Genomic DNA, 144,179 nt, shown 5'->3' on the forward strand with positions numbered 1-144,179 from the left:
ACCTGTACCATGACTCTGAGTTGTATAACAAACAAAGAAATAAAAAAGGCATGCCAGATAAAATACCAAATAGCTGTAGAACCTTAAATTAAATATCCTTGGTTCTGGCAATGCATCTGGAATAGAGAGGATTAAACAAATGACTGTAAGGTCTGAATGTGAACAAAATCATGGATTCAAAAACATTTTGAAAAGAAAACCTTTCTCCCAGATTAAAAAATAGTAAACGGAAGCATTCCGCCATATAGAGTTCACCCCTATGATGTGAAATGCAGAAAGAGTACAGATCTCAGTTCAGGTGACTTCGATTATTGGAAAGGAAACTAGAGAATCCCCTCCTAAGACCAAAATATGCCAAAGCAGTTATACTGACAGCCTTGGAAGAACAGAAAACAAGTATCTCCTTTGAGAAAAGGCCTAGGGGCCGATTTAACAAATGTCTGTCCGCTTAGCATTGCACAAGCATTTCTGGTAAACTGCTTGTGCAATGCCGCCCCCTGTAGATTCGCGGCCAATCGGCCGCTAGCAGGGGGTGTCAAACAAGCCGATCATATCTGATTGGGTTGATTGCTGTCCGCCGCTCAGAGCAGGCGGACAAGTTAAGGAGCAAAAACGATTGTATGTAAGTGCACCAGATGGAGTACCAACCGTGCACTGTAACAAACTAGGGGGCGTCCACCAATATTCAGTGATACCAGTATGTGAGACAAACACAAGGAACCTAGTATATCTAAATAAATATACACATGTACATACCTAAAAAATATATGCGCATATGTGAATATATGTGGCTAAAATGGTGTGAAAAAAACAATTATGTAACACTACAAGAAGTGTTAATATAAAGTGCTACAATGTAAGATGCAACAATAAAAGGTGCAACATGTAGTGAATATGATGTAACAATATCCAATCTAGGTTATTTAGATTAGATAAAATGTGACAATCAATAAATAAAATATAAAAAATAAAAATAATAGCAATAAGGTAGTGTATAATTAATCCCTACAACATTAGAAAGTGTAAAAATAAAAACACAATTGGGCACAGTTAAAGAGAGTCTACAAGTGTATGATCAGGGAATAACATAAAATATGTCCTTATATGAATGAAATGTGCAATGTAATGTTCCTTTAATCAGATAGTGATCCACAAACCAAAACCCATTGGATATACAGGCTTCAGAGTGGATTAGTGACCCAGCGACTCGGCTCTCCAATGGTAAGGATCCTGAGTCCCAAATGATACTAGAGATATATGAGAAAGGAGAAATGGAGGTGCTTCATAGGGTGAGTATGTTAGGACAAGTGAAATGCTGCAAGAAACAGACAAATGGCAACTCACGTGTTTGCAGGAACCACCAGTGGTGCGTGAGAGGCGAGCTGGGGCACACCGGTCCCCCCAGCGAGACAAACCCTGGTTATTTCAGGAAGCTTGAGTGGAAACAGATCCCCAACACAGCATCAACACAGTTCTGTAGAAAGGAAGGATTCCTGCAGGGTGTCAGCTCAATTAGCTGAATGTGCAAACAGTTTAGCCAGACAGGCTGGAAGGCAGTGCAAAAGAGCACTCAGGTTGCCAATTAGGCAATAAAAGGTGATAAAAAGTGCTGCTGAGATTGTGTATAAAGTATACAATAAAATGATAGTTCCAGTTAAAAGGGGTTTATTTAAAAACAACGCGTTTCTCAGTGGATATACCACTGTTTCATCAGGCTAATAATGATAACTGAGACACAGGTTTATAACTGCTACACAGACTTGTTCTAACACACCCACCAATTAATTACAGGTGAGTGGGTGTAGGATTACAGATATGTGTCAGGCTAGAACCATATAACAGTGCCTATGTCTAACATTAAAAACACAATTGTAAACATATCTAACTAAAGGAACTATCGTAATATAAATGTATATTGATAAAAAGAGGGTAGTACCATGCAGCTAAAAAGCTTTCTGTCTGATTGCTATATCACTTGCAGAAAAATTGGTATTAAAAAACGACAAACAACAACACTAAAGTGCTATAACAACAAGAGGTCATGACATACACAATATGCTAAAGGATATGTAAATTTGGTATATTTGATTCCACTATTTGGCCACCAAAAATGATTATTAAAAAAAATTGTTAACTTTTTTGCAAACTTTGAATTTCTCAGTGAAATTATTTATACACAACTATTGCAGTCATAAGACAAATGGTTGCTATTTCTGAACAAAGGGGATACCAGATAAGCTTTTACAAACATGCAGGGCTGTGCTATTGCTTTTTGGTAATTAGAAAGCCATTAAAGGGACAGTCTAGTATAAATTAAACTTTGATTATTCAGATAGGACTTTTAATTTTAATTTAATTTAATTTCCAATTTACTTGCTTTATTCTCTTGGTATTCTTAGTTTAAACTAGTTTAAACTAAACATAGGTAGGCTCATATGCTAATTTCTAAGCCTTTGAGGGCTGCCTCTTATCACATGCTTTTTAAATCTCTTTTCAACACAAAGAGACAGAAAGTACATGTGGGCCATATAGATAACACTGTGTTCAGGCACAGGGGGTTATTTAAGATCTAGCACAAAACAATGCTAAATTTAAGACAATAGATAATAAACAGTCACAGTCGTGATCAGGGGACTGGAAGAAGGTTCTTAGATACAAGGTAATCACAGAGGTAAAAAGTATATTAATATAACTGTGTTGGTTATGCAAAACTGGGGAATGGGTAATAAAGGGATTATCTATCTTTTAAAACAATAACAATTCTATGGTAGACTGTCCCTTTAATTGCAGCTGCTTAAGGTAGCCTCTCCTCCTGAGGAAAACCAGTTTCTTGTGCTCTCCTAAAATTTCAGACTGCGCCCCAAACTGAGATAGTGGAGTCACCAGGAAATGTTGTCCAAAAGGACGAATAGAAAAAAAACTCCAGAAAAACTGAAATCGAGAATAAACCACTAGGATAAGGACTGTTTTTTTTAAGATTTAAAAATGCTTTATTTGTAAAATAATATTCATACAATGTTAAGATAAACAACGTAAATATTGTAGGAATTATACATTAAATCTGCATTCTACATATCCTATTTCCAATTATAGCATATTGAACAAAAGTGCTCAATAAAATTGAGTCCTGGACATTTGGATATGGTGTAGTCCTTTTGTGTAAGTAAGATGCAGCCCTGAGATTCGAGTAAGTGTTAAAAAAATGAACAGTGGTTATTCCTATTCTGTATTCTGACTGTCCATAAATCAATATAACATCCATCTTAGTGTCATTACTGAAATATTAGGACAAGGACTGTTTTATAGAGGAATCCAAAATGGAATATTAAGAAACAGATTATAATCCCTGCACTAAGGAAATTACTAACAGTAAAAAGCTAGTGGTAGCAAGCTCAGTTGCTATACAAAAAAGGCTCAAAGAATTAGGGCTATGTTGGACAATTATTATGCAGAAATCCTCTAAATAAATCCCAACTCTTTACTTGCCAGCGCAACAAGTTAACCACAGCACTACAACAATGTACCCCCACAATTCTGGTGTAGAGTCTCTTACCCCCTCCTGAGAACACTCACGACCGGAGCCGTAAAACAACATCAAAAGAATAGCAGCTCACAGTGAGGAGAGGAGCGCATGTGCCACTCTGTACAGCGGCAGGATACTCATTAACACTTACTGTGCCGCCGCGCTGCTAGAAAGTGTACTAGAGAAGTGCATTACAGCTGACAGGGTTAGAAGCAACAGTAATACTGGCCGTGAAAAGAGTGCTAATCACCGATGACATTTAAGTCAAAATCATAAAGGGATTTTGTCAATATAAGGGTTAAAGGGAGACTGAACCCAAATTTTTTCTTTCGTGATTCAGATAGAGCATGCCATTTTAAGCAACGTTCTAATTTACTCCTATTATCAATTTTTCTTCGTTCACTTGCTATCTTTATTTGAAAAAGGCATCTAAGCTTCTTTTTTGGTTTAGTACCCTGGACAACACTTTTTTTTATTGGTGGATGAATTTATCCACCAATCAGCAAGAACAACCCAGGTTGTTCGCCAAAAATGGTCCGGCATCTAAACTTACATTCTTGCATTTCAAATAAAGATACCAAGAGAATGAAGAAAATTTGATAATAGGAGTAAATTAGAAAGTTGCTTAAAATGTCATGCTCTATCTGAATCACAAAAGAAAAAATTTGGTTTCAGTGTCCCTTTAAATATGAGCCAAATAAAGTACAGCATCTAAGCTTGCCCCAAACGTAAATCTGCACAAGAGGCTGACACCTCACTGTGTGCCCTCGCCGCTCTACTTCTGTGTACCTGGTTTTGTCTTCTGGTTATGATATACACATTAAAGGAACATGAAACCCAAAACTTTTCTTTCATGATTCAGATAGAACATACAATTTTAATCAACTTACTAATGTACTACTATTATCTAATTTTCTTTGTTCTCTTGGTATCCTTTGTTGCAAAGAATACCTAGGCTTAGGAGCCGGCTGTTGATTGGTGGCTGCGCATGTATACGTCTTGTCATTTGCTTACCTATGTTTTCAGCTAGTTCCTAGTAGTGCATTGCTGCTCCATCAATAAAGGATACCAAGAGAATGAAGCAAAACTGCTAAAAGAAGCAAATTGGAAAGATGTATAAAAATTAATGCTCTGAATCATGAAAGAAAAATTTGGGGTTTCATATCCCTTTAAATCCTTAACGGCCAGCGACGTGCTCTGTGGCTAACAGTGGCGAGATTGCTCTATTTCTGCACTGCCCCACGAGTGGGGCAGTGCAGAAATATACTTGCAGAGTGACCAATGCAAAGAGAGACTCTGTGTCTCTCTCTGCATTGGGTAGCGATGGTGCCGATTGTTGGTGGTGTGGGTGGCCCATTGCTGGAGGGGGAGGGAGGGACCGCTTCACTGCAGAAAAAATAAATGAGAGAGAGCGGGAGGGAGGGAGGAGGGGGAATAGAGGGATAATAGAGGGTAGGGGAAACAATCTTGGAGGGGGAGGTGGGGTAAATGAGGGGGGGGCAGCTACACTACAGAAAAAAAAGTTGTTTTTTTATTTTGGTTTTTATTAAATAAAATAAAAAATGATAGAAAACTGGGTACTGTCTACCAGTACCTAACATGGCGGAAACTAGTTAGAGGGGGAGGGTAAGAGAGTTTTTTGGGAGGGATAAGGGAGGTGGGAAGGTAAGGGGGTAATCATACACTGAAGAAAATAATAAAACAATAAAAAAAAAAGGTCTAAAAATACACACTGGCAGACTGTCTGCCAGTACCTAAGATGGTGGTGACCAGTGGGGGTGAGGAAGAGAAGAGAGCTGTTTGAGAGTGTCAGGTGGGAGTGTAATCTCTACACTATATCTATCTATTTTCTGGAGGCTCGCCAGAAACACCAGTTATGAAGCAGCGGTCTAAAGACCACTGCTCCATAACCTGTCTGCCTGCTCTGAGGCGGCGGACAGATATCGCCGCAATTCAACCCGATTGAATACGATCGGGTTGATTGACACCCCAGTGCTAGCGGCCAATTGGCTGCGAATCTGCAGGGGGCAGCGTTTCACCAACAGTTCACAAGAGCTGCTGGTGCAATGCTGAATGGTTCTTGGGTGCAAGAACCATAGGGAAAATTACAAAACAAATTAATACAACACACAGAGAAAGTCCAGCACTCACTTACAAGCTCTCAGCTAAGATTAAAAGCAAAAATGTTTGTTTGGAAGGAGAGTCCACTGCTTCATTCATTACTTGTGGGAAATAAGAACCTGGCCACCAGGAGGAGGCAAAGACACCCCAGCCAAAGGCATAAATACCTCCCCCACTCCCCTCATCATTCTTTGCCTTTCGTCACAGGAGGTTGGCAGAGAGGTGCCAGAAAATGTAAAGTAGTTTCTTATGGAGGGTAGTACTCTTCGAAATGGGACTGGAGTTTTAAGTAATCCTGTCAGCCTCTCAGTGAGAGCATGGATGAAAGTTAGAGTCCGGAGATGCAGGGAGTGTCATCTCTGCGAAACCCTCCCCGACTCATGTTAACAGCTACTGGGCAATCAGTGTTGACAAGTTTCGCTACCTGCCTTTATTCTCTCAAGTCCATGTCAAGAGTGCTGCTACTAACCTGTTACACTTGAAGGGCCGTGTTCCTGTTTCATGACATAGATTCTGGTAAGATCGTTTCATTTATACACATATAATAGAAAAAAAAGAAGACAGGGTCACAGTGTGTCTCCTTTTATCTGTATATTTAATCCATCACAGTTCGTATTAAAGGCGCAAGCTATGGAGGACTCTGATATGTTAAACATATGTTAGAGTTATGTTTATTAAATCTAATACCTGTGTTTATTGTGAGGAGGTACAGGTTGAACCACCTGCTCAAATGTGTTCCACATGCTTTGATAAGATTGTAATATCTAAGAAGAGTAAGATATTTAGTACTACTGAGCCGTCCACCACTGAGGGTTCTCCGTCCTGCGAGGTGCATTCCCAACATTCATCTCTGATTACATATGTAGCTCCCCAAGGCCCTACTAATCCTCCCACGGGAGGGGCCTCGTGGCCACCAGATTTCGCTGCCAAGTTGCAAGAGGGGGTTTCTGCGGTCTTCCATGCCCTACCACACCCTGCGAAGCGCAAGCGAAGGGAAATGCATAGCCTTCCATCCCAGGGGTCATCTACTCCGTTGGATGTCTCAGAGATTATCCGATTATACGAGGACAGGGTGGTACCTCAGACCTTCCCAGTTCCCGTGAAGATGGCTACAAATATTAAGAATGAGTGGGAGAAACTGGGCTCGTCCTTTTCTCCCTCTACCTGTTTTAAAAAGCTGTTCCCCATTCCGGACTCTAAATTGAGCTATAGGGGTGTAAGGTTTTAACAGTATGTGTGTTAAAATCGTGTGTTTATAAATTGTAGTTTTGTAGCTGAGATTTGCTTCTAAGGAAAAATGTTATTAACCTTAGCAATGAACAAAATCAGCAGATTTAATTAAGTGTTGCAAGGGTTCTCATTTAACATGAAAACAAATTGTGCAGAGACAAGCAAGTAATATAAATATATGCCTAACAATAGATTCTTTGAATAATATTTTAGAGTTCAGGAACATGTATACAAATGTATCTGAATGTGAGAACAAGAGGTTTGTTTCAAGCAAAGCACAGAAAGAAATATAGTAGTAAAAGTTCAAGCAAGCAAACAAACAATGTCAGGTAATTCCTTATACAAAAGTTATACTTGCGATTTCAGGCTTGCAAATAGATGCACAACTGAGAGCTGAAATGAAGAGGATTGCAAGTCTGTTAAATGGAGGTTTGTTATCCAAATATCCCAGCTGCTTCAGAGATGTGTGTAGATTCACAAAGTTCCTTGTAAGCAGGATTCCTAGCAAGCTGACAGGAGGTCAGAAGCCAAAATGAGGCTGATAGGCACAGGAAATCACTCAGGAATGAATTGAGGAAAACAGCAAATAAATCATTGTTTGAAACAAAAAGGAAACTGAATAAATGTTCCAAAATTCTTATGAAGGTCGCAAATTCTTTTATCTGTGATGCAAATACTGTATGCAGGTTATTCGCCGGAATGCTAACACATCAGGTTTCTCTGTTCTAGCCCGTAGGGCTCTGTGCTTAAAGTCATGGTCTGCTGACATGACTTCCAAGTTTAGATTACTATTCCTTCCGTTTCAGGTTCTTTTTGGTCCAGGCCTGGACTCTATCATATCCACGGTCATGGGAGGCAAGGGTGCTTTCTTTCTGCAGGATAAGAAGAATAAGCCTAAGGGCTCTACTTTTCGTCCCTTTCCTTCAGACAAGTCTCAATGCCAGCAGCCTGCTGCGAAGACCGAGCAGTCCAAGGGATCTTGGAAGCCAGCTCAATATTGGAACAAGTCCAAGCAGAGCAAGAAGCCCACGGAGACAAATTCGTCATGAAGGGGCAGCCCTCGATCCGTCGCTGGATCTTGTAGGGGGCAGACTATCTCTGTTCGCAAAGGCTTGGATGAGAGACTTACAGGATCCTTGGGTTCTGGAGGTTGTCACCCAGGGTTACAGGATAGGGTTCAAGAATCATCTGCCCAGGGGCAGATTCATCCTGTCAAACCTATCCTCAAGACCAGAGAAGAGAGGCGCCTTACTATAGTGCCTGAGGGATCTCTTATCTCTTGGAGTAATCGTTCCAGTACCTATAGCAGAAAGGGGTCTAGGGTACTATTCAAACCTTTTAATGGTCCCAAAGAAGGAGGGCACGTTCCGCCCAATTCTGGACCTTAAGTGCCTAAACAAGTTTCTGTCAGTCCCATCATTCAAAATGGAGACAATCAGATCGATTCTGCCCCTAGTTCAAGAGGGGCAATTTATGACAATAGACTTGAAGGATGCCTACCTTCACGTGCCAATCCACAAGGACCACATCAGGTTCTTAAGATTTGCGTTTCTGGATCAACACTTCCAGTATGTGACCCTACTGTTCGGTCTGGCGACTGCCCCAAGAGTCTTTATGAAGGTTCTGGGGGCGCTGCTTGCGGTAGCGAGAGCCAGAGATATTGCAGTGGCTCCTTATCTGGATGATATTCTGGTCCAGGCTCCGTTCTGCAGTCTCGCGGAGGACCACTCAAGGGTTCTTCTTCTTCTCCTTCGATCCCATGGATGGAAGATAAATGAAGGAAAGAGTTATCTGGTTCCCAGCAACAGGGTGGAGTTCCTGGGTACGATAATAGATTCCATATTGATGAAGATATTCTTCACAGAGCAGAGACGTTCCAAGATTGCGTCCAGCTGTCTTGCCCTTCAGACCTCCTCAAGGCCATCTGTGGCCAGGTGTATGGAGGTGATTGGGCTCCTGTTACCCAGCATAGATGTCATTCCATTCGCCAGGCTCTATCTCAGACCTAATTTAAAAGAGAGAAGCGCTCAACCTGGGAAGGAAAAATAGCATAATAGAATTTTTCTATGGCTAGTTAACACCCAAGAAGCAGTCTCTTTTTGCTCAACATGTGCCTTTCACAGAGAAGAACTTTCCTGTAGCATATCAGTCTGATCCGCTGCTCAGTGTGCCTAGAGGGATATGGCTACACCTCACTGACTAGGCCCACAATAGGCCGAAATGTACGTCTGGGGTTTTGCTGTTTCTCTCGTTCAGAGAGGGATTGCCCCTGGCTGGACTGTGCTGTGAAGTCAGGATCAGACTGATATGCTTCAGGAAAGTTCTTCTCTGTGAAAGGCACATGTTGAGCAAAAAGAGGCTGCTTCTTGGGTGGTAACTAGCCATAGAACAAGCTACTATTGTTCGTTCCCAGATCTCTTCAGTTATACATGTTGAGACAATGGAACGGCGATCACTCAGATCTATCCCAACAGATTTCTCTGAACAACCGAGTGAGGGAATCCCTTTCTTGGTGGATCCGTCCGGGACAGCTGGCCCAGGGGACATCCTTCTTGAGGCCATCCTGGGAGATTGTGACCACGGACGCAAGTCTATCAGGATGGGGAGCTGTTTGGGGTGCCAGAAGGTCAGGGGGAAGGTGGACTCGAGAGGAGTCGACTCTACCAATAAATATTCTGGAACTTCGAGCAATATTCAATGCTCTGAGGGCTTGGCTCCACCTGGGGTTGTCCCGATTTATCAGATTCCAGTCGGACAACATTACCTTGGTGGCTTACATAAACCATCAGTGGGGAACGAGAAGTTCCCTAGCCATGAGGGAAGTATCTTGGATTCTGAAATGGGCAGAGACTCACAATTGTTTGCTTTCAGCGATCCACATTCCGAGTGTGGACAACTGGGAAGCGGACTTTCTCAGCAGACAATCGTTTCATCTGGGGTAATGGTCTCTCCATCCCGAGGTGTTTGCGGACATCTGCAACAGATGGGGGATGCCGGAGATAGACCTCATGGCGTCCAGACTCAACTTCAAGCTACCCAGATATGGGTCGCGGTCCAGGGACCCACAGGCAGAGCTGCTAGATGCCTTAGCGGTGCCTTAGGAGTTCAACCTAATTTACATTTTTCCACTGTTGCCACTTCTTCCTCGAGTGGTGTCCCGCATCAAACAGGAGCAAACTTTGAACATTCTAATTGCTCAGTTGTGGCCACGGAGGACGTGGTTTGCGGATCTGGTGGGGATGTCATTGTCTGTTGGCCCTGTTGCAGAGATCTGCTGGTTCAGGGCCCCTTTCTACACCAAAATCTCGATTCTCTGAGGCTGACTGCGTGGAGATTGAACAGTAATTGATACTCTCATCCAGGCCAGGAAGTCGGTCACTCGTCGCATCTATCATAAGGTGTGGATGACCTACTTATCCTGGTGTGAGGAACATGGTTATCCCTGGCACAAGGTTAGGGTATCCAGGATTCTGGCCTTTCTCCAGTATGGACTGGATAAGGGTCTTGCTGCCAGTTCCTTAAAGGGATAGATTTTGGCGTTATCGGTGGTGTTACACAAAAAGCTAGCGGAGCTTCCTGATATTAAGTCCTTTTTTCAGGCTCTGTCTAGCATCACACCTGTCTTTATAAATTGTGCTCCTCCTTGGAGCTTAAATTTGGTTTTTAAGGTGTTGCTCCTGGAAGGTTCTATTTCTTCTGGCTGTTGAATCTGCTTGCAGAGTCTCTAGAGTTAGCAGCCTTGGAATCTGAACCACCTTACCTCTTTTTTCACACTGATAAGGCTGTGCTTTGCACTGGTTTGGGATTTCTTCCCAAGGTGGTGTCAATCAGAAGATAGTAGTTCCTTCTTTGTGTCCTAAACCTTCTTCGTCTTAGGAAAGGTTACTGCATAACTTGGATGTGGTTCGAGCCTTGAAGTTTTATCTTCAGGCCACGAAAGATTTCAGACAGACTTCGTCCTTATTTGTGGTGTATTCAGGGAAGCGTAGGGGGCAGAGGGCCTCTTCCACTTCTCTGTCTTTTTGATTGAGGAGCATTATCAGTTTCGCCTATGAGACAGCGGGTCATAAGCCTCCTCAGAGGAGTACAGCTCACTCAACTAGAGCTGTGGCTTCTTCTTGGACCTTTAAGAACGAGGCCTCTGTGTAGCAGATTTGTAAGGCGGCTACTTGGTTCCTTACATACTTTACAAAGTTTTACAAATTTGATGTTTTTGCTTCGGTGTTCATTCAGTGTCCTCTAGAGCTTGGGTATTTATTCCCACAAGTAATGAATGAAGCAGTGCACTCTCCTCCCATTAAGATGGAAAACATAAATTATGCTTACCTGATAATTTCAGTTCCATCTGTGGGAGCAGAGTCTACTGCTCCCCCCCGTTTGCTCCGGTGGATGGACCTAAATTTAATATTATTCTTCTGGCACCATTTATACCGTGATATTTCTCCTACTGTTCCTTGTTCCCTTGGCAGAATGACTGGGGGATGAGGGGAGTGGGGGAGGTATTTAAGCCTTTGGCTGGGGTGCCTTTGCCTCCTCCTGGTGGCCAGGTTCTTATTTCCCACAAGTAATGAATGAAGCAGTGGACTCTCCTCCCACAGATTGAAATGAAATTATCAGGTAAGCATAATGTATGTTTTTGTAATTTTCCCTATGGTTCTTGCATCCAGACCTGTCTTGGGTTAACTGCCTGTGACTCTGAGTACTGCTTCCTGTTAGTGCCAGTGAGCGACCAGGGCTGAGCATGTTGCAGGGTCATAGGATGTGTACCCAGTCCAGTCTGAGAGTGCAGTCCCCTTCCGTGTTTTGTATATGTCTAGGGTGATTACATAAGCCTGTGCACCCTTCACTTGTTCCAGTTTGTTGGATTGAGAGCTTGCATTGTGTGACTATTTTAGGGTCCCAGGTTTTGGAAGGTACCTGGGCTTGTCTCATTTGGCCAAATGCGGTAACTAACCCTTACATTTTTGCTTTTAATCTTAGGTGATAGCTTGTAAGCAGTGATGTGCAGTCACTAGAGGCAGGTGAGGCAGTGCTTCACCTCTCATATGGGCAAAAATATATATTTTTTTATTGGCTTTTAAAAAAAAATTGTAATTTTTTTTCCCAGCATTTTTTTTTCTCACAGCTATATGTTGTGCAATGAAGAGGCACAAGCAGGTCTGCAGGTCCACCATTACACAACATGCTGCGCCATCTACTGGATGCAAGTGGTTAAGATCATTGCATGGCCCATTAACTGCTTATTTGAGGCAGTCCTATTTGGGCTGAACCAATCCAGCGAGAGGCATTAGTAAATGGAACTTAGGGTTGGGGCTGGATGTTAAATCATATAAAACAAAACAAAAACGGAAAAAAACAACTTTCATATATTTTGTTGCTGTCCTGTGAAGCTGCCAGCTTTGCTAAAGTGAAAAAGAGAGTTCTGTTCTTCCCCTCTAAGTGCAGTGGAATGTGCCACTGTCACTTCCTGAATCCTTACAGAGCAGGAAAAGAGGCACAGAGAGCAGTGTTTCAGCCACATCTTATTAAAGTAAGATTTTACTGAAAGGGATTCTGTTAGTGAAAATGATAATTTAATGAATGTGGTTTAGTGTTTGTTTACTCTTTTACAGCAGGGTCGTTTTTGTGTTTTGTTTACTCAAACTTTACACCCACTAACTTAGCAGCTTGCCTCTGTACTTCACACTAAATTATAGACTCATTTTCTGAATTCTCTGTAACTCTGCTGTTTTATTACTTAAAATGCAGTGCCCCCCCCCCCTTGTGTGTGTGTGTGTCTCTCTATATATATCTAGCCATCTCTCTCCTTATGTGTTGTTCTCCCCCATGGTCTCTTTCTCTCTCTGTCTCTCTTCCTCCCCCTCTGACTCTCATCCCTTATGTAATGAAAGAATCTATAAGCATAATTTGCAGCATTAAAGTAAAAAGTATGTTTTAAACATATTTTAATGGGCATGGATTTCTAGATCTCATAATCAGAGCAAGCATTGTGTTATCTGGCAAGAGTTTCTGTTACAATCCTTTTAGACTAAAATCAGATGTTTACTAAGTTGCCCAGTTTTCCAAGAGACCATTTAAAGGGACATGAAACCCATATGAAACCCATATGCAAATTTACATCTAATATCTAATTTTCTTCATTCTTTTGATGTCCTTTGTTGAAAATCATATCTAAATATGCTCAGTAGCTGCTGATTGGTGGCTGCACATAGATACCTCATGTGATTGGCTCACCCATGTGCATTGCTATTTCTTCAACAAAGGATATCTAAAGAATGAAGGCGTATCCTGCCACTGCCTCACCAGCCTCTGACGTCACTGCACGTCACTGCTTGTAAGTAAGTGCTGGACTTTCTCTGTGTGTGTGTGTGTGTGTGTGTGTGTGTGTGTGTATGTATGTATATGTATGTATATATATATATAAATATATATATATATATATATATGTAAATAAAAAACAAACAAAGGCTCTATTTCTGTTTAAATTCTAGTAAGTATTTTTTATCGAAGCGGTTAATACTAAATTTGCTGAGTGTATGATCACTGAGCCTAGATCTGGACCTTTATACGAGGATTTAGAGCCGCCCCCCCTGTAAAACAGGTAATGATTGGACAGTTCCTTTTGTTCTAAAGAGTGACCCACTTACATTGCCAACGCAGCTATCGGCAGACACAGTGTTTTCGCAGTGAGCATACCTTAACCTAATAAAGGAGGTTCTAGAATGATAGGAGTCTGAGATGGCCCAGCTTCTTTGAGACCACTTCCAGAGTCTGGAGCAAGAACTATGCAAAGTTTTAGTCGGGGTGCAAGCACTTGACCATGAACAAACAGCAACTTGCCCTTTGTGTTGGCCGCTCGATGGCTCATGTTGCTCTTGTGCAGCTGGGAGATTTACCTATGGGCTTTGTAGCTAGACAGCAGTGCCAGAGAATCTATACTTGGATCTTGCAGACATTGCCTCTTACCGATTCCCATCTCTCTCTGGAGCCGGCTGAAGGATTGGAAGGAACTCCATTGCGTTCTGTATCCAGCTGGGCCTTCTCAGTTGTAATAGAAATATTACTATAGGCACGGATTTAACACTTTTTCACAGATAACCAAAAAAAAAAAAAAAAAAAGTACACATATACATATTTAAAGTGAAAGATTACATACAGTATATGGCCTTTGATTAGCTAAATTTTACCATCACTTTAAAGGGACAGTCTAGTCCAAAATAAACTTTCATGATTCAGATAGGGCATGTAATGTTAAACAATTTTCCAATTTACTTTTATCACCAATTTTGCTTTGTTCTCTTGGTATTCTTAGTTGAAAGCTTAACCTAGGAGGTTCATATGCTAATTTCTTAGACCTTGAAGGCAACCTCTTTTCAGAATGCATTTTAACAGTTTTTCACCACTAGAGGGTTTTAGTTGATGTTTCATATAGATAACACTGTGCTCATGCACATGAAATTACCTGTGAGCCAGCACTGATTGGCTAAACTGCAAGTCTGTCAAAAGAACTGAAATAAAGAGGCAAATTCCAGAGGCTTAGATACAAGATAATCACAGAGGTAAAAAGTATATAAATATAACTGTGTTGGTTATGCAACACTGGGTAATAAAGGGATTATCTATCTTTTAAAACAATAACAATTCTGGTGTAGACTGTCCCTTTAAGTCTCAGTGTCAGATTCAGGTAAGTGCAGGTAAGAAATAAAAAATGAATACATCCCTTGTAAAAAAGAAAATGCAAAACCTTTAATACACCTTATAATATTAAGCCACAAATCACTCACCCGGGTATTTGAACTCAGATTTATATGTTGCACCAATAAAAACATAAATTATGTTTACCTCATAATTTCATTTCCATCTTAATATGGGAAGAGTCCACAGCTGCATTCCTTACTTGTGGGAAATACTGAACCTGGCCAGCAGGAGGAGGCAGACACACCCCAGCCAAAGGCTTAAATACCTCCCCCACTTCCTCATAACCCCAGTCATTCTGCCGAGGGAACAAAGAACAGTAGGAGAAATATCAGGGTGAAAAAGGTGCCAGAAGAAAAAAATTCAAATTTAGGGCCGCCCATCAGAGAACACGGTCGGGAGCTGTGGACTCTTCCCATACAGATGGAATTGAAATTATCAGGTAAGCATAATTTATGGTTTCCATCTTAATATGGGAAGAGTCCACAGCTACATTCCTTACTTGTGGGAAACATTGTCAAGTTATATGTAAGGTTAATAAATATATATTTCAATCATATATTTTAAGGTTAATAAATATATATATTTATTCAGATCTGACTGGTCAGTAGAAAATGATTCATTTCTTTCAGACAAACTGACTTTAATCTTGGTTAATTCTCCCCCACTGAGCATATCTCAAGACTAAAATTGCAGACAGGATGTCCCAAGACACAAAAGGGAAACATTTGCTCTTAATTGGAAGTGCAAACTCATGTTCAGCTCTTCCCCCATTTAGTATGCAAAATTATTCTCAACACCCCAGTGAGGGAAATAAACATTTGGCTTATTTAACTTTAACAGCCATCTCAGGATACAATATGTTTCTGTTAGTCTAGTTTAAAGTGACATGTCTTGGGAAAACATGCTTTCCTGTTTTCCAGATGGAGCTAAAAAAAATAAAAAAAATAATACAAGATACTGCATAGAAGTAAATGTGTATATATATATTTTGAAAGCATAAAATATCTCAACCTCTGTGTTTTTAAGAATATGAATAGATATTTGTGGAATAGATATTTGTGGACCTGGAAAGAAATAATTAATGACACTTATTTTTGTTTCAGATCTACTCAGACAGGATTCATATATCCAGGAAGAAATGCACAGAAACGTGAAACATGCTATAGTTGTGTGAACACATATATAACAGATATATAAATGCCATTAATCTTGAATAATTAGCAGTATTAAATTGCTTTAATATGATATAATGTTAAGGGCATACTGTGTTTCATGTCAAATTGATCAGAATAAATATTGTGACCTAGCCCAATGCATACAATACATATAACTTACTAATGCAAGAAATTATGGCAGTTATTACATATTTTAAAGAAATAATCCCTTTCAAATGTTTAGAAATGGTTAGGTGTATTTGTTTTGTGTGTCATGTGGCCCCCCGATGGACAGATGCAGATATTGCAGCCAGGAGACGATTGGCTGTTAAAGTGATGGTAAATTCGTATGTATTGCAAAACATATTCTAGATGCTCTTACTTTAACTAGCAGATCAATGTGCTTATATTTAAAAAATAAACTTTTTTTACTTTGCTATTCCGTTTTTGTTAGGGTAACCGTACAGTCTAATAATCTGCCTCTCTCATATTTTTCACAGGGGCAGCTGTGATTGACATCGGTTTTAGCCAATCATCAGCTCACCATGCGCCCCATGTGAAATCGGACCTGCACGCTCCCGTGCTCTCAACTCACTCATTGCTATGGACTGCGCATGCGCAATTCTTACGCTAATTGCGCATCTCTAAATGATAATACTAATAATAATAATGAGTATTATCATTTTGAGATGCGCAATTAGCGTAAGAATTTTATCTGTTAAAATATATAGTTATAATTTAGAATGTTTTTTTTTTTTTGCATAAATAATATATACAATTTCTGATGTTTTAATAGAAGTGTATATTGTACTATTGTTTAAATTAGCACTGTAAATCATATTGCTGAATGTTTGTAGCTGCTACTTTAAGTCTCATTGTAATATTTTAAATGCAGCTCTGAATGAAAGGCTGGTTTTTAAAGGTAAACTTTTCAGGGCTTTGTAAGAAGTATAGCGTATCTTAATAGTTTTAAACGCAAATAATATTGTTTCATGTTCTGGTATTAACTAAATAAAAAGAATTCAGGTATTTATATTAATTGTATGGTTTCTAGTAGATGCATGTTAGTTAAGGGTTTCTATTTTTAAGGATAATTATTAAAAGTATTGTATTATAACCCTGAGATAGACTGATATATTATTTGAACAGCACTACTAAGATTTTCATAAATATACTGACAACATATACCCAAGCTCTAGAGTACACAGAATGCTAACAGGAGGGAAAATAGAGAGGCGGACCCTAATCTGAGGGCACCACAGCCTGCAAAACCTTTCTCCTGAAGGCTGCTTCAGCAGAAGCAAAAACGCCTAATTTTTGAAGGCCCAAGAGGAACCACTGCTCTCGTAGAATGATCCATATTCTTCAGAGGAGGCTTATGTTCTGCAGTTTCTATGCTAAATGGATGACACTCAGACAAAAAGATAAGGAAGTCAAAGAGGCCCTCCGACCCCTAGGCTTCCTGGAAAGAGAACAAACAGAGAAAGAGGTTTGTCTAAATTCCTTCGTGGCCCGAAGATAGAACTTCAAGGCACGAACTACATCCAGAATACGTTGTAAATGTTCCTTTGACGAAGGATTAGGACATAAGAAAGGAACCACAATCTCTTGATTGATGTTGCGAATTGACACAACCTTAGGAAGAAACCGAACTTGGTTCGTAGAACAGCCTTATCGGCATGAAAAGCCAGATAAGGAGGGATGCATTGCAAGGCAGCAATCACAGATACTCTGCGCGCAGAAGCAATAGCCAGTAGAATAGGAACCTTCCAAGAAAACAATTTAATGTCCACTTCATGCATAGGCTCCAACGGAACCCGTTGCAAAACCTTAAGGACAAGATTTAAACTCCAAGGAGGAGTCTTAGATCTAAACACGTCTGATCCCAGCAGAGCCTTAACAAACGGCTGCACATCTGGAAGCTCTGCAAACCTCTTGTGCAGTAACACAGACAGGGCCGAAAACTGTCCCGTCAGGGGACTTGGCAGAAAAGCCCTTCTCTAGTTCATCCTGGAGAACAGAATAAGTAGGTCCTCCACACCTTATAATAGATGCGACGAGCAACCAGCTTAAGAGCTTGAATGAGAGTAAAAATAACCCTCTCAGAAAAAGGACTAAGCGTTCAATCTCCACGCAGTCAGCCTCAGAGAATCTAGACATTGATGAACAAAGAGACCTTGGTCAGCAGAACCCGGAGGAGATGATGACATCCCACTAGATCCGCGAACCATATCCTTCGTGGCCAAGACGGAGCGGTCAGTATCACTGACGCCTGCTTGACTCGAGCCACTGCACTAGGAAGTAGTGTTAACGGTCAGAACGGTTAAATCAGATTGAACCTCCAAGGCACTGCTAATACATCTGTTAGCTCCACCTGAGACACGTTATAAAATCTACCTCTTGTAAATCTCTGCAAACACTCGGGAAGGTGAAGCCATTCTCCCTGATGGAAGGATTGTCTGCTGAGGAAAACCGCTTCCCAGTTGCCCATACCTGGAAATGTGGATCGCTGACAGCGAACAAATGCGGGTCTCCCCCACACCAGAATCCGAGATACTTCCCTCAACACTTGGGAGCTTCTCAATCCCCCCCTGATGGTTGATGTAAGCCACAGAGGATATATTGCTTGATTGGAATCTGATTAACTGGGACGAACCCAGCAGAGGCCAAGCCTTCAGAGCATTGTATATTGCCCGAAGATCCAAAATGAGATCAGGAGGGAGCTTTACCTTCTGAGACCAGAGGCCCTGTGCCTTCCTTGCACCCAAACATCTCCCCATCCTGACAGACTCGCAACAGTAGTCACAATCACTCAGGATGGTCTTGAGGCGGACGTCCCTCAGGACAAGTGATCCAGACAAAACCACCAAGAGAGCAATTCTCCCGATTGGTTGTCCAGAGAAATCTGTTGAGACAGATCCAAATTATTGCGATTCCACTAGTTCAGCATGCGCAGTTGCAACAGTCTGAGGTGAAACCTGGCAAAGGAAATGATGTCCAAGCTGGACACCATGAAACCAATCACCTCCATACACCGAGCCACAGATGGCCTTAAGGAGATCTGGAGGGGAAGACATGTTGAAGCTAGCTTGCAATATTCTCTGGTCTGTTAGAAATATTCTCATGTCTATGGAGACTATTATAGTACCCTAGAATTCTACCCTGGTACTTGATACATGCCATCCATGGGATCGAAGAAGACAGAGGAGATATTCCGAATGGTCCCCTCTTCGAAAAATGTCTTTAGCTAGATCAAATGGAAGGGCAATAAACTGGAAGTGCTGGTCCAGGAATGCAAACCTTAGGAACTAGAAGTGGTCCTTGAGGATTGGTATGTGAAGGGAGCATCCTTCAGATCTATCGTGGTCATGAACTACCCCTCTCAAACGAGGGGAAGAATGGACCTTATTGTCTCCCTTTTAAATGAGGGGACATTTAAAAACCTGCTTAAGCACTTTAGGTCCATAATCAGACAGAAACTTCCCTCCTTCTTAGGGACCACGAAAGGTTTGAATAGTATCCCAAACCTCTCACTGTGATAAGCACCGAGACAATAACTTCTAGAGGACAGATCCCGTACACACCCCAAAAAAACTTCCCTCCTTTCTGGTCAGGAAGGCAGGAGGAATCTGCCCTTGGGTGGCTGAGACTTAAAACCTATCTTGTAACCCTGAGCTATGACCTCCAGGACACATGGATCCTGCACGTCCCTGAACCAAGGGACTGAAAAGAGCAACATACTGCCCCCTACACGATACAGAAGAGGACCGGGGACCGCCCATTCATGCCGACGTTGACAGATAAAAGAATTAAGAACCCTCAAGGCCGTAAATCTTTTCTGAGTAACGTCAAGGGGACCCTCCATCCCGATCAATCCTATAAGGAGTCACGCCTGAAGGTAGTTTCTCCAGTAACCGCGGCAACAGCCGCCGCTCGTTGAAACCTCTATCCCGTATATTGAAACATCCTTCTTAAGAGAGTTTTCATCCTTTATCCATGGGTTCTTCAAATGAAGAACTATCCTCAAGTGGGATAGTAGTACGTTTAGCAAGGGTGAAGATAACGCCATCCCATTTAGGGACAGAACCTCACAACTCCATTGAGAGTCCAGGACCAGGACAATTTGTTAAAGGGAGAAGAGGGGGAAAAGGAATCTAATCCTGTCCCATTCATTCATAATAATGTTCGCCATCTAACAGGAGCAAGGAAGGATAAGGTACCACCTTGTCCTCAAACTCTATCCAATTTAGGAATTAAGGTTTGTCAGGCATGTTGGCCTCTGAGACCTCTGATTTTGCCAAAACTTCCTTTAGAAGAAATTACAAATTCCTAAACTAAAGTCTGGTTCCTCCGCAGCCGGCGGTTTAGAGGCAGCAGACTGAGCCAGAATGTTCATACTCTGAAGTCTCAGAAAGAATGTCATCCTCGGAAAACCCTCAGTTAAATCCAATAAATTATCTGATGTACTCTGGGAAGGAGTGCAATATGTAACTTTTCGCTTGCGCTTAGCAGGGCGAGGTAAAGCATTAAAGGCCGCAGACACCGCCGTCTCAACTGCGCAGTAACGTCTGGTGAAAAAAAAAGGCCCCTCCAGATGGAGGATTAGCAATGCTACAGGAAAACTGCATGTGTAGAGATATAAGAATGTAGGGTACGCACCTCACTGGGCGACAACTCCTCAGAGGTGGACGGCTCCGTCGTATCAAACATGTTTGATATTATCACATTATCAAGGCATATGGAACATAATTGAGAGGGCGGAACTAAGGCCTCCTCACCATATAAAACAGGAATTACTCATTAGGAATAAAGGGAGTGCCCTCTAAAGTAACAGAATCCTCCATCGCGAGTGCAATAACCGGAGAACTAGAGAAATAAAACATCTTATTTTATTCAAATAAAAGAAACGGCACCCTTATACCCCAATGGCTGGGGCACTCACCTCCTATAACCCAGACAGTACAGAGATTTATGACTCCTCTCTGACAGACACCCAGACAGGAAAAGGGGAATTAAACACATGGTGCACAATGCAGGACCATCCCTGCTATGAGAAAGTACGCAAAGCTTGTAAGCTGCATGGCTCTCAAAGTGAAAGTGAAACCTGTATATTCCATAACAGCCTATGAGCCCATAACATCTCACACATAAAAGCAGCATAAAATCAAACATATAAGATTATTCCCCCCTGTTCAATAATCCACCTAAGGAGATATTAACCCTTGATTCTATACAGATAAAAGGAGGAGTCACACTGTGACCCTGTCTTCTTGTGTTATCATAAATGTATAAAATATGAAACGATCTTACCAAAATCTACACCGTGGAAAAGGAACACAGCCCTTCAAGTGTTACAGATAGTAGCATCGCTTCTGACATTTACTTGAGTGAAGAAAGCAGGCAGCAAAACTCGTCAACGCTGATGGTCTATGGAGCTGTTAATATGAGTCGGGATGGTTTCGCAGAAAGACTCTCCCTGCATCTCCGGACTCTAACTTTCATCCATGCTCTCACTGAGAGGCTGACAGGACTACTTAAAACTCCAGTCCCATCTCGAAGAGTACTACCCCAAAATCTTATAAAACTTTTCTGCCAACCTCCTGTGACGAAAAGCAAAGAATGACTGGGGTTATGAGGAAGTGGGGGAGGTATTTAAGCCTTTGGCTGGGGTGTCTTTGCCTCCTCCTGGTGGCTAGGTTCAGTATTTCCCACAAGTAAGGAATGAAGCAGTGGACTACATTCATATTAGGATGGAAAACATGTTTATTATGAAGATAATGTGATATGCAATAAGCAGAAGGGAATATATCTAATGTACCAATATACAACTGAATATTATATGGACCAAGCACTTGCACAGAGGAACACCAACTGAACCAGCAAAAGAGCTATACCACCTATATATACCCATGAAAATATTACATCAATAGCAGCACAACTACAGAGAAGAGGGACCAGGAATAGTCAGTCATGTCCAAAGTTACAGTGAATTTGGGAATAGCACCCTAAAAAGGGACAGGAAGCTGCAAAAATGTGCTCCCCTATAATGTGTTCCCAATGATCAATTTCACCAGCTGGAGTGTATTAAATTATTTGCAAATAGCTCCTTTACCTATATTAAAATACCTACTTTTCCTGTTAAAACATCCACCTATGCTAAACATTTCCGTATAGAAGTACTAGATTCACAAAATGTATGTAAACAAAAGACATCAGAAGAAATAAGCCTCCCAGTGATTGGGTAGAAGAGAGACCAGCCCTTTTTAAAGAGTGTTTGCGGTTTGCCTGAGTACACCGTTTCTTTAAGCGAGTTTTGAGGTTCTTGGTTTGCTGTTCTGATCAATCTTTACTGAGGAGCGCTAGGTAAGGGGGGCAAGATTATTATCCTAAATACTTAAAGGGACACTGAACCCAATTTCTGTTCTTTCATGATTCAGATAGAGCATGCAATTTTAAGCAACTTTCTTATTTACTCTTATTATCATTTTTTCTTCATTCTCTTGCTATCTTTATTTTAAAAGCAGGAATGTAAATCTTAGCAGCCAGCCCATTTTAGGTTCAGCACCATGGATAGTGCTTGCTTATTGGAGGCTTACATTTACCCACCAATAAGCAAGCATAACCCAGGTTCTCAACCAAAAATGGACAGGCTCCTATGCATCACATTCCTGCTTTTTAAATAAAGATAGCAAGAGAACAAAGAAAAAAAAAAGAAATTAATAATAGGAGTAAATTGGAAAGTTGCTTAAAATTACATGCTCCGATTCATGAAAGAAAAAAATTGGGTTTAGTGTTCCTTTAAGACATTTTATTACCCCAAAGCCCTATTTAAGGCATACAATGTTGCAAAAGTAATAGAGAGAAAAAAAAAAAAAAGTTACTTTTTGCAAAGGTTTAATTTAAAAAAAAAAAAATTGATTACAAAAAATCTTTGTACAAAAGAACATTGAGGAAAAACACAAGAACCTTTTGTTTATGCAACACATTCTCTATAATCAGACTTGGGGTTTCCAGACATTGCTGCTGCCTGGTACATTTATGTTAAACAATTTTGCAAGAGATGATTGTGACGGATCCCCGGCTACCCCGACTGGGTAGCTCCGGCAAAGGGGTCCTTCCGCTGCCTGGAACAAGCTGCTATGTAGCCCAGGAAAGTGATTCTAGCAGGAGCCCACCTAAATGACTAGACAGCCTAGCATTCAGGTGAAAGAAGAACTGACTTTATTGGGACAAACACACATCTTTTATACATACAACTCATCTTGATGAGACAATGCCACAGTCTCAAGCGGCGGCACTTCCAGGGTGTCATTTTAAAGCTCTCAGTCTCCAGAATCTACAGTCCAAAAAGCGACGTGATCCGTGGCTGGGGACCGGAGTTATGCTGGTTTAAACGTCCACCTGGAAGTCCAGGGAGAATAGGGGTTATAGGGGGAACTGGAACCCCCGGTTCCCAAGGGAGCTCCCTTCAGGCAATCACCCCACCTCTGGCCCACCCTGAGAGGCAGCAAACCCCAGAAGAGCGGAGCTCTGGGACAAAGGGCCACTGGAGCAACCTGGGTCAAAGGGCACCAGTAATCCTGGATGATGCGGCCGACCGGTAGTTCCAGGGGCCCGGCCGGCCGAAGGGGAAAGTGGCGGTCAGCTCTTCCAAGACAACATTCAATACACCAAACAATGGGAACAGAAGGTCTGGGGAATCGTGGTTGCTCTGTGGAGCCCCAAACCGCCAAGAGACAGAAGGGGTGAGGTTATAGGGGGGGGTAAGGGATCAATCCCTGCAGCCCAATATCTGTGACAACTCCCCCTTCCAGTTCGGCAGACCCGGCACGGGGATGTCAGAGGAATTTATGCCACTTCAGTCCGCCGGGAAAGTCAGTCAGCATTCCCATTGCTTTTTCCCGGTCGGTACTGAATGTCAAAGTTAAAGGGCTGCAGGGCTAGGCTCCACCTCAACAGTCTCCCGTTGTCTCCGGAAACTCGATTGAGCCATATAAGGGGATTATGGTCAGTGAGGATGGTGAAGGGTCTCCCATACAGGTAGGGCTGCAACTTCTTCAAAGCCCATACCAGCACCAGACACTCTCTCGACCGCCACGTAGCCTACTTCCCGGGGTAGCAGTTTTCAACTGAGGTAGGCAACAGGGTGGTCCTTTCCTTCCTAGTTTGCCTGGCTTAGTATGGCCCCCAACCCGAACATAGAGGCATCTGTGTAGACAGAAAAGCGTTTGGCTGGGTTAGGAGCAGCCAGAACTAGAGCAGAGATTAAGGCAGACTTAAGATTCTGGAAGGCTTTTTCACACTCAGGGGACCACAGGACCTGTCGGGGAAGTCGTTTACGGGTCAGGTCAGTCAGGGGTTTGGCGAGGGTGCTGTAATTAGGGACAAACCTCCGGTAGTAGCCTGCAGTACCCAAAAAGGCAAGGACTTGGGTTTTGGTCCTGGGGTGGGCCAGTTAGCCACTGCCTCGACTTTGGCCGGTTCGGGACGCTGCTTACCGCAGCCAACTCGGTGGCCCAAGTATTGAACCTCCAAGCATCCAATGGTACACTTATCTGGCTTCAAGGTTAGGCCGGTGGTTCGAAGACAATCTAAGACGACGCCTAGGTGGACCAGATGGTCCTCCCAGGTCTCGCTATAGATGGCGATGTCATCCAGGTATTCACAGGCATAGTCCTGGAGGCCATCTAACAGGCGGTCTACCATTCTTTGGAAAGTGGCTGGGGCATTCTTCATTCCAAACGGCATGACCTTAAACTGGTATAAGCCGAAAGGGAGTGATGAAGGCAGAATTGGGGATGGACTCAGGGTCGAGGGAAATTTGCCAATAACCCTTGCATAGGTCGAGGGTGGTCAGGAAGTGACCCCTGGCAATTCGATCTAACAGGTCATCTACTCGGGGCATGGGATAGGCGTCAGTGGTGGTTCTGTTGTTGAGTCTACGGTAGTCAAAGCAGAACCGGGTAGTTCCGTCCTTCTTGGGTACTAACACTAACGGGGAGGCCCAGGTACTGTTGGATGGTTCAATGACACAGAGGTCCAACATTCCCCAGAGCTCCCGGTGCATACTTTCCCTGACGGCCTCTGGGACCCAGTAGGCAGCCTGTCGCAGGGGGGTCTGTGCTGGGGTCTCCACCCGGTGGATGGCTGTGGTGGTAAACCCAGGGACAGTAGAGAACATGTCACTTCTCTGTTCCAGGAGTCGCCAGACCTGCCTTTTCTGTCCGGGCTCTAACCTGTCGTCTAAGGATATAAGGGGACTCAGTAGGTCCGGGAAGCTCCGGCATTGGAAGACTTTCAGAGTCCTCCACTGCCGGCGCACAGATAGCGGCCACATCTCTAGGTCTTTCTATGTATGCCTTCAACATGTTCACATGAAAGGTCTGACGGATCCTTTCATCTGAACACTTCGCTACCAGGTATGTGGTGTTGTTCAGTTGTTCCACAACCCGGTAGGGTCCTTGCCAAGAGGCCTGTAGCTTGTCTGTTTTGACAGGCTTCAGGGCGAGGACCTTCTGTCCCACTATCAGGGTTTGGGCATTGCGATCGTACCATCACTTCAGTTTGTGATGAGAGGCCTGAAGGTTCTCACAGACCTGGGCAGCCGGTCCCTGAGCTGGAGTACATACCCCACGACAGAGTGCTCTTCCCCTCCTGTGGCTCCCTCCCAGTGGGCTCGTACCAAAATCTAGTGGGCCCCTAACCTTTCGACCATACAGTAGTTCAAAGGGGGAAAAGCCTGTGGATTCCTGAGGCACCTCTCGATATGCAAAGAGGAGGTGCAGCAGGAATTTTTCCCATTCCTTGTGAGTGGCCAAGAATGTCCGAAGCAGTTGCTTTAGGATCCCGCTAAACCTCTCACACAGCCCATTCATCTGGGGATGGTAAGGGGCGCTGTGCAGGGGTTTAAACCCCGCACAACTTCGAAAGTTGTTGAGTGATTTCCGCAGTGAACTGTGTGGTTCGAAACCACTTCCTGAGGGAAGCCTACCCTGGTGAATCTCCGGAGCATCTTATCTGCTATAGTCTCCGCCTGGATATTGGCCAAGGGGATTGCCTCTGGGTATCGGGTAGCATAGTCTACCACTGTAAGGATGTATTTCTTTTCTGAGGGCCTGGGCCGAGCTAATGGCCTCACAATGTCTACTGCTACTCGGCTAAAGGGTTCATCAATAATGGGCAGGGGATGGAGGGGGGCTTTCATATGGTCTCCTGTCTTTCCTACCTTCTGGCAAACCTCACAGGATTTACAGTATTCCTTAATATCGGTTGTAATGCCTGGCCAGAAGAAGGTTTGAGTCAAGCGGTGGTGGGTCCTTTGCTTTCCTAAGTGGCCGGCTAAAGGAATGTCATGCTCTATTTTCAGCAGGTTGGACCGAAACTTTTTCGGTATGACCAGCTGGCGTTTGAGCACCGGTCCTTTTCTCCTCTTGGAGATACGGTACAGGAGCTCACCCTCCCACTGGAACCGTTTGTCTCCTGGGCCATGGGCGTCAGCACCTACTCGGTCTCGGTAAGAGGCCAGGGTTGGGTCGCTCAAGGTCTCATTGGCGAAGTCGGAAGGGGTTGCCCAGGAGGGGGTGTCGGCAAGTTCGGGTTTAGTGGGGACGGGCAGTCGGTCTTACCTGGGTCCCCAGAGTTGGTGAGGTGGCTTGGCATCTGGCCTGCTGGCAGGTAGTCACAGGGCAGGTGTCCAGAGAGGTATTCCCCAAAAAGGTGGAGATAAGATGGCCGAGGCCATTTCCCAACAGGACCTCGGCAGGGATGTTTTGCATAACCCCCACTTCTACATTGCGGGCGTCCGTTTTCCAGTCCAAATGGATCCAGGCTGTAGGAACCCTCAGAACAGCACCTCCCGCTACCCCTACAGCAAGGGTCCGTCCAGTGTGACCCGAGAGGGGAACGAGGTGGGGCTGAATTAAAGAAACAGTGGCCCCGGTATCCCTCATTCCTTGAGCCGCCTGCCCGTTGACTTATACCTCTTGCCGATGTTGTCAGTTGTCTTGGTCCACTGAGCTGACGTGGTGCAAGACACCCACTTCTTCTGGCCACTCAGCATACAGGTCAGAGCTTGCTGTATAGTTACAATGGGCAGCGGCCTGGTAGGTGTGGGCTGGAGGAGCTCCCCACGGAGTTGGGACGGGGATCCTTGGCGGCTGGGCTGGGGGGTTTGTCTTGTTGGGCAGTTCGGTATCATATGGCCGGGGTGTCCACACCCATAAAACCCCCGGGGATTGCTGCCTCCGGTCGGGTAGACAGGGGGCAACCGGGTCTGGGGCTGCCGCAAAGCTGTTGGGGGGTCAGGCATGGGCTGGAGCGGGTAGCTGGCCGGAGGTCTGTGGCCACCTGGCGCCGGGCATCCACATACTGATCGGCCAGGGTGGCGGCTTGGTCCGCTGTTCTGGGTCCCTTGTCCTTTACCCAGTCCCTTATCTCCGCTGGGGTGCAGTTGTAGAACTGTTCCAGGAGCATGAGTTGAACAGCTTCGTCTAGGGTGGTGATGTGGCACCCAGTAACCCAGGAGTTCAAGGACCGAGCTAAGCGGTGGGCAAAATCGGTGTCTTTGAAGTCCCCTGAATCTTAGCCGGTGAGCCTCCGGTGTGAGTCCATACCGGGCAAGGATGCGCTCCTTCACCCGGTCATAGTCTTGATCTCCGGAGAGAACAGTGTGGAAAGCCTCCAGGGCCCTACCGGACAGTTTCCCAATTAGGATATTAACCATATCGGCATCAGTGACCCCATGCATCCGGCACTGGGTCTCGAACAACTGTAGGTAGCGGTCGATATCCTCGCTCTCATCATCCTGGAATGCTCGGAAAGCCCCGTGAGGTAGTTTCTTGGGCCAGGAAGGGGAGGTCCAGGGGATCCGTCGTGACCCCCCCATAGACTTCTGAAGCTTTAACATATGTACCTTGGTGGCGTCAGTCACTATCCGAGTAACAATCTCCTCGGGGGGGTTAGGTCCATAGAGAGCCAGTTGCCACTGTATCTGCCGCTGCAGGTTGGACATTGTAGTCCCTTGGGTGGAGGCTGTACTGGGCCGTCCCCCATTTTGGTGGCTGTCCGACCCACCAGCCTGTTCGCGATCGTCCTCCATCAGTTCTCAATTCTTCCTTCCGGAGCCCATGGTACTGCTCCATCTGGCAAGATCTTCAGTTGGTGGTATGGACGTTCCACGTAGACTGAAGCATCCCACCGCTGCCAACCAATGTGACGGATCCCCGGCTACCCCGACTGGGTAGCTCCGCCAAAGGGGTCCTTCCGCTGCCTGGAACAAGCTGCTATGTAGCCCAGGAAAGTGATTCTAGCAGGAGCCCAGACAGGCTGGTGCCGGCCATAGCAGCCATGGTCCTACAGATTCCCAGTACCCAGGGGTGGCGGTTTTCGGGGTGATCCTGGGGGAGCGGCGGCACTTCCAGGGTGTCATTTTAAAGCTCGCGGTCCTCAGAATCTACAGTCCAAAAAGCAACGTGATCCGTGGCCGGGGACCGGAGTTATGCTGGTTTAAATGTCCACCTGGAAGTCCAGGAGAATAGGGGTTATAGGGGGAACCGGAACCCCGGGTTCCCAAGGGAGCTCCCTTCAGGCAATCACCCCACCTCTGACCCACCCTGAGAGGCAGCAAACCCCAGAAGAGCGGAGCTCTGGGACAAAGGGCCACTGGAGCGACCTGGGTCAAAGGGCACCGGTAATCCTGGATGATGCGGCCGACCGGTAGTTCCAGGGACCCGGTCGGCCGAAGGGGAAAGTGGCGGTCAGCGACCAGCTCTTCCAAGACGACATTCAATACACCAAACAACGGGAACAGAAGGTCTGGGGAATCGCAGTTGCTCTGAGGAGCCCAAAACCGCTGAGACACAGCAGGGGTGAGGTCATAGGGGGGTAAGGGATCAATCCCTGCAGCCCAGTATCCGTGACAATGATTATCTGGATAACAATGTCAGCCTTATGCATGAAAGACCACTGATCACACCTTTGGCACCAAAGTGTATTCATCAAAAGTAACCAACAAATGTTCTCTTTACCGGCATAGCCTTCAATATGCTTTAGGGAAAATAAAGCCAGCAGTTGATTTGTTCATCTAGAATGAAGCCTTAAAAAAAAAAAAAAAACAACAACAAAAAACACATATTGAAGGTTTCCTTTTCTTTAAAGGGAGAGTGTGCTGTAACATTGGTTTCCTCTTAGCAATGACTTGTTATACCAGCTGCAGATTTTAAAATATATGGGAAATATGTCCTTTAGGTATATTTATGTATAAGAAATAGCTGTCTATACTCATTTAAACCACAACCCAATCAAATGGGCGGAACGTCCAATGACAGCAGAACTCATTTGCTTATATCTCTATATTTACAAACAAATCCTCCATATCTTATCTCTATACACACAGCAAGACCAAAAACTTGCCAATGTGGAGAGAAATCACGCAAAATCTTTGGGATTTTTTCTAGGCGTTCTGTTGTAATGTAGGAGTCTCTACTCCACAGCCTTCACCTTGCATAGTGAGATAAACCTCTCAAGCTAAAATGTGCATTGCTAAGTCATTGAGGGACCCCACCGTACTGACAAGATTTCTCGCAGAGTATTTAAGATCATCGGGCCCTCCCTCGGTTGTAATTTCTTCTAAACATTCTTGTTTACATAGCTTCTATATCCAGTGATTATGTATTGGTATAGGTTACAGCAGGCAAAAGCAGCGATTTTAAATTACAAAAAAAACAAACAAACAAAAAGATCAAGGAGCTATTTATTTTAAACAATTTCATACACGCTAGCAGGCAAACTGGATGATTGGGAACACATTAAAAACGACAAAAAAACACAAAAAAACAGCACACGGCCCCTGTAAATATTTAAATTTTTAATATTTGCATTTTTGGTTAACTAGGTGCAAATTTATTTTCTTTGCTCCTAGTCAAGTCTTTGAAGATGTCAACAACTCATGGTAAAATGTCTCTCCTTCAGTTTGTTGCGAGCTATGCATAACATTTATATAAAAAATACATAGTATTTAACCTTCTTAAATTTCATATTCATTTCTAAACCCCTGTGTTAAAGTATTTGAATAATGCCAGACAATGAATGCATAATGTAACAGGAGAGAAAAAAGGCCGATTCAGCCTTGTTTGTAAAATTAGGTTGGCCCCAAGTATAAAACGTAGCCACCAATCAGCAAGGTGCTCCTAAGCTTACATTCAAGTAAAGATACCAAGAGAACGAAGAAAAATTGATAATAGGAGTAAATTAGAAAGTTGCTTAAAATTGCATGCTCTATCTGAATCATGAACGTTTAATTTTGACTAGACTAGACCCTTTAAGGTACAAGCATTGAGGGCCATTTTAACCAACATCTTTGCCTTAAAAAAAAAAGAAAAAGAAAAAAGGAAAACTGTCTTTTTATGTGAAAAATGACATTGTATATACAAGTGATGTAATTACTAAACAGTGATGTACACTGTACGTTGACCGTCACATGGGCTACCAGTGCTCTTGAAGTGCTGTTTTCATGGACAGTGGTGAGACCACACTTTTTTTGTATGCCTTACTGTTGGTAAGACTTATGCTTCTAGAGCCCTGGAAGCGACACGGACCATTGACATACAGGGTATGTCCACCGCTGTTAAAGGGGTACAACATAATATTCTACTTGCTTACTTTTTAATGTCTCTTAAAGGGTAATTAAATACAAACTCTAGATAGAATGATGCATTCAAAGAAAAAATTAGTCTGAATAACATGTAGATTTTTTTAAAAGTTTCATTAGTTGCTTAAATAGTGACAAATTAAGTGTAAAGTTTTAATGTCTATAAATCAATGGGAGCTGCCATGTTGTAACTTAGGTTACTTTCTCTGCTGTTGCCATTTAGGGACCGTTTTAAATAGGTCACTAGAGTGTGCAGCCAATGGTTGTGCTGGATTTAACAGTGTTCTGCACTTTCATTTCTAACAGGAACTGAAAAGCTCACAATTTCAGAATGGAATTACAAGAAAAGGGGACAAACTCATTTTTTTTTTTTTTTACTATACCATTTATCATTTTATATTACCATCTCAAAGTGTTTAATGTCCCTCTAAATAACCTCTTAAAATACATATTATAGATTACTTGTTTTCTTCATCTTTTTATTTAACTCTGTTTAAAAAAGTTAAACTAATTTATTATTGTAAGTTTTATGGCTAAAAGGCATGTTCCACAAGAACGTTACAAATCTGACAAATTACCAAAGAAAAAATATTTCACTAAACCCATTTGATACATAAATTTATTAACTTTAATTTTAAAATAATTGTAAAACTTCTCTTATTACAGCAAAAGGACAGGCTCCAATATCCAGAACGCGGCAGTAAATCATATAAAAAGTTCTTAAAATGATTCATATCCTTCCATCCGCCAATGAAAATAACTGACAATGATGGTGGTACATCTGGTATTCAAGCTTTCAAAAAGTATTTTTGCTATTTATTTGTGGGTTTAAAAAAAAAAAAAAAAAGTGGATTTAATTAAACAGAGAATCAGCATTATACGGATAAGACATACATTAAGTGTCCTTGCACTTTGATTTTTCAATGACAGAACAGTCCATAAACAAAACTAGCAATGAATATGTAAAGTGGGAATGATTTCCCATAAGATTTCCCAGATGTGTGCCTGTTCTGCCTATTCTTGCCTTAGAGGAGAACCGATACAAAACATAGTGTAACTCCGGCACAGCAATGATACCACTTCTTCATCTCTGCAGTTGCTAAGTTGGGTGTTGAGGTTCCCATCTCCAGTCTGCACTTACAACCTCTTGCATAAGAAATGTTCTCTTACGGATCAAGTCCAAAAGTTCAACGTTACAAAGAAAATCAAAAACGTTCTGGCACACACTCCTCATGGTGTAGAGGTTTTAGTGTGCGTTTCATTAATCTCCGAGCCGAAAACCTTGTCCCCAGTTATGCCTTCGTCCTGCTGCAGGTTCATCTTCTGCTACTCGTCTTGCGCTTGCTGGTGGGACACCAAATCCAGATACACCACCCCGCCTGCTTGGTAACCAATTATACCTAAAAGTGAAGAAAAAAAAAAATTAAAAAATGCATGACTAGGATAAATGAGCGAATATTAAAAATGCTTAGTGTTAATTGCACAAATTATGATTAAATAATGCAATACATTTGTGCTTTGGATAACTGAAAATAATATAATATAAAAAAAAATATATATATTACACACTACCCCCACCCGGCTTGCAAAATTTTCAGTGGATAACACAGTGGGGCAATAATATTAGATGCCGTCTTAAAAGAAAATCTAGATTTTATTTTGGTAATACAAAAATTCCAATTTTATTTAAAGAACAAAAACAAAAAAAAACACGACAAGAGGCTTCATATTATGCTTCTTTGAAGCAAAAAAAAGGAATACACAATCGAATGAAAATTAAATAATTTACAAGTAGCTTCAGTATCAGTTAAAATATAACATCCAACAAAATATCTCAAAGGAAAATCCAAAGGAAAGCTTTGTTAAAAATCCATCCTTATTATACGCTCATAGCCAATTATACAGGACTAAAAAGTCACAGGTGTGTAAGATAACGATCTTACGCGTTTCGGCAATCTAACCGTAACCATAAAGCTGACAAAATATTGTCAAAGTATTTGTGAGTATTAAATATCAATACTGAATAAAAAAATCAAAATATATGCTTACCTGAAACTTATTTTATCCAGTATAAAACAGTTTAAAAACTTACTTAGAAGCTCTCAGTTTAGCTCTGTTGAAAAGGTAGCTGGAAAGCCCACTGCAAGTGGGAAATAAGACACTCCCCCCCTCCCCATTGTTTTGCATATGAAAAAACCCTTTACACAAACAGGAGCAAGCTGGAGTAGGTATCTGACGGTATTCTCCTAAAACTTTGGGGCTTGGTTAGGAGTCTGAAAATCAGTGTAAGCAAAACTATACATAAAAAACAAACAAAAAAAAACTTTATGGGCTATATAAATAGATCTACAAAACATTTATGCAAAGAAAAAAAAAAAATAGTGTATAATGTCTCTTTTAAGTAAGTATCACTTCCCTTACCCATAACCCTCAGTCATTCGGCCGAAGGGAAAATGGAAAAAGATTATAACACAAAGGTAGCCTGAGGTTTTTACACAAAAAAAAAAACCAAACAAACTACCGCCTGAATATAAATAAGGGCGGGTCGTGGACTCTACATGCCTGGAAAGAAATAATTTTATCAGGTAAGCATAAATTGTTTTCTTTCCTATGGCATGGAGAGTCCACAAGTCATTCCAATTACTAGTGGGAACGAATACCCAAGCTAGAGGACACCGAATGAAAGGGAGGGAGAACAAAACAGGCAGACCTAAACTGAAGGTACCACCGCTTGAAGAACTTATCTCCCAAACGAAGCCTCAGCAAAAAAGTATCAGATTTGGAGTATGAATAGAGGACCATGTGGCCGCCTTGCAAATTTGCTCCACCAAAGCTTCATTTTTGAATGCCCAGGAAGGAGAGAAAGAGAGAGAGCCCTTCTGACCCCTACGTTTACCAGAGAAAACAACGAGCAGGGCAGAAGTCTGCCGAAAATCTTTAGTTGCTTGAAGGTATTTTTAAAGCATGCACAACATCCAAGTTCCTGCAAAAGACGTTCCTTCTGGGAAAAAGGATTGGGACAAAAAGAGGGAACAATAATTTCCTGATTAATATTGCGATCCAACACTACCTTAGGGAGAAACCCCAGCTTAGTACGGAGGACCGGCTTATCAGCATGACAAATAAGGTAAGAGGAATCACACTCAGAGCCGAAAGTTCGGAAACTCTGTAAACAGAAAAAATAGCAATAAGAAACAAAACCTTCCAAGATAGTAATTTAATATCAACAGAATGCATCGGCTCAAACAGAGCCTGCTGCAAAAATCGAAGATGATGATTAAGGCTCCAAGGAGGAGCAACAGGTTTAAAACACAGGCCTGATTCTGACCAAGGACTGAACAAAAAAAAAAAAAGACTGAACATCTGGCAGAACTGCCCGACGTTTATGCAAAAGAATACAGTGCAGAAATCTGAAACTTCAGAGTACTGACTGACAAACCTTTCTCCAGGCCCTCCTGAAGAAAAGCCAAAATTCAAAGAACCCTTACTTTATTCCAAGAAAAACCCTTTGAATCAGACCAATGAAGGCATTTACACCATACCATGGTAAATTCTGCGAGTAACGGGTTTACGAGCCTAAAGCATAGTATCTATGACTATCTCAGAAATCTGTTTTTTTCTGAAGCTGACTGCTTGGAGATTGGATGAAGGAAGGGAACCTGATAAAGAAGGTCCATCCTCAGGAGGTAACCTCCAGGGTGGAAGAGATGACAGTCACCAGATCCACGAACCAGATCCTGCGAGGCCATGCAGGAGCTATTAGAATGACAGAAGCTTTCTCCTGCTTGATGCAAGCAATTACTAGTGGAAGAAGAGCAAACGGAGGAAAAAGGTATGCGTCTATCAGAACGGGTTGAGGATCTCTTGACCTTGAACTATATTTTGGAAGCTTGGCGTTTTGACGAGATTACATCAGTTCCAACTCCAGAACCCCCCACACGAGGGTCATCTTTGTGAAAACCTCTGGGTGGAGAGCCCACTCTCCTGGATAAACAGTGTGTGCTCACAAAATCCACTTCCCAATTGCATGTTCTATGTGGATTCCATGTGGATGGCAGAGAGATGACAGTCGTGAGACTCCACTCACTGGAGAATGCGGGTCACCTCTGTCATTGCTAAGGAGCTCCAAGTTCCTCCCTGGTGGTTGATGTAAGCCACAGAGGTGATGTTGTCTGATTGGAATCTGAAAAACCGGACCGAGGCTAGTTGAGGCCAAGCTGTCAAGGCATTGAAGATTACTCTCAACTTCAAGATATTTATTGGAAGTGAAGACTCCTCTTGAGTCCATAGGCCCTAAGCTTTTAAAGGAGCCCCAGACTGCTCCCCAGCCTAACAGACAGGCATCCAAAGTCACAATCACCCAGGAAGATCTTAGAAAACATGTGCCTCAAGACAGATGGTCCTGAAAAAGCCACCACAAGAGAGAGTATCTTGTCAGGGGATCCAGATCTATCCTCTGCGAGAGATCAGAGAAGTCTCCGTTCCATTGATTGAGCATGCATAACTGCAGAGGTATCAGATGGAACCGAGCAAAAGGAATGATGTCCATAGAAGCAACCATCAGACCAATCACCCCCATGCATTGAGCCACTGATGGACGAATAGCAGACTGGAAAGAAAGGCACAAAGCAAGAAGTTTGGATTTTCTGACATCCGTCAGAAAAATCTTCATAGACAGGGAATCTATAATTGTTCCTAAGAAACACACCCTTGTATCTGGTGTTAAGGAACTCTCTCCCAGATTCACTTTCCACCCGTGGGAACGTAGAATAGACAACATCTCTGTATGAGATCTTGCTAAATGAAAAGATGACGCTTGAACCAAGATGTCATCTAGGTAAGGCGCCACAGCAATTCCCTGGGACCTGACCACTGCCAGAAGAGCCCCCAGAGCCTTTGTGAAAATTCTGAGAGCTGAAGCAAGGCCAATAGGAAGGGCAACAAACTGGAACCGTTTGTCCAGAAAGGCAAACCTCAGAAACTGGTAATGATCCCTGTGAATGGGAACATAAAGATACGCATCCTTCAGATCTATGGTTGAACTGACCCTCCTGTACCAAAGGAAGAATGGTGCGGATGGTCTCGATTTTAAAGGACAGAACCCTGAGGAATTGGTTGAGACACTTTAGGTCCAGGATGGGACAGAAAGTGCCCTCCTTTTTGGGAACTACAAATAGATTCGAATAGCATCCTAGACCCTGTTCCTCTAGAGGAACTGAAACAATCACTCCTAGGGAAGATAGGTCCTTTACGAAGTTTAAGAAGGCCTCTCTCTTTATCTGGTCCGCAGATAACCTTGACAGGATTTGAATCCTATTCTGTAACTGTGGGAAACTATGTCTACGGCCCAAGGATCCGGAACATTGCGAATCCAAGCCTACCGAAAAGAGAGAGCCTGCCACCCACTTGATCCAATACAGAAGACTGATTGTTCCGGCTTGGAAAAGGAGGAAGAACTTTAAAGTTACGAAAGGAACGAGAATTAGAAAACTGGCAACCCTTAGGTCTATTCTTTTTATCCCGAGGTAGGAAAGAGCCCTTTCCACCTGTAATTTCTGAAATTATTTCAGCCAGACCTGGACAAAACAAGGTTTTAAAAGAAAGAAAAAAAAAAAAAGAAGATGATGCAGTCGCACTACAAAAAGGCACCAGATAGAAGGCTGAAAAAAGTGGAAACTTTATTGACTTTTAAAATACAGATACATATCAGGAAACTTTTTTCTTTTGATGCTTTTTGGCTGACTTGTTTGGCCACTGCAGCATTAGCCCAGTGGTTTGTTCCACTTCCTCATTCCATTTGCAAGGAGCATTCAGGGAGCTGCAGCGGCAAGACCGGTTTGTTTTTCAAAACAAGGTTTTACCCTTATAAAGGCAAAAGCTTGGACTTGGATGAGACATCTGCAGACCAAGATTATAACCACAGAGCTCTGCGAGCTAAAACAGTGAAACCAGAAATCTTAGCTCCCAGTCTAAGAACTTGCATACTGGCATCACAAATAAAGTTATTGGCTAGCTTTAAAGCCTTGATCCTGTCTTAGATCTCCTCTATAGTGGTTTCTTCCAAAATAAGATTAGATAAGTCATCGCACCAATAAGATGCTGCCCCCGCAACTGTAGCAATACTAGCAACAGTCTGCCACTGAAATCCCTGATGAATGTACATCTTCAAAAAAGCCTCAAGCTTCTTATCCACGGGATCCTTGAAGAACAACTTATCTTCAATAGGAATAGTAGCTCTCTTGGCAAGAGTAGAGATAGCTCCCTCTACTTTGGGCACTGTGCGCCACGAGTCACGAATAGAGTCAGCAACAGGAAACATCTTTTTAAAAACAATGGGACGGGGAAAAAGGAATCCCTGGTTTATCCCATTCCTGAGTTATGATATCTGCCATACGGTCCGGAACTGGAAACACTGCCACAGATGAAGGTACATCATATACCCTGTTAAGTTTACTAGACCTCTTTGGATTCTCCAAAACAGACGAATCAGATTCTTCCAAAGTAGCAAGGACCTCCTTTAAAAGAACTCTGAGGTGTTCCAACTTAAATCTGAAATTATTCTCCTTTGAATCTGCAAAATTGGTCACTACAGTATCAGAATCTGACAATTAGCCCTCAGAAGCCACTGAGGCATACTCCTCATCAGATAACAGACATACTGATTAACACAGCCTTAGCGGAGTCAGAACCCTTATTAACATCAATATATTTTGATTATCTCTTGCGCTTACCAGTAATAGGGAAAGCGGACAAAGCTGCAGAAAACTGCAGAAGTAATCTGTGCAGCAAAATCCCCTGGTAAATAGATCCCCCCCCAAAGGAGGTTGAGAGGAACCGCAGGGCACTGCATGTGAAACTGGTAAAGCTTGGGACGTCTGAGGGGAAAGCTGAGGCATAGCTAAGGCAACACTATGCTGACAGACAGGGGGCTAAGAGAGAGAAATTATCTTTAAACAATAAAGCTTTATTTAGACAAGAGGAGCAAAACTGCACAGGAGGAATTATCAAACTGCACAGGAGGAATTATCTTAGTCTCCAAGCAAATAAAACACTTTTCAAAAGACTAATTTACATAATTAGTGTCCATAACCAGGTACTTGATTCCACCAGAAATTATAAATTCAAAAAAATTCAAAAGAGTGCTCAGAAAAAGTTGGATAACATTTCAATCCAGCAAATAAGTTGCAATACTTAGAAAAATTTAACAAAATGGACCTAAACCCTCAGCTCAGCCGAGGTCTTACCCCTCCTGAAGGAGATATCCCTCTAGCACAGGGAAAAACACAGACCCGGAGTAAAGGCTCCTATCCACCAGAGCTGCCCAAATCCACAGAGCTGCAAACCTCCGCACTAGCTATGGCAAAACTCTGATCTGATAAGCCAAAAAACGGAAGTGCGGAGGAACGGTCACGTGACCGCAACTAAGAAAACTGTGCCACAGTCAGTAAAAAACAGCGCGAAAACATGCCCGGGAAAAATAACTGCAATTTTAACAAGCTAGCCATTCTTCTAGATAGCGATTGCCCTCAGAGTTCGTCCATACACTCACCAAGCCCCGAATACAATAAAGGATGTCCCTTGTCAGCCTCAAACACCCTCACATTACCAGCAGTGCCCTCTCTGTTAAAGAATATCCTTCATAAGAGACACATGTAAGCCCCAAGGTAATTCCACAAAGGGATTAACCCTTAGAGTGCCGGTACCTTCTAACCTAGAAGGGAAAGCACTTACCAGTGGATCCTGCTCTGTCAGGCAGGGACTGTTTCCTAAGGTGTAGCAGATTCCTCCACTTCTACCAGGGATCTGTAAAAAGAAAACAACAGCGTAACCCTGGCTTTCTATAATAGGGGTAGCAATAATGTTAAAAGTTAAGCAAAGACCACCTCGCCGTCTTCTAACTGCTAATAGCAACCATTACTCTTACTAAAGAGATTGACATGGACACAGCTTGACCCTAATCCTTGCTTGCAGGGAAAAGTACCCATAAAAGGATTAAAAATCTTCAGACACCATCTTTGCACATCCTCCCTTGACAGAGGCAAAGAGAATGGGTAAGGGAAGCGATAGTTAACCGCTCCTCCTGCTGGTCAGAAGTGAATATCCTACTAGTAATTGGAATGATTTGTGGACTCTCTATGCCATAGTGAGAATTTTTTTATATATATATATATATATATATATATATATATATATATATATATAGGGTCAGTAAACACTGAGACTAATATAAAATGTTTAATTATACACAAGAATACAACTTTGCGGTATACTTTAGCTAAATCTCTCCAAAACTGAGCTCCTTATAATCCATAATGAATGCCTCTGCCAGGCTCTTCTTCCTTACACGTCGCTCTTCATCTGCTGCCCCCCCTCTGCCAATCCATTCACTGGCTTCCTCTTGCCTCCAGGATTAAACACAAAATTCTCACTCTAACATACAAAGCCCTCAACTGCACTGCTCCCCTCTGTATCTCAGACCTGGTCTCCAGATACTCTCCCTCCCGTCCCCTTCGCTCTGCTCATGACCTCATACTCTCCTCCTCTCGTTACCTCCTCACACTACCGCTTACAGGACTTCTCCAGACTGGATCCCATCTTGTGGAACTCTGCCTCGCTCCACAAGACTCTCTCCTAGTTTTAAAAGCTTCAAGCGCTCACCGAAGACTCTGCTGTTCAGGGATGCATACAAGCTACATTAACCTTTCTTTATAACGTTTCCTCTTCTCCATTGCTATCCCCTTAGCATGTAAGCCTATGAGCTATGCAGTATGTAGCATGTAAGCCTATGAGCTATGCAGTATGTAGATCACCTTCTTTAGAGCTGACTACAACAGTACAACTCTTGGCAGGGCCCTCTACCCGTCTGATCCCTAGAAATGTTTCCTTGTATTCCGCCTATGTTTATAGCGCTGTGGAATCTGTTGGCGCTCTACAAATAACAGATAATCAAGATCAAAATCAAGATTGGCTCCTCCAAATAAGGAAAATATCATCTAATCTAGTTCAGACTCTGCTAATATGTTAATCTACTGTAATTACCAGGTGTTTACTGTCCCCTCAAAGTGGGAAATATGGAATATATGCGATATTAAATTTTAGTGTAAGAAATGGAAAAACAAATAGTATGTATATGGTTAAAGGGACAGTATACACCAATTTTCATATAGCTTATGTAATAGACACTACTATAAAAGAAGAATATGCACAGATGTGGATAGAAAAATCCAGTATAAAACCTTTTAAAAAAAACTTCCTTAGAAGCTCCCAGTTTAGCACTGTTGACGATGTTAGGCTGGGACACCCACTGAAAGGGGCTGGGTAAACAAAAAGAGCAGAAACCCCCTTCCCTGCATATGAAAAGCCATAACAAACAGGAGCCTGCAGGAGTATGTTTACATCTGAAACTGTGGCACTTGGTTAGAAGTCTGAAAATCAGCACAATGTTCTTAAAAAAAATAAGCAAAACTATACATTTTTTATAAAAACACCCCCAGATCGGCTATATAAATGGATCATCTACAAAATATTTATGCAAAGAAAAATCTAGTGTACAATGTACCTTTAAATCATCCTAAAATGTTTTCATATATTCTAAATTTTACACCTTAACACTAGATTATCCAAAGTCTTTACAGGGACAGTAAAGATAAAATGAAACACTCATGATTCAGATAGACCATGCAATTTGAAAACTAAGTGCTTGACAAATATGTTCAAAAATGAGCCAACCCCAAAATCTAGGAGCCAGGTAATTTTCAGGCATCCATGCTTGTGAATAAATTATATTGTCAGAAAATATTTTTGTCATCTTGTATTTGTTTTACCATAATAAAGGCGTAAACAGATTTATGCATTGTTTTGGTTTAAATAAAAGCACGCTTTTTGGTACAGAGGTGGGAAAAGTCTTCACTTTTCTTTTCAACGTGCATTTTTAAACTAAAATAAATAAAAAATTCTGACCCCCAATGCAAGCACATGGGCATCTTACAGATTGTGTGTCTATTTTGTAAACTATGGATACGTCATCTGTCAATCAATTAGACAAGATGGGGGGCGGGAGTGCTGCGCTTATCGGTTGAGCAGTTTAAAAAGGTATAAATAAAATAGATAGATTTAAAAAAAAATCATGACTTAAACTCCTGCTCGTTTTGATAAGTCTATGCAATGCCGTGAGGTTGTGCTTGTAACTTGACCTTCACTTTAATGCGAGCAGAGAGGACCTTTTAAACCCAAAGCCAGTGCGTTACCTTCAGCCAGCTCCTTCTGCCCCTCTATCCTGTCCGCATATCCCAGCAGAGAACACAATGCCTGCAGTGCTCAGTTAGGAAGATACTTCTAGCTGTCAGACCCCCTTATTCACCCCTCCATGTTCCCAACACCTTGGGCAGCTATATCCAGCATTGCGCTTACACCCGAGCCCCTCCCTCCACACAACTCTAAGGGGAGCCAGGAAAGAAGCCTGTTCCACACACACCCATTCATTTTCTAATGTCCAAACCTTCACCTCAGTGCCTCCTATTTAAAGAGGGATGGTGCGCACACTTTGCCGAGACCTCACATAAAGAGGCCTGCCAGTGGCGGCCGAAAGTGCCAAGGTAAAAAGAACATGGCAAGAAGCAAATAGGTTAGCACCACTATTGAAATGTATCTCTTGTAATGCACAATATATCCTCTGACCATGCAATTATAGAACTTGTAGTTCTCAGCCACGTGGCCTAGAAAGGATGCATCCGCACCAGGCTACATTTTTGGTGTGGCTGGTAGCAACGACTGGCGTGGACAAGTGGGGCACGCATGCATAACTTGATAGTCTAATCCTGTTTTAATCAACTTTCCAATTAATTTCTATTATCACATTTGCTTTTTTCTCTTGATATCCTTTGTTGAAGAGTAAACCTAGGTAGGCTGTGTTAGCAACGAATATTGCATCCCTATAAATACTTGAATGCACTGCTGCCAGATGTCAAAAGAAACGTGTACGCTCAAGAGCTCACCTACTATTAGTCTTTAAAAAAAAAAAAGGATATTAAAGAGAAGTAAACTGAAAAGTTGTTAAAAATGTCATGCTCTATCCAATGTATTTAAGTTTAACTTTGACTTTACTGTGCCTTTATCATATTTATAACAAATCATCTTATAGAAACAGAACTTTAATTATACATAGATCAAGATAACAGTGGTACAGAACAGGTGTTTACTTACAAAAACTGTGGCGTCGTCAGAAAGCTTCTTCCTCCAAGATCCAGTGGGTATTTAAACATCAAAAAGTAGTATAAGTGGCCAACCAAATTTCCAATCAGCTCATTAATAACCCTTGGAGAAAAGGACACAAGCGATTAGTGTGAAACAGACTTTATTTCTATTAAACATAACAGACCATTTATAGACCCTTAAATACAAATAAAATTGTGTAATAAGTACAAGAATACAAGTTACTGTGCTAGAGGAAACATACTCAATATTGGTAAGAATTTACATTTCCTGATGTCTGTGTTAAATGTGGAGCTATGCAAACTTTGCTTAGAAACTACCGATGACAATGAATGATCAAATACACAAGATGCTGTGTTTAAATAATTTAACCCCTTAACGACAAATGCAATGTTGTTAAGCACATGCACTGTACAGCGGCTGTGTTGAGACCCCGGCAGGACTGCAGTATTTCTGCATCAGTGTGCATCTCATGCCATTGCTAGATACCTGCATGTGAGGCTATCCAGCAGCAGTGCAGTAACAGTCAATTATGACTGTTACTGTGTATACAATCACTGACAGCCAGCCACAGTGATTGTATATTTACAAATAAAGCTTAGATACTGGCATGCTGCAATACATGCTGGTATCAAGCTCACAGGCCTATCAAAGCCAGTCACAGTGATCACATGTCAAAAATGAGAATCCATTGTTTGTTAACAATGGCTTGAGATTATATTTATTTAAATCGTTTATTTTTCACAATTTTATTTTAATAAAGTGTTTTTTTAATCTACATTTTTTTTCTGCCCTTGGCAATAAAAGGGTTTAATAAAAAATGTATGCCAAAATGCAACTGAGTACCTAATCTGGCCTGCCTAGTTTCTCCATTTATACACTTTTGTGTAGCAGTTTTGAATTGAGTGACCGCTATTAAGCTTACAGTCCAATAATAGCAAATTTTAGCATTAAACCGATAATTCTATCTTTATAGTATTTGGCCTATATGTGCTTTAAATAAAAAACATAATTTATGTAAGAACTTACCTGATAAATTCATTTCTTTCATATTAGCAAGAGTCCATGAGCTAGTGACGTATGGGATATACATTCCTACCAGGAGGGGCAAAGTTTCCCAAACCTCAAAATGCCTATAAATACACCCCTCACCACACCCACAATTCAGTTTAACGAATAGCCAAGAAGTGGGGTGATAAGAAAGGAGCGAAAGCATCAAAATAAGGAATTGAAATAATTGTGCTTTATACAAAAAAAATCATAACCACCACAAAAGGGGTGGGCCTCATGGACTCTTGCTAATATGAAAGAAATTAATTTATCAGGTAAGTTCTTAGATAAATTATGTTTTCTTTCATGTAATTAGCAAGAGTCCATGAGCTAGTGACGTATGGGATAGTAAATACCCAAGATGTGGAACTACCACGCAAGAGTCACTAGAGAGGGAGGGATAAAATAAAGACAGCCAATTCCACTGAAAAATAATCCACAACCCAAAACAAAAGTTTTAATCTTAATAATGAAAAAAACTGAAATTATAAGCAGAAGAATCAAACTGAAACAGCTGCCTGAAGTACTTTTCTACCAAAAACTGCTTCAGAAGAAGAAAACACATCAAAATGGTAGAATTTAGTAAAAGTATGCAAAGAAGACCAAGTTGCTGCTTTGCAAATCTGATCAACAGAAGCTTCATTCCTAAACGCCCAGGAAGTAGAAACTGACCTAGTAGAATGAGCCGTAATCCTTTGAGGCGGAGATTTACCCGACTCTACATAAGCATGATGAATCAAAGACTTTAACCAAGACGCCAAAGAAATGGCGGAGGCCTTCTGACCTTTCCTGGAACCAGAAAAGATAACAAAAAGACTAGAAGTCTTTCTAAAATCCTTAGTAGCTTCAACATAATATTTTAAAGCTCTTACTACATCCAAAGAATGTAAAGATCTCTCCTTTGAATTCTTAGGATTAGGGCACAATGAAGGGACAACAATTTCTCTACTAATGTTGTTAGAATTCACAACCTTATGCAAAAATTTAAATTAAGTCCGCAACACCGCCTTATCCTGATGAAAAATCAGAAAAGGAGACTCACAAGAAAGAGCAGATAATTCAGAAACTCTTCTAGCAGAAGAGATGGCCAAAAGGAACAGAACTTTCCAAGAAAGTAATTTAATATCCAGAGAATGCATAGGTTCAAATGGAGGAGCTTGTAAAGCCCTCAGAACCAAATTAAGACTCCAAGGAGAGATTGACTTAACAGGTTTGATACGAACCAAAGCCTGTACAAAACAATGAATATCAGGAAGATTAGCAATCTTTCTGTGAAAAAGAACAGAAAGAGCAGAGATTTGTCCTTTCAAGGAACTTGCAGACAAACCTTTATCCAAACCATCCTGAAGAAACTGTAAAATTCTAGGAATTCTAAAAGAATGCCAGGAAAATTTATGAGAAGAACACCAAGAAAACAGAATTTATGCTTACCTGATAAATTACTTTCTCCAACGGTGTGTCCGGTCCACGGTGTCATCCTTACTTGTGGGATATTCTCTTCCCCAACAGGAAATGGCAAAGAGTCCCAGCAAAGCTGGTCACATGATCCCTCCTAGGCTCCGCCCACCCCGGTCATTCGACCGACGGACAGGAGGAAATATATATAGGAGAAACCATATGATACCGTGGTGACTGTAGTTAGAGAAAATAATTAATCAGACCTGATTAAAAAAAAAAGAGGGCGGGCCGTGGACCGGACACACCGTTGGAGAAAGTAATTGATCAGGTAAGCATAAATTCTGTTTTCTCCAACATTGGTGTGTCCGGTCCACGGTGTCATCCTTACTTGTGGGAACCAATACCAAAGCTTTAGGACACGGATGAAGGGAGGGAGCAAATCAGGTCACCTAAATGGAAGGCACCACGGCTTGCAAAACCTTTCTCCCAAAAATAGCCTCCGAAGAAGCAAAAGTATCAAATTTGTAAAATTTGGCAAAAGTGTGCAGTGAAGACCAAGTCGCTGCCTTACATATCTGGTCAACAGAAGCCTCGTTCTTGAAGGCCCATGTGGAAGCCACAGCCCTAGTGGAGTGAGCTGTGATTCTTTCAGGAGGCTGCCGTCCGGCAGTCTCATAAGCCAATCGGATAATGCTTTTAAGCCAAAAGGAAAGAGAGGTAGAAGTCGCTTTTTGACCTCTCCTTTTACCAGAATAAACAACAAACAAGGAAGATGTTTGTCTGAAATCTTTAGTAGCCTCTAAATAGAATTTTAGAGCACGGACTACGTCCAAATTGTGTAACAAACGTTCCTTCTTTGAAACTGGATTCGGACACAAAGAAGGTACAACTATCTCCTGGTTAATATTTTTGTTGGAAACAACTTTCGGAAGAAAACCAGGCTTAGTACGCAAAACCACCTTATCTGCATGGAACACCAGATAGGGCGGAGAACACTGCAGAGCAGATAACTCTGAAACTCTTCTAGCAGAAGAAATTGCAACCAAAAACAAAACTTTCCAAGATAATAACTTAATATCTACGGAATGTAAGGGTTCAAACGGAACCCCTTGAAGAACTGAAAGAACTAGATTTAGACTCCAGGGAGGAGTCAAAGGTCTGTAAACAGGCTTGATCCTAACCAGAGCCTGAACAAATGCTTGAACATCTGGCACAGCTGCCAGTCTTTTGTGAAGTAAAACAGATAAAGCAGAGATCTGTCCCTTCAGAGAACTTGCAGATAATCCTTTCTCAAAACCTTCTTGTAGAAAGGATAGAATCTTAGGAATTTTTATCTTGTTCCATGGGAATCCTTTAGATTCACACCAACAGATTTATTTTTTCCATATTTTATGGTAAATTTTTCTAGTTACAGGCTTTCTAGCCTGAATCAGAGTATCTATTACAGAATCTGAAAACCCACGCTTTGATAAAATCAAGCGTTCAATCTCCAAGCCGTAAGTTGGAGGGAAACCAGATTCGGATGTTCGAATGGACACTGAACAAGAAGGTCCTGTCTCAAAGGTAGCTTCCATGGTGGAGCCGATGACATATTCACCAGGTCTGCATACCAAGTCCTGCGTGGCCACGCATGAGCTATCAAGATCACAGAGGCCCTCTCCTGATTGATCCTGGCTACCAGCCTGGGGATGAGAGGAAACGGTGGGAATACATAAGCTAGGTTGAAGGTCCAAGGTGCTACTAGTGCATCTACTAGGGTCGCCTTGGGATCCCTGGATCTGGACCCGTAGCAAGGAACCTTGAAGTTCTGACGAGACGCCATCAGATCCATGTCTGGAATGCCCCATAATTGAGTTATTTGGGCAAAGATTTCCGGATGGAGTTCCCACTCCCCCGGATGGAATGTCTGACGACTCAGAAAATCCGCTTCCCAATTTTCCACTCCTGGGATGTGGATCGCAGACAAGTGGCAGGAGTGATCCTCCGCCCATTGAATTATCTTGGTCACTTCTTTCATCGCCAGGGAAGTCCTTGTTCCCCCCTGATGATTGATATATGCAACGGTCGTCATGTTGTCTGACTGAAACCTTATGAATTTGGCCTTTGCTAGTTGAGGCCAAGCTCTGAGAGCATTGAATATCGCTCTCAGTTCCAGAATGTTTATCGGGAGAAGAGACTCTTCCCGAGACCATAGACCCTGAGCTTTCAGGGATTCCCAGACCGCGCCCCAGCCCACTAGGCTGGCGTCGGTCGTGACAATGACCCACTCTGGTCTGCGGAAGCTCATTCCCTGTGACAGATTGTCCAGGGTCAGCCACCAACGGAGTGAATCTCTGGTCTTTTGATCTACTTGAATCGTCGGAGACAAGTCTGTATAATCCCCATTCCACTGTCTGAGCATGCACAGTTGTAATGGTCTTAGATGAATTCGTGCAAAAGGAACTATGTCCATTGTTGCAACCATCAATCCTATTACTTCCATGCACTGCGCTATGGAAGGACGAGGAACAGAATGAAGTACTTGACAAGAGCTTAGAAGTTTTGATTTTCTGACCTCTGTCAGAAAAATCCTCATTTCTAAGGAATCTATTATTGTTCCCAAGAAGGGAACTCTTGTTGACGGGGACAGAGAACTTTTTTCTTTGTTCACCTTCCATCCGTGAGATCTGAGAAAGGCTAGGACGATGTCCGTATGAGCCTTTGCTTTTGACAGGGACGACGCTTGAATCAGGATGTCGTCCAAGTAAGGTACTACTGCAATGCCCCTTGGTCTTAGAACCGTTAGAAGGGACCCTAGTACCTTTGTGAAAATCCTTGGAGCAGTGGCTAATCCAAATGGAAGTGCCACAAACTGGTAATGCTTGTCCAGAAAAGCGAACCTTAGGAACTGATGATGTTCCTTGTGGATAGGAATATGTAGGTACGCATCCTTTAAATCCACGGTAGTCATAAATTGATTTTCCTGGATAGTAGGTAGGATCGTTCGAATAGTTTCCATTTTGAACGATGGTACCCTGAGAAATTTGTTTAGGATCTTTAGATCCAAAATTGGTCTGAATGTTCCCTCTTTTTTGGGAACTATGAACAGATTCTAATAAAATCCCATTCCTTGTTCTCTTATTGGAACTGGATGTATCACTCCCATCTTTAACAGGTCTTCTACACAATGTAAGAATGCCTGTCTCTTTATTTGGTTTGAAGATAATTGAGACCTGTGGAACCTTCCCCTTGGGGGTAGTTCCTTGAATTCCAGGAGATAACCTTGAGAAACTATTTCTAGCGCCCAAGGATCCTGAACATCTCTTGCCCAAGCCTGAGCAAAGAGAGAAAGTCTGCCCCCCACTAGATCCGGTCCCGGATCGGGGGCTATCCCTTCATGCTGTTTTGGTAGCAGTGGTAGGCTTCTTGGCCTGCTTACCCTTGTTCCAGCCTTGCATTGGTTTCCAGGCTGGTTTGGGTTGTGAAGTATTACCCTCTTGCTTAGAGGATACAGAATTAGAGACTGGTCCGTTTCTGCGAAAGGGACGAAAATTAGGCTTATTATTAGCCTTAAAAGACCTATCCTGTGGGAGGGCGTGGCCCTTTCCCCCAGTGATGTTTGAAATAATCTCTTTCAAATCAGGTCCAAATAATGTTTTACCTTTGAAAGGAATGTTAAGCAATTTTGTCTTGGAAGACACATCCGCTGACCAAGACTTTAGCCAAAGCACTCTGCGCGCCACGACAGCAAACCCTGAATTTTTCGCCGCTAATCTAGCTAATTGCAAAGCAGCATCTAAAACAAAAGAGTTAGCCAATTTAAGTGCTTGAACCCTGTCCATAACCTCCTCATACGAAGATTCTTTACTGAGCGATTTTTCTAGTTCCTCGAACCAGAAACACGCTGCCGTAGTGACAGGAACAATGCATGAAATTGGTTGTAGAAGGTAACCTTGCTGTACAAAAATCTTTTTAAGCAAACCCTCTAATTTCTTATCCATAGGATCTTTGAAAGCACAACTATCTTCGATAGGAATAGTAGTGCGTTTGTTTAGAGTAGAAACCGCCCCCTCGACCTTGGGGACTGTCTGCCATAAGTCCTTTCTGGGGTCGACTATAGGAAATAATTTCTTAAATATAGGGGGGGGGGACAAAAGGTATGCCGGGCCTTTCCCACTCTTTATTTACTATGTCCGCCACCCGCTTGGGTATAGGAAAAGCGTCGGGGGGCACCGGAACCTCTAGGAACTTGTCCATCTTACATAATTTCTCTGGAATGACCAAATTGTCACAATCATCCAGAGTAGATAACACCTCCTTAAGCAGTGCGCGGAGATGTTCTAATTTAAATTTAAATGTCACAACATCAGGTTCAGCTTGATGAGAAATTTTTCCTGAATCTGAAATTTCTCCATCAGACAAAACCTCCCTCATGGCCCCTTGAGATTGGTGTGAGGGTATGTCAGAACAGTTATCATCAGCGTCCTCTTGCTCTTCAGTGTTTAAAACAGAGCAATCGCGCTTTCTCTGTTAAGAAGGCATTTTGGATAAAAGATTTGTTATGGAGTTATCCATTACAGCCGTTAATTGTTGCATGGTAATAAGTATTGGCGCACTAGATGTACTAGGGGCCTCCTGTGTGGGCATAACTGGTGTAGACACAGTAGGGGATGATGTAGTATCATGTTTACTCCCCTCATTTGAGGAATCATCTTGGGCAATATCATTATCTGTTGCATTACTGTCCTTACTTTGTTTGGACACTATGGCACAATTATCACATAAATTTAAATGGGGAGACACATTGGCTTTCATACAAATAGAACATAGCTTATCTGATGGTACAGACATGTTAAACAGACTTAAACTTGTCAACAAAGCACAAAAAACGTTTTAAAATAAAACCGTTACTGTCACTTTAAATTTCAAACTGAAAACACTTTATTACTGAATATGTGAAAAAGTGTCTTAAAGCATTAAAAGTATTGCACACCAAATTTCAGAGCTTTAACCCTTAAATTAACGGAACCGGAGCCGTTTTTACATTTAACCCCTATACAGTCCCAGAATGAGGCTCTGTCTATAACTAGAAAGGCCCCCATCTGAAAAAGGTGTCCAACACAGTGCCTGCTGTTTTTCTAAACATTCCCCAAGATTATAATACCAATAATTAGTTAGAATCTGCATAATATGCCTAGTAAAGCAATTGTTTTAGCCCAGAAAAATGTCTACCAGTTTTTAAGCCCTTTTTGAAGCCCTTTATTCTTTTATGTTTAACTAAGAAAATGGCTTACCGGTCCCCATGAGGGGAAATGACAGCCTTCCAGCATTACATGGTCTTGTTAGAAATATGGCTAGTCATACCTTAAGCAGAAAAGACTGCTAACTGTTTCCCCCAACTGAAGTTACTTCATCTCAACAGTCCTGTGTGGAAACAGCAATCGATTTTAGTTACTGTCTGCTAAAATCATCTTCCTCTTACAAACAGAAATCTTCATCCTTTTCTGTTTCAGAGTAAATAGTACATACCAGCACTATTTTAAAATAACAAACACTTGATAGAAGAATAAAACTACATTTAAACACCAAAAAACTCTTAACCATCTCCGTGGAGATGTTGCCTGTGCAACGGCAAAGAGAATGACTGGGGTGGGCGGAGCCTAGGAGGGATCATGTGACCAGCTTTGCTGGGACTCTTTGCCATTTCCTGTTGGGGAAGAGAATATCCCACAAGTAAGGATGACACCGTGGACCGGACACACCAATGTTGGAGAAATGTAAGTCTTCCAGACTCTATAATAAATCTTCCTAGACACAGATTTACGAGCTTGTAACATAGTATTAATCACTGAGTCAGAGAAACCTCTATGACTAAGAATCAAGCGTTCAATTTCCATACCTTCAAATTTAATGATTTGAGATCCTGGTGGAAAAAAGGGCCTTGAGATAGAAGGTCTGGTCTTAACGGAAGAGTCCAAGGTTGGCAACTGGCCATCCGAATGAGATCCGCATACCAAAACCTGTGAGGCCATGCTGGAGCCACCAGCAGTACAAACGAACGTTCCATTGGAATTTTGGAAATCACTTTTGGAAGAAGAACTAGAGGCGGAAAGATATAGGCAGGATGATAATTCCAAGGAAGCGACAACGCGTCCACTGCCTCCGCCTGAGGATCCCTGGATCTGGACAGATACATGGGAAGTTTCTTGTTTAGATGAGAGGCCATCAGATCTATTTCTGGAAGTCCCCAGATTTGAACAAACTGAAGAAAAACCTCTGGGTGAAGAGACCATTCGCCCGGATGTAACGTCTGACGACTGAGATAATCCGCTTCCCAATTGTCTACACCTGGGATGTGAACCGCAGAGATTAGACAGGAGCTGGATTCCGCCCCTAGAAGTATCCGAGATACTTCTTTCATAGCCTGAGGACTGTGCGTCCCACCTTGATGATTGACATATGCCACGGTTGTGACATTGTCTGTCTGAAAACAAATAAACGATTCTCTCTTGAGAAGAGGCCAGAACTGAAGAGCTCTGAAAATCGCACGGAGTTCCAAAATGTTGATTGGTAATCTCGCCTCCTGAGATTCCCAAACCCCCTGCGCTGTCAGATACCCCCATACAGCACCCCAACCTGACAGACTCGCATCTGTTGAGATCACAGTCCAGGTTGGACGAACAAAAGAAGCCCCTTGGACTAAACGATGGTGATCTATCCACCACGTCAGAGAGTGTCGTACATTGGGATTTAAGGATATTAATTGTGATATCTTTGTATAATCCCTGCACCACTGGTTCAGCATACAAAGCTGAAGAGGTCGCATGTGAAAACGAGCAAAGGGGATCGCATCCGATGCAGCAGTCATAAGAATTTCACCTAGAATTTCCATGCATAAAGCTACCGAAGGGAATGATTGAGACTGAAGGTTTCGACAGGCTGAAACCAACTTCAGACGTCTTTTTTGTTAGAGACAAGGTCATGGACACTGAATCTATTTGAAAACCCAAAAAGGTTACCTTTGTCTGAGGAATCAATGAACTCCTAAACTATTAAATGAAGCACAGACAAAAGGCCTTATAAATTTAAATGAATTACATTTTTTAACAATAAAATTTCCAAGAACCCCCACCTTCTATTTTTTACCCAAGAACCACAAATCCATCAGTAACCCACCTGGCCGCCCTATCATTTCCGGAATTAGCTCCCTTACCTCTAATTTATCTCAATACATTGACCAATTCCTTCAGAAATACGTTAAAATTACCGGCTTACTTAAAAGATTCAACCCACCTGTTAAATATATTAAATCAGATTAAGTGGAATGAAAAGTATATTATGGTAACCTGCGATGTAATCAGTCTCTACACTAATATAGAGCATAAATTAGGACTTTTGGCAGTTAAATACTTTCTTAATAAAGATTTGAATCTAAAAATAGAACAAATCAAATTCATTCTAGAATGTATAGAGTTTATTTTAACTAATAATTATTTTGTTTTTAATGGTAAATATTATTTACAACAAAAGGGAACGGCAATGGGTACCAAGTTCGCACCCAGTTATGCTAACTTGTTTATGGGTTATTTGGAAGAACATTTTATCTTCAATGGAGCATGGGGTGCGAACTTGGTATCTTATAAAAGGTTTATAGATGATATTTTTATAATTTGGAATGGGGATTTTGAACTCTTGAATTTATTTTTGGAAGATTTAAATGTAAATAACCTGGGTCTAAAATTTACAAGCGAGATTAATAGTAAATCAATACATTTCCTTGACCTGGAAATTAATATCATAGAACAAAATATTTGCACAAAGACGTTTTTTAAAAAAGTTGATGCAAACAACTATGTACATATAGAAAGCTGCCATCTGTCAAAATGGATTGATAACATACCCACTAGCCAATTTACTAGAATTATGAAAAACTGTAACAATTTAGAAGATTTTGACACACAGTCACTAACCCTAAAAGAAAGATTCATAGATAAAGGCTATGATGAAAATATTATAAAGAGTGCAATAGAGACAGCAAAATTGAAGGATAGAGAGGTACTACTTAAAGGTAGGGAAGTAAATCCACCAGAACCTAATGAACAGATGAAAAAATTGAACATACCTTTTATCACCAGATATAATGCTCAACATGGATACATGAAGACTATCTTAAATAGACATTGGCATCTTATAAAGAATGATCATATCTTAGGAGATCATGTGAAAACACATCCCGAGATTATTTATACAAAAGCAAAAAACAATTTAGCACCGAGTATGTATAGGAAAAATACTAATCAGACAGATTTGGATCTTACTGGGTCCAAATTAAAAGGATTTTTTCCATGCTACAGTTGTGTGGCGTGCAAATATAGCACAAAAATTAAGGAAGTTAAATCCACCACAAGGGAACACACACACTTAATCCATGATCTAATTAGATGCAGTGATAAAGGGGTGATTTATCTTCTTCAGTGCCCGTGTAATAGACAGTATTTAGGTCAGACCCAGAGAAAACTGAGAGACAGAATTAGAGACCATGTTAACAATATTAACCCCTTAATGACCACAATGTACCCTGTATGTCACTGGTCATTAAGGGTTTTTTCAGCACATAATAGCACAAGTCTAGCAAGAACACACTATTAATGCTATCCCTCCAGCAGGCTTTGTGGAATAGAGCAGTCTCAACGCTGGTGGCAAGACCGCGATATAAAACAATCAAGTCCCAAAAAAAGGTCAGCGACATACAGGGTACGTCGCTGGTCCTTAAGGGGTTAAGAATGGGTTTGAAGGCCATTTTGTATCCAAACATTTTAAAGAATACCATGCGAGTAATGCTAAAGATCTACAGTGGTGGGGTATAAAAAAAGTGCAGAGAGATGGTAGAGGTGGAGATTATGAAAAACAGATTCTATATAAAGAGGCAGAATTAATTTACTACTTCGGTTCATTGGTACCAGAAGGGCTAAATATGGAATTAGACCTCAATCCATTTCTACATTAATAATTATGTATAGTAACCAGTCTTTTATGAATTAAGTATATCTATTAACCTTAAGATCTTTCAATAATTCTATACTATCTAGGTTTTTAATGTTTCTTTTATATATGTTTTCACATTAATTTTAGATTACATTTACCCGATTTATAGATAATTTTTAAGGATATACATGACTTTATATTACATTTAAATGAACTGCTGGCCCCTATTAAATATGAATCTTAATTGTAGTCTTAGGCCCCGTATAAGGAATTATTTGAGATAATATGAAATTGGAAATAACGTATTTATTATTAGAATGGGTTATGATGTCTTTTACCCCAAAAATATTTAGGTTTTTATGTATCTTTTATATATGTTTTCACATTAATTTTAGAATACAGTAACCCTATTTATAATGAGTTGTTTTTTTAGGATATATATGTTTTTTATAAATCAATTGTTTGCCCCCCTTTTTTGTAAATATGGTCTGTGGTCCTATATAATGAACTATTTGAGCCAATATATAATAGAATGAATTAATATAATATTGACATGTGCTAGGACATAATAGATAGATAATATTATAGAGCCTGCTTCTTGTTTTAGATTATTTATTATTATTATTTTTAAAACACAAATTAGGTTTATATTAATTGTGATAGAGTGGATTTTGAACGATTATATTTATTATTTATGTATAATATTAACTATTGCACATTTTAACTTTTTTGAGTCTCTTATACATTTTAGATTAGTTTTTTTCATCAGAGAAAATATATATTTTTAATTTTTGAAAACGTTGCACAATTTTTATGAGCAGTGTTCCTTTAAATGAACAGAGATATACTGGCATTATGGTGAATAATTAATTAGCCAATGATGCAAGAGAATTGAAAAGGCTATATAAAGGCAACACATAACCAGGTTCTGCATCTTGATAAAGGCCTGTAACGGGCTGAAACGCGTAGATGTTTTCTTGTGAACCTGTGAATCTGGATTCTCCATTTACCCGTAAACTAACCAGAGCGCTCTGTGTTTTTTGAATTTCCCGCATTGGGACTGACAGAAGGGAAACCCCTCATCTGATTGGGTGGTGCGTGTCCACGTGATAATTTACACAACGTCACACGCTGAAGGAGGAAATTTTCGCTGCTAACAGACAGAAAGACCCGGACGCCTAAACGAGGTGATTCACGTACCCGGTCGAGGCTTAGATGAGAGTAAGTCCGTCCGGAAGATTGGTCTGAAGAGTAAAGGTAAAGCCTGGAACTTTATTAACTTGATTTGAAAGTGCAGTTATTTGGATCTACTGTTTACAATATACTTTTTAAGCTACCCGTTTTTGCCGTCCTACTTTGGATAACACCTATGAACTTATTTCATTCACCGCATCAACAGAAATATCAATTGGGAACAAATAACCTATTAAGATCACTGCTCATTTTTTAGCTCGGCTGCCTTATATATCTGTGTAATCAAGAATATAATTACACATCTTTTATTTATCTACTTGTTTAAATTGTGTTTTTATACCACCGGTGGTAAATTGTTGAATATTAATTTGTGTATGGATATTATATGTGATTTATTAAATTGATCCTTTTGTGTCATTTTAGTATTTGCTAATCTCTCTCTATCTGGATATCACCTCCTATATATTATAATAGGCTCCATTTAAATATTATTATATCTATTTTTAGGACTTGGGCACTTATTAGTGATATATATATATATATATATATATATATATACATATATAGTGGAATATTTTAATATACCCAGCTGTCTAGCGCCACACTTATTTCCCTTTATCAATGAACTCTTTGGTAAATTGATCCTCCAACCATGTCTTTGAAGAAACGACACAAGTTGATTCGTATGAGATTCTGCAGAATGTGAAGACTGAGCAAGTACCAAGATATCGTCCAAATAAGGAAATACTGCAATACCCTGTTCTCTGATTACAGAGAGAAGGGCACCGAGAACTTTTGAAAAGATCCTTGGAGCAGTTGCTAGGCCAAACGGAAGGGCCACAAACTGGTAATGCTTGTCTAGAAAAGAGAATCTCAGAAACTGAAAGTGATCTGGATGAATTGGAATATGAAGGTATGCATCCTGTAAATCTATTGTGGACATATAAATGCCCTTGCTGAACAAAAGGCAGAATAGTCCTTATAGTTACCATTTTGAATGTCGGTATCCTTACATAGCGATTCAATATTTTTAGATTCAGAACTGGTCTGAAGGAATTCTCCTTCTTTGGTACAATGAATAGATTTGAGTAAAACCCCAGACCCTGTTCCAGAACTGGAACAGGCACAATTACCCCAGCCAACTCTAGATCTGAAACACATTTCAGAAACGCTTGAGCCTTCACTGGGTTTATTGGAATGCAAGAGAGAAAAAATCTTCTCGCAGGTGGCCTTACCTTGAAACCTATTCTGTACCCTTGTGAAACAATGTTCTGAATCCAAAGACTGTGAATCGAATTGATCCAAATATCTTTGAAAAATCGTAACCTGCCCCCCCTACCAGCTGTGCTGGAATGAGGGCCGCACCTTCATGTGGACTTGGGAGCTGGCTTTGACTTTCTAAAAGGCTTGGATTTATTCCAGACAGGAGAAGGCTTCCAAACGGAAACTGTTCCCTTAGGGGAAGGGTCAGGCTTTTGTTCCTTATTTTGACGAAAGGAACGAAAACGATTAGCAGCCCTGTATTTACCTTTAGATTTTTTGTCCTGAGGCAAAAAGGATCCTTTCCCCCCAGTAACAGTTGAAATAATAGAATCCAACTGAGAACCAAACAATTTATTACCTTGGAAAGAAAGAGAAAGCAAAGTTGACTTAGAAGTCATATCTGCATTCCAAGTTTTAAGCCATAAAGCTCTTCTAGCTAAAATAGCTAAAGACATATACCTGACATCAATTCTAATGATATCAAAGATGGCATCACAAATAAAGTTATTAGCATGTTGAAGAAGTTTAACAATGCTATGAGTATTATGGTCTGACACTTGTTGCGCTAAAGCCTCCAACCAGAAAGTGGAGGCAGCAGCAACATCAGCCAAAGAAATAGCAGGTCTAAGAAGATTACCTGAACATAAATAAGCTCTCCTTAGAAAGGATTCAAGTTTCCTATCTAAAGGATCCTTAAATGAAGTACTATCTGCCGTAGGAATAGTAGTACGTTTAGCAAGAGTAGAGATAGCCCCATCAACCTTAGGGATTTTGTCCCAAAACTCTAATCTATCAGATGGCACAGGGTACAGTTTCTTAAACCTTTGAGAAGGAGTAAATGAAGTACCCAGATTATTCCATTCCCTAGAAATTACTTCAGAAATAGCATCAGGGACAGGAAAAACTTCTGGAATAACTATATGAGGTTTGAAAACCGAATTTAAACGCTTAGTAGATTTAGTATCAAGAGGACTAGACTCCTCCATCTCTAATGCGATTAACACTTCTTTAAGTAAAGAACGAATAAATTCCATCTTAAATAAATATGAAGATTTATCAGTGTCAATATCTGAGATAGAATCTTCTGAACCAGATAGATCCTCATCAGAAACAGACAAGTCAGAATGATGACGGTCACTTAAAAATTCATCTGAAATATGAGAAGTTTTAAAAGACCTTTTACGTTTACTGGAAGGAGGAATAACAGACAGAGCCTTCCTAATAGATTTAGAAACAAATTCTTTTACATTAACAGGAACATCCTGAGCATTAGATGTTGAAGGAACAACAACAGGTAATTGATTATTACTAATGGAAATACTATCTGCATTAGCAAGCTTATCATGACATTCATCACAAACTACAGCCGGAGGAACAGTTACCACAAGTTTACAACAAATGCACTTAACTTTGGTAGAACCAGCATCAGACAGCGTCTTTCCAGAAGTAGATTCTGATCCAGGGTCAAGTTGAGACATCTTGCAATATGTAATAGAAAAAACAACATATAAAGCAAAATTATCAAATTCCTTAAATGACAGTTTCAGGAATGGGAAAAAATGCCAATGAACAAGCCTCTAGCAAGCAGAAGCAATGAAAAATGAGACTGAAATAATGTGAAAAAAAGGTGGAGACAAGAATGACGCCCACATTTTTTGGCGCAAAAAATGACGACCACATTATTGGCGCTAAGTACAACGCCTATATTTTTTGGCGCCAAGTAAGACGCCACATCCGGTGACGCCGACAAAAATGACGCCCACATTTTTGGCGCAAAAAAACGTCTGAACACAAAAAACGACAAAAAAATGACGCAACCACGAACAACTTCCGGCGTCAACTAGGGCGCCGGAAATGACAATTTTTGCGCCAAAAGTCAGCGCCAAAAATGACTCAATAAATTGAATCATTTTCCGCCCCCGCGAGCCTAACAGCCCACAGGGAAAAAAGTCAATTGAAAAGAATTTTTAAGGTAAGAAAAAAATAATCCTTCATATGCATTATCCCAATAATGAAACTGACTGTCTGAAATAAGGAATACTGATTACCCTGAATCATGGCAAATATAAGTTTAAACACATATATTTAGAACTTTAAAAATAAAGTGCCCAACCATAGCTTAGAGTGTCAAATAAAATAAGACTTACTTACCCCAAGACACTCAACTACATATAGTAGAAAGCCAAACCAGTACTGAAACGAGAATCAGTAGAGGTAATGGTATATTAGAGTATATCGTCGATCTGAAAAGGGAGGTAGGAGAAGAAATCTCTACGACCGATAACAGAGAACCTATGAAATAGATCCCGTAGAAGGAGACCATGGTATTCAAATAGGCAATACTCTCCTCACATCCCTCTGACATTCACTGCACTCTGAGAGGAAAACCGGGCTCCAGCCTGCTGCGAAGCGCATATCAACGTAGAATCTAGCACAAACTTACTTCACCACCTCCACGGGAGGCAAAGTTTGTAAAACTGAATTGTGGGTGTGGTGAGGGGTGTATTTATAGGCATTTTGAGGTTTGGGAAACTTTGCCCCTCCTGGTAGGAATGTATATCCCATACGTCACTAGCTCATGGACTCTTGCTAATTACATGAAAGAAACTAGATATATGGGGCATTACTAAAAATCAAAACAAAATGTCGCTAAAGAAAAATGCCTGCAAATAGATTCCCTAGTTTTGTAAAATGCTTATAAAGAAAACTGCAAAACATGTTTTTCAGTATTAAAGGAATAGGAAACCCCAAAGATTTATTTAAAAGTGTCTGTTTACACCTTTGTCATGTTAAAGTCTTACCTTAAATTAAGCTGTAAATAGCCTACTGCACCCCTTTCTGTATCATGCAGCAGGAACAGTAAAACAGTTATTTTATAATTAATATTGTTTCTGGGCACTTTGAAATGTCTGTCAAGCTCCGCCCACTGATGACATCACGATCCGGGGTACAAAAAGGCTTTCTATTTACAAACGGCTCACTAGTTAGATTCAACAGACTGTCAATGCTATTCAGCAGGGTGCCTAGATGTAGCACAGATTGTGATGTCATCAGTGGGCAGAGATTTGCAGCCATTTGAAAGTGGCCAGAAACAATATTCATTTTAAAATAACTTTTTTTAATGATCCGGCTGCATGATATAGAAAGGAGTGCAGGAGGCTATTTGCAGCTTAATCTAAGGTAAGACTTTAAGATGACTAAGGTGTAGACTGTCCCTTTAATGTATCAGATCGAACATAAAATTTTAAACAATTTCCAATTCACTTCTATTACCAAAATTTGCTTAATAATTTGGTATTCTTTGTTGAAGAAGTAGCATTGCACTACAGAAAAGCTAGCTGTACACCTTGGGTGAACCTGTGACAATTAGGTATAAATGTGCAGCCAGTATAAATGTGCAGCCAGTAATAAGCAGTTAGCACCCTGTAGCGATTGCTGTTCCTGAGCCTACCTAGGTGTGCATTTCAACAAAGGATACCAACAGAACTAAGCAATTAGTATAGAAGAAGAAAACTGGAAAGTTTGTATTTGTATGCTCTATCGGAATCATGAAAGAACATTTTTGGATATCATGTCCCTTTAACCCTTTCGTGACAGGGTTAAAGTACCTACATCAGAACAACTGTTCCGATGTAGACAAATTGAAACTACGCGATCGTGCATACGATTTCAATTATTGGATCGCATCTGGGGGGCGTCCCTACAATCCTAGGAACGCCCTCCAGACCGCGATTAAATCCTTGAAGCACAGAAGGCATCAGGACAGCCATTAGCTATGACGTTCTATTCCGTCATAACGGCTTTAAAGCCCAGCTTTAAAAGGTTAAATGCTGCTTTATTGTGATTTTACATACACATATATTATGTGTAGAGCCGGTGGGACCGCTCTATACGTCACTACACTGCAGAAAGGGAAATGGAAGTAGGTGAAGGAAAAACCACACATTTAAAAAATAATAGCTACTGATATCAACTGACATTTTGCCTTTGTTATCCATCACTTTAAATATAGTAAATGCCTTATAAAATGTACTAGTCTTTTGCAATTTCTTAGTCGTGTTGGGCTAAACACTACAGAAAATGTAATATAAATTTTCGCGTGTCCCAGACAAGTAAGAAATTGTAGTGGATGAGTAAAAAATACTTGTTACGCTTTTCCTATCTTTAGCATTGGGTGGACTAGTAACTATCACTGTTTGAGTCTGAACTACTGTTAATATCAGGGGGCAATTTAACTTCTTTAGCTTTTCACAATCCGCTACTTACAGGGAGAATTGCTTTAAATGAATGTGCGTTTGTATCTAATGGATTTGACAACACAATTAATGTTATTTCACATACTTCTATAGGTTATCACAAGAAGGCCCAGTTTGTCTGGAAAGAAAACTGTATATAATATGTATTGGTGTGCTTAAAAAGGGATAGTAAAGTACAAATTAAACTTTCATGATTCAGATACGGAATGTAATTTTAAACAACTTTCTAATTTACTTTTATAATCAAATTTGCTTTGTTCTCTTGGTATTCTTAATTGAAAGCTAAACCTAGGAAGGCTCATATGCTAATTTCTAAGCCCTTGAAGACCACCTAATATCTGAATGCATTTGACAGTTTTTCACAGCTAGAGGGCATTAGTTCATGTGTTTCATATAAATAACATTGTGATCATGCAAGTGGAGTTATTTAAGAGAAAGCACTAACTGCCTGAAATGCAAGTCTGTCAAAAGATCTGAGATAAGGAGGCACTCAGCAGAAGCTTAGATACAAGGTAATTACAGAGGTAAAAAAGTATTTATTTCTATAACAGTGCTGGGTATGGAAAACTGGGGAATTTGTATTAAAGGGATTTTTTTTTAAACCATAACATTTTTGGTGTTTACTATCCCTTTAACAAGATAATCATGGGGACACCAATATGGAGTAAAAATGCCAAAATTGCCCTGGTCATTTAAGCACGGAAACGGAAGTTTTGGCTAAATTTAATTTAGTTTATTTGTAATTGAGAGATGGCTCAGTCAATCTCTATGGCTTCAATGTTAAGCTGTTGAGAAGGAAAAAAAAACAAATAACTGGAAATAAAATCAACGTGGTCTAAATGTAATGCCAGTCATTTTAGTGAATATTTTTTCTTACAAAACAGAAATGCAAAAACTATTTGCAATGTTAATTGTTTTCTTTAATATCTATTGACTGAAAATAAAATTCTACACAGTACAATACTTACGATCCACCAAGAATGTAGTTAAAGCCAAGAATGACCCAAGGAAGATAACAGGCCTAGAAAAGTGGAAAAGGATAAGATGAATATTTTTTTCTTGTTCCATGTAAAAACAAACCATATATTTATAAAAAAAAGAAAAAAATATGATATCACATTTTAAAATGTATTACACTTATATACTTCTTTTGTTGAGGAAAATATGTTATTTTATCCTTATGGAGAGTAAACCACTAGAAAATAACATATGGTGCACAGAGGACAGGAAGTGGATATTTTACATATGGCACTCTGTTAAAATGAACTAGGTTTCCTTGTCTTCCTCTGCAAACCACAAATTTAACATTAAAAAGGAGGGGAAAATATGATTGAAAGCTGCTAGCGTATACACCAAATACCAACCAACAGAAACCTATTAGTATAGCAACACGTTGTGGCTACTTGCAAAATACCAATAGGGAACACTGCTGCAACAGGACAGTTACTAGAAAATGTTTAATCAGTAATAATGATACATTCATCTGGTAATTGTAATCCTCTTGTATAGGTAGATATACACAAACACATTTATTATTGTTTTTTTCCAGCAGGACAATGCTCCCTGCCACACAGCCAGGTCAATCAAGGTGCGGATAGAGGAGCAAACAGATCAAGTCCCTGTCATGACCAGCCCAATCTCCAGGTCTGAACCCCGTTGAACACCTCTGGAATGTGATCAAGAGTAAGCCATCAAACAGAGCCGAGCTGCTTGTATTTTTGTGCAGGAGAGGCATAAAGTCACCCAACAGCAATGCAAAAGACTAATGAAGAGCAAGCCAAGACGCATTAAAGCAGTGATTAAAAGTCAGGGTTATTCCCCCAAATACGGATTTCTGAACTCTTGCCAAGTTATAACATTAGTATTGTGTAAAAATGAATATGAACTTGTTTTCTTTGCATTATTTGAGGTCTAAAAACACTGCAGATTTGTTATTTTGACCAGCTGTCATTTTCTGCAAAAAATGCTCTAAATGACAATATTTTCATTTAGAATTTTGGATGAATTTTATATTTATCAGCCCCTTTAAGGTACTGCATGAGTGCACATCCTTTGTAACTGGTAACCATTATGGTTGAATCCTTAGTGCAGAAGTAGCTATTTTTGTGAAATCAATGGCTTTATTTCCATTTAAAAGGGACAGTAAAGACCTTGTAATTACAAGACATTTCTGTTGGGTTTCTATAGAATAAACATTTCAGCCAAGTATAAACATTTTTTACTGCAATTGTTTGCACCCATCATTTCCCTTATTTGTAGGAGTCTGGGCTTTAGTCTGCAGATAAGTCATAATGTTAGTATAAAGTACAATGTTTTGCAGATAGAAGTTAAGATCACTTTGGAACAGATATGTAGCAGAATTAGCCTTGAGCAGTCAGCAGGTGCATTTCAAATTCAGAGAATTTGAAAATAGTAAATTTTCAGAGCAAAATAAATTAAAAGGGGACAAAAGAATGAAAGTATATTTTAGCGTTGTTTCATTATGCATAACTGAAACCTTTATATAAAAACCCCAAGGTGCTTACTATCCCTTTAAATGTCAATGTTACATGCACTAAATTGAAAAATGTAATGAATATAAAACACAATGCAAGCAACTGTGTAAAATCTGTTTAACCTACCTTAAACCTTGTTCCAAACCAGAATGACACAATTGTATCTCTGTTTAACTGGGACCAAACGTATAGTACTGACATGATAAGAGGTATCATTAAAAGCTGAAATATAGAAAACAAAATACCTTTTTTCAGTATATTTATATGAGCAGATGGAAAATGCACTGTAAAATGTTGTGTTTCAGAAGTTTAATGTTTAACCCTTTGACTATCTCTCTAGCATCCAAGGGGTTAAATTGGTCTCTAATACAGATATATACACACACACACAGTATAAATATACATATTTATTTTTTTTACAGTTATGCTGCATCACTTTTAACTATTATGTCCCTTTAAAGTGAATGTAAATTTAGATAAAGTGCCCAGTTTTTAAAAATTCGATAAAAAACAGGGGCACTTTAATTCATCAAAGTTTACATTTCACTCCTGTTGTGGAAATACTTACCTTTTAATCTTGACAGTCGCTGCATCGCTTCCCCCGCACGTCGCAAAGCCTCTTCCCGGGTCTAAATTAGGAATCTGGCTTCCTCCAATCACGGCTTTGAATCAGACACTGATTCCTCCGGGGGGGAAGCCGTGATTGGAGGATGACTAATCCGTCATTTCTGACATATGAAGAGGCTTTGCGATGGCCGGGGGAAATCGCTGGAGCGGCTATCAAGATTAAAAGGTAAGTATTTTCCCAACACAAGTGAAATGTAAATTTTGAGGAATTAAAGTGCCCCTGTTTTAATCAGATTTTTGCAAACCGGCCACTTTATCATCTAAATTTACATTCACTTTAAGCACTATAGGACAGAATGTATAGTAAACAAAACCACAAACTGCTGCCATTTAGTGGCATGTGCCTGAGCATATCTAAATATGTTCAACAAAATATATCAAGGGTACAAAGAAAATGTAATATTTGAAGTTAATTGAAACATTAATGCACAAACTACGACCATTTAATCGTTTTCACAAACTATTTTTATTAAAATGGAATCCGTGTTTTGTGCTTCTTTAGTTTGCAAGCTTTACCCTAACAGGTAGGTATTTTACAGGTTGTTGAGTGCTCTCTGATCTTCCTAACTGCTGCAAGGCTTCTACTGCAGCACCGAACACTTGTCTCCGCTCTTGAACTATCATGTACTTGCAACTAAAAGGCAACAGGTTGTGAGTGCAAAGAATAAATGAATACATCATTACTTCCATCTGCTTTTCTAAAGTTCCTGTATTTACCAGTCTCTCATCCTCAAAGACTCTAGTAGCGATTAAAAAAAATATAATAAAAATAAAAAAATTAAAAAATTAGCAAAAGACATGTAACCATTTTACACACACGGAGCTAATCCACTATGATTGCTAAATTCTACCTACAGTATTCTTTGCGTTTGTTAATATATGATGCAGTTTGTACTCATTTTACTATATTGATGGGCTAATCAAATTAAAAAACAAACACTACAAAATGATGTGGTATTAAATGGTACTTAGAAACAAGAATTACCCAACACACATTTTTTCATATAATTAAAGGGACACAAAAGTACTATGGTGAGACTGTACAGCCCCGGTATACTAATGCAAGGCAACAAATAGCCTAGCTTTTTTGTTATTATCAGTTAACTCTTTGATGACAAATTGAAATCACGCGATCAAGAAATTTCAATGATGGGATCAGGTCAGGGTGGTGTCCCTATGACGCTAGGCACGCCGTCCAGACCGCGATCCCATCCTGGAATCGAAGTTGGCTTCAGGACAGCCAAATGTCTAGGACGTTTTATTCCGTCCTAATGGCGCTAAAGCCAGGCGTGGTTAGGACGGAATAGAATGTCGTAACGGCCTTAAAAGGTTCATTTGCACCACAGCCTGGTTAGCTAAATCTGTGTCCCTGTTAGCGTCATTTTGTAAAAGGGACAGTCGGCTTCAAAATCGTTATTGTTTAAAAAGATAGATAAACCCTTTATTAACCATTCCTCAGTTTTGCATAGCCAACGCTGTTATATTAATACACTTTTTACCTCTGATTACCTTGTAATCTGATCACATGGCTATTTATTTATTATCTATTGACTTGCATTTTAGCCTATAAAGTGCTGTGTTCTGCACAATTCTGGGAGTGAGCACAAAGTTATCTATATGGCTCACATGAACTAGCAGTTTCCTGTTGTGAAAAGCTAATAAAAAAGCATGCCATAAGAGGTGTCTATAGTGGCTTAGAAACAGGCAGAAATTGAGGTTTAAATGTTATAAAATATATTACTATAACAATGTTGGTTGTGCAAAGCTGGGGAATGGGCATTATCTATCTTTTTAAACAACAACAATTTTGGTGTTGACTGTCCCTTTAATTACAGTTTAACTGCTGTGATATGGCATGGACTTAAAAGAAAAATATTTTTAAGAAAATTAGTTATGCAGGATGGTACATTTGTTATAAATGTACAAGTTGGCTACCCCATCTTTAGTGAGCACTGACAACTGTAATGAATCTAAACCACAAAAGGTATGAGACACAAAAATAATCACCATAAACAACTGTAGCAAATATTTAATTATGTTCACAAAGTGCCCATTTTTCTTACCTGCATGTCCATTAGCAATCCAGTTATCTATGATCTCATGGTTAACGAAATCTGATTAAATAAACGTGGCTTGATTCACTTTTTTTTTTTTTTTTTTTTAAATAAAGACTTTCTGAAAATTAAAAAAAAAAGTCACCATAAAAATATCCAGCACAGGTGTATGCAAATTGCTACAAGCTGTAGGGCCTTGCAATTTAACTTCCAAACACACATGAAAAATTACTAGAAGCAGCAGCACACAAAAATATCATTGCTTTTTTTAATTAAAGTTATAGTAAATCCGAGCGTCACGTTTCTACCTCTAAACAAATAGCTGTGCTAGCATAGAGAACACTGTCAGATGACTAGCACAGCTATTGGTTTAGAGGTGGAAACGTCACCTCATTGAGAAAAGAGCACTGCGCCGTGAGCGGCCGGAGATGCTGATTTTAGAGAGGAGGCCACAGCACAGAAAGGGTGAGTTTAGCTCCTTTTTTCCACAAACTGATCAAGTCCAGTTTATTTTTAGTGATGGTAAATCCTAGCATTTTTTTATTTTTTTTTTTAACGCTCGGATTTACGATTACTTTAAAGAAGATATTAAAAAAAAAAAATCATTAGTCATGTTGGTCTGAAACAATGTCTGTTTTTATCTTATTTAATTCAATAAAGTAATTATATTTTTGACTGCTGCTGCTTCTACTAGTAATTTTTAAACGGAAAAAAGTCATACCCTAACCAAGAGCTCTTCCGCCACACCAAGTTTAATAAAAGCCTATGCTAATCAAATGTTTCAAATGTAAACTATGGATGACTAACACATTTTCCAGCAATTAAATGAATACTTTGCATCTATGTACCACCTACTCTGCTGCAATCTATTATTTTCCATACAGACCAAATTAACTTTCTAGTAATAGAAAACATTTTCTTTCGTCTCACGCATCCCATAATCCCTAGTGCTGAACACACAATGTGCTATAACATAGGTTCCATAGACTTATATAAAATCTGTATGTTTTAGATATTACTGAGCTAAAGTTTTTTTGAAGGATACAACAATACAAATCCAGTTAAACAGAAGCATGAACATATAGTCTGCAGGTCTTCCATCAAACGCACCTACATACAAATAGAAAAAACAGACAGTGATATTCAAGATCAAAATAATAAGAAATCAAAACTGTATAATGAAATAAAAAAAAAAAAAAAAAAAAAAAAAAAAAAAAAAGGGACTCTAAATACATTTAGGTCATCTTATTTAAAAAAAAAAAAAAAAAAAAAAAACACACACCAGCACTACATGCCTTTAAGAATCTGTAAATGGCATGTATACAACAGTATTTCTATATGTGGTGAGTGTGCTACTTACAGGGACATTCTAGGCCAAAATAAACTTTCATGAGTCAGATAAAGAATATACTTTGAAACAATTTTCCAATTTACTTTTATCACCAATTTTGCTTTGTACTCTTGGAATTCTTAGTTGAAAGCTAAACCTAGGAGGTTCATATGCTAATTTCTAAGCCTTTGAAGGCCGCCTCTTCTCTCAGGACATTTTGACAGTTTTCACCACTAGAGGGTGTTAGTTCATGTGTGTCATATAGATAACACTGTTCACATTGAGTTCCAGTGAGCCAGTAATGATTGGCTAAAATGGATGTCTGTCAAAAGAACTGAAATAAGGGGGCAGTTTGCAGAGGCTTAGATACAAGGTAATCAGAGGTAAAAGTGTATTTATATAACTGTGTTGCTTATGCAAAACTAGGGAATGGGTAATAAAAGGGATTATCTATCTTTTTAAACAATAAACATTCTGGTGTAGACTGTCCCTTTAAAAGGGACATAAAGGTGCACTTGTCTGAGCATTTTATTGCAGTAATGCTTCTGTATAACTGTTTAACCCCTGCAAATGTGTTAAACAGTCACCTTCAGGGCAGCAATGCACTACGGGGGGTTAGCTGAACATATCTGGTGAGCCAATAACAAGAGGCATATGTGAATAGCCACCAATTACCAGCTAGCACCCAGAAGTTCATTGCTGCTCCTGAGACTACCTTGCTTGCCTTTCAAGAAAGATACCAAGAGAACAAAGAAAAATTAAAAGTCTTAATCGTATGCTCTGAGCCATGCAAGTTTAATTTTGAGTTTCATGTCCCTTTAACAATGTCTAACATAATTAAAAGATCTCAAACATTGTACTCTAGAGTACTTAAATCATCCTAGTACAAAATCCAAAACTATTTATTTAAATATTTGATTTTTAAATTAAGTTTCTTCTTTTACTGTGTGTTTAAACTGTGCAAAGGGTTAAAAAAAATATAGTCAATGTATACTCCAAGAACAATGCCATGCTTCTCCGGTTAAGGAAGAGGCCAATGATTGGAACACACTCGTATGCCTATTCCTTACAGGCTCAAAAGCTTGTGTCTGTACCTAGAGTGGCAGAGAACAGATGAAGGGGTTTAACTTTCACTTGGCACACAAATAAAAAGATTTTTTTTTTTTTTTTAAAGGGATAGGAAAGTCCAAATAAAACTTGCATGGTTAACACGCTTTTAAATTAACTTCTATATTCAAATGTGCTTCGTTCTCTTGGAATATTTTGTTGAAAAATAATACGCACATAGCCTACACTAGTGGGAGCTAGCTGCTGATTGGTGTCTTCACACATTTGTCTCTACCGATTGGCTAACTAGATGAGTTCATCTAGCTGCCAGTAGTGCAATGCTGTTCCTTCAGTAAAGGATAACAAGAGAACTAAAGGGATAGGAAAGGAAAAATTAAACTCGTGATTCAGATAAGAGCATGTATATTCTCAAATTTGCTTTGTTTTCTTGGTATCTCTGGTTGAAAAAGAATATGCACATATCCTACAGTAGTTGGAGCTGCTGCTAATTGGTGCCTGCACACATTTGTCTTTTGTGATTGGCTGACTAGATGTGTTCATCTTGCTGCCAGTAGTGTAATTATGTTCCTTCAGCAAAGGATAACAAGAGAACAAAAAGCAAATTTGATAATGGAAGTAAACTGGAAAGTTGTTTAAAATTTTATGTTAGATCCAAATAATAAAAGAAATATTTTGGGTTTCCGGTCCCTTTAAATAAAAATGATCTAATGAAACAGAGAATTTTATTTTTACACTGCAATATTCTATTAAAAGTATTTTTCCATATACGGTTGGACTGGTTAACTTCAAGATAAATAGGTTGATTTATAAATGGTTTATAACAAATTGGCTCAATTTTGTATGCTTTTAAAAGGATGGATACTGCCATAACTTTCACCACGTTTAACTGGCAGGCAACAGTGATGCTAGGGATTTAAAAGCCCCTTCAAGTTCTCCAATTTTTTATCCCACTAATGTCAGAATTAATTTAGTCTGACTTAAATTCATGAGCATCTCTCTGAACTCAGTATTCCAATATTCTCCTGAATATACTCCATCCCCGATATACTATGTGTTTTAAAAGCACACACACAAGCAATACACTTATTTACGTATACTAGAGCTGACAGATCCCTGGACCAGAGAAGTGAACACAGGGCAGAACTGCTTTACTCAAGAACAGATGGATTAATCAGGTTTTGGTCAAGTAGAATCCTGGCTTGTTCCGAGCCCTTGAAAGGCAGCATTATTGGTATAAATTAATGTTAGCTAAATCCCTATTAAAACTTTCAGAAATAAAAATGGATTTTAAGAATAAAATTCACCTACCAAGCTATAAGTGTTCAAAGTGGCAAATGATAAGAAATATAATCTAACCAAAAAGTTTTAGATACAAACCTGTTTCCAGCCGTGTTGAATACTGATAGAGAAAATATAAATTCACCATATATAAAAAGCCAGTACCAGGTCCAACAGGAAAATAAAATGTTGATGTTATCGGCCGCCATATCTGTACAAAAGAAAAACCATTTTAAAACTTGGAAGATTATGAATAATACTAAACATTCTTAAAGGGCCATGAAACATTTTCCCTTCATGATTCAGATAGAGCAAGTGATTTTAAACAACTTTCCAATTTACTTCTATTATCTAATTTGCTTAGCTGGTATTCTTTGCTGAAAAGCATACTTAGCTAGGCTCAGGAGCTGGCTATACATACATTACTGTTGTCATTGGCTTACTGATATGCTCAGCTAGCTCCCAGTAGTGCATTGCTGCTCATTAAACAAAAGATATTGAAGCAAATTTGATAATAGAAGTAAATTCGTAAGTTGTTTTAAAAGATATGCTCTATCTGAATCATGAAAGATAATTTGTCAACTCCATTTGATACAAATGCACATTAATTTAACAACAAACTTCTCTGTAAGTAGCAAATTATTTGAAAAAACAAACTAAAGAATTAAAAAACATAATTTATGCTTACCTGATAAATTCCTTTCTTCTGTAGTGTGATCAGTCCACGGGTCATCATTACTTCTGGGATATTACTCCTCCCCAACAGGAAGTGCAAGAGGATTCACCCAGCAGAGCTGCATATAGCTCCTCCCCTCTACGTCACTCCCAGTCATTCGACCAAGGACCAACGAGAAAGGAAAAGCCAAGGGTGAAGTGGTGACTGGAGTATAAATTAAAAAATATTTACCTGCCTTAAAAACAGGGCGGGCCGTGGACTGATCACACTACAGAAGAAAGGAATTTATCAGGTAAGCATAAATTATGTTTTCTTCTGTTAAGTGTGATCAGTCCACGGGTCATCATTACTTCTGGGATACCAATACCAAAGCAAAAGTACACGGATGACGGGAGGGATAGGCAGGCTCTTTATACAGAAGGAACCACTGCCTGAAGAACCTTTCTCCCAAAAATAGCCTCCGATGAAGCAAAAGTGTCAAATTTGTAAAATTTGGAAAAAGTATGAAGCGAAGACCAAGTTGCAGCCTTGCAAATCTGTTCAACAGAGGCCTCATTCTTGAAGGCCCAAGTGGAAGCCACAGCTCTAGTAGAATGAGCTGTAATTCTTTCAGGAGGCTGCTGTCCAGCAGTCTCATAAGCTAAACGAATTATGCTACGAAGCCAAAAAGAAAGAGGTAGCGGAAGCTTTTTGACCTCTCCTCTGCCCAGAGTAAATGACAAATAGAGAAGACGTTTGTCGAAATTCCTTAGTTGCCTGTAAGTAAAATTTTAGAGCACGGACTACATCCAGGTTGTGCAGTAGACGTTCCTTCTTTGAAGAAGGATTTGGGCATAAAGAAGGAACAACAATCTCTTGATTGATATTCCTGTTAGTAACTACCTTAGGTAAGAACCCAGGTTTAGTACGCAGGACTACCTTATCCGAATGAAAAATCAAATAAGGAGAATCACAATGTAAGGCTGATAATTCAGAGACTCTTCGAGCCGAGGAAATAGCCATTAAAAATAGAACTTTCCAAGATAACAACTTTATATCAATGGAATGAAGGGGTTCAAACGGAACGCCCTGTAAAACATTAAGAACAAGGTTTAAACTCCATGGTGGAGCAACAGTTTTAAACACAGGCTTAATTCTGGCCAAAGCCTGACAAAAAGCCTGGACGTCAGGAACTTCTGACAGACGTTTGTGTAACAGAATGGACAGAGCTGAGATCTGTCCCTTTAATGAACTAGCAGATAAACCCTTTTCTAAACCTTCTTGTAGAAAAGACAATATCCTAGGAATCCTAACCTTACTCCAAGAGTAACCTTTGGATTCACACCAATATAGGTATTTACGCCATATCTTATGGTAAATCTTTCTGGTAACAGGTTTCCTAGCCTGTATTAAGGTATCAATAACTGACTCAGAAAATCCACGTCTTGATAAAATCAAGCGTTCAATTTCCAAGCAGTCAGCTTCAGAGAAGTTAGATTTTGATGTTTGAAGGGACCCTGTATCAGAAGGTCCTGTTTCAGAGGTAGAGACCAAGGTGGACAGGATGACATGTCCACCAGGTCTGCATACCAAGTCCTGCGTGGCCACGCAGGACCTATTAGAATCACTGATGCTCTCTCTTGTTTGATTCTGGCAATCAATCGAGGAAGCAACGGGAAGGGTGGAAACACGTAAGCCATCCTGAAGTCCCAAGGTGCTGTCAGAGCATCTATCAGGACTGCTCCTGGATCCCTGGATCTGGACCCGTAACGAGGAAGCTTGGCGTTCTGTCGAGACGCCATGAGATCTATCTCTGGTTTGCCCCAACGTCGAAGTATTTGGGCAAAGACCTCCGGATGAAGTTCCCACTCCCCCGGATGAAAAGTCTGACGACTTAAGAAATCCGCCTCCCAGTTCTCCACTCCCGGGATGTGGATTGCTGACAGGTGGCAAGAGTGAGACTCTGCCCAACAAATTATCTTTGATACTTCCATCATAGCTAGGGAGCTTCTTGTCCCTCCCTGATGGTTGATGTAAGCTACAGTCGTGATGTTGTCCGACTGAAACCTGATGAACCCCCGAGTTGTCAACTGGGGCCAAGCCAGGAGGGCATTGAGAACTGCTCTCAATTCCAGAATGTTTATTGGCAGGAGACTCTCCTCCTGACTCCATTGTCCCTGAGCCTTCAGAGAATTCCAGACGGCACCCCAACCTAGAAGGCTGGCGTCTGTTGTTACAATTCTCCAGTCTGGTCTGCTGAATGGCATCCCCCTGGACAGATGTGGCTGAGAAAGCCACCATAGAAGAGAATTTCTGGTCTCTTGATCCAGATTCAGAGAAGGGGATAAGTCTGAGTAATCCCCATTCCACTGACTTAGCATGCACAGTTGCAGTGGTCTGAGGTGTAAGCGTGCAAAGGGTACTATGTCCATTGCCGCTACCATTAAGCCGATTACCTCCATGCATTGAGCCACTGACGGGTGTTGAATGGAATGAAGGGTGCGGCAAGCACTTTGAAGTCTTGTTAGCCTGTCCTCTGTCAGGTAAATCTTCATTTCTACAGAATCTGTAAGAGTCCCCAGGAAGGGAACTCTTGTGAGTGGAACGAGTGAACTTTTCTTTTCGTTCACCTTCCATCCATGTGACCTTAGAAATGCCAGCACTAACTCTGTATGAGACTTGGCAGTTTGAAAGCTTGAAGCTTGTATCAGAATGTCGTCTAGGTATGGAGCTACCGAGATTCCCCGCGGTCTTAGTACCGCCAGAAGAGCACCCAGAACCTTTGTGAAGATTCTTGGAGCTGTAGCCAATCCGAATGGAAGAGCCACAAACTGGTAATGCCTGTCTAGGAAGGCAAACCTTAGGTACCGATAATGATCTTTGTGAATCGGTATGTGAAGGTAAGCATCTTTTAAATCTACAGTGGTCATGTATTGACCCTCTTGGATCATAGGTAAAATTGTCCGAATAGTCTCCATCTTGAACGATGGAACTCTTAGGAATTTGTTTAGGATCTTTAAGTCCAGGATTGGTCTGAAAGTTCCCTCTTTTTTGGGAACCACAAACAGATTTGAGTAAAACCCCTGTCCCTGTTCCGATCGTGGAACTGGATGGATTACTCCCATTAACAAGAGCTCTTGTACGCAGCGTAGAAAACAGAATTTATGTTTACCTGATAAATTACTTTCTCCAACGGTGTGTCCGGTCCACGGCGTCATCCTTACTTGTGGGATATTCTCTTCCCCAACAGGAAATGGCAAAGAGCCCAGCAAAGCTGGTCACATGATCCCTCCTAGGCTCCGCCTACCCCAGTCATTCGACCGACGTTAAGGAGGAATATTAGCATAGGAGAAACCATATGGTACCGTGGTGACTGTAGTTAAAGAAAATAAATTATCAGACCTGATTAAAAAAACCAGGGCGGGCCGTGGACCGGACACACCGTTGGAGAAAGTAATTTATCAGGTAAACATAAATTCTGTTTTCTCCAACATAGGTGTGTCCGGTCCACGGCGTCATCCTTACTTGTGGGAACCAATACCAAAGCTTTAGGACACGGATGAAGGGAGGGAGCAAATCAGGTCACCTAAATGGAAGGCACCACGGCTTGCAAAACCGTTCTCCCAAAAATAGCCTCAGAAGAAGCAAAAGTATCAAACTTGTAAAATTTGGTAAAAGTGTGCAGTGAAGACCAAGTCGCTGCCCTACATATCTGATCAACAGAAGCCTCGTTCTTGAAGGCCCATGTGGAAGCCACAGCCCTAGTGGAATGAGCTGTGATTCTTTCGGGAGGCTGCCGTCCGGCAGTCTCGTAAGCCAATCTGATGATGCTTTTAATCCAAAAAGAGAGAGAGGTAGAAGTTGCTTTTTGACCTCTCCTTTTACCGGAATAAACAACAAACAAGGAAGATGTTTGTCTAAAATCCTTTGTAGCATCTAAATAGAATTTTAGAGCGCGAACAACATCCAAATTGTGCAACAAACGTTCCTTCTTTGAAACTGGTTTCGGACACAGAGAAGGTACGATAATCTCCTGGTTAATGTTTTTGTTAGAAACAACTTTTGGAAGAAAACCAGGTTTAGTACGTAAAACCACCTTATCTGCATGGAACACCAGATAAGGAGGAGAACACTGCAGAGCAGATAATTCTGAAACTCTTCTAGCAGAAGAAATTGCAACTAAAAACAAAACTTTCCAAGATAATAACTTAATATCAACGGAATGTAAGGGTTCAAACGGAACCCCCTGAAGAACTGAAAGAACTAAATTGAGACTCCAAGGAGGAGTCAAAGGTTTGTAAACAGGCTTAATTCTAACCAGAGCCTGAACAAAGGCTTGAACATCTGGCACAGCTGCCAGCTTTTTGTGAAGTAACACAGACAAGGCAGAAATCTGTCCCTTCAGGGAACTTGCAGACAATCCTTTTTCCAATCCTTCTTGAAGGAAGGATAGAATCTTAGGAATCTTAACCTTATCCCAAGGGAATCCTTTAGATTCACACCAACAGATATATTTTTTCCAAATTTTGTGGTAAATCTTTCTAGTTACAGGCTTTCTGGCCTGAACCAGAGTATCGATAACAGAATCTGAGAACCCTCGCTTCGATAGGATCAAGCGTTCAATCTCCAAGCAGTCAGCTGGAGTGAAACCAGGTTCGGATGTTCGAACGGACCCTGAACAAGAAGGTCTCGTCTCAAAGGTAGCTTCCAAGGTGGAGCCGATGACATATTCACCAGATCTGCATACCAAGTCCTGCGTGGCCACGCAGGAGCTATCAAGATCACCGACGCCCTCTCCTGATTGATCCTGGCTACCAGCCTGGGGATGAGAGGAAACGGCGGGAACACATAAGCTAGTTTGAAGGTCCAAGGTGCTACTAGTGCATCCACTAGAGCCGCCTTGGGATCCCTGGATCTGGACCCGTAGCAAGGAACTTTGAAGTTCTGACGAGAGGCCATCAGATCCATGTCTGGAATGCCCCACAGCTGAGTGACTTGGGCAAAGATTTCCGGATGGAGTTCCCACTCCCCCGGATGCAATGTCTGACGACTCAGAAAATCCGCTTCCCAATTTTCCACTCCTGGGATGTGGATAGCAGACAGGTGGCAGGAGTGAGACTCCGCCCATAGAATGATTTTGGTCACTTCTTCCATCGCCAGGGAACTCCTTGTTCCCCCCTGATGGTTGATGTACGCAACAGTTGTCATGTTGTCTGATTGAAACCGTATGAACTTGGCCCTCGCTAGCTGAGGCCAAGCCTTGAGAGCATTGAATATCGCTCTCAGTTCCAGAATATTTATCGGTAGAAGAGATTCTTCCCGAGACCAAAGACCCTGAGCTTTCAGGGATCCCCAGACCGCGCCCCAGCCCATCAGACTGGCGTCGGTCGTGACAATGACCCACTCTGGTCTGCGGAATGTCATCCCTCGTGACAGGTTGTCCAGGGACAGCCACCAACGGAGTGAGTCTCTGGTCTTCTGATTTACTTGTATCTTCGGAGACAAGTCTGTATAGTCCCCATTCCACTGACTGAGCATGCACAGTTGTAATGGTCTTAGATGAATGCGTGCAAAAGGAACTATGTCCATTGCCGCTACCATCAACCCGATCACTTCCATGCACTGAGCTATGGAAGGAAGAGGAACGGAATGAAGTATCCGACAAGAGTCTAGAAGCTTTGTTTTTCTGGCCTCTGTCAGAAATATCCTCATTTCTAAGGAGTCTATTATTGTTCCCAAGAAGGGAACCCTTGTTGACGGAGATAGAGAACTCTTTTCCACGTTCACTTTCCATCCGTGAGATCTGAGAAAGGCCAGGACTATGTCCGTGTGAGCCTTTGCTTGAGTAAGGGACGACGCTTGAATTAGAATGTCGTCCAAGTAAGGTACTACAGCAATGCCCCTTGGTCTTAGCACAGCTAGAAGGGACCCTAGTACCTTTGTGAAAATCCTTGGAGCAGTGGCTAATCCGAAAGGAAGCGCCACGAACTGGTAATGCTTGTCCAGGAATGCGAACCTTAGGAACCGATGATGTTCCTTGTGGATAGGAATATGTAGATACGCATCCTTTAAATCCACCGTGGTCATGAATTGACCTTCCTGGATGGAAGGAAGAATAGTTCGAATGGTTTCCATCTTGAACGATGGAACCTTGAGAAACTTGTTTAAGATCTTGAGATCTAAGATTGGTCTGAACGTTCCCTCTTTTTTGGGAACTATGAACAGATTGGAGTAGAACCCCATCCCTTGTTCTCTTAATGGAACAGGATGAATCACTCCCATTTTTAACAGGTCTTCTACACAATGTAAGAATGCCTGTCTTTTTATGTGGTCTGAAGACAACTGAGACCTGTGGAACCTCCCCCTTGGGGGAAGCCCCTTGAATTCCAGAAGATAACCTTGGGAGACTATTTCTAGTGCCCAAGGATCCAGAACATCTCTTGCCCAAGCCTGAGCGAAGAGAGAGAGTCTGCCCCCCACCAGATCCGGTCCCGGATCGGGGGCCAACATTTCATGCTGTCTTGGTAGCAGTGGCAGGTTTCTTGGCCTGTTTTCCCTTGTTCCAGCCTTGCATTGGTCTCCAAGCTGGCTTGGCTTGAGAAGTATTACCCTCTTGCTTAGAGGACGTAGCACTTTGGGCTGGTCCGTTTCTACGAAAGGGACGAAAATTAGGTTTATTTTTTGTCTTGAAAGGCCGATCCTGAGGAAGGGCGTGGCCCTTACCCCCAGTGATATCAGAGATAATCTCTTTCAAGTCAGGGCCAAACAGCGTTTTCCCCTTGAAAGGAATGTTAAGTAGCTTGTTCTTGGAAGACGCATCAGCCGACCAAGATTTCAACCAAAGCGCTCTGCGCGCCACAATAGCAAACCCAGAATTCTTAGCCGCTAATCTAGCCAATTGCAAAGTGGCGTCTAGGGTAAAAGAATTAGCCAATTTGAGAGCATTGATTCTGTCCATAATCTCCTCATAAGGAGGAGAATCACTATCGACCGCCTTTATCAGCTCATCGAACCAGAAACATGCGGCTGTAGCGACAGGGACAACGCATGAAATTGGTTGTAGAAGGTAACCCTGCTGAACAAACATCTTTTTAAGCAAACCTTCTAATTTTTTATCCATAGGATCTTTGAAAGCACAACTATCCTCTATGGGTATAGTGGTGCGTTTGTTTAAAGTGGAAACCGCTCCCTCGACCTTGGGGACTGTCTGCCATAAGTCCTTTCTGGGGTCGACCATAGGAAACAATTTTTTAAATATGGGGGGAGGGACGAAAGGAATACCGGGCCTTTCCCATTCTTTATTAACAATGTCCGCCACCCGCTTGGGTATAGGAAAAGCTTCTGGGAGCCCCGGCACCTCTAGGAACTTGTCCATTTTACATAGTTTCTCTGGGATGACCAACTTGTCACAATCATCCAGAGTGGATAATACCTCCTTAAGCAGAATGCGGAGATGTTCCAACTTAAATTTAAATGTAATCACATCAGGTTCAGCTTGTTGAGAAATGTTCCCTGAATCAGTAATTTCTCCCTCAGACAAAACCTCCCTGGCCCCATCAGACTGGGTTAGGGGCCCTTCAGAAACATTATTATTAGCGTCGTCATGCTCTTCAGTATCTAAAACAGAGCAGTCGCGCTTACGCTGATAAGTGTTCATTTTGGCTAAAATGTTTTTGACAGAATTGTCCATTACAGCCGTTAATTGTTGCATAGTAAGGAGTATTGGCGCGCTAGATGTACTAGGGGCCTCCTGAGTGGGCAAGACTCGTGTAGACGAAGGAGGGAATGATGCAGTACCATGCTTACTCCCCTCACTTGAGGAATCATCTTGGGCATCATTGTCATTGTCACATAAATCACATTTATTTAAATGAATAGGAATTCTGGCTTCCCCACATTCAGAACACAGTCTATCTGGTAGTTCAGACATGTTAAACAGGCATAAACTTGATAACAAAGTACAAAAAACGTTTTAAAATAAAACCGTTACTGTCACTTTAAATTTTAAACTGAACACACTTTATTACTGCAATTGCGAAAAAACATGAAGGAATTGTTCAAAATTCACCAAATTTTCACCACAGTGTCTTAAAGCCTTAAAAGTATTGCACACCAAATTTGGAAGCTTTAACCCTTAAAATAACGGAACCGGAGCCGTTTTTAACTTTAACCCCTTTACAGTCCCTGGTATCTGCTTTGCTGAGACCCAACCAAGCCCAAAGGGGAATACGATACCAAATGACGCCTTCAGAAAGTCTTTTCTAAGTATCAGAGCTCCTCTCACATGCGACTGCATGCCATGCCTCTCAAAAACAAGTGCGCAACACCGGCGCGAAAATGAGACTCTGCCTATGCTTTGGGAAAGCCCCTAAAGAATAAGGTGTCTAAAACAGTGCCTGCCGATATTATTATATCAAAATACCCAAATAAAATGATTCCTCAAGGCTAAATATGTGTTAATAATGAATCGATTTAGCCCAGAAAAAGTCTACAGTCTTAATAAGCCCATGTGAAGCCCTTATTTACAATCGTAATAAACATGGCTTACCGGATCCCATAGGGAAAATGACAGCTTCCAGCATTACATCGTCTTGTTAGAATGTGTCATACCTCAAGCAGCAAGAGACTGCACACTGTTCCCCCAACTGAAGTTAATTGCTCTCAACAGTCCTGTGTGGAACAGCCATGGATTTTAGTGACGGTTGCTAAAATCATTTTCCTCATACAAACAGAAATCTTCATCTCTTTTCTGTTTCTGAGTAAATAGTACATACCAGCACTATTTCAAAATAACAAACTCTTGATTGAATAATAAAAACTACAGTTAAACACTAAAAAACTCTAAGCCATCTCCGTGGAGATGTTGCCTGTACAACGGCAAAGAGAATGACTGGGGTAGGCGGAGCCTAGGAGGGATCATGTGACCAGCTTTGCTGGGCTCTTTGCCATTTCCTGTTGGGGAAGAGAATATCCCACAAGTAAGGATGACGCCGTGGACCGGACACACCTATGTTGGAGAAACGCCTCTTTCTTTGTCTGGATTGTTGACAATCTTGACAGATGAAATCTCTCTCTTGGAGGAGAGTATTTGAAGTCCAGAAGGTATCCCTGAGATATTATCTCTAGCGCCCAGGGATCCTGAACATCTCTTGCCCAAGCCTGGGCGAAGAGAGAAAGTCTGCCCCCCACTAGATCCGATCCCGGATCGGGGGCCCTCAATACATGCTGTTTTAGGGGCAGCAGCAGGTTTCCTAGTCTGCTTGCCCTTGTTCCAGGACTGGTTAGGTTTCCAGCCTTGTCTGTAGCGAGCAACAGCTCCTTCCTGTTTTGGTGCAGAGGAAGTTGATGCTGCTCCTGCTTTGAAATTACGAAAGGAACGAAAATTAGACTGTCTAGTCTTGGCTTTGGCTTTGTCCTGAGGCAGGGCATGGCCTTTACCTCCTGTAATGTCAGCGATAATCTCTTTCAACCCGGGCCCAAATAAGGTCTGCCCTTTGAAAGGTATATTAAGCAATTTAGACTTAGAAGTAACATCAGCTGACCAGGATTTTAGCCACAGCGCCCTGCGTGCCTGAATGGCGAATCCTGAATTCTTCGCCGTAAGTTTAGTAAGATGTACTACGGCCTCCGAAATGAATGAATTAGCTAGTTTAAGGACTCTAAGCCTGTCCGTAATGTCGTCCAGAGTAGCTGAACCAATGTTCTCTTCCAGAGACTCAATCCAGAATGCCGCTGCAGCCGTGATCGGCGCAATGCATGCAAGGGGTTGCAATATAAAACCTTGTTGAACAAACATTTTCTTAAGGTAACCCTCTAACTTTTTATCCATTGGATCTGAAAAAGCACAGCTATCCTCCACCGGGATAGTGGTACGCTTAGCTAAGGTAGAAACTGCTCCCTCCACCTTAGGGACCGTTTGCCATAAGTCCCTTGTGGTGGCGTCTATTGGAAACATTTTTCTAAATATCGGAGGGGGTGAGAACGGCACACCGGGTCTATCCCACTCCTTAGTAACAATTTCAGTAAGTCTCTTAGGTATAGGAAAAACCTCAGTACTCGTCGGTACCGCAAAATATTTATCCAACCTACACATTTTCTCTGGTATTGCAACTGTGTTACAATCATTCAGAGCCGCTAACACCTCCCCTAGTAATACACGGAGGTTTTCCAGTTTAAATTTAAAATTTGAAATATCTGAATCCAGTCTGTTTGGATCAGAACCGTCACCCACAGAATGAAGTTCTCCGTCCTCATGTTCTGCCACCTGTGACGCAGTGTCTGACATGGCCCTAATATTATCAGCGCACTCTGTTCTCACCCCAGAGTGATCACGCTTACCTCTTAGTTCTGGTAATTTAGCCAAAACCTCAGTCATAACAGTAGCCATATCCTGTAATGTGATTTGTAATGGCCGCCCAGATGTACTCGGCGCTACAATATCACGCACCTCCCTCTGAGCGGGAGATGTAGGTACTGACACGTGAGGCGAGTTAGTCGGCATAACTCTCCCCTCGTTGTTTGGTGAAATTTGTTCAATTTGTACAGATTGACTTTTATTTAAAGTAGCATCAATACAGTTAGTACATAAATTTCTATTGGGCTCCACTTTGGCATTGCAACAAATGACACAGGTATCATCCTCTGAATCAGACATGTTTAACACACTAGCAAATAAACTTGCAACTTGGAAATACAATTCAATTAGAATAATATTAAAACGTACTGTGCCTTTAAGAAGCACAGAAGATCTATGACAGTTGAAAATTAATAAATTGAAACAGTTATAGCCTCAATCCTTGTAAACAACACAACTTTAGCAAAGGTTTAATCCCATTAGCAAAGATAACAAATTCTGAAAGCAGGAAACAAATTACAGAATAAACGTTTTTTATCTCAGTCAAACTATAATTCTCACAGCTCTGCTGAGAGAAATTACCTCCCTCAAAATAAGTTTTGAAGACCCCTGAGCTCTGTAGAGATGAACCGGATCATGCAGGGAATACAATGAGTTGCTGACTGAAATATTTGATGCATAGTAAAAGCGCCAAAAAACGGCCCCTCCCCCTCACACACAGCAGTGAGGGAGAACAGAAACTGTCAGAAAAACAGATTAAGCAACTGCCAAGTGGAAAAATAGTGCCCAAACATTTATTCACACAGTACCTCAGCAAATGATAACGATTTTACATTCCAGCAAAAACGTTAAACATAATCTCTAGTTATTAAACAGCTTTATGTATTTCTTACAGTGTAATTCTAGTGAAGTACCATTCCCCAGAATACTGAAGTGTAAAGTATACATACATGACATTATATCGGTATGGCAGGATTTTCTCATCAATTCCATTGTCAGAAAATAAAAACTGCTACATACCTCTATGCAGATTCATCTGCCCGCTGTCCCCTGATCTGAAGTTTACCTCACTCCTCAGATGGCCGAGAACAGCAATATGATCTTAACTACTCCGGCTAAAATCATAGTAAAACTCTGGTAGATTCTTCTGCAAACTCTGCCAGAGAGGTAATAACACACTCCGGTGCTATTTTAAAATAACAAACTTTTGATTGAAGATATAAAACTAAGTATAATCACCATAGTCCTCTCACACATCCTATCTAGTCGTTGGGTGCAAGAGAATGACTGGGAGTGACGTAGAGGGGAGGAGCTATATGCAGCTCTGCTGGGTGAATCCTCTTGCACTTCCTGTTGGGGAGGAGTAATATCCCAGAAGTAATGATGAACCGTGGACTGATCACACTTAACAGAAGAAATCACAATTAAAACAGAAACCACCCCCTGATATTAAAGGGACACTGTACACCAATCTTCATATAACTGAATGTAATAGACACTACTATAAAGAAGAATATGCACAGATACTGATCTAAAAATCCATTATAAAACCTTTTAAAAACTTACTTAGAAGCTTCCAGTTTAGTACTGTTGATGAGGTTAGGCTGGGACACCCACTCAAAGGGGCTTGGAAAAGCAGAAAGAGCAGACCCCCCCTCCCCTGTATATGAAACAACAGAGTACACAAACAATAGCAGCAAGAATCTGTAGTCCTGGGCCTATATCTGATAAGTTGGGGCTTGGTTAGGAGTCTGAAAATCAGCACGTTATTAAAAAAAAAAATAAGCAAAACTATTCATTGTTACAAAAACACTCCCAGATGGGCTATATAAATGGATCATCTACAAAACATTGATGCAAAGAAAGTTCTAGTGTGCAATGTCCCTTTAACAGATCAAACTTAAACAGCAATAGTTACTGGTCCAGAGGGAAAAAGTTACTAGTACACTCAATCTTGAAAAAAAGGAAAAGAGGGAACATTTTTTACTCATCCATTACAATTTATTACTTGTCTGGGACAAGTGAAAATTTGTATTACGTTTCCACTAGTGTTTAGCCCAACACTACTAAGAAAATGCAAAGGGCTAGTAAATAAATAAGGCTTTTACTATATTTAAAGTGATGGTAAACAAAGGCAAAATATAAAATGGCAGTTAATATAAGTAGCCTTTTGCAAATGTAACCGCTATTTTATTTTTTTTATTTTTTTTTTACAATAAATCATGTTTTGTAGTTCTGTAATAAACAATTCCTTTCTGCAGTGTAGTGACGTATAGAGCGGTCCCACCTGCTCTATACATAGTAGGTCATTCTGGCTTCCTAGAAGAGAATACAAGCTGCGCATCTGTACAGAAAGAATTCTGACTGGGTGATCAGCATGTGTAACTACAGTAAGTCACGCCCACACATTGCAATCAGCAAGTCGTGCAGCAATATTTGTGATTGGGTGATCACCAGAAAGACAAACAAACCAATAACTAAGCTGCAGCGCATGTAAATATGTCAGTTTCACAATTGCAAATATTTAACAGATGTTTCCGTCACTTGGTCACTGATTCATACATCTTATTTTTTAAATAAATTGCATTCTTACAGTAAAGGGAATTGACAGTTAGGCCCTTGTTTATGAAAAAAAGGCTAACCAGGTGGCAGTTTGTGCCAAGAATACACTTGTTGAAGGAACGGTAAGGTTGAAGATAGGCGCATTAACATGTATACAAGGGAAAAAGAAAAGCTTTCATTGATCTCAAATGAAAACTTGAAATTCTAAATTTGTGCATAAACTTTGACATTAGTCAATACCCGAACAATCTGTTGACAGCTTCATAGGTGGTGGCCACATTGTCAAAGTCTAGTACAAGGCAAGCTCCCATGCTGCACCAGAATGTATTGATTAGAGGAGATAAATGAATGCCACTCTTAAAGTGATGGTAAATCCCAGCAAGAATTTACCAGTGCTATAAATAAAAGGGGACTTTCAGTCATGAAATATAAAATACAATGCTGAAAGTTCCTTTATTCGCCTTCAGTTTATGTTGAGTGCCTCTAGCCGCTCAAGGAAGAACGCCATTTTCTTAATGAGCTGGTGTTTCCACCTCTTAGCCAATAGCGTGCTAGCCATCTGGCATAATGCAGATCGGCAATTGTCTAAGTGGTGGAATCGTCACCCGATTGAAAAAAATAGCATTATGCCATTGGTGGCTGGGAGGTGCTCAGCTCGGCATAAACTGCAGGCAAATAAAGGAACTTTCAGCATGATGTTTTTTATATTTCATGACTTAAAGTCCCCTTTATTTATAGCACCTGTTAATCGCAGCGTTTCAAAAAAATGCTAGGATTTACCATCAGTTTAATTGTTTCACTGACTGTATGCTGATCAGGAAACAGAATGCACTGTGCCCAAGTGCATGACTAAACACAGAACGAGGAAAGTGAACTTGTTTAAAAATAAAATCTTTTAACAGTATTTTATTTTAAAACTGGAATATAATTTAAAAAGGGACAGTCGAGTCCAAAGAAAACTTTCATGATTTAATTAGGGAATGTAATTTTAAACAACTTTCCAATTTACATTTATCACCAATTTTGCTTTGTTCTCTTCATATGCTTAGTTGAAAGCTAATTCTAGGAGGTTCATACGCTAATTTCTTAGACCTTAAAGACTGCCTCTAATCTGAATGCATTTTGACCACTAGAGGGCATTAGTTCATGTGTTTCATATAGATAACATTGAGCTCATGCACGTGAAGTTACCCTGGAGTGAGCACTGATTGGCTAAAATGCAAGTCTGTCAAAAGAACTGAAATGAGGGGGCAGTTTGCAGAGGCTTAGATACAAGATAATCACAGAGGTAAAAAGTGTATTTCTATAACTCTGTTGGTTATGCAAAACTGGGGAATGGGTAATAAAGGGATTATCTTTATTTTTAAACAACAATTATTCTGGTGTTGATTGACCCTTTAACTTTAATCAATTTTGTACAGTTTGAACATTTAAAAACAGAATTTATGTTTACCTGATAAATTTCTTTCTCCAACGGTGTGTCCGGTCCACGGCGTCATCCTTACTTGTGGGATATTCTCTTCCCCAACAGGAAATGGCAAAGAGCCCAGCAAAGCTGGTCACATGATCCCTCCTAGGCTCCGCCTACCCCAGTCATTCGACCGACGTTAAGGAGGAATAATAGCATAGGAGAAACCATATGGTACCGTGGTGACTGTAGTTAAAGAAAATAAATTATCAGACCTGATTAAAAAACCAGGGCGGGCCGTGGACCGGACACACCGTTGGAGAAAGAAATTTATCAGGTAAACATAAATTCTGTTTTCTCCAACATAGGTGTGTCCGGTCCACGGCGTCATCCTTACTTGTGGGAACCAATACCAAAGCTTTAGGACACGGATGAAGGGAGGGAGCAAATCAGGTCACCTAAATGGAAGGCACCACGGCTTGCAAAACCTTTCTCCCAAAAATAGCCTCAGAAGAAGCAAAAGTATCAAACTTGTAAAATTTGGTAAAAGTGTGCAGTGAAGACCAAGTCGCTGCCCTACATATCTGATCAACAGAAGCCTCGTTCTTGAAGGCCCATGTGGAAGCCACAGCCCTAGTGGAATGAGCTGTGATTCTTTCGGGAGGCTGCCGTCCGGCAGTCTCGTAAGCCAATCTGATGATGCTTTTAATCCAAAAAGAGAGAGAGGTAGAAGTTGCTTTTTGACCTCTCCTTTTACCTGAATAAACAACAAACAGGGAAGATGTTTGTCTAAAATCCTTTGTAGCATCTAAATAGAATTTTAGAGCGCGAACAACATCCAAATTGTGCAACAAGCGTTCCTTCTTTGAAACTGGTTTCGGACACAGAGAAGGTACGATAATCTCCTGGTTAATGTTTTTGTTAGAAACAACTTTTGGAAGAAAACCAGGTTTAGTACGTAAAACCACCTTATCTGCATGGAACACCAGATAAGGAGGAGAACACTGCAGAGCAGATAATTCTGAAACTCTTCTAGCAGAAGAAATTGCAACTAAAAACAAAACTTTCCAAGATAATAACTTAATATCAACGGAATGTAAGGGTTCAAACGGAACCCCCTGAAGAACTGAAAGAACTAAATTGAGACTCCAAGGAGGAGTCAAAGGTTTGTAAACAGGCTTGATTCTAACCAGAGCCTGAACAAAGGCTTGAACATCTGGCACAGCTGCCAGCTTTTTGTGAAGTAACACCGACAAGGCAGAAATCTGTCCCTTCAGGGAACTTGCCGATAATCCTTTTTCCAATCCTTCTTGAAGGAAGGATAGAATCCTAGGAATCTTAACCTTGTCCCAAGGGAATCCTTTAGATTCACACCAACAGATATATTTTTTCCAAATTTTATGGTAAATCTTTCTAGTTACAGGCTTTCTGGCCTGAACAAGAGTATCGATAACAGAATCTGAGAAACCTCGCTTCGATAAAATCAAGCGTTCAATCTCCAAGCAGTCAGCTGGAGTGAAACCAGATTCGGATGTTCGAACGGACCCTGAACAAGAAGGTCTCGTCTCAAAGGTAGCTTCCAAGGTGGAGCCGATGACATATTCACCAGATCTGCATACCAAGTCCTGCGTGGCCACGCAGGAGCTATCAATATCACCGACGCCCTCTCCTGATTGATCCTGGCTACCAGCCTGGGGATGAGAGGAAACGGCGGGAACACATAAGCTAGTTTGAAGGTCCAAGGTGCTACTAGTGCATCCACTAGAGCCGCCTTGGGATCCCTGGATCTGGACCCGTAGCAAGGAACTTTGAAGTTCTGACGAGAGGCCATCAGATCCATGTCTGGAATGCCCCAAAGTTGAGTGACTTGGGCAAAGATTTCCGGATGGAGTTCCCACTCCCCCGGATGCAATGTCTGACGACTCAGAAAATCCGCTTCCCAATTTTCCACTCCCGGGATGTGGATAGCAGACAGGTGGCAGGAGTGAGACTCCGCCCATAGAATGATCTTGGTCACTTCTTCCATCGCTAGGGAACTCCTTGTTCCCCCCTGATGGTTGATATACGCAACAGTCGTCATGTTGTCTGATTGAAACCGTATGAACTTGGTCCTCGCTAGCTGAGGCCAAGCCTTGAGAGCATTGAATATCGCTCTCAGTTCCAGAATATTTATCGGTAGAAGAGATTCTTCCCGAGACCAAAGACCCTGAGCTTTCAGGGATCCCCAGACCGCGCCCCAGCCCATCAGACTGGCGTCGGTCGTGACAATGACCCACTCTGGTCTGTGGAATGTCATCCCTCGTGACAGGTTGTCCAGGGACAGCCACCAACGGAGTGAGTCTCTGGTCCTCTGATTTACTTGTATCTTTGGAGACAAGTCTGTATAGTCCCCATTCCACTGACTGAGCATGCACAGTTGTAACGGTCTTAGATGAATGCGCGCAAAAGGAACTATGTCCAATGCCGCTACCATCAACCCGATCACTTCCATGCACTGAGCTACGGAAGGAAGAGGAACGGAATGAAGTATTCGACAAGAGTCCAGGAGCTTTGTCTTTCTGGCCTCTGTTAGAAAAATCCTCATTTCTGAGGAGTCTATAATTGTTCCCAAGAAGGGAACCCTTGTTGACGGGGATAGAGAACTCTTTTCCACGTTCACTTTCCAGCCGTGCGATCTGAGAAAGGCCAGGACGATGTCCGTGTGAGCCTTTGCTCGAGGGAGGGACGACGCTTGAATCAGAATGTCGTCCAGGTAAGGTACTACTGCAATGCCCCTTGGTCTTAGCACAGCTAGAAGGGACCCTAGTACCTTTGTGAAAATCCTTGGAGCAGTGGCTAATCCGAAAGGAAGCGCCACGAACTGGTAATGTTTGTCCAGGAATGCAAACCTTAGGAACCGATGATGTTCCTTGTGGATAGGAATGTGTAGATACGCATCCTTTAAATCCACCGTGGTCATGAATTGACCTTCCTGGATGGAAGGAAGGATAGTTCGAATGGTTTCCATCTTGAAAGATGGGACCTTGAGAAATTTGTTTAAGATCTTGAGATCTAGGATTGGTCTGAATGTTCCCTCTTTTTTGGGAACTATGAACAGATTGGAGTAGAACCCCATCCCTTGTTCTCTCAATGGAACAGGATGAATCACTCCCATTTTTAACAGGTCTTCTACGCAAAGTAAGAACGCCTGTCTTTTTATGTGGTCTGAAGACAACTGAGACCTGTGGAACCTTCCCCTTGGGGGAAGTCCCTTGAATTCCAGAAGATAACCCTGGGAGACTATTTCTAGCGCCCAAGGATCCAGAACATCTCTTGCCCAAGCCTGAGCGAAGAGAGAGAGTCTGCCCCCCACCAGATCCGGTCCCGGATCGGGGGCCGATATTTCATGCTGTCTTGGTAGCAGTGGCAGGTTTCTTTGCCTGCTTTCCCTTGTTCCAGCCTTGCATTGGTCTCCAAGCTGGCTTGGCCTGAGAAGTATTACCTTCTTGCTTAGAGGACGTAGCACCTTGGGCTGGTCCGTTTTTACGAAAGGGACGAAAATTAGGTCTATTTTTTGCCTTGAAAGGCCGATCCTGAGGAAGGGCATGGCCCTTACCCCCAGTGATATCAGAGATAATCTCTTTCAAGTCAGGACCAAACAGCGTTTTCCCCTTGAAAGGAATGTTTAGTAGCTTGTTCTTGGAAGACGCATCAGCCGACCAAGATTTCAACCAAAGCGCTCTGCGCGCCACAATAGCAAACCCAGAATTCTTAGCCGCTAACTTAGCCAATTGCAAAGAGGCGTCAAGAGTGAAAGAATTAGCCAATTTGAGAGCATTGACTCTGTCCATAATCTCCTCATAAGGAGGCGAGTCACTATCGAGCACCTTAATCAGTTCATCAAACCAGAAATATGCGGCTGTAGTGACAGGGACAATGCATGAAATGGGTTGTAGAAGGTAACCCTGCTGAACAAACATCTTTTTAAGCAAACCTTCTAATTTTTTATCCATAGGATCTTTGAAAGCACAACTATCCTCTATGGGAATAGTGGTGCGTTTGTTTAAAGTAGAAACCGCTCCCTCGACCTTGGGGACTGACTGCCATAAGTCCTTTCTGGGGTCGACCATAGGAAACAATTTTTTAAATATGGGGGGAGGGACGAAAGGAATACCGGGCCTTTCCCATTCTTTATTAACAATGTCCGCCACCCGCTTGGGTATAGGAAAAGCTTCTGGGAGCCCCGGCACCTCTAGGAACTTGTCCATTTTACATAGTTTCTCTGGGATGACCAAATTTTCACAATCATCCAGAGTGGATAATACCTCCTTAAGCAAAATGCGGAGATGTTCCAATTTAAATTTAAAAGTAATCACATCAGATTCAGCCTGCTGAGAAATATTCCCTAAATCAGTAATTTCTCCCTCAGACAAAACCTCCCTGGCCCCCTCAGATTGGGTTAGGGGCCCTTCAGAGATATTAATATCAGCGTCGTCATGCTCTTCAGTAACTAAAACAGAGCATCCACGCTTACGCTGAACAGGGTTCATTTTGGCTAAAATGTTTTTGACAGAATTATCCATTACAGCCGTTAATTGTTGCATAGTAAGGAGTATTGGCGCGCTAGATGTACTAGGGGCCTCCTGAGTGGGCAAGACTCGTGTAGACGAAGGAGGGAATGATGCAGTACCATGCTTACTCCCCTCACTTGAGGAATCATCTTGGGCATCATTGTCATTATCACATAAATCACATTTATTTAAATGAATAGGAATTCTGGCTTCCCCACATTCAGAACACAGTCTATCTGGTAGTTCAGACATGTTAAACAGGCATAAACTTGATAAGAAAGTACAAAAAACGTTTTGAAATAAAACCGTTACTGTCACTTTAAATTTTAAACTGAACACACTTTATTACTGCAATTGCGAAAAAACATGAAGGAATTGTTCAAAATTCGCCAAACTTTCACCACAGTGTCTTAAAGCCTTGAAAATATTGCACACCAAATTTGGAAGCTTTAACCCTTAAAATAACGGAACCGGAGCCGTTTTAAGCTTTAACCCCTTTACAGTCCCTGGTATCTGCTTTGCTGAGACCCAACCAAACCCAAGGGGAATACGATACCAAATGATGCCTTCAGAAGTCTTTTATAAGTATCAGAGCTCCTCTCACATGCGACTGCATGCCATGCCTCTCAAAAACAAGTGCGCAACACCGGCGCGAAAATGAGACTCTGCCTATGCTTTGGGAAAGCCCCTAAAGAATAAGGTGTCTAAAACAGTGCCTGCCGATATTATTATATCAAAATACCCAGAATAAATGATTCCTCAAGGCTAAATAAGTGTTAATATCAATCGATTTAGCCCAAAAAATGTCTACAGTCTAAATAAGCCCTTGTGAAGCCCTTATTTACAATCGTAATAAACATGGCTTACCGGATCCCATAGGGAAAATGACAGCTTCCAGCATTACATCGTCTTGTTAGAATGTGTCATACCTCAAGCAGCAAAGACTGCAAACTGTTCCCCCAACTGAAGTTAATGCTCTCAACAGTCCTGTGTGGAACAGCCATGGATTTTAGTTACGGTTGCTAAAATCATTTTCCTCATACAAACAGAATTCTTCATCTCTTTTCTGTTTCTGAGTAAATAGTACGTACCAGCACTATTTGAAAATAACAAACTCTTGATTGAATAATGAAAAACTACAGTTAAACACTAAAAAACTCTAAGCCATCTCCGTGGAGATGTTGCCTGTACAACGGCAAAGAGAATGACTGGGGTAGGCGGAGCCTAGGAGGGATCATGTGACCAGCTTTGCTGGGCTCTTTGCCATTTCCTGTTGGGGAAGAGAATATCCCACAAGTAAGGATGACGCCGTGGACCGGACACACCTATGTTGGAGAAACAAGTTTTGTTTTTAAATAGGATTTTATTTAACCCCTTAGTGACCAGACCACTTTTCAATTTGTTGACCATCTGGGACCAAGGCTATTTTTGCATTTCTGCGATGTTTGTGTTTAACTGTAATTTTCCTCTTACTCATTTACTGTACCCACACATATTATATACTGTTTTTCTCGCCATTAAATGGACTTTCTAAAGATATGATTATTTTCATCATATCTTATAATTTACTATAAAAAAAAATATAAAATATGAGGAAAAAATGAAAAAAAATGCACTTTTTCTAACTTTGAGCCCCAAAATTTCTTACACATCTACAACCACCATAAAATACCAATGCTAAACAGTTTCTAAATTTTGTCCTGAGTTTATAAATACCCAATGTTTACATGTTCTTTGCTTTTTTTGCAAGTTATAGGGCAATAAGTACAAGTAGCACTTTGCTATTTCAAAACCATGTTTTTTCAAAATTGGCGATAGTTACATTGTAACACCAATATCTGTCATGAATCCCTGAATAACCCTTCAAATGTATATATTTTTTAAAAGAAGACAACCTAAGGTATTAAACTTGGGGTATTTTGACTTTTTTCATGCAACCATTTTACCACCAATATATGCCAAAGTTTGGGGGGGGGGGAAAAATAATTTGATTTTTTGACAAAATAGCAATTTAAGAATACATTTACTGATAATATTAAGGGTTACTGCCAAATAACACCCTCATATGTCTTCAGCAGCATCTCCTGGGTACAGTGATACCACCCATGTATAGGTGTGTCGGGTTCTCGGGGGGCTAAAAGCTCTTATTTTTAGGGAGCGCATTCCAGTTTTTCAACTTGGAATTTTCACATCGGTCATCATGCACCCATGTCCTATTTGGGACATTTCTGAAGCTGGTCAATGGAATTTACCCCCATCAAACCATATATTTTTGAAAAGTAGACACCCTAGGGTATTTCAAATGCTTGTATTTTAACACTTTCCATGCACTAATTCAACCACCAGTCTTTGTCAAACTTTTGGGTAGTCATTATTTTGTGTTATTTTTCACACACATTGTACTTTAGGCATGGATTCTCAGTTCCTGTTATGTGTTACTGCCAAAAAACACATCAATATGTGTTCAACAACATCTCCTGAGTACAGTGATACCACCCATGTATAGGTGTGTCGGGTTCTCTGGGGGCTAAAAGGCCTTAATTTTAGGAAGCGCATTCCAGTTTTTCAACTTGGAATTTTCACATCGGTCATCATGCACCCATGTCCTATTTGGGACATTTCTGAAGCTGGTCAATGGAATTTACCCCCATCAAACCATATATTTTTGAAAAGTAGACACCCTAGGGTATTTCAAATGCTTGTATTTTAACACTTTCCATGCACTAATTCAACCACCAGTCTTTGTCAAACTTTTGGGTAGTCATTATTTTGTGTTATTTTTCACACACATTGTACTTTAGGCATGGATTCTCAGTTCCTGTTATGTGTTACTGCCAAAAAACACCTCAATATGTGTTCAACAACATCTCCTGAGTACAGTGATACCACCCATGTATAGGTGTGTTGGGTTCTCTGGGGGCTAGAAGGCCTTATTTTTAGGAAGCGCATTCCATTTTTTACACTTCCCCTTTTCACATCCCATGCACCCATGTTCTATTTAAGACATTTCTGAAGCCGGCCAATGTAATTTACCCCCATAAAACCATATATTTTTGAAAAGTAGACATCCTAGGGTATTTCAAATGCAGGTGTTTTAACACTTTCCATACACTAATTCAAACACTAGTCTTTGTCAAACTATTGGGCATTCATTTCTTTGTGTTATTTTTCACATACATTGTACTTTAGACATGGATTCACAGCTCCTGTTATGTGTTACTACCAAAGAAGACACCAATATGTGGTCACCAACATCTCCTGAGTTCAGTGATACCACCTATGCATAGGTTTGGTGGCTTGTTTGGGCGGTGCAATGCCAAATGTCTGACATGTGTTTGTGATTTTTTTTTTCACATTTAACATTTTCTTTGCCTATTGTCTTTTTTGGGGGTCTTTTAACATACCCCAATTTATTTGTTTTCCATAAATGTGATTATATTTAAAAAGTTGACCCCCCAAGGTATTATACATGGAGTGGTTTGATGACTTGGATGCAACCGTTTTAGCCCAAAAAATTGGAGAAAGTATATGGTGGTAATTTTTCAATTTTCATTGTTACAGACACATTGCTTTTTTACTATGATTTAGGAGAGACTGTTGTAAGTTATTGCAAAAGAATACTTCAGGTTGTTTTCTGCAAGGCACCCTGAGTACACCTATGCCCCCCATGCATAGGTTTGCCAGGATTTTGGGAAGGTTATGTTACATGATTTATGTTATTAAAAATGAGAGTATTTCTTCTGATAGGCCTATCTTTAGTTTGGGGCCTATCGCATACCCCACTTTTATTTATTGCATTCAAAGTGTATATTTTTTAAATGTTGACACCCCAAGGTATTGTATATGGTGTGCTTTGATGCCTTTGAAGCAACCGTTTTAGCCCAAAAAATTGGAGAAAGTGTATGGTGGTAATTTTTCAATTTTCATTTTTACAGACACATTGCTTTTTGACTATAATTTAGGAGAGACTGTTGTAAGTTATTACAAAAACATACTTCAGGTTGTTTTCTGCAAGGCACCCTGAGAACACCTATGTCCCCCATGCATAGGTTTTACAGGGGTTTTGGTTAAAAAAAAACAGGCCCAATTTTAGAAAAAAATAGAGTAGTGAAATGTAAAAATCTGGCACAGTAAAAGTAAAAAAAACAAAAAAACATCCAACTGTAAACATAACCAAAAAAATATATATACCGGTATATATGTAACAGCAAATGTATTTATTTTTTAAAAAATTGACCATTGTATGGTACCGCTTGAAGCAGTCCCCAATGCAGAGTGCAGGCTGTCCAGGGCAATCAGGACAGTAATATATGGTGTCCCTTCTCTTCCCCCTCTTGGTACAGACTCTGCATTTTTTTTGTGGTTTCTGCTTTGTGGCAGTAGGGGGGGGATTTTAAAAATAAAATGGGTAGCCCCAACTCTGCTCTCTCCCATCACCGCCCGGGGAGCAGGTGCATCATGGTACAAAATCCCCGTAATAATCTGGAGCTGAAACTGTAAAAAAAGTCTTTTTAACTCTGGGGTTTGCTTTTTTGAACAACAAAAAAGCGTTGTGGGTTGCAATCTGCATTAGGTAAATTGCAACCTTTTTGTACCAGGCCCTTGTCTTCCGCATAATTAGGTAGGGCTGCAGCAGCTGATCAGCCAGATCAACCCCACCCATATGCCGGTTATAAGACTTGATGCACACTGGCTTCCTTATGATCTCAGCTCTGCCACGTACAGAAACCGCCACCGTCCTCTCTGTGTGGATGGTGGTAAGAAGGTATACATCCTTCTTGTCTCTGTACTTCAGTGCCAACAGCTCCTCTTGGCGCAGAGCTGAGGTCTCCCCCCTTCGTAGCCGGGTGCGTACAAGCTGTCCTGGGAAACCTGCGCGGTTCTTTTTAATTGTACCGCAAGCTACTGTATCAAAGCAATACAGTAGCTTGAACAAAAGGACACTTGTATAAAAATTGTCTAAGTACAAGTGATACCCTTTGTTCATTAGGGGTAATATCAGGTCCCAGACAATCTTGCCAGTGGTTCCCATATGTTCTGGGCAACCTGGAGGGTCAAGGTGGCTATCCTTTCCCTCATACACCCGGAAGGCCTGAGTATACCCAGTCTCGCTGTCACAGAGCTTATACACCTTTACCCCATATCTGGAGCGTTTGGAAGGAATATACTGCTTGAATCCCAGCCTTCCCTTATACTTCATTAGGGATTCATCAACGCATATATTCCTTCCAGGTGTATAAGCCTCTGCAAACCTGGCAGAAAAGTGTGTTATCAGGGGGCGGATTTTATACAGCCTGTCAAATTGGGGATGCTCCCTAGGGGGGCACAGGCTGTTGTCGCTGAAGTGCATGAAATGCAGAATCATTTCATACCTCTTCCTCGACATAGTCTGGGAGAAAATGGGGGTAGAGCAGATGGGGCTAGTACTCCAGTAGGAGCGAATGGAGGGTTTCTTTATGATGCCCATCAGCATAGTCAATGCCCAGAATTTTTTGAATTCTGGCACATTGATGGGGGCCCATTGCTGCTTTGCCAAATATGTTCCAGGCTTTGCAGCACGGAACTGATGGGCATATAAATTAGTTTGAGCGACAATGTTCCCCAATATATCATCGCCCAGAAACACTTCCAGAAACTGCTGGGGGCTAAAACCTGCCACATCTATATTTATGCCAGCATTTGCTGTGAAGGGTGGGATATCTGGCCTCTGGAGATGAGGCGTTACCCACTCTTCAGCAGCAATGGCAGCAACACGCCTCCTTCTGGCAGGGGGGCTAGCAGGGGGGCTGGCAGGGGGGCTAGCAGCCACAGATACATCACTATCAGTTGAGACTGCATCTAGTGATGTATCTGAGCACATGGCAGGGTCAAAATTGGGGTCTGAGTCAGAAATAGAGGCATCTGACTCTGACGCAAGGATGGCATACGCCTCCTCAGCACTATATCTTTTCTGTGACATTTTTGTATCTGTCACAGAAAACAATTACTAAAAAAAATTAAATTAACTAAATTAATTAACTAAATTAACTAGCAAAAATGTACAGCTATGCTACTGCCAGTGATTTATAGCGATCACTGGCAAGCTAGAGGTTAATGGCTCTGAAAATTAAATTAAATTAACTAAATGTTTCTGAAAAGAGCCTTTGGGTTTTTAAAAAATTACAACAAAATTAACCCCTAAAAAAAATGCACAGACAGCAAAAAAGTACAGCTATGCAACTGCCAGTGATTTATAGCGATCACTGGCAAGCTAGGGGTTAATGGCTCTGAAAATTAAATTAAATTAACTAAATGTTTCTGAAAAGAGCCTTTGGGTTTTTAAAAAATTACAACAACAAAATTAACCCCTAAAAATATGCACAGACAGCAAAAAAGTACAGCTATGCAACTGCCAGTGATTTATAGCGATCACTGGCAAGCTAGGGGTTAATGGCTCTGAAAATTAAATTAAATTAACTAAATGTTTCTGAAAAGAGCCTTTGGGTTTTTAAAAAATTACAACAACAAAATTAACCCCTAAAAAAATGCACAGACAGCAAAAAAGTACAGCTATGCAACTGCCAGTGATTTATAGCGATCACTGGCAAGCTAGGGGTTAATGGCTCTGAAAATTAAATTAACTAAATGTTTCTGAAAAGAGCCTTTGGGTTTTTAAAAAATTACAACAAAATTAACCCCTAAAAAAATGCACAGACAGCAAAATGCAGCAAAAAAAAAGTGCACCTATGCTACTGCCAGTGATATATAGTGATCACTGGCAAGCTAGGGGTTAATGGCTCTGAAAAGAGCCTTTGGTTCTATATTTTTTAACAAATAAAAGAAATAAATCTCTCTCTCTGCTAAATACAGGTCTCTCTCTCTCTCCAACAAAATGGCAAGTGAGGAGAGGGAGGGAGATCCACACTGATCATAGTCAATATTTACAAATATTGACATGATCAGACAAATGGGGTATTTTATTATTATTTTTTTTTTTAGGGTGGGAGGCTCAGATTGGGTGACCCTAGCTTGCCCCTATGATGAGGCAGGCTAGGGACACCCCCAGAGGCCCCATGATGCACTGGGCATCGCCATCTTGGATGCCTAGTGAAGGGGGAGGGGGGGGGGGGCTATTTAGGGCTTTTTTTTTAATATACGTTTTTTTTTTTTTTTTAATTATTACTTTTATTTTATAACTAACTAAGTGCCTCGACCCACCGATGCACTTAGCACACAATCAGAGCATCGGAAGCGTGTCCGATCGCTTCAGATGCTCTGAAACACTGCCGGGCTCCACGTGGAGCGAAACCGGAAGTGATCACTCGTGGGGGAGTGATCAATCCGGTCCCGGCACTCGGGAACAGTATTGCAGGATGCCTAGACCTCAAGGCAAGCCTGCAATACTGTTAGAGCAGCTGGAAGCGATTCCGATCGCTTCCAGTGCTCTGTTAAACCGACGACGTATGCCATACGTCCTCGGTCGTTAAGTGCTTTTTTTTTTAGGACGTATGGGATACGTCGTCGGTCGTTAAGGGGTTAAATATTATTTAAAAATAGTTTTTTTTATTTTATTTCTTAAATAAAATGCTTTTTGAGGAAAAAAAAAAAAAATTCTATCTAAATATAAAATCTATCTAAATTATAGTCTAGTTTTTAATTATATAGCCAGATGCTGTATATTCATGGCTGCAATGTTTTGTGATAAATTAATTCCATTAACAATGTCATGCTCTCCCAAAGGTTTTCTGTCAGATTATTTCTATCTTTAAGATATTATCACAAATTATAACCAAATCAGTAATGATCTGATATAACTGGAAAAAATAATCTGAAAAATGTATTATTCTAAAAAATGAAAACCATGATTTAAATAGTCTTACTGACTAGCGATTTAAATCAAATTCACCCTGATCAGAAGTGGTGCATGAAAGTTTAGGACGATCAATAAACCTCACATTTCAAGCCATGGTATGGAAAGAGCCTGAAAATTTTGCAATAAAGGTAGTGAACAAAAAGCACTAAACAAACTGATGCAATTTGCTGTAAACAATTTGCACAGTCATTTGAAACATTTCCTACCCAGCAATCTAGTACTCAATGACAAAAAACAAAGTGAGCCAAGATAACTGGTCAAGAAATTGCCCATGTTTTACATAAGACAGCAGTAACATTGTTTTTAGAATAGGTGATGTATAAGACGTTTCCTGTCACATGCAAATTAGTCTGCTGCAATAACTGTACTTGACAAGAAATTCTCACTAAAAGCAATGCCTGGAATAGGCAGACTTGCAACTGCTCAGTGACAGGGCATGAACACAAATTAACCCCTTAAGGACAAGGCCATTTTTCAATTTCTTTCCCTTAAGGACCAGGGCTATTTTAAAAATTTCTGCAGTGTTTGTGTTTAGCTGTAATTTTCCTCTTATTCATTTACTGTACCCACACATATTATATACCGTTTTTCTCACCACTAAATGGACTTTCTAAAGATACCATTATTTTCATCATATCTTATAATTTACTATTAAAAATATTATAAAATATGAGGAAAAAATGGAAAAAAAACACACTTTTTCTAACTTTGACCCCCAAAATATGTTACACATCTACAACCACCAAAAAACAACCATGCTAAATAGTTTCTAAAATTTGTCCTGAGTTTAGAAATACCCAATGCTAACATGTTCTTTGCTTTATTTGCAAGTTATAGGGCAATAAATACAAGTAGCACTTTGCTATTTCAAAACCACTTTTTTTCAAAATGAGCGCTAGTTACATTGGAACCCTGATATCTGTCAGGAATACCTAAATATCCCTTGACATGTATATATTTTTTTTTAGAAGACATCCCAAAGTATTGATCTAGGCCCATTTTGGTATATTTCATGCCACCATTTCACCGCCAAATGCGATCAAATAAAAAAAAATGTTCACTTTTTCACAAATTTTTTCACAAACTTTAGGTTTCTCACAGAAATTATTTACAAACAACTTGTGCAATTATGGCATAAATGGTTGTAAGTGCTTCTCTGGGATCCCCTTTGTTCAGAAATAGCAGACTTATATGGCTTTGGCGTTGCTTTTTGGTAATTAGAAGGCTGCTAAATGCCACTGCGCACCACACGTGTTTTATGCCCAGCAGTGAAGGGGTTAATTAGGGAGCATGTAGGGAGCTTGTAGAATTAATTTTAGCTTTAGTGTAGTGTAGTAGACAACCCAAAGTATTGATCTAGGCCCATTTTGGTATATTTAATGCCACCATTTCACCGCCAAATGCGATCAAATTAAAAAAAAAAACGTAATTTTTTTTGCAATTTTAGGTTTCTCACTGAAATTATTTACAAACAGCTTGTGCAATTATGGCACAAATGGTTGTAAATGCTTCTCTGGTATCCCCTTTGTTCAGAAATAGCAGACATATATGGCTTTGGCAATGCTTTTTGGCAATTAGAAGGCTTCTAAATGCCGCTGCACATCACACCTGTATTATGTCTAGCAGTGAAGGGGTTAATTAGGGATCTTGTAGGGAGCTTGCAGGGTTAATTTTAGCTTTAGTGTAGAGATCAGCCTCCCACCTTACACATCAGACCCCCTGATCCCTCCCAAACAGCTCTCTTCCCTCCCCCACCCACCAATTGTGCCCGCCATCTTAAGTACTGGCAGAAAGTCTGCCAGTACTAAAATAAAAGGTATCTTTTTTTTTCTTCTTTTTTTTTGGAGCATATTTACATATGCTGCTGTGTAGGATCCCTCTTAGCCCCAAACCTCCCTGATCCCCCCCCCCAAACAGCTCTCTAACCCTCCCCCTCTACATTATTGGGAGCCATCTTGGGTACTGGCAGCTGTCTGCCAGTACCCAGTTTACAAAAAAAAGTATTTTTTTTTTATTTTTTCCCCACTTTTCTGTAGTGTAGCTTCCCCCCCCAAGACTAAACCCCCACCCCCTCCCAGATCACTTAGATTAACTTATTTATAAAACATTTATTCCCCCTCTCTCCCTCTAAATACAAACCGCACTGTTCCATAGTGTAACGGTTCCCACCCGCTCCCTCCCCGTGCACGCGCCCGCCCACCTCCCCTGTGCATGCGCGCGTCCGTGCGCGCCCCCAGCAACACCGCCCACGATCCCGCCCACCGATGCACATTGGTAAGTCATCGATGGCCGCCCACCCGCCTCCCACGTTTGCTCCCACCCACCAACGATCGCGGCATCGATGTCCGGTGCAGAGAGGGCCACAGAGTGGCTCTCTCTGCATCGGATGGGGAAAAATGTTATTGCAGTGATGCCTCAATATCGAGGCATCACTACAATAACCGGAAAGCGGCTGGAAGCGATCAGGATCGCTTCCAGCCGCTTTCAACCCCAACGTCGTACAGGGTACGTCGCTGGTCTTTAAAGACCAGTTTGTGCAAGACGTACCCTGTACGACGCGTGTCGTTAAGGGGTTAAAAGGGACATGAAACGCAACACTTTTCTTTCATGATTCAGATAGAGCATGTGAAGAACTTTCTAATGTAAACTTTAAAAATGGTAGGCTCTGTCTAAAATCACAAAATATTTTTTTGTGTTTCATATTCCTTTAAAAAAAAAAAAAAAAAACTTAAGTGATATGAAAGGTAAATTTTTGTTTGCATCAATGCAGACTTCAATATAAAATTAGAAATTGCTCAAATACATTCCATTAGCCGTGTTTTCTCAGAAACCCTGCCTATTTTCAAACCCTCCGTGGGACTCATTAACATTGTCCAATCACACTGGGTAACTTGAGTTCTTTATCTTAACGCTCTTCCTGCTCGAGTGCACATACCCAGCTAAGGCGATGTAAGAGCCAACGTCAGCTTTAATGTGATCACGTGCGCCGGGAGTGAAGTACAGTCTCTAACAGATAGCCGGTCAGACCACTTTACAATGCGCATGCTCTATTCCATTATTAAGACCTGGCTGGATAGTCTTAGGGATAAATGTGTGTAGGGGAAACAGGAATTTATTAAATTTGCATGCGGTTGGGAGCACCTCTAGAAAAAATTTTTTTAACCGAGGTTTAAATCATGGCATACAACAAGTCAGAGGCTTAGAGTATTCCACATCAACTAGTACAAGAGTCTAATACAAATAGTTTATATAGACAACAATGAAATAGGATGCCAACCTAAACGTAGACCCTCCGAGATACTCAAAAGGTCACTCTTGGAGCTCATGTAGTAAACCTCATTTTCAAATAAATAATGGAAAAGATTAAACTGACACCTGCCATCCAGTTAAAAGTTGACAGTAACATGGTACCAACTATAGAGTAATAAAGCATCAGTATAGGAGAATCCTTCACTTAGTATGTATGGAAAACTAAGTTGCTTATGAATTAACCAGAGAGGGTAAACTTCAGGTTGCATTTCCCCCAAGAGATGCATTAAGGTTGCTATACTACTATGTTATAGGATATACACCTTACATCTGAGAGCAAACTGCACAAAGTTTGTAAAATATTACACCATTCTTAAAGGGACATGAAACCAAAGTATTTTCTTTCATGATTTAGGTAGAATGTATAATTTTAAACAACTTTCCAGTTTACTTCTATTATCAAATGTGTTTCATTCTCTTGGTATCATTTGTTGAAGGAGCAGCAATGTACTACTGGTTTCTAACTGAACACATGGGTGAGCCAATGACAATCAGTATATATATGCAGCCACCAAGCTGACCGGATTGCTCTGTAAGGGGGCCGTATCCAGTTTGTTAGTTTTAAATTACGGCCCCCTTACAGAACGATCCGGTCAGAACGCATAAGCACAACAGCCTTCAGTGCTCACAAGATGATGAGAGCTCTGTGCGCTGTGACCAGTAGAAACAGGACCGCAGCGGGGTCAGGGGAGCTGTGAGTGGAGAGAGCAGGAGTTCAGACGTGTATAGCCAAGTGTAGCGTGCACCGTTAAAGGAGAATTGTACTGTATGGTCTTGGGACCTATCACTGTTCATGCTAGAAGGGTAATAAAGTACCTGCCTTATTTTATCATGTCTACATGCTGCTGTTTGCTGGCTGTTAGTTGCAGAGTAACTTGCGTTTGATACAAATGCCTTTGATATTATTTGTTAGTTATACATACACACGTCTGTAAATGTTATAATTCTAAGCAAATCATATTCTGCCAGTGGTTGCTTTGAATAACAACATTTACAGATGTATGTATATGTAACTAACAAACTTGATACGCCCCACTTACAGAAAGATCCAGCGAGAGCCGAGAGCATAAAACACAACAGCCTTCAGTGCTCCCACAGTGCTAAATTTGCAAACTTAGCACAGAATTACATAATGCAACTTGATTGGCCATGGGGCAGGGTAATAAAGTTTTTAAGCACATCCCCTTTCATCAGGGTTGTCTGGCAGAAGGGATCATAAGCAAGGGAGAGAGACATTTTTATATATATATATTAGGGCTGCAACTAACGATTATTTTCATAATCGATTAATCGGCCGATAATTTTTTCGATTAATCGACTAATCGGATAAAAAGAGAATCAATAATAGTTTTCTATGTTTTAAATAAAATCCACATAATGAGTGTTACAAATATAAACTTCAGACTAAAACTTTACATTAACACAACTGTTTCTTCAATTTTTAAGCAGCAGAGCACAGTTTTATAATTATACTAAACAAAACCACAAACTGTTTGAAAAGAGGTAGAACTAGAAAGAGTTAGACTATCACTGTTAATAACATTCTGTTATTCACTCTTTCAGAAACTTTGCATTGAAATGCAAAAATCTCAACATGTCCACATGCTTCGGGCTAAGGCTAGTTCTCTGTTTGCAGCTATATTTCCTGCAGCAGAGAAAAGGCTGTTGAGGTTTATAAGTAGGGTTTGGCCAATTTCACCAAAGTGGGATATTTATCTTTGTTAGCTCTTCACCAATGCTAAGTGTTTTCTACCTTGGGAAGGGACCTCTCAATAAAGTAAGCCTTGACTTCATTCTAACATAAAAATATCTTGAATATCTATATGCAATGGTAAATAACCAGCTATAAGGTTAGGGGAAATATCTAGTCCGCTCTAAAAATAACGAATTATTGAGGTTGAATCTGGTACATATTATCACAATTTATTAAAAATATAAAAAAACAATAAAAAACAAGATCAAAAGCGCTAAGGACTGTATATCATTAACAGCACAAAGCCGTACACATTTATTTATACAGTACATATAATCAGCAATAGCAAGCAATACGCTAATAATTGTGTAAACAGATAATAGTGCACATCAATTTAAATAACTCCCATCAATCTAGCGGCAAGGTGTAAACAAGCTTGGCACTATATCATGAAAAGCATAGTTCCAAATCACCAGATTTAATATAAACAATCCAAATGATGACCATTATATCTGGGTTGCACATAAGCAAGGGGTAGTTGTAAACGTATACTGTCCTGAAAAAGTGAAAAGTAGACGTCCTTTAGGCTGAGGACAGAACCATAACACACAATACCATATGCAGGAGTTCATTGGAGTGAAGCAGCTGGTGTTGTGCACAGACCAACTAATTGCAAACCGATTAATCGATTATGAGATTCGTTGACAACTATTTTCATAATCGATTATGACCATTAGTTGTTGCAGCTCATATATATATATATATATATATATATTAAAATAATCACACAACACAGACTTCACTTGCATTTTTCTGCAAACAGTTCTTTCTATGCATTCCAATCTGGACTGATTTATAGACAGGAAGATCTTGTTCCTTTGAAATCTGCTCGATAGCTCAGGTCTGGTTAAAGTCATTCATTTCAGCTTGCTTGGCTTTGCTGCAACACAAGTGGACAGCTCCACCTACTGGCTATTTTAATAAATGCACTGCTTCTCAATGCTTTTCAATAGCAGTCACATGACAGGAAAAAAGGTTAAGCATTGACAAGCAGTGCATTTATTAAAATAGCCAGTAGGTGGAGCTGTCCACTTGTGTTGCAGCAAAGCCAAGCAAGCTGAAATTAATCACTTTAACCAGACCTGAGCTATCGAGCAGATTTCAAAGGAACAAGATCTTCCTGTCTATAAATCAGTCCAGATTGGAATGCATAGAAAGAACTGTTTGCAGAAAAATGCAAGTGAAGTCTGTGTTGTGTGATTATTTCATTAGGTTTATAATGCTGTTTAGCAAAAAAATGTGTTCATTTAACTTAGCTTAATTATATATTCTGTGTTGTGTGATTATTTTATTAGGTTTATAATGCTGTTTAGCATTTAAAGTCTTCATTTCAAAGCTTTAAAAATAATGTATTAGGTGTTATTTATGACAATTTTGAGAGTGGTTTGGAACCTAACTCCCTCACTTCCCATTGACTTACATTATAAACTGGGTTTCAATTTACAACCATTCCTTCTGGAACCTAAACCTGGCGTAAACTGAGGGCTACCTGTATGTACTGGTCCTTTAATACATCACTGAGAAATAATAGGGGAATATCCTTTGCCAGAGTAAATAGAATATTGAAGCATAAAGGGAGCCATATCAGTAAAATGAATATCAATAAGGTTGTTAGTTACTAAGCCTAACTAGGTTACATACTATAGAGGTGAAGGTCCCACACAATATCGTGTGGGTTAGGAACATAATCCCCGTCTAACTTTTGAGGCAATAGGTAAAGAGTCCTTTGCAGTCCCAATCTGTTTATATATATATATATATATATATATATATATATATATATATATATATATATATATATATATATATATATATATATATATATATATATATATATATATATATATATATATATATATATATATATATATATATATATATATAAAATTAACTCACGTCACGTGTATAACATTAGAAACAAAACCAGTGTTACTAGTTTGCCCTCAATGAGCTGTGATAGGAAAGTAAAGTTTCCATATTTACCTAGATATAATATATTAGCTTTATGTAGGGAAAGTGATGTGTGCATAAAGATCGTACAGATCATAACAATATCATTAACACAGATCTAGTTTGCACAAGGTATACAGCCTACATATGTAGAAAGCTATATATAAAAGTTTGATAGGGACCATAGAATTAAAGTGTGAGGCTTGCTTTTTACACTTATCACTTTTGGCATCAATTATTTTATTTTTTTAGGTGAGATCTATAGATAATACAATACTGCAGTATTGTTTTAGACAAAACCAATCAAATTGACTATAAATAAAAATGTTTAGATATAACAGCTGAAGTAGGTCTGATGCTTAGTTAAAGCATAATGTGGACTTAGTTAATATAGTCCGGCTCAATAGCCTATATATGGGAGGTTGGAGTACAGAGTTGCAGCGTTAGATATCCAGATAGTTACCCCACTTCTGTTTGCAGCAAAAGCTGACAGCTCATTATCATGTCCCCATAAAGCAAACCACCAGGGTCCCAATACAACGGCAATAGGACTGTATACAAAAGGGATGTTACATTTCAAGTAGCCTGGCTGCCTCTCAGTAGTGTCCAACAAGAATAAACCACCAGGGTCTCATTTGAAGAGATGTATGAGGTTACAATAAAGCTGGTGGGGAGGGCATGGTTTGTATCTGTGTATTCCATCATCCTGGAGAAATCTTCTAGCTGGAATCTCTGTAGGAATGCATAATCTACTGGTTCTGTACAAAAGCTGATCGGGTCACTTAGCCACTGCTTCCTCATGCCGCTCTGCTTCAGATCCCCCATAGATGTACTAGAGGTTGGTAGTGAGCGATGGGGCCCCAAAGCGCCATCTCTCGAACACTCCATGTCGGCTCAAGCTGGATCGGGTGATTAAACATGTAATCACTGCTACATTTGGATGCCTTACACAGCATATCTCCCAATGCAGTGTGGTTTCCATCAAGCAGGCAGCTTAGCTCTTCTAAGAAATTTGGAGGAATCTCTATGGTAGGCATTTTGTAATAAGCGTTAGGCAGGTATATGGTAGACAGGTCATGTGGAGTATCACTGCTTCATAACGACAGAGACACAAAAGGTACTCTGCTGGGGGGGGGAAGGCTGCAACCTTTAGAAATCTCCAGTAGGCCGTATCTAGCCCCAAACCTAGGTATTGTAAACAGATTGGTACAGAGCAAAGGATACCCACGGAGTGGGTTTGGAAAACAATTAAATTTGCAGACAAGATTTCTGATATACGGTAGAGATATGTTAATGAAATGCTATTGATAAAAAGCGTATTTGGGGTAGTTAGTTAGTAACAGGCATAGAAAATATTTACTTACAGTGGCCCTTTAAGGTCTGAGGCTGCAGACAGCTTTGCGAACTATCATGGCCACCGCCCAGTAGCCCCCCGCCTCTAGAAATAATATGTACATTTTAGGAGGCTGATTGGATACTTATAAAAAATTTCTGTTGAACAGACCTAGTTCTTGGGCTGTTGTTCGTGGGGTTACGTTTGAAATATAAAAATGTTTTACATATCTAAGCAGCTTAGTTTTCATAAAAATTTAAGTAGTTTTTGACAATCATACTATACATGTTTAGATTATCTGACAGCATCAGGAAGTGCATGAATGGGCTCTATTGCTCAGTGGCTGGTAGGAATATCTTCCACAGAGAACATGCGAGTACCATGTCCCTTTATGAACTTGAGAGAAGTTAGTATTGAGTCCCCTTAAGTGAATGTGTAATTAAAGGGACATGAAACCCAAAAAATGTATTTCATGATTTAGGTAGAACGTACAATTTTAAACAACTTTCCAGTTTACTTCTATTATCAAATTTGTTTAATACTCTTTGTGTCTTTTGTTGAAGGAGCAGCAGTGCACTACTGGTTTCTAACTGAACACATGGGTGAGCCAATGACAATCGGTATAAGCCACCAATCAGCAGCTAGAACCTAAGTTATTTGCTGCTCCTGAGCTTAAATAGATAAGCCTTTCAGCAAAGGATAACAAGAGAAGGAAGCAAATTAAATAACAGTCAATTGGAAAGTTGTTTAAAATTGTATGCTCTGTCTAAATCATGATTGTCTAATTATGACTTTACTGCCCCTATAAACCTGTGCGTGTTTCAAATTCTCTTTTACATACTTTTAAATACTTGGCAGCTGTCATATTGCTAAGATTTTCTTCTTTATGAATTATTTAATGTCTAAAAGCAAACAAAAACTTTAGCTACAGATCAGTCAGCTGTAAAAAAGGCTAAATATACAGCTTTGGGGCAAGTGTTAAATCTATTTTAACAATATTTCTGAAAATAAGAATGCGTGGCCCATATTCTAAGACACATTTGGTATATTTTTTGAAATTCAGGTGACCTGTTAAAAAGAGACATGAAACCCAAACGTTGTCCAATATATATATTGCTTAGGATGTTTGATGACTGCTGACAACGCCTATTACCCACAAGTAGTGAGTTTTAACGGTATGATCGGCTGATTCAGCCGATGACGCTTGATGACCCTTTGATGGTCACGCCCACTACTCACACGTGTGGCGTCTTTGGCTTAACATGGCACGGACAAAGTCTGGTAATGATTTGTATCTTCTGATTGTTATACATATCCTGTTTGAATTTTGGACACAATTTGTATTTATATGAATGTTGAAAGCTAGAGCCACAATGTTTCCGGCAACTACTATTAATATAGTGAATTGTAACGAGTATAAGGGAGAGAGCGCCTAAGTATGGTACTATATGATCACTCTAATGATAATTGTGCACATAAACTGCCCATCCTATATTGATTATTTATGTTTGTTCACTAAAAATGTATTGTATAGAGATTGGTACAGATTATACCTTATTTTTTTGTTTGTTTATATGACTCACATGCTGATGCATATGGGCGGTTCTTCTCTGATTAGGGGTGGGGCTAGCACCTGTTAAAGGGACATGCCACCCACATTTTTTCTTTTATGATTTATAAAGGGAATGCAATTTTAAACATCTTTCTAATTTACTTATATTATCTAATTTGTTTTATTCTCTTGATATTCTTTGATGAAAAGCATATCTAGATATGCTCACTAGCTGCAGATTGGTTGCTGCACATAGAAGCCTCGTGTGATTGGCTCACCATGTGCATTGCTTTTTCTTCAACTAAGGATATTTTAAAAATGAAGCAAAATAAATAATGGAAGTAAATTGTAATGTTCTTTAAATTTCTATTCTCTATCTGAATCATGAAAGAAAGATTTTGGGTTTAGTGGCCCTTTAAATGCACAGATTGTCGCTCACACTTTCACTTAGTCTGATGAAGGGGTGATTTATCCCCGAAACGTTACTGTTTTTCCTGTGTGCCAATAAAGCACCTTTTTTGCACAAATCCAGCAAGTGCATGCCTTTTTGGAACTATTAATTTTGCTCACCTGCACCCTAGTAGCTGATTTTAAAGGTGGGAGTGTAATATATATATATATATATATATATATATATATATATATATATATATATATATATATATATATATTCTACACACCCCTGTTAAAAATGTCAGGTTTCTGTGATGTAAAAAAATGAGACAAAGAAATAATTTCAGAACTTTTTCCACCTTTAATGTGACCTATAAACTGTACAACTCAATTGAAAAACAAACTGAAATCTTTTAGGTAAAGGGAAATAAAACTAAAATAATATGGTTGCATAAGTGTGAACACCCTTAAACCAATACTTTATTGAAGCACCTTTTGATTTTATTACAGCACTCAGTCTTTTTGGGTATGATTTTTTCAGCATGGCACATCTCGACTTGGCAAGATTTTCCCACTCTTCTTTGCAAAAACACTCTAAATCTGTCAGAATGCGAGGGCATCTCCTGTGCACAGAACACAAATACAGTGGCACCACAGTGGCAAGCTTTTCTTATATTTAAATTAGCCGACAACTTAAATATTCATGTCTTAGTAATAATTTAGCAGAAACGTGGTGCTGTACAGTATGAAATATAATTTACAAAGAGAGGAGAGAACCCCACTGAAGACTGCATTTCCAGCTCTCTATGCCTGGACCAGAATATGAGAAATTGGGAAATTTAAAAAATAACTTTTATTGGTAATTGCTAAAAAATAAAAGGACTCAAAGTTAAAAACAACTAAAGAACTGTAGGCCCCATCCTCAATATAGAGTAAGCCTTTGATATATCTAAGGTGATTTCAGGATAGTGCACAAATGGTGTCAGTTTACCTTAAGTCACCTAGTGCAGATCAAGGTTTAAATGAATAATGAATCTGGATCAATGTCCTTCACTGAAAATGTGAAATATATAATTAATTTCTCTGCACTAGAGTGAGCGAAGTCATGCTACTTATTCACATAGTTATCACTAATTGTAAATAGCCAGTTATCTACTACTGGTATCTATTCATATAGTGTAACACTGATTTACTCAGTGATCATATGTAGTGTTGCCTTATTTATGACCAATGTTGGCAGCAGACATATTATTATGATTAAATGATATGATAGTGTATAGCAGACTACTACTAAGACCTATCTTGTGAATTGCTTGATGTGAATAATACGGCAGGCTTGCTATGTTATTGTTCGTATATAAATAGTATTCACACTGGATATTGATATGTTTGCAATCCAACCAAACTTATTTCCCCATGTAGTGATATTTGTGAGATTCACTTGTGTGACCGTGAAGCGTCAAATATTTGTCAAAATATTATTGCGGCTAGATTTGATATTATGCTCTACAGCTAGTTAGCTGAATAGGTATTAGCATAAATTATCTCACAAACTAAGCAAATAATAAAAGCTACAGAGTATAAATCAGGATTTGAGTTTGAATGGTCAGCTAAAATTCGACCATATTACAATAATGGTTTGTTTACATTCCACTGTAGCTATTTTAATGCTTGATAATAAAGTTGCTGTTTGTATGCTTAGTATGCCACGCTTTGTAGGTGGATAAACAACTCTATCGATATATATTAATCTCGTGCGTCAGAGATATATTAAGAAAACCTAAGAAATGTTATTGCTACTACTACTATTGTGTATCATACCTAAGAAAGCGTAACTAATAGCAACCTTTGCTGTGCAAGCAGTAACAATTATATGTAGTCTGCTACTCCAATATACAGTGTGGATGTGAACCGTATTAAACGGCAATATTAGTGTAACTCACGGACCACTAGAAAAATATCAACAGTAACTGTACTATGCAAGCAGTAATAATTATATACAGTTTTACCACTTTAACATATAGTGTGAATGTGGACCGCACTAAGCGGCAACAATAGTGTCAATACCAAAACATAAACAGCTGATTTAGCTACTCAACGGAGGCACGAGATATATTAAACAAATTTACTACTACTGTTACAGTTCTATATTGTATTAATACAGATACCATATCCTGATTGAATGATTTCTTTATTTATCAAGTATAACTTAAGCTGTTTACGAGATAACACTACCATGCTTATGCTCTTACTTTCACGTCTCGATAGAGTCGTTTATCCACCTACAAAGCGTGGCATACTAAGCATACAAACAGCAACTTTATTATCAAGCATTAAAATAGCTACAGTGGAATGTAAACAAACCATTATTGTAATATGGTCGAATTTTAGCTGATCATTCAAACTCAAATCCTGATTTATACTCTGTAGCTTTTATTATTTGCTTAGTTTATGAGATAATTTATGCTAATACCTATTCAGCTAACTAGCTGTAGAGCATAATATCAAATCTAGCCGCAATAATATTTTGACAAATATTTGACGCTTCACGGTCACACAAGTGAATCTCACAAATATCACTACATGGGGAAATAAGTTTGGTTGGATTGCAAACATATCAATATCCAGTGTGAATACTATTTATATACGAACAATAACATAGCAAGCCTGCCGTATTATTCACATCAAGCAATTCACAAGATAGGTCTTAGTAGTAGTCTGCTATACACCATCATATCATTTAATCATAATAATATATGTCTGCTGCCAACATTGGTCATAAATAAGGCAACACTACATATGATCACTGAGTAAATCAGTGTTACACTATATGAATAGATACCAGTAGTAGATAACTGGCTATTTACAATTAGTGATAACTATGTGAATAAGTAGCATGACTTCGCTCACTCTAGTGCAGAGAAATTATATATTTCACATTTTGAGTGAAGGACATTGATCCAGATTCATTACTCATTTAAACCTTGATCTGCACTAGGTGACTTAAGGTAAACTGACACCATTTGTGCACTATCTTGAAATCACCTTAGATATATCAAAGGCTTACTCTATATTGAGGATGCGGCCTACAGTTCTTTAGTTTTTAACTTTGAGTCCTTTTATTTTTTAGCAATTACCAATAAAAGTTATTTTTTAAATTTCCCAATTTCTCATATTCTGGTCCAGGCATAGAGAGCTGGAAATGCAGTCTTCAGTGGGGTTCTCTCCTCTCTTTGTAAATTATCTCCTGTGCACAGTCCTCTTCAGATCACCCCACAGATTTTGAATTGGATTCAGGTCTAGGCTCTGGCTGGGCCATCCCAAAACTTTAATCTTCTTCTGGGGAAGCCATTCCTTTGTTGATTTGGATGTATGCTTTGGGTCGTTGTCATGCTAAAAGATGAAGTTCCTCTTCATGTTCAGCTTTCTAGCAGAAGCCTGAAGGTTTTGTGCCACTATTGACTGGTATTTGGAACTGTTCATAATTCCCTCTACCTTGAATAAGGCCCCAGTTCAAGCTGAAGAAAAACAGCCACAAAGCATGATGCTGACACCACCATGCTTCACTGTGGGTATGGTGTTCTTTTGGTGATATACAGTGTTTTTGCACCAAACATATCTTTTGGAATTATGGCCAAAAAGTTCAACCTTGGTTTCATCAGACCATAACACCTTTTCTCACATGCTTTTGGGAAACTTCAGATGTGTTTTTTCAAAATTTAGCCGGGCTTGGAATTTTTTTTGGTAAGAAAAGGCTTCCGTCTTGCCACTTTACCCCATAGCCCAGACATATGAAGAATATGGGTGATTGTTGTCACATGTACCACACAACCAGTACTTGCCAGATATTCCTGCAGCTCCTTTAATGTTGCTGTAGGCCTCTTGGCAGCCTCCCAGACCAGTTTTCTTCTCGTCTTATGAATTTTGGAGGGACATCCAGTTCTTGGTAATGTCACTGTTGCACCATATTTTCTTCACTTAATGATGACTGTCTTCACTGTGTTCCATGGTATATCTAATGCCTTGGAAATTCTTTTGTACCCTTCTCCTGACTGATACCTTTTAACAATGAGATCCCTCTGATGCTTTAGAAAGCTCTCTGCGGACCATGGCTTTTGCTGTAGGATGCGACTAACAAAATGTCAGGAAAGACCTACTAGAACAGCTGAACTTTATTTGGGGTTAATCACAGGCACTTTAAATGACAGGTGTGTACTGACTCCTATTTAACATGATTTTGAATGCGATTGCTTAATTCCGAACACAGCTACATTCCCAGTTATAAAAGGGTGTTCACAATTATGCAACCATATTATTTTAGTTTATTTTTATTTCTCTTTACCTAAAAGATTTCAGTTTGTTTTTCAATTGAGTTGTACAGTTTATAGGTCACATTAAAAGGTGGAAAAAGTTCTGAAATTATTTATCTTTGTCTCATTTTTTTACATCACAGAAACCTGACATTTTAACAGGGGTGTGTAGACATACATACATACATACATACATACACCATGGAAACAAATGCACTCTCAGGTCTTTGTGAAGTGGAGAAAAAAAATCTCTGTTTAATGTAATGTTTTCAAGGAACTCATCCCCGTCATCAGTACACTGGACGGTATATGGTTTTTTTGTTGTTTGTTTTTTGAGGAAACACAGATACATCACAGGGTTACAATATGAGAGCATAATACAAGTACAATGTGAGTCCTGTCCATAATAAGAAAAACTCAAATGGGATTTAGAGTTAGAACATTTGCAGAAATTATAACAAGATGTTTACAAAGATTAGTAGCTCACACAAACAGGAAAACGATATCAATCACATACTGAGAATGAGCATATGCAGTGCTTTTACTAGCAACATAATTAAAAAGGATCAATACAGAGAGATTTACAGCAATATCCCATTATTTTAAGACCATCCGAGATCCTCAACTTTTTCAATTATAATAAACTGAAATCAAAACAAAATGGTCTATCAGGGGTGGGCAAACCGTAGCTCAAGGGCCACCAGGGGATGACAGGCGTGACTCCAGTCGGGAGTCCTGACAGGTTGTACTTGCTACCATCCTGGTTTGTGTCTCCAAGACCCCCATTTGGTTGTCTCCTCAAGGCAGTCTTTTCCAAATACAAAGACAGCTGAACCATTACCACGGTCCTGTTGCTATTGTTGATCCTGTGATACTGAGGCATGTTGCTCCACTATGCCAGAAGGGATAAAGCTATATCTGGTCTTGGTTCCATAGTAATAGGAAGTGTTTCTTGCTTAAAAGGGACAGTCAACACCAGAATTTTTGTTGTTTAAAAAAAGATATATAATCCGTTTATTACCCATTCCCCAGTTTTGCATAACCAATACGGTTATAATAATACACATTTTACTTCTGTAATTACCTTGTATCTATGCCTCTGCAAACTTGCATTTTATCCAATCAGTGCTCACTCCTAGATAACGTCACGTGTGTGAGCTCAATGTCATCTATACGACACATGAACTAATGCCCTCTAGTGGTGAAAAACTGTCAAAATACATTCAGATTAGAGGCAGCCTTCAAGGTCTAAGAAATTAGCTCTCCTAGGTTTAGATTTCAACTCAAAATTGTGAGATTGCGGCAGAGAGAAGCCCAGGATTGCAGCGACAGGCATAACGACCAGCATCGTACAGGGTACAGCGCTGGTCGATAAGGGGTTTAAATTGCATGCCCAATTTGAAATTTTTTGGGGGACTTGACTGTCCTTTTAAATCTCCAAAAGTGTAAGTATTTAACTTTCTGGCCAAATGAGGGTAGACCTGTACACTGCTCAGACTCGGGCTGCTGTTTAGTCAGAAATAAGTTTCTTCCAGGGCTCTCTGATGCGGTGAATAAGGAAATATCTTCACCAGTGCAGTACAGTAGACACAAGGCGAAGAGGACCAGCGCACAATGGTGAAGAGCAGCCATCTTTCCTCTACTCACCGGCCTTGCCAATCACACTATTGTTCCCTGTTCGCCACACTATTATAACAATTGTCACAATAGTGTGCGACCAAAAGGGAATAATAGCACGGCTGTGATGAATAGCCTGCATCGGCTGGGATCAACACCGCGTTATACCTTAAGGGGCAAGGCGGTCGATGTTTCGGGCACCACTCCAATAGAACATATCAGCCAAGTCTTAATGTTTTTAAAACACATTAACATCCTTTTTACTGCAATTATTTATCAATAGCCAAACTACACCCACCATTTGCCATATTTGGAGAAGCCAATCTGAGCTTGAGTCGGCAGACAAGGCTAGCTCCGCCATAATGTTAGTATAAAGGGCTAGATTTATCAAGCCCTTTTTTCCACTTTGGCTGCAGGTTTGCACAAGCAAACCTGAAGTCACGATTTATCAAGCAGCGGTCATTAGACCGCTGCTTCCCTACCCTGTTCTCCACCTCTTAGGTGGAGAATTTCAATCTACCCGGTCTCTTTCGACCTGGGAGATTGACAGCTCCTGCCTGTGCGTGATTGGCTGTGCTTTGGTAGGGATGCACACGCGTGCAAAGGAGCGCTCGTGTGAACAGTTAAATGCGGGCAGCGAATTGCTGCCCGCCAAAAGAGAGGTCGGGCGGACAGGGGAGAATATGTCTGCCATGGATTGATAAATTGAGCTCAAAGTGCATTGTTTAGCAGCTATGTGAGAAACCTAATTAGTGAAAGAGTTAGACTTGCGAGGTCAGCGGGTGCAGTTTAAATGACATGAAAATGGGGGGGGGAGGATAAATAATTAAAGTATATTGCAAAGCTGTTTCATTATACATAACTGAACCTGTTATGTACAAATCTCAAGGTGTTTACAGTTCAGCCCATTGTTATATGCCTGTCCTATGTGATGGTTTTAATGTGGGGGGAAAAAAACAGCTATTATAAATACAGATATATGAAGGAACCATTTCCAATACCATTTGGTAAGTATAAGAAGTCATTTGGAACACATTAAGAAGAAACATCTTATAGTATGGTGTCTCTAAGAAAGGCATTGACAAATACTGGGAGATATGGCTCTTAAAAATCTTATGTCTCCTAACTTTCTGGATTTTTACATAAAATTATATACAGTATAATGTCTGGTGTGTAAATCCCTTCTCTGGTTCTTACAAAGCATTTGTTGCTACCTCAGTATTCTAGTTTACTGCTCAGTCTGATCAGTACCAATATTTTACTTGCAGGGCCAGTGCTCCTGTCACACACACAATATGGTGACACCCTGAGCACCCCGCTGTCAGGTGGCTCTAAAGCACATACATAGCCAGAGGGTGACTACACAGTTGTCTGTGCCCAGTTAACCCCTTGGTTGCTGCAAGCCTCTGACAAACAGAAGGTTACCGTAGGCCACTGCCATTCATTACAAAACATACTAACCTGGAATTTGTGCAGGAAAACCTCGGGCCACAGCACCAAGTACGCGGGGTTGATAAGACCAAGTTTCCCTATTAAAGGTACAGCAATAGATGCCGCGAACCAGTAGCGGGTGATAAACGGGATGCTACGAAACCAGTCACCAAGATCCGACATGATGCTGAGAAGCTTTAACTGACCGGAACACCGGCCCCTGACTCCAGGTCACGTCACCTGCTGTGGCCGTCTACTTCCACTATACGTCACGCGCCCCGCACTGACGTGTCCGCTCCGAATTCGATAATGTGCGCACAACGTAAACGGAAACTCTCAGGCATCAGCGAGGCACGCCCACGTGTCGTGCACGAGCATGCGAGTTGTCATTTACTAATGCTCCTGCGCGTTCACTGGGACTGTTGTTACACCTGACTCTATTTACATCTAGACGCTGTTATTTAATGGGAATGTTTCCTGATAATGGGTAACAAATCCGTCAGTGGATGTGTTATAGGTTGGCACTTTATTTGATGTGGGCATTCCCTGCAACCGAAACCTGTGTCATCCAGTCTACAGCTGTCAGACTGTGGGCACTAGCATAATTGTAGGATATCAGCTGGCAGATAGGCACTGCTGTAGTTATATGGAGCTCCGACCAGTGGGCAATACCATTATTACATAAATATGCTGTTATTATATGGATAGTTATCTGCTGGGTGAGTGATTTTTGTAATACAGATAATAGCTGACACAGGTTAGCTGCGTTTCCAGACATCACAACTTTCCCTGAAGTTCAGGGAGTCTCCCTGATTGTAATAGCGGCTCCCTGATGCCAGCAAATGGAGTGCAATCTCCCTGAAACTCCAAGTACCATGATCCAATGTGGCCCAAATCCGGAAAAGTGTTTTTTTTTTATTTAAAGGAATGCTTTTAGTGGCTGGGACGTTATAGAACCCTCAAAGCATCAGTAACCAATAAGCCCCCACTTATTCTAATAAAATAAAACACAGATACTACCTTATTTACTGCACGTAATTAAACTTTGTATTCTAAAATATTTAAGCATTCAACAAGCGTACGATCACTGGAAAATAGGTTTATTGTATGTGGTTGTGCCATAAAGCTACTTTTTTAAATGTGACTTTAGTGGGAAGCTACTTTAATGATAAGTCTCTATCTTATTTAGGGTTTTAAGGTGTCCAATATATAACTCGGAGGGGGGGTTGCGGCACAGTAGCGGGTCTCTATCTTATTTAGGGTTTAAAGGTGTACAATATATATCTGGGAGGGGGGGGGGAGTGGCGGCGCAATAGCGGGAGAAGCCACCTCCCTGAAATGAGTTTTTGCAGGTTGGAATGTCTGCGTTTATAACTTGGTCGATAGGTGAAGCTGCTCATCCAATACAGGGGTTAAAAACAGGCAGAAGGAAGTGTGATATTTATAATTAAATGCTCTAGCACATTAAATCGTTGTACTATTGCATTTGTAGGTCGCTTTAAAGTTGCTCTCTACAGTTATTTAGTATATATACAGTTGTATCCCAACAAAATGATCCATCTATACACCTGACATATGCTAGTATGTATATATAATCATAACACAGCAAGTATTTAAAGGTGCCTGAAACCCAACAACCTTTATTTCCTGATTCAGACAGAGCATGTAATTTTAAACAACTTTCCTATTTATTTCAATCTAATTTGATTTGTTCTTTAAATATCATTTGTTAAAAGGTATACCTAGGTAGACTCAAGAGAGAGCTAGCTTCTGATTGGTGGCTGCACATATATATCTCTTTTGGTTGATTCACTTGATATGTTTAGCTAGCTCGCTGCAGTGTAATGCTGCTTATTCAACAAGAGAATGAAACAAATTTAATAATAGAAGATTGGAAAGTTGTTTAGAATCTTATGTTCTCACTGAATCATGAAAGATAAATGTTGGGTTTCATGCCCCTTTAACCCAAGATATATATAATGAGTGGCACATCCTCCTCAGTCTTGTAAAACCTTGCTACCTGGTATCTGATCTCTGCTTGATCAACTTTGCTTTGTTCCTTTTCTAGTTTTTTTAAAAGCAGCCACTAATCTTGCTTTCCTTCAGTTTTTTTTCTTCAAAAGGCCAACAGTGGAAAAATAACATGGTTTTATTTGTTAAAGAATGTAATTTTAGCACTAGGGATAATACAAGAAGTCTGTGTGTTTAATCCGTGCAAAAGGGTTAAACACATTTAAAGTATCACATGGGAGCCACAGAGAACTACTGGTCCCAAGTGGAAACTGTCAGTAACCCAATCAGTGGTAGTCAAGCATGTGGGCTGTGTGAGTACCACTGTTGATTGGCTCACTGTCCATTTCTGCTTGGGACCAACAGTTGTCTTCTGCTCCAGAGTGATGTTTTAACTATGTGTTTAACCAATTTGTGGAAATGTTCATAGACACTTCTTAACTATTCTTGTGGGAAAGGGGCTTTTATATGGAAACTATCAGATCTCCATACCAGTCAAATACCAAACCCTGTTTGAAAGGGGATTCTGCTCCTCTAATGTAGTGGATGACTCTAAAATAAGCATTGACCCTGCAACAAAAAAATGCCAAGTAGTTTTTTGGTAATAATAAATCCTCTTTTTCAAATGAGGGAATGCATACCTTATATGATTCAGAGATTACCATGAAGATAGTGGTTATTTGCAGAAACCAATACCATACATACTTGTTATGCTCTTAAAAACCATGTCTCAAATTTGCATTTAGTGTGTAAGCTATCTAGGTGGCAGGGTCTTGTAACCCTTCTGTCCCAGTCTGCCTTCCCTGCAGAATCTATTGGTGTATTTCAAATAAAGATAATACTATTTTTTTTCCTTCCCTTTTCTTTCTCAAAGCAAATAAAACTGTATATAAGCACTAGATAGAGAACTTGCAACAATAAGCAAATGTGCAGGAGCATGTATAACCCCTAGAGGCCATTAGGACATTCCATTCCGTCCTAAAAGTGCTGGGCTTTAACGCTATTTGGACGGCATGGAACGTTCTACCTTATATGGCGTTCTGCAGCCTGTCTGCCAATTTAGAATTGGCAGATGATAATCACCCGGATTAATTTGAACGGGTTGATTGACGTGCCCTACTCTGAAGCAATTTGTTTCACTAGGGCAGGGGGACGCAGTGTACGAGGGACATAAAACAGGTTGAGATCTGTGCATATCCTAAAATGTCTAATTATTAAAAATAGTTTGCATAAAAACTTGCTTAAAAATTGCTGTCAAGTATTTTAAAATACTTTAAAAAAATAAGCAAAATGAATCACATAGCTAAGCTGCCTGGAGCAGCCAACTCCACCCCCTTAGTGTTTAGACACAGGCATTGTATTTCAACTGAGTTCACAGCTTCTAGGGATGCTCCAGCATATAATCCCTAAGCACTTTTGCATTCTACCAAAACAACAATAGATATAGATACAGCCATAGAAGGAAATGTGTGGGGGGAGTTAGAGCTTTACAATTCAGAAACTAAAAATAAAGGATTAATGGCAAGGCACTGCAGTATAAATTTGCAGGTAAAGTAATTAAAGTGCATATTATTATATTTTGTCTCTATCCCAACTTGTTTTATGTCCCTTTAAATATGAGGAACAAATGTGCTTCACAATTTGCAATCAAATGCGGACAGGTGTGAACCCTGTCTATTTGCAAATTGATATATCTAGCCTAAAGTAAGAGTATTCAGCACTCTACAAACAATCAAATACCTTCAATGCTTTTATTATAAATATGTCACAAAACACATATAATTACAGTAATGTGTGCACTCATTGCAAAGCCTTATACCTTGTAACAGCTTAAAGTGATGGTAAATCCAAGCGTTTAACAAACGCTAGGATTTACCATCACTAAAAATCAAGGGGAGTTTCATTCATCAACCATGTAAAAAAAGGGTTCTAAACTCACCCTTACTGTGCCATTGCACAGCGCTAAATTCAGCGGCTCTGGCCGCCCACAGCACAACACTCTTCTACCAATGAGGTGCCGCTTGCACCTCTGAACCAATAGCGGTGCGTGCATACAGAAACCTGTCAGTTGACACGCACCGCTATTGGTTCAGAGGTGCAAACGTGACCTCATTGAGCCGCTGAATTTAGCACTGTGCAACGGAACAGAAAGGGTGACTTTAGCACACTTTTTTACACGGTTGATGAATGAAACTCCCCTTGATTCTTAGTGATGGTAAATCCCAGCGTTTGTTAAACGCTTGGATTTACCGTCACTTTAAGTAAGAAAATTCAAAGTAGCAAAAATAAACAGATACCTTGTATACACAGAAAAGTGCAACAACATAAAAAACACCATTAATCCTTTCCTGCCGGGGTTAAAGTGTCTATATTGGAACAACTGATTCGATGTAAACAATTTGAAATCTCACGATCGTGCATGTGATCACGAGATTCCAATGATGGGATTGCGTCAGGGGACGTCCATATGATGCTAGGCACGCCCCCCAGACCGCGATCCCATCAGGGAAGCACCAGTGGCTTCAGGAAAGCCAAGCCGTTAGGACGTTATATTCCGTCCATCAGCGCTAAAGCCCAGAAAAATTCAAACGGAATACAACGCTGTAACGGCGTTAAAGGGTTAAAAACAGTTGTCACAGGTATCATTGGATCACTGCAACACGAGGGAATGACAACACACCTGCTGAGTCTCAGAGCCCACAAGATTGTAAGTGGATAATGCCTGATCGGGAAACCACAGTGATATATGTCATCGCTAGTATGCAGGTTATACAAGTGGAATAAAGACAGTACAAATATTTGTGTCACATCACTTGACTAGATGCTTTTAGCCGGACTCTACAATATCCAACAAATCACTTTTGATATACACATGTGGCCAAAGCCATTGCAGTTCTGGCTATGCTTGACAACTTATTCCATTGAAGCCCAAATGCCATCTGGGTAAGTGTTCACCACACCCCTCTCTGTACACTCTGCCACAGCAGTTACTGCCCGTTGTAAATATAGATTGGTGTGGTATAGGGGATAGCCAGTGGCATAGTGATATACTGAAGGTGGCGCTCCATTCTACAGGATTCTGGTAAGGCGACTCACTCATGAGGTATTGCTACAGGACGTGACACATCTGCTGCTCGAAACAAACACTTGACACTAGGAATGATGTCCAGACCATGTGGCTCAGGATATCCTACGTGCATTTCACCCCCAAGACAGACAATGGGGCATCCTCATGGCTCACTGATCAGGCTTTACCCACTTTCAATCTTGTGGGGTCTAAGGCTCAGTAGGTGTGTTGTCAGTCCCTTGTGTTACAGTGTTCCGGTGATACCAAATTACAACTGTTTTTAATTGTGTCTTTTATGTTTTTTCAAGATGTATATATATATTTTCATTTTGGAAAATGAAAACAAATATCTGAATGAATGCACCTATAAAATTTTAAGAAAACAAAAAAAAAAACTGACCAAATTTATCAGTATTTATTTGTTTCCTTTAAATTGATTTTTAAGGCATAATATTTATCTTTTTACTTTAGTGCAGGTCCTGGAAATCGAACTGCTAAGCCTCCTCTTAGCGCAGCCAGGGCTCTGATAAGAGGAGGATCGGGTAAGTGCGCTCTCGAGGGCGCGCTAGGGTAAGTATTGTAGCTACAAGTGAAATTTTTACTTGTAGCTTCAAAACATTTACATTAATTTTAACGAAAACAAATGTAAATGTTAAAAAACTAAAAATTTAAACAAAAACCGAATAATGCTGGGAACAAATATTAGGGGAAATGGATTTCCTTGAATATTCGTATAGAAAATTTTGTCCGAAACAAAATTTTCTTCCCTGCACATGTCTAATATATACAAATACTGTGCTCAAAATGTATTGGGAGGATTTATTGGTTGACACCGTTAGGACTTTTCATGCCGTCCTAATGACACTGGGCTTTAACGCTGTTAGTATGGCATGTAATGTCCTAACATTTAAAGTGTCCTGCTCCCTTCCATGTTGAAGAAACAGGAAGATCCGACTGTGGGATGTCGTAGGCAGTCCTCCAGATCCAATCATCAGCGTTGGAGTCACATGATCACAGCAGCTATTATGTGACTTCCTGTTTCCCCGGTTTGTATACATTAGAACTTTGTTCCTATCTTGTCCATTTGCCCCCGTCCTGAAGGGGTTACACCCAAATATAATCAGAACTTTATTGGAACAAATAGCAACGTTTCAAGGAATTAACCTCTTAGTCATGCATGGCATGACTAAGAGGTTAATTTCTCGAAACGTTGCTATTTGTTCCAATAAACTTTTGTAAAAGATTTTAGTGCTGATGGCTTTCTGTGACAAACATATGGACTAAGAGTAAAGCAGTGATACTCAGCCGTTCGTGCGCTTCACAAAGAATCCATTTTTGTGCTGTTATCCCAACATTGGACTGCTAACCCAAATATAATCAGGCATGCATACAAATGTCTAGACTCTCAGCTAGATTCCAAAAGAAGTACCTCATGAGTGCACTCATATTTTGAGACAATATTTGTATTTTTATGTTTAATCAAAAAGAAATGCACCAATATAAAACTTAACACTACATGTGAAAACTAGTTAAAGGGACACTAAACCCACAGATTTTCTTTCATGATTCAGGTAGAGAATACAATTTTAAGCAATATTCCAATTTACTTCTATTATCTAATTTCCTTCATTCTTTAGGTATCCTTTGTTGAAAACTATTGAAAGTTTTCAGGTTTTATTTTGATCAAATATTTTACAAAATAAATCCATTCAGTAGTTGTTTTATTTTTTTAAGGTCATTATAGTCAATAATTACATGCTCTAAGCCATTAGAGCATGTAATTTTAAGACTATCGACCCTAAATATCTGCGTTGTGTGACTAGCGCTGATTGGATCAGCAGCGTTTTCCACTCCGGACCAGCAGTGCAGCACAATGTAGTCTAGGGTTGATAGCCTTAAACTTACATGAGCAACACACCCAAAATCTTTGTAACATGATTCTGATAGAGCATATAATTTTAAACAACTTTCCAATTTACTTCTATTATACAATTTGCTTAATTCTCTTGGAACCTTTTGTTATAGGAGCAGAATGCACTATTAAGAGCTAGCTGAACACATTGGATGAGCCAATGACAAGAGGCATACATGTGCAGCCACTAATCAGCAGCTAGCTTCCAGTAATGCATTGCTGCTCCTGAGCCTACCTAGGTATGCTGTTTAACAAATTGTAGCAAGAGAATGAAGCTAAATAATAGAAGTGAACTGAAAAGCTGTTTCCAATTGTATGCTCTATCAAAATCATGGGAAAAAAAATGGGGTTCATGTCCCTTTAATCTTTGGATACTGAAGAGAATTTTAATACAACTTTAAAATTACTAAAATTAAATGGAATATGATGGAATAAGAACAGAACCAATTCAATTGTGCCAGTTGTGACTTGAAACAGCACACACACACACACACACACACACATATATATATAATATATATATATATATATATATATATATATATATATATATATATATATATATATATATATACACATCAGTATATATATATATTTTTTTTAAATACTGCAAAAGCTGATATATTGATATTAGAGAGACCCTGTTAAAACAAAAATCAGCTTTGTACCCATGCAGTGTGGCTTGTCTAATTGATTGAAATAAAAGGAGCATAAATAGACTAAAGAGATATTAAAATATTTTTATATACACATGGTACATATGAGAAGCTGATAACTGCATGCATTGCAAAAAATCTACATATACAATGTTTTAAAAGCATTTTTCAAATTGTGATTTTACTCCAAAATTCTAGTGAAACACACATACTGGCAATGCTCCCAACATAAAAATGGCGCACACTGACCTAACTGACATATTTCCCGTTACATGAACAAAACTACATTACCCATATATTTTTGCGTCAATTTTTTCCTGGTTGCTATGACTTACAGTGGGCAGGTATTGGAGCTTATTAACTGTCTGTGTAAATAGCCGCTGTACAACCTAAAGAACCTCCTTGTCCGGTCCCGGTATTTCTTCTTTGGTTCTGATCGGTACTTTGACACTGATACATTGTGTAGGTTTGAATTTCCCGCTGATCTTCTCATTGCTCCCGGGGTTGTCACGTAAGGGCGGAGCAGTCACTGTAACAGATACACTGCACCGGTGTATAATGCACTTACTCTGTTTATCACATTAATACGGAATCATTATATAGTCGATCCATAGAAGCAGTTTTGTACTATTAGTAACTATTGTAGCAATGTTATTATTATAATCACCAGATTCAGAACTTTACTATATTTTAACAGATCACCTGCATACGGTGCTCATGCCCTTGTGACACACAAAGTACCGAATTCCACCGCAACTGTGCTGTTATTTTCGGGATTTGTGAGCAGAAGTCTACGTCCTTCTTAGGAAAATGCAAGTTACTGACCTGGGAAGCAGAGAGACTGGCAAGATCTGGCACAGAAAGCCCACTCCAGCCACTAACGACGGGTAAACACAATGTAGTGTGTTGTAGGGGTGGGACAAATATGTATATTTTAATGGTCTGGCTGTTTGTTTTCTTGTTTATTTTTATTTTATTACACACTTTAATAACCTGTTAAAACCAGAATAGTGTCACTAGTAAAAAAAAAACTGTAACGACCGATTGCTTGGCTGTACCTATGTGTTTAACCGCTACAAATTATAGCACCATGCAATCGTTAAAGTGATGGTAAATTAAAGTGTTTTTCAAACTCTAAGGACTAAATTAAAAAGACCTTAAAGTGAATGTAAAGTTTCATGAATGAGTGCCCGGTTTTTAAAAATACTATTAAAAACAGGGGCACTTTCATTCATGAAACTTTACACTGCAGCATTTTATTTTTTTAAAATACCTTTTTCTTTAGCAAAGCCGGACTGGGGATCCACCGCCCGCTTCTCATGCTTTACTTAGCACAGCAATGACGAAACAGTCTTCCTCCAATCACTGCGTGGCCTCATGAGATGGACGCTCTGGGGTGCACGCCATTATTGGAGGAAGCCTGTTTCGTCTTTGCTGAAGTAAGTACAGAGGAGCTGTGGACGGGCGATCGCCAATCCGGTGTTCTGGTAAGAGGCCGAACTTCTGAAAAGAGCGAACCATGTCACTTCCTGTGACGTTTCATCAGCTGTTTCACACATTTTGTAGCTAATGCGCATGTGCGTGCCAGCGTCATCAGATACCTGTCCGCATACGTCACTGCTAAAATATTTAGTGCTGTAAAATTCAGCAACCCTTCATAGAGCGCATGCTTGTGACTCATGGAAAGCTGTTTTTTAGGCTCCTCAGCAAAATATTCGGAACTCCGCCCCCCACTGCAAGTACGTCTCCCATTACTACTACTGTAAAGCTGAGTCTCCGTGCATGAGAAACAGCCCCCCCCCCCCGCCACTCGGCTATAGCCACTGCTTCTGATGATCCAATGCAGCTTTTCACAGGCTCCGTTCAATGTCATTATCTTTAATGATCTTTCAGAAGATAATAACATTGAACGGAGCCTGTAAAAAGCTGCATTGGATCATCAGAAGCAGTGGCTAAACCTGAGTGGCGGGGCGGGGGCTGTTTCTCATGCACAGAGACTCAGCTTTACAGTAGTAGTAGTAATGGGAGACATACTTGCAGTGTGGAGCGGAGTTTCGAATATTGCAGAGGAGCCTAATAAACAGCTTTCCATGAGCGCACCATTTGTGATACAAAATCCCACGCATGCGTTCTAAAAAGGGTTCCTGAATTTCACAGCTCTAAATATTTTAGCAGTGACGTATGCGGCCAGGTATGTGGTGACGCTGGCATGCATGCGCATTAGGTCAAAAATGTGTGAAACAGCTAATTAAACGTCACAGGAAGTGACATGGTTCGCTCTTTTACAAAGTTAGGCCTCTTACCAGAACACCGGCTTTTGCTGAAGAAAAAGGTAAGTAATTTTAAATAACGCTGCAATTTGATTTATTTTGTGCATTGTTCTACTAATAAACCTCCTGGAGCCGAACGCAAATCAACCATTGAGTGCTGTATGGCTAGTACAGCTATCGGATAAGTGGTGGAAACATCACCTCGTAAAAAGAAAAAAATGCACAAAACAAAACTATGTTAAACACATAGTCACGTCAGAATCGTGAATTTAAGGTCCTTTTCATGTAGGCCATAGATTCATTTGAAAAATGCTCAAATTTATCATCACTTTAATGCAATAATAAAATGTTTTGTCGCATTAGAGCACTTTTATTAAAGTACCACTAAATACACAATAAAAAAACTGCAATAGCAAATAAGCAGTATAATATGTTCTATCAAAAATTAATCAAATTTTTCCCTCCCCTGTACCATGTGACAGTCAATAGCCAATCACAAGATGCACTAGTGTTGACCTCAGCTGGGTTAGCCTCTCCAGATCAAAATTTTAAAAGAAACATCGTTCAGTTGATTAGATCTTTGTTATATCAGGTTACATCAATTGTTTTCACTAGATCTTAAAGTGAAGGTCCATTTTGATGAATTAGCGCCCGGTTTTTAATAAACCTATTAAAAACAAGGGCACTTTAAGGGCTTCTTCGCAGGTCCAAAATGACAAATCCGGCTTCCTCCAATCACAGCGTTGCATCAGGCCAAGATTCCCCCGGGGGGAAGCTGTGATTGGAAGAAGCCTGATTTGTAATTTCTGACGTCTGCAGAGGCTTCCGACGGCTGGGGAATCTCAGGGGCGGCATTCAGGATTAAAAAGTAAGTTTTTGTAGAAAACAGTGAAATGTCAATTTTGATGAATTAAAGTGCCCTTGTTTTTAATAGGTTTATTAAAAACCGGGCACTAATTCATCAAAATGGACCTTCACTTTAAATACAAGAAGTGATATTAAAGGAATATATATGTGCACAATGAAAATTAATATTTTGTCATGAATTTTACTGTATGCCCCTTTAGAAGTCTACAGTCCTGGCCAAAAGTTTTGAGAATTACACAAATATTGATTTTCACAAAGTCTGCTGCTTCAGTGTTTTTAGATTTTTTTTCAGATGTTACTATGGTATACTGAAGTATAATTACAAGCATTTCATAAGTGTAGAATGCTTTTATTGACAATTACATTGTTTATGCAGAGTCAATATTTGCAGTGTTGACCCTTCTTTTTCAAGACCTCTGCAATTCGCCCTGTCATTCTGTCAATGAACTTCTGAGCTACATCCTGACTGATGGCAGCCCATTCTTGCATAATCCAATGCTTGAAGTTTGTCAGAATTTGTGTTGTTTTTTTTTTGTTTTTTTTTGTTCACCCGCCTCTTAAGGATTGACCACAAGTTCTCAATGGGATTAAGGTCTGGGGAGTTTCCTGACCATGGACCCAACATTTCGATATTTTGTTCCCCAAGCCACTTAGTTATCACTTTTGCCTTATGGCAAGGTGCTCATCATGCTGGAAAATGCATTGTTCATCACCAAACTGTTCTTGGATGGTTGGGAGACGTTGCTCTTGGAGGATTTTTTTGGACCATTCTTTATGCATGGCTGTGTTTTTAGGCAGAATTGTGAGTAAGCCCACTCCCTTGGCTGAGAAGCAACCCCACACATGAATTGTCTCAGGATGCTTTACTGTTGGCATGATACCAGACTAGCACTCCCCTTTTCTTCTCAGGACAAGTTTTTTTCCGGATGTCCCAAACAATTGTAAAGGGGATTCATCAGAGAAAATAACTTTACCCCAGTCCTCAGCAGTCCAGTCCCTGTACCTTTTACAGAATATCAATCTGTCCCTGATGTTTTTCCTGGAGAGAAGTGGTTTCTTTGCTGCCCTTCTTGACACCAGGCCATTCTCCAAAAGTATTTGCCTCACTGTGCGTGCAGATGCACTCACACCTGCCTGCTGCCATTCCTGAGCAAGCTCTTCACTGGTGGTGCCTCGATCCCGCAGCTGAATTAACTTTAGGAGATGGTCCTGCCGCTTGCTGGACTTTCTTGGGCGCCCTGAATCTTTCTTCACAACAATTAAACCTCTTTCCTTGAAGTTCTTGATGATCCGATAAATGGTTGATTTAGGTGCAATCTTAGTAGCAGCAATATCCTTGCCTGTGAACCCCTTTTTGTGCAAAGCAATGATGACTGCACCCATTTCCTTGCAGGTAACCATGGTTAACAGAGGAAGAAAATGATTTCAAGCACCACCCTCCTTTTAAAGCTACCAGTCTGTTATTCTAACTCAATCAGCATGACAGAGTGGTCTCCAGCCTTGTCCTCATCAACACTGACTCCTGTGTTAACGAGAGAATCACTGACATTATGTCAGCTGGTCCTTTTTGTGGCAGGGCTGAAATGCAGTGGAAATGTTTTTTGGGGATTAAGTTCATTTTTATGGCAAAGAGGGACTTTGCAATTAATTGCAATTGATCTGATCACTCTTCATAACATTCTGGAGTAAATGCAAATTGCCATCATAAAACTGAGGCAGCAGCCCTTGTGAAAATTAATATTTGTGTCATTCTCAAAACTTTTGGCCAGGACTGTATTATGTGAAGGAATTGAGGCACCTGCACTATTTAAAGGGACATAATACTCATATGCTAAATCAATTGAAACTGATGCAGTATAACTGTAAAAAGCTGACAGGAAAATATCACCTGAGCATCTCTATGTAAAAAAGGAAGATATTTTACCTCACAATCTCCTCAGCTCAGCAGAGTAAGTTCTGTGTAAAAAGTTATACTCAACTGCTCCCAGCTGCAGGTAAAAAAATTAAAAAAAAATGAAGAAATGAACAGCAGCCAATCAGCATCAGCAGTGCTGAGGTCATGAACTTTTACTGTGATCTCATGAGATTTGACTTGACTCTCATGAGATTTCATTGTAAACTTCCTTTACCTGATTGGTGAAATAAGATGAGAGTGCACGATGCTCATCCCTTCAGATGTCCCAGGACAGACACACTAAAATGCTGCTTAGAAATCCTTTACAATGGGAGGTGGCTACTGAGGAACTTTTGAGGTAAAATATCTTTCTTTTTTACATAGAGATGTTCAGGAGATATTTTCTAGTCAGCTTTTTACAGCTATGCTGCATCACTTTCAAGTGTTTAAACATTTGGGTATTATGGCCCTTTAACGTGCAGATTTTAGCACATTAGACTATAGCTTGAATTATAAAAAATAACTTTGGACTAAAGTGATTGAAAAAATTGTAGCACTAACATTTTTGTACTTTACTTGTAATCTAAGTCAGTGTTTGGGAGGTATATAATGATTTGACCTGCTACTTGACCCCAACAAAATATATGTACTGTCAGAGGTAGTTGTATATGTTGTGATTGGAATTTTGGTGGTGTTATACACATTTGCTACTTTTTTCTTTTTTAAGACACGATGAGTCCACTGATCATCTTAATTACTAACGGGATATTCACCTCCTGGTCAGCAGAAGGAGGCAAAGAGCACCACAGCAGAGCTGTTCAATAGCTTCTCGCTTCCCTCCCACCCCAGTCATTCTCTTTGCCTACGTTAGTGATAGGAATAGGTAAAGTGAGGTGTTAGTATAGATTCTTCAATCAAGAGTTTATTATTTTTAAAGTAGTGCAAGATTGTGCTGCTTTGTCCTAGGGTGTGGGCGCAGTCCATATCAGTCTCTTCAGTAGAGGCTTTAGAGCAATGGGAACTTGTGGGACATAATTCTCACTGCGCCTCCCATATTTCTTGTTGCCCTATATCCTTCAGTCTGAGGTATTTATTGACTCAGCATTTTATTATCCTCAGGTCGATGTGAGGGAGAGGACCTCTCAAGCCTGAGAGCTGCCAGGCAGAAGCTAAGGTAAGTGCTACTTTAAATTTCTGGGGCACAAGGAGACTCAGAATATTTTTTAGCACACAGTGAACATAAGGGGCTTTGTAGGAAATGGCTCTATATGTTGGGACATTTTATTCTTTCCTGAGGAGAAAGTGTTTGGGCAGTGTTATGTAGCAGGCACTGGGGCTGGAGTTAAGCTGCTAATCTAACAGGTTTCGGAATGGCTCTGATGGTTTCACTTTCTATTCAAGACATTGCAATAGAACGGCATAGTTTACGCCCACGATGGGCGGTCCTTCCAGTTTTTGCACGCCACTTGCATAGCGCTGTAGTTACTGAGAGGAATCAGTGCGACATCAAAGAAGGGATTTATCGGTCTGTCCTAGAGCTGCATGGTGACAGTATTCATGCGCTTTTAGTACAAAGACGGTATCCCCGTTTTGGACAGAGTATCGTTGTTACTTTCAATCTGCAGTAAAAACGGAGTCTGAGATACGGATCATCTGAGGAAATTTGGTTGATCGTTAGTCAGGTAGGAGCACTTCAGCAGAGTGCTGAGGTGCAGAGGTTTATTTGTTTGTAAAATAAACCATTTATAGTAAAAAAGGGAAATCATTTCTTAATCTAACAATCTGCAGTGAAAAAGAAAACCATTTGTATTTAAAGAGACAGTAACGGTTTTTATAATTCTTATTTGCCAATACTTTTGAAGATTTTTCTTTAATATTTGACAAATTGTGAACCAGTATGGACCAAGGGGGTGTGCAATATGTCACCTGCGCTTTGTGTTTTGACGCCAACGTGGAACCACCAATCCCTTTCTGTCCTTCATGTATTGAAAGGACTGTGAGTTATAGGGACACAATTTTTTTCAGAGCCAGTCTCCTCTAAGGCAGATGTTGTCCAAGAGTCTTCTGATGAGGGTCAATATATGCCGCAGCTTTCTCCCCAAGTGTCCCAAAATTTACTGCCCCCACAAGCAGTGCCCTGCGCTTCAGCTATAGTCCCTTCTGGGATTTCGTTACAAGAAATAGCCTCTCTCATGTCTTCTACTATTTCTGATGCTTTGTCTGCCTTTCCAATGTTGCACGGCAAACGCTAGAGGAAAGCCAATCCTGCAGTAAGCGAGGTCTCTGATGCAATTGTTGCAAATTCGGAGGTATCCTCCCAACGACCTGATGAGGAGGGTACTGCAGTAGCTTCTGAAGGCAAAATCTCAGATTCAGAAGATCTATTACCTTTGACGGACTCGGAGGTGGTATCTTTCTGATTTAAACTTGATCACATTCGCCTGTTACTCAGGGAGGTTTTAATTACCTTGGATGATAGCGACTCCACAGTGGTGGTTGTCCCTCCAAAGTCTAGTAAGCTAGACAGATATTTTGAGGTTCCTTCCTTCACGGATGTATTTCCAGTTCCTAAAAGAGCCACTGAGATCATTGCTAAGGAATGGGAGAGACCGGGCATTCCTTTCTTTCCCTCTCCTATATTTTAAGTAAATGTTTCCAATAGCCGATTCGGTTAAAGAGGCTTGGCAAACTGTTCCTAAGGTAGAAGGAGCCGTTTCCACCTTTAGCTAAGAGAACTACTATTCCCATAGAGGATAGTTGTGCTTTCAAGGATCCAATGGATAAGAAGTTAGAGGGGTTACTCAAGAAGATTTATGTACACCAGGGTCTGCAGTGGCAACCGGCTGTGTGCATTTCATAAGAGAAATAAACAAAAAGGACAACAGAGCAATTTTCGTTCCTTTCGAAATTTCAAAGGCAATTCTTCTGCCTCTAAGCAGGAACAGTCTAAGCCTACATGGAGACCCAGCCAGTCTTGGAACAAAGGAAAACAGTCCAAGACAGCATGAAGGGCATGCCCCCGATCCGGGACCGGATCTGGTAGGGGGCAGACTTTCCTTCTTCGTTCAGGCCTGGGTTCAGGACGTTCAGGATCCCTGGGCGATAGAAATAGTCTCTCAGGGATACAAATTGGAGTTAAAAAGTTTTCCTCCCAGAGGCAGGTTTCTGCTTTCAAGATTATCTGCAAACCAGACGAAAGGAGAGGCGTTCTTACATTGTGTAAAAGACCTCTCCGTCTTGGGAGTGATTGTTCCAGTCCAGGAACATGGTCAGGGTTTTTATTCCAATTTGTTTGTGGTTCCCAAAAAGAGGGAACCTTCAGACCAATTTTAGACCTAAAGAGTTAAAAAAATTTCTCAGGATTCCTTCCTTCAAGATGGAAACTATTCGTTCCATTCTTCCCTTAATCCAGGAGGGTCAATTCATTACAACTGTCGATTTAAAGGACGCGTACCTACATGTCCCTATTCACAGGGATCATCACAAGTTCCTAAGGTTTGCCTTCCTAGACAAACACTTCCAGTTTGTGGCTCTTCCTTTCGGCTTGGCCACAGCTCCCAGAATTTTCACAAAGGTTCTGGGGTCTCTGTTGGCAGTCCTTCGGTCATGGGGCATTGGGGTGGCTCCTTATCTGGACGACTTTCTAGTCCAGGTACCATCTTTTCAGCAAGCAAGATCCCACACCTACATAGTGTTATCTTTCCTGAGAGCTCACGGGTGGAAGGTAAATTTGGGAAAGAGTTCCCTAGTTCCAGGTACAAGAGTCACTTTCTTGGGAACCATAATAGACTCCTCCTTGTCCATGAAGATTTTTCTGACAGAAGTCAGGAAATCAAAGATTATCGATACTTATCTAGTCCTTCAGTCCACTCCACGGCCGTCAGTGGCTCAGTCTATGGAGTTAATCGGGCTGATGGTTGCGGCAATGGACATCATTCTTTTTGCTCGTTTCCATCTCAGGCCTCTGCAGTTAAGCATGCTCAGGCAATGGAACGGACATTATGCAGACTTGTCTCCTCGAATAACTCTGGAGCAGGAGACAAGGAACTCTCTTCAATGGTGGTTGTCTCTAGATCATCTCTCCCAGGGAACCTGCTTTCGCAGACCATCTTGGGTGATTGTGACAACAGATGCCAGCCTTCTGGGGTGGGGAGCAGTATGGGGCTTCCTAAAGGCTCAGGGAGTTTTGGACTCAGAGTCTGTTCTTCCTATAAACATTCTAGAATTGAGAGCAATCTTCAATGCTCTTCTGACCTGGCCCCAGCTAGCCTCACTATGGTTTATCAGGTTCCAGTCGGACAACATAACTTCAGTGGCTTACATCAATCATCAGGGAGGAACGAGGAGTTCCTTAGCGATGACTGAGGTAACCAAAATAATCCAGTGGGCGGAGGCCCACTCTTGTTGTCTATCGGCGATCCATATCCCAGGGGTGGACATCCGGGGGAGTGGGAACTCCATCCGGAAGTGTTCTCCAATCTGATTCTCAAGTGGGGTCAGCCGGAATTAGATCTTATGGCATCCTGTCAGAATGCCAAGCTACCGAGATACGGGTCGAGGTCCAGGGACCCCCAGGCGGAACTGATAGATGCTCTGGCGGTCCCTTGGACTTTCAGTCTAGCATACCTATTTCCTCCGTTTGCTCTTCTTCCTCGTGTAATTGCTCGAATCAAACAGGAGAGGACTTTAGTGATCCTCATAGCACCGGCCTGGCCTCGCAGGATTTGGTATGCGGATCTGGTGGAGATGGCATCTCTGCCTCCTTGGAGACTCCCGTTGAGAAAGGACCTTCTGATTCAGGGGCCCTTCCTTCACTCAAATCTAGTTTCTCTGAAGCTGACTGCTTGGAGATTGAACGCTTAATTTTATCCAAGCGGGGATTTTCTGATTCGGTCATAGAGACCATGATTCAGGCTCCTAGAAGGATTTACCATAAGATTTGGCGTAAATATCTCTATTGCTGCGAATCCAAGGGCTACTCCATGGAGTAGAGTTAAGATTCCTAGAATTTTGTCTTTTCTCCAAGAGGGTTTGGAGAAGGATTTATCGACGAGCTCACTAAAGGGTCAAATCTCGGCCTTATCTATTCTGTTACACAAACGTCTGGCGGATGTCCCAGATGTACAATCTTTTCGTCAGGCATTGTTCAGGATCAGGCCTGTGTTCAAACCAGTTACTCCTCCATGGAGTCTTAATTTAGTTCTCTAAGTTCTTCAAGGGGCTCTCTTTAAGCCTATGCATTCCTTAGATAATAAGTTGTTATTGTGGAAAGTTTTTTTATTTCTTCTTGCTAGTTCTTCTGCTTGGAGAGTGCCAGTGCTTTCGGCATTGCAGTATAAGTCTCCTTATATTATTTTCCATTCAGATAAGGTAGTTTTACGTACTAAACTAGGATTTCTTCCTAAGGTTGTTTCTGATCGGAACATTAATCAGGAGATTGTGGTTCCTTCCTTGTGTCCTAATCCTTCCTCTCAGAAGGAAAGACTAATGCACAATTTGGACGTGGTCCGTGCTTTAAAGTTTTACTTACAGGCGACTAAGGACTTTTGTCAGTCTTCTTTGTTTGTGATTTTCTCAGGAAAACGTAAGGGACAGAAAGCTACGGCTACCTCTCTCTTTCTTTTTGGCTGAAGAGTATAATACGTTATGCATATAAGACTGCTGGACAGCAGCCTCCCGAGAGAGTTACGGCTCATTCCACGAGGGCTGTTGCTTCCTCATGGACATTCAAAAATGAAGCTTCTGTGGAAAAGATTTGCAAGGCTGCGACTTGGTACTCTCTTCACACTTTTTCAAAGTTCTAGAAATTTGACACTTTTGCCTCGGCTGAGGCTGCTTTTGGGAGAAAGGTTCTTCAAGCAGTAGTGCCTTCCGTTTAGGTTCCCTGTCTTGTCCCTCCCGTATCATCTGTGTACTCTAGCTTGGGTATTGAATCCCATTAGTAATTAAGATGATCCGTGGACTCATTGTGTCTTAAAAAGAAAAGAAAATTTATGCTTACCTGATAAATGTATTTCTTTTTTGACACGATGAGTCCACGGCCCGCCCTGTTCTTGTAAGACAGGTTGTGGGTTATTGTAAACTTCAGACACCTCTGCACCTTGGCTTTTCCTTTTTCTTCCTAACTTCGGTCGAATGACTGGAGTGGGATGGAAGGGAGGAGCTATTTAACAGCTCTGCTGTGGTGCTCTTTGCCTCCTCCTGCTGACCAGGAGGTGAATATCCCATTAGTAATTAAGATGATCCATTGTGTCAAAAAAGAAATACATTTATCAGGTAAGCATAATTTTTTTTTTTTTTTTTTTTTTTAAATCAACTTTATTGAACTTTTATCAGACAATACAATAATCAAACTGACCATACTTTTGTTTTAAACAGTAACACATAATGTAGTATATAATACTAATAAGGAAAATAGACAATTCAATATATATTCTGTTAAATTGAAGCATACACTATTACATGACATGTATCCTGACCACCATACATTTGTTATTATATTACCACAATGACTACTAACCCAAAATCTAAACGGCCTGAGTTGGAAATGATGTTCCTCTGTCGTTAAATGTAATATCTATCCCAGGCATCTTTCATTGTCGAGTATGTTAAGATATTTCAGATTTTTAGGTAACCGTATTCCTCAAGAGTGAGAATCTTAAACTGCTGTCTCCATTGGAATATTGTGGGGATAGTCGCTGATTTCCAATGGAGCGTTATGAGAGATTTTTAAATATTACTGGATATATATATATATATATATATATATATATATTATATATATATATATATATATATATATATATATATATATATATATATATATATATGAGTTTTCCTAATACAACTTCCTGTCAGCTCAAGAATTTGCCAGCCACTTCAATAACAAAATTGACTTGATCAGAAACTAAATCAGCTCTCAACATACTTCCATTCTCTCACCCCCATAAATGCTCGCAATCAACCACAACCCACATAGCCATAAATGTAGCTCTTTCTCCCCTGTTACTGAGGAAGAAGTTTCTGCACTTATACTGCACTCTCGCCTCACTACCTGTCCCCTTGACCCTATCCCCTCACAGCTACTCCCCTCCCTCTCTTCTACCCTTACCTTTATTCTCACACACATTTTCAACCTCTCCCTCAGCACCGGTATATTTCCCTCATCTCTGAAACATGCACTGGTCACAACTATCCTCAAAAAACTTTTTCTTGATCCAACTTCCCCATCCAACTACCGCCCTATTTCACAACTCCCTCTTGCCTCAAAGCTTCTTGAAAAGCTAGTATATGCACGCCTATCCCATTTCCTTACATTAAACTCCTTCCTTGCCCCACTGCAATCTGGATTTCGTCCGCATCACTCCACAGAGACGGCAATCATTAGGGTTACCAACGACCTGCTTACAGCAAAATCCAAAGTCCACTTCTCTCTGCTTATCCTCCTTGATCTGTCTGCAGCCTTTGATACTGTTGACCACCCTCCCTTTTTTTTTCTTTCTTCCAAACCCTCCATTCCTCCAGCATTTTGGACACAGCCCTCTCGTGGTTCTCTTCCTACCTGTCAAACCGTACCTTTAGTGTAGCCTTCACTGGGGCCTCCTCTGCCCCGTCATCACTTTCTGTCAGGGTACCGCAAGTCCTCGGTCCCCTTCTCTTTTCAAACTAGTACACGTCATCATTAGGTTCCCTAATAAAGTCCCACGGGTTCCAATATCATTTGTATGCCGACGACACCCAAATCTACTTCTCTGCACCAGACCTTTCTCCTTTCTTGCTAACCCGTGTCACTAACTGTCTTTCTCACATTTCTTTATGGATGTCCTCGCACTACCGCAGGCTAAATCTCTCCAAAACTGCTTCCACTTTTAAAATCATCTCTAAAGTTAGACATTTCCTTACTCAAGACACAACTAAGATTTGAATCGACTCTCTCCCTCTCTCTTTCCCTCCTCGATTACTGCAACTCTGTCCTCTCTGGTCTCCCCAGCTGCCGCCTAGCTCCTTTACAATCCTATAATGAATGCCTCTGCCAGGGTTATCTTCCTTACACGTCGCTCTTCATCTGCTGCACCTCTCTGCCAATCCCTTCACTGTCTTCCTCTTGCCTCTAGGATTAAACATAAAAGTCTCACTCTGACATACAAAGCCCTCAACTGCACTGCTCCCCCCTATATCTCAGACCTTGTCTCCAGATACTCTCCCTCCCGTCCCCTTCGCACTGCTCATGACCTCCTACTCTCCTCCTTTCTTGTTACCTCCTCACACTCCCGTTTACAGGACTTCTCCAGACTGGCTACCATCATGTGGAACTCTCTGCCTCGCTCCACAAGACTCTTTTGAAAGCTTCAAGCGCTCCCTAAAGACTCTACTGTTCAGGGATGCATACATCCAACACTAACCTTTCTTTATACCAGTTCCTCTCCTCCATTGCTATCCCCTTGAACCCACTTAGCTTGTAAGCCTAAGAGTCCAGCTGTTTGTAGATCACCTTCTGAAGAGCTGACTTCAACTTTGGCAGGGCCCTCTACCCGTTTGATCCTTATAAATGTTTTGTTGTACTCCACCTATGTTTATAGCGCTGGGGATTCTGTTGGCGCTCTCCAAATAACTAATAATAATAATTATGCTTAAAGTTGGTGGACCAATCTACAATTCTTTGTACACATTTGCTAATTTTTTATTGACGTGTATGGGTGAAACATTTGTCTTGTCTGAAAGATTAGTTTCTGAGTTTTTCAAACATTTGATTTAGCCGCATTTCTTTCCATGCATCATTCAGTTCAGATGAATATATTGGATTCAGATTTGTTACTGTTATTTACAATGAGAACAACTAATATAGACCATTCTAACAAAATATTGCATTATAGGATTTGTACCATTTGAACAATTAAAAAGAACCAATTTTTCAATATTAAAAGAACATACAACTACTGTATAACTAAAATCCAACATTTATTTCATGACTAGCTGTCCCTTACATCAGTAATTAGTAATACTATGGTAGGATTGGACAGGGGATGATGGACAAATGAATGATAAAACCCCCTATACATTATTACTAACAAAGGAGCTTATTAATCAAACAATATGATTTCCCCCCCCCTCCATTCATTTTTTTTTTGTGACGCCAAACAGCATGAACAAATGAACAAATTGATTTTGTTAAAGGAATAGTCTAGTCAAAATTGAACTTTCTTGATTTTGATTGAGCGTGTAATTTTAAGCAACTTTCTAATTTTACTCCTATCATTATTTTTTTCTTTGTTCTCTTACTATCTTTATTTTGAATGTAAGCATAGGAGCCAGACCATTTTTTTTCCCCAGAACCTGGCTAGCGCTTGCTGATTGGTAGCTACATTTAGACACCAATGAGCAAGCACTACCCATGTGCTGAACCAAAGATGGACCGGCTCCTATGCTTACATTCTTGCTTTTTCAAATAAAGATACAAAGAGAATGAAAAAAATTGTAGTAAATTAGAAAGGTGCTTAAAATTGCATGCTCTGGGGGAACTTCCGGGCAGCGGCCATGTTCAGTCGCACTGCTGTTTGCTGCTACAGCTTTTCCTTGAAAAACCCTGAAATTCATATACCAGCTCATTGATCCGTTTAATTTTTTTACTTGAACTACCTTGTGATTTGAACTCTGCACCTACTGAACTTAGTTTTTTAAGGATAGCTGCGGGCAACGGCGCCCGGCGCCATTGCACCATCTTGGCCTACTCTATACCCCCCGGCGGGACGCCTCTGGCCCTGTCGTTACGCTGCACTTAATGTGCTTTACTATATAGCATCCAACTAAATCGTGCTGACTTCAAGCTCTTTTACAGAAGATCAATACGGACATGGAGTGTACCACTAATATTTTAGAAGCTTTGCGCAACTTACTGTCGGCTCATCATGCGGCCCTAGAAAAAACGCTGGATTTAACATTTCACTCTAAGGGTCTACAAACATCCCAGCAACTATCTAGCGGCAGTCCTGTTTTAGAGGTGCATCTAAACAACGGCGCTTTGGGGCCCCAGCGCTATATAACTACCTTGGTCCGCTATGATCAGAAACAGGCACCTCTTTACACGAAACCTGTATCAGGGGACAACGCGTATGGGAAGACCAAACGGGACTTTGTCAATAACACAGCTTGGGTGCGGATCAGCAGAGATGACACAGCGGAGACCCGATCAGCCTTTCTACCTACTAGGGAAAACGCAAGCAAAGTCCCAACTGAAAAAGCACCCAATGATCAAGAGGAGACACGATCACATAAAGCATACCCCTTAGAGACTTGGCAGCTTACAAGGATCCCTCGATGCATAGACCTGCTGCTGCTGTTCAAGCGGGAGGCTGGCCAACAGTGGGGACGCTGCCCTTGTGTTACCACATCTTCATGGCTTATACTCTTGGCGACCCTGCAGCTGACTGAGCATAATGACTGCCTAAAGGAGACTCGCACCGGAGTTGGTTAGATCTGTGACTTGCGGGGTACAAACGGAACTTTGCCCAATACTTTATTTCCATACACAGTTCTATTTGTTCTCCTGCTTAACTTGATATAGTGACTCTTTCATCAACTTTTAACTGGGTGCAATTGACTACCTCTAACCGCAGTTTTACTTGTTCCTTGCAAAGTTATGTAACAATAACCTGTTGGGGGTTTAGTTAGCTTTGTCTTTCCTTGTAAATCTGCAAAGGGCGGTAGTTTAGTTAAGTTTATTAAGACAGGTACAGATTTGTATGTTGTTTTTCATAGGCTAGGCAACTCTCAAGATATGTGTTTTTCCTTTTTTTTGTCTGTTTGGTTTTTCCAGGGCTCATCCCACTGCTATTATTAAATTGCTGCGTGATACTGCACTGTCTGCGGCCGGGGCGGTGCGCTATGTGCGTAGTTTCAGGGCTAACATGTTAATCTTGCAGGGGACTTGGAGCAATGCTTGGCTTAAGCAGAGTATGTACGCACCTTTAATCTAATCAATGACATTGTACTTGCAGACCTACATCCCTACTTGAGGTAACTATACTAACTTGGTGGTCTCTACTATAGTATGCCCCTCTATTACGTTGGTTAAGCTAGCCTCTACGTTATAATTATGTACCTGCTGATTAGTAGGAGACTTGAGAGATCACAACTTTAGACCCCTTTTAGCACTCAGCGGCAATCCCCTATATACTGTCTCTGTTCCTCTGCTCCAGATGGGAGCTACTATCAGATTTATTTAGAGTATGTGACCTACCGGAGCTCAGGGGCAGATCCTTAAGTGTATCTTTAATTTTCTGATTGATATCTCAGCTAGCTATCCAGTACAGTTCTTTAATATTCCTGAGATCATATTGTATAGTATATTATATGCTAATGCTAGTTTTGTTAATTGTTATAAAGACAGAGTTGATGTTTCCCTTACAAGTTCTAAGTTGGACACTTCATATTAATGTTCAGTAATTCATTTGCCTCTTATGCCTTAAATATGTCCCACAAAATGTCCTGAGATCATCCTATTTTCTATGATGGTCAGCACAGAAATATTTATCTCTATCTTATGAGGTATAATAACTACATCATTTTTCCTCCCTTGTTTCAATATTCTAATATAAATCTACCTTGTCTGTTTGAATATTCTACTATAAAACTGAGGTTCACTAGGTGAGATCCATGAGTGGTCTTCTACATTCCAAAAAGCCTTCTGCCCTAGTCATGTCTTATTTGAGGTCCAAAAGTGGCCTCTTGTGTTTATTGAAAGGCTCACAGATTGTATGGCATGTTATATATATTACACACCATCTAATATGTTTTGAGATTGCAATGTAACTACTGCTTATCTTGGTTTCAAGAAGTTTGTATGCCTTATTTTAAACCTCAATAAAAAAAAAAAAAAAAAAAAAAAAAAAAAAAAAATTGCATGCTCTATCTGAATCATAAAAGTTCAATTTTGACTAGACTATTCCTTTAAGCAATTAGTCATTTTGTCCAATAATGTATTCGGTTGTTCTTATACCAAACAACTCAACGAATCAGCAAAATTCGGGTTAAATTTGCATTCTTCCAAAGCCCAAATGCACATCTCTACTTTTTAGGACACGTGCAAAAAAATACCATAGTGAAATGAATGTATTTATTTTTGCAAGAATTCCACTTATTGACTTTTTCTAATATACAGATGTTTGTTTTATATATTGCAATTATACAATATCTTCTAGGCATATGCATTTGGCTATTTTTGGTGCCATATATATTAGTGTTAAAGGGGCAGTATACTGTAAAATAGTTTTTCCCTTAATGTGTTTACAGTTTTTTTAAAAACTGCAGAGTAAAAATGTATGAAAATTAGCTTTTTAAGGTTTGTGTATATTAAAGCTCTTATTTTGTGTTTTGAAGCCACAACCTTATAAAATGGGTTGAGCTTGTAGGTATAATCAGATCTCATTACTTTATCACATTGTGTACATATAACTGCTTCTTTATCTTATATCTGTCCATAAACCAATCACCAGTACTTGGAGAGAACAATCAAAAATCAACATTTTATTACCTTATCTCTGCTATATCCCACTGGGAGTGTAATTTCTTCTGCTGGCTGTTTTTACACAGCTTAGCTATAGCTTGAACCTGCGGCCACAAACTTTCAGAATAGGTGGGGATACCACTGGCTAAATCAACTATTTAAAATGCCAATATAAGGGTAAAGGAGCTACTTGTAAACAATTTAATACACTCCAGCAGGTAAAGAGGATCATTGGGAACAAACTAAAGGGGAGAAACATTTTGAGTAAACTGTCCCTTTAAAGATACTTGTGTACTGCACTTTAACAGATTTGGTGCTAAAAATAACCTAATGCTGCTGTCAGTGGCCAGACTAGGCATTTGTTTGCAAAAAGAATGCCAAATTACAAATTTATGCACATGCCTAATATCTTCTACCACATTACAAACATCATACTGATTCTTTCTACTCATCAACTCTGAAAAATAACAAATAAAATAGTTTGCTAGCTCCTATCCAGCAATGCAAGAGAAGAAAATATAACCACTGTTACACTAATAATCAGTTACACCGTTAAAAACAAATACGCAGTGCCACTCATGTTCTGACCCACCACCATTACTATTAATAAACATAATATTCCAGTGAATCAGACCAAACCATTCTTCACACCACGTCATATATGTTAGATCTATCAGAAAAACACCTGATCTTAAATAAATCTAAAAAAGTGAGTGTTGTCCAACCCCACAAGCAAACAGTTGTTATAATAGAAATTGTTCTCATTGTCTCTTGCATGTTAGTAATCGAACAAATATCTATTAAACTGAATCCATTTTTCTCTGAACGTGTTGTTTAGGTGCTAACCCCCCTCATTACGTGTTTTATATCTTGGTAATAAAGTGAGATCTAGGAAAACAATTGATCACACCTGATTTTACATACATTGTTTTACACACTCTGTAGTTAACCAGCAGTCAGTGCTCATAATTTTCTCTAGTCAAGTAATCTAGTAAAGTGATGGTAAATTGTAGCGTTTTTCAAATGCTAGCCTGAATCTATAGAGTAAATTAAACAGACCTTCATTAATGATTTTGAAGTGAAAAGGCTCTAAAACGTACCTTATATTATTCACCGTTCTACTAAAATAACCCCTTCTGCTGCCCATTCTCATGAGGTGATGATTCCACCTCTTATCCAATAGCTGTGATAGCCATACGGCACTCAAGGATTGAACTGTTTTTAACATCACAAAGAAATAAATTTTTTGTTTTATGGGTTGCAAAAATGTTTTGATGACAATGTCTCTAACATTTGTTTTCTTATTTAACATATCTGTAGGGTCATAGCAAGTGTTGTCCATGGAGCTGCGGCACATCTATCCCCAAGCCCGCGCTTTTTGCAGGTGGCTTTTGACAGTGCCGGAGACTGTTTTCTCGCTGGAGATCACCTAGGCAATATATATCTCTTTAACTTAAACAGAAACCGGTAAGAGATTTTTGTTATACATGTCTAGTTAGCTCTGTAAATGTTACATGTGAAATTAACATTTAAAGGGACCTTAAACGCCTTCAAATTTTAATATAAAGTGTTAAATGGGACAGTATATGTAAAAAATAATGTTACATAATTCTGCACAAAGTTATACTTACCTTATTTCCTCTCCAGGCTCTTCTGATCGGGTCTTCTTTTCAAAAGTTATTTGGGGGTGCACTGGCTAATCACAGCTCGTCCGATTGCGCTATTGAACTAAATGTAGCAAGCGCCTGCCCGGGTATATATAGTTCAGTAGTGCAATTGGGCGAGCTGTAATTAGACATATACTGTATATAACTTTGGGGGCTAAAATCTCTCATAGCCCTTTTTTTTTTTTCCTGTTTTTTCAAGCTGTTGCTAAGATAATGTTGCATAATTCTTCACTATGTGCAGAATTAGGTAGCATTATTTTGTGTTTACTGTAAAATAGTAAACTGTAATGGACCCTTTTCATCAAAGAGATGTAAAATATTATGTGTGTGTAAACCAGTGTTATGTTTAGACATACGGTTCTCTGTTTCTAATGCAGTGGTATAACACATGTGTGAAAGCAGTCCTTCCTATTGCCCTGCGGTACATTTTGGACATTCACCTTAGACTGGCGCATGCACTAATAATAATGTGAATTCCAGTGATGTAATCACAAACAGTGAATTGGGACATTTGTTCTGATTCACTGCAGGATTATGTTCAGGAATCTTTAAAGCGGGTGACAGTTGCCCCCTGCATCACAGAAGTGAGTGCAAATCACCCGGATATATTAAAAATAAGTGTAGTTTTCTCAATTTTTGCTAATTTCTTTTCAGTGGGAGTGCACGTAGTCTAGAACGAAAAGAGTGAGTAATCAACATAATTCTGCAGTGAATCAGAACAAATGTCCCAATTCACTGTTTGCGATTAAGTCACTGGGATTCCCATTATTAGTTGTGCATGCGTCAGTCTAAGGTGAATGCGCACAATGTACCGCAGGGCAACAGGAAGGACTGCTTTCACACATATGTTATACCCCTGCTTTAGAAACAGAGAATCGTATGTCTAAACATACCCTTAGTTTACACACACACATAATATGACATCTCTGTGATTACACTACAGAAAAATAAGATAAAGGGGCGGAGGGAAGAGCAGCACAGTGGGGGGAAAAGATAAGTTTAATATTATAGTAGCTAACAATTATTAAAAGGAACATAACGGCTTACCTTTTCAAATGATAAAGCTTTATATGTTTTATTCGCTGTGCAATCACATTTAATCGGAGCTATGTCACAGTGACGTGAAAGGTATATTCTTTTCTTCTCTCATAGGTTTGACCTTGTCCAGCGAACAACACAGGCGTGCACAGCCTTGGCTTTTAATCTTCACAGAAAGTCTGAATTCCTCGTTGCACTGGCAGATTATTCCGTTAAATGTTTTGACACAGGTACAAGGTTATTTAAAGCTTGATGTACTGTTTTTTTTTTGTTTTGTTTTTTTAATCAGAAGCACCAAAAAGCTTAACAGAATTTAGTTTTTGTTCTCTCTTCTCTCTGTTATCCGCTACCACCTGTTGAGACATAGAGGAAAACGTACAAAATACAGACCCATTTTAAAAAATTTTTTTTTTAGTCCTAGTATGTAAAATGGGGGGCACTATGATAACATTTACTTCTATTATCACATTTGCCTCATTATTTTGGTATCCTTTGTTGAAGGAGCAGCAATGCACTACAGGGTGCTAACTGAACACATTGGATGAGCCAATGACTAGAGGCATGTGTGCAGCCACCAATCAGCTAGCTCCCAGTAGTGCATTGCTGCTCCTGAGCCTACCTTTGTATTCTTTTCATCAAACGATACCAAGAAAGCAAAGACAATTAAATAACAGAAGTAGATTAGACATTTGTATAAAATAGCATGCTCTATCTGAATCATGAACGTTTAATGTTTACCTTACTGCAACTAGCACTACTGGTTCGATCAGCAGGGGTTTTCTGCTCGGGACCAGCAGTGCTCTGTGGGTCCTGAGTGACACTTCTATGTGCTACATATCGCATTAAACAAGCTAGTGGTTTGAGTTCTAAAAATCCCTGTTAACGTAGCATTAAACACAGTAGAACAACATGAGCAACAAGTGCATAATAATAAAAAGAAAACCAATGCAATAACACATAGTTGGGGGGGGGGGATCTGCTTATTTGAAATTGTTTCCTTTATCACATGACAGCCATCAGCCAATCACAGGCTCATACGTATGTACTGTTAACTTTTGCACATGCTCAGTGGGAGCTGATGTCACAGAACGTGTGCAAATAATGACTGTGCAAAAGTTGATAGTAGATTGGAAAGCTTTTTATTTTTTTATGTGCATGCTGTATCTGAATCATGGAAGTGTAATTTTGGCTTTAGTGTGCCTTTAATTCAGTAGGATTTAATTATTCTGACAATTCACTGTGACTGTTGGAAAAACACTATCCTTATTTTTTTGGTCAGACACGAAGGAGCTGGTGAGTTGGATGCGAGGTCACGAGTCTACGGTCACTTCCATCTCCATACACGGCTCTGGAAGATATGCGGTAACAACATCCAGTGATACCGCTCAGTTGTGGGATCTGGATACTTTTCAGAGGAAACGAAAACTCAATGTTCGGCAGTCTGTGGGAATTCAAAAGGTCAGTAAACAAAACAAACAACTTACAAATGTCACCTTTACTGATGTCCAGCTGCATTTTTATTTTTTATATACGTACGTGCAATAAGATCTTATCAGCACTCTATAATTATAATTGGCATGAGAGCAGGGTGTGCATGTTGAATGAGCAATATATATTATATATCATTGCAAACGCTGCTGCAATATTGAACTTTTTGTGTTCCACGTCCCTTTAAATCAGTTTAGTTTTGTGATCAAGTGGGTTAATCTTGTGTAGTGCAAGTGTTTTTGGGTTTTCACACATGTTAAACACTGGACAGTAAGTAAACACAGAGGATATGCAATGTATCATGTGCATTAACCTCAACTCTTTCACTACTGTAAGAAAGTATCTCTTATTAAAGGGACAGTACACTGTAAAATTGTTTTTCCATAAATGTATTTTAAATGACTTGTTATACCAACTGCAGAGTATAAAATATTTGAGAAATTGCATTTTTGGGTTTATTTGTGTATCTGAAGTAGCTGGTTTTGTGCTTTGAAACCACAGCCTATTACAATGGGTTGAGCTTCAAGTAATATCAGATCTCATTATGTTATCACTTTTATGTACACAGACTTGCTTCCTTATCTTATATTTGTCTGAAACACCAACTCAATACTTAGAGAGAACAATGGAAAATTATCATTTTATTACTTAACTATCATGCCCCCCACTGAGGGTGTAATCTCTTCTGCTGGCTGTGTTTACTTAGGCTTGTCAATAGCGTATACGCCAGTATCAAAACTTTCAGTATAGGTTGGGAAACCACAAGCTAAATCAGCTATTTCAAATGCTGAAATAGGAGTAAAGGAGCCACTTGCAACCAATTTAATACACTCTAGCAGGTATAAAGGATCATTGGGAATAATTTAAAGGGGAGAAAGTTTTTGGGTGAACTGTCCCTTTAAATGTTAGCCATTTAAAGGGAAAGTAAAGTAATAATTAAACTTTCAAGATTTAGATAGCGTGCAATTTAACAACTTTCCAATTAATTCTGTTACCAAATTGGCTTTGTTCTCTTGGTATATTTTGTTGTTAGGCTCAAGAGCAGCAATGCACTACTGGGAGCTAGCTGACGCATCGGGTGAGCAACCCACAGCTAGCTTCCAACAGTCTATTGCTGCTTCGCAGCCTGGTGTTCTGGAAAGCACCAATGGTTCATTTGTCCCTGGTGCTTTACATTGCCTTTCCAAAAGGGCTCTTCTGTGCTTAACATGTTGTGTA

The 144,179-nt window shown here is 40.3% G+C and overlaps 2 protein-coding genes across 2 annotated transcripts in view; one reads left to right on the forward strand and one right to left on the reverse strand.

Moving 5' to 3' along the window:
• Window positions 1-29,458: 29,458 nt before the first annotated feature.
• Window positions 29,459-113,867, reverse strand: DERL1 (derlin 1). The gene is made up of 8 exons (XM_053715329.1): window positions 113,621-113,867; window positions 68,661-68,772; window positions 65,931-65,995; window positions 64,895-64,921; window positions 62,331-62,426; window positions 60,678-60,730; window positions 41,576-41,686; window positions 29,459-31,773 (listed from the first exon to the last, which is right to left on the reverse strand). The coding sequence occupies exons 1-8, from the start codon at window positions 113,771-113,773 to the stop codon at window positions 31,635-31,637; spliced, it is 756 nt and encodes a 251-aa protein (XP_053571304.1). The 5' UTR covers window positions 113,774-113,867; the 3' UTR covers window positions 29,459-31,634.
• A 7,961-nt stretch (window positions 113,868-121,828) lies between these two features.
• Window positions 121,829-144,179, forward strand: part of TBC1D31 (TBC1 domain family member 31) — a 224,618-nt gene continuing 202,267 nt past the window's right edge. The window contains exons 1-4 of the mRNA XM_053715936.1: window positions 121,829-122,122; window positions 140,089-140,235; window positions 141,588-141,703; window positions 142,753-142,931. Coding sequence (XP_053571911.1) covers window positions 122,046-122,122; window positions 140,089-140,235; window positions 141,588-141,703; window positions 142,753-142,931 — 519 coding nt within the window. The 5' untranslated portion in view covers window positions 121,829-122,045. The remainder of the gene's footprint in view (window positions 122,123-140,088; window positions 140,236-141,587; window positions 141,704-142,752; window positions 142,932-144,179) is intronic.

This window comes from Bombina bombina, chromosome 5 (assembly GCF_027579735.1).
Source record: "Bombina bombina isolate aBomBom1 chromosome 5, aBomBom1.pri, whole genome shotgun sequence".
Classification (NCBI taxonomy): Eukaryota; Metazoa; Chordata; class Amphibia; order Anura; family Bombinatoridae; genus Bombina; species Bombina bombina.

Bases quoted from the DNA above. Each gene is read 5' to 3' on its own strand.
- DERL1 (XM_053715329.1), bottom strand. From the start codon at position 113,773: ATGTCGGATCTTGGTGACTGGTTTCGTAGCATCCCGTTTATCACCCGC. The intron at 62,427-64,894 runs GTAAGAAAAATG...TCTATATTTCAG, and splicing joins GATTGCTAATGGACATGCAG to CTTTTAATGATACCTCTTAT. The intron at 41,687-60,677 runs GTAAGTATTGTA...CTTTTCTCCAAG, and splicing joins AACTACATTCTTGGTGGATC to GGTTATTAATGAGCTGATTG.